Source organism: Pithys albifrons, chromosome 3 (assembly GCF_047495875.1).
Source record: "Pithys albifrons albifrons isolate INPA30051 chromosome 3, PitAlb_v1, whole genome shotgun sequence".
In the NCBI taxonomy this organism is placed as follows: Eukaryota; Metazoa; Chordata; class Aves; order Passeriformes; family Thamnophilidae; genus Pithys; species Pithys albifrons.
The window spans coordinates 5,689,391-5,833,569 of NC_092460.1; the positions used below are offsets into that span (position 1 = coordinate 5,689,391).

Genomic DNA, 144,179 nt, shown 5'->3' on the forward strand with positions numbered 1-144,179 from the left:
GTGCAGTGCTGGTGGTGCAAAGCAGAGCACATATTTGTATGGAAAGACAGGAGAGTTACAGTAAATGTAAACATTTCTCTGGTCTAATTGTAGATGTTATTGACTTCCGTTCTGCAGCAGTCATAGGCAATTTCACAGAGTGTAGGTGCATTTACTGACCTGCCTGTACTGGCAGGGATGAGTTACTGTGAGCACTATTTCCATATAGATCTCTCATGACCTCATCAGTGCATAGGGAAAGCTGGATAGAGCTGAGACCTTCATGTATCTGGTGCAATTCTTCCTGTAGTGTGTTGTTTTATTGAGGGAGAAAACTGTTTCACTTTAAAGAACCATAGAAGCAAAATTGCACTTCTCGACATAAGGAAAAAAAAAGCCCATGAGAAATACAATTTCCTGTATTTGTGTCTGTGTGGGTTTTTTACCTTGTGGGATTTTTAAAGAAAAAATTGTATAAAACTGAAGTCAGTAAAATGCTTGAGTTTGAATGAAACCAAGTCAAAATAAAGAATACATTTAATTATGAAATGCGTACAGAAGTTTTGTAATAAAAAGCTTTTTAATTAAATAAAAAAGTGTAGAATTTTTGGTCATAGTTTGCCAGGTTCTAGAGGCAAATGCTTTAAACACTCTTAATTGCATGAATCATGTGTCTGCTTTCTCCTCCATGACAGCCTGATGTCCTGAGATCCAAAGTGCTATTCAGGTCTGTTTGTGTGGGAGTCATTCCAGGGTCTGTTGCCATCCTGCACTGATGCCTTTGGTGCCAGGCATTTGAAGTTTGGTTTGTGAAAATGTGTGTATATATTTAACTTCTGTGGTGCAGGTGATGCTGGTGAAGGCAGTGTGTGAGTGCAGGAGTGTGCTTGAGTCTGTGCAGAAGCAGCTAATGAGGAGCTGCTCTTTCAAGTGGTCACTAAAGCAAATGGTTGAACATATGCGTGGAGGAAAGGCTGCAAGGACTTAATCCAAGGGCAAAATATCCTGCCAACATTCATGACTTTCAGCAAATGTGAGTGCAACATCAACAGTTGATGGCCAACTTATTGTTCAGCCTTTATGGCTTAATATTGCTGGGATGAAAAATACTGGTTTTGTTGATTAACTTTACAAGTAGTCACAAAATTATCTTGGCAGCAGAAGGAGGTTTGGTTGGATTAATGGGGTTTTACCAATATATCCTGAGAGAGTTTGGACAACAGGAAAGATCTGGCTTGTGCCTTTTTTACAGAGAGTCTGGGCTGTCTCTGTCTGGAAGTTGGAATTTGAGAGAATCCATGAGATTTCGGGGCCCCTTGTTCTTTAGGCAGGATATAGTTCTAGATTATGTTTTCATTTTGGGACTTCACATAATGTTGCCAATCCTGAACACTTATGGGATTGCCTGTGTATCATGTACAGCATAAGCTGGGAGCTAGATTTGAAATCAAAATTAATTTATGGATGCATGTGTCTTTCCTTTTTACTTCAGAAGGCTTCAAGATGTATTTTCAATATTTTTCTTTGGGAAAGTCTGTGGAAGTTGGGTAAATGTGAGGAATGGTTTGTGATGGGGAGGTCACAAATCAGGATTATTAATCTTAAGAGTACAATTATAAATATTAAGGTAATACATTTTTAAAAGCAATTAAATAATAATGGAATTGTTTAATTTTTACTGTTAATCTTAATCTTGTATTTTTTTAAGGAGAAAAACTTAAGGAAACATTCTCCTTGAGAGCTTTTTATATGCTCAGAGGGTAAAATGTTTGATCGCAACACTGAATGATTGTTTCAATTTGCAGTGCTTGCCTTAAGTTGAGCTCTTACTTCCTTCTCCTCTGAACACACATTTCTCATGGATTGGGCATTTTGTTTGGAATAAATGAACTACTATTAAATACTCTCTGGCTTTGGCCCTGAAATGGTCATAGAAGCTTGTTTTATTTTGTTGTTAATTTATGAATTCTCCTCATTCTTGTATTTCATGTTCTCATCCCATAGCATGGTGAGTCTTGGCGGTGGTTGAGGTGAACTTTCTAGAAACAGCTGTAGAGGGGTAGATGTGCAGAGGGAACGAGACGGGGGAGGAGGAAGGAGGGAGGAACAAGTGCAAAGGTTTCAGATGGATAAAACAGTCAGAGATTCATTCTCAAGCCTGGAGCTCAGAACTCTGGGAATGTGATTATGAATCAAGTGAGGTGTGTGGAAACCCTGTTGGACAGAGCCAAAAATTAGGGGAGTGAAAATGTTCATGTCAGAAACTTCAAGGAGGTGCAGGAGGGGGAAATGAGAGGTCCTGGATGCCCTCAAGTCTGAGCCAGGTAAGAGGGGAGCAGCATCCCTGGCCAGGGGGTTTCTTGGGGAGATGGGCCAGGGCTGAAAAACTGGGAGGTGACCTGGGCGTTTTGCTCTAGGGATGATCTGAAAAGGGCAGTGGAGATTAGCCAGGGCTGGTTGCCACAGCAGCACGGAGCTGATGGCACATTCCCAGATGTATTTTTTAATTGGCTGTTGTCCCCTCTTAGAAAATGGAAGTATTTTTATAATATAAAAATATAATACAGATAAATACAAAAATAACCTTTATATATAAATGAAATATAAATGATATATGAATATACCTAATAAAATATTAACTATTTCTGTTATTATCATTGTCTTCTGTATAAGTGAATTAACTAAAAAGCAAATAGCAAACTATATCTTAATTTCATTTATGTTTTCTTGGTTTCCCTTCCCCTTCCAATATTCCATGGCAAATCAAAAAGGAGAAGTAGCAAAAAGGAAAAATGATACTGCTACAGAGAATAAATTTGTTTCGCACACATATAACTTCTACAATGGCATTGTATTTACCTTGGGTATTTTTTAAAAAAATCAGATCTAGTTTTGGCCCTTAGAAAAGTGTTTATTCATGTAGTACATAAAGTCTACAAAGCTTTTGAGTAGTGGGTGAGAAATCAATTGTCTGGAGCTCAGCTCACCCATCACTTGGGAACAAAAGAGTGTCAGGAATGTTAACTCTGGTTGCCAGGTCTTTGAGTGTTGGATTTGTTGAAAACTGAAGAAAAGATGACGTTCAGTCAGGATTTAAAAAGAAAAAGTTCAGCATGCATCAGTTATTTCCCAGTTTGTCTTGATGATAATGTCACTGTCGAATACAAAATGCTCTTGGTAATGACAACATGTGGGAGAAAAAGAAATCTTACCAAATCATCAGCAGTAATACAGCCTGGAGAAAAGAAGGCTCAGGGGAGACCTTCTCCCTCCCTGCAACTCTCTAACAGGAGAGGGGAGCCAGGTGAGACGTGGGGTCTGCTCCCAGGGAACAAGGGATACAACAAGAGGAAACAGCCTCAAGTTGTACCAGGGGAGGTTTAGATAGGATATTAGGAAAACTTTCTTCACTTAAATCATTGTCAAGCTTCCCAGGGAAGTGGTTCAGTGCCCATCCCTGGGGCAGGTGAAAAGGATGTGGCACCTGGGGACATGTTTTAGTGATGGCCTTGGCAGTGCTGGTTAATGGTTGGACTCAGTGACCTAAGTCGTTTCTAACCTAAATAATTCTGATTCCATGCTGATTAACCCCAACTCAGAACTTGAAATCTGCTTTCACCACTCACGTGCCCCCAGTCAGTGATGTGGCTGTACAATGTGTTTCAGGGAGTCTTTCAGGAGAGCATCCAGTGTCCTGCTGGGAGGTGGCAGCTGGTGTCCTGCTGGTCCTGCTGGTCCCAGGGGTCTCTGCCCACTGGAAATGTCTCCTGCCTTGGAGGGACATCCGATTTCCAGGTGAGGCAGGAGAGAGTTCACTACCTATTGCCGCAGAGAGCAGTAGGTGTCAGCAGAGCCCTTTCCAACGTTCAGAGAGAATCTCATTTCAGATGCAGAAGCTGCTCACTGAGGAGCACAACAAAGCAACGGCTCCTGCAATCAGGATTTTGTTTTCCCCCTTCCTGTTTGCAGAAGGAAATACCTGCAAAAAAAGCCCAAAACCCAAAAAACAAAAAAACCCCAAGAAATTAATCCCGGGAGATTTTAGTTTTTAGCCTAGGATGATTCAAATGGTATAATATCTGTATAGTTTTCATCAGTTTTAGTTTAAGCAACTTAGTTGATGTTGGAAAATAATTTCAGTTTATTTTTCAGTTCAGTAAAAATTTTCAGTTAATCTTTTGTAGCAAAATGCTGCTTCTCATTTTGTTCTAAAAACATTTTTTTACCAAATTGTCACTTTTTAATAGTTAATGAAATTCCTATTTTACTGCAAAATCCTGATTTGTATTTAGGCAACACATTACCCAGTCATGAATATATCCTGCACCTTCCACTACCTAATTACTTCCCCCATGTAGTTCACCGTGGGGTGTGTGCATATGCATCTGGTGTCAGGAAAATATAAACTACTGACACTTGGAAAATAGTAAGAAAATACTGTAAAATTATGGGCTTGTTATACTATTTACAAAAAAAGCAATTACCATGAAGATATTTGATTTTTAAAGAAAAAGAGTTTAGTTTTGTAGTTTGTCCCCTTTCCAACTAATTCTACAGTTGGTCTTTTAAAAGGGAATTCACTGACTTTTCTTTGCAGCTCTGGGAAGCTTCAAGCTGATACGGGGAGGGTTCTGGTGTCCAGCCATGTCTCTGCACAGTGGTTAAAGTCAGTGGAGATGATTTCCCTGCCTGACATCTGATCCACAGCTTTCAACATCTGGGCAAAGTAAAAATATGCTTTAAGTGCTAATTTAGGATAGTAGCTGTTTGAACTACCATTCAAGAAGGGTGGAAAGCAGATGAGTTTTGTAATGTGATGAAAGTACTGAAAGAAGGTAGATGTGATGTAAGAGGAATACATCCATCATCAACTTTGATGAATTAGGTTGAATCAGGGCTCTTTGGTGTCTCCCTCTGTGAAGAAACCTCAAAACGATCATTTTGCTTTTGGTGGTGCAGGATAAGGCAGACCCTGTGAAAAGAGAATGTGAAAGACAATAACTGACTGGTACAAGTTGGCGTCTCTTGGCCGTTCTCCATGGATTTGTGTCAGATGAGGAACTTGGACAGGTCCTGAACATGCAGTGAAGTGTGGGCAGCTCTGGTGGAGACTGCAGCAGGCGTTATATCTGTTTGGAATTTGATTTATTTGCATCTTGGAGGTAATTAAAATCCTCATCATGGTGATGTGTCAGGTGTGGGAACCTTCTCCAGTGCTGGGGATGTCCAGAAGGTGGCTCAGGGGGCTGTGTCTGGTGTGGGGAGGGATAGCCACATTGGTCAGGGCTCTGTGAGGATCCTGGCACCAGTGAGAGGGCAGTGGTGGCCACTGGGCATCATTCATTACCCCATCAAGGACCAGGAGCATCCATCAGCATGAAGGCGTGTGTGTCGAGCTGACAGCTCCGAATTGTTTCCTCACCAATTACCGCGCCAAAGCCTTGATAGCGTAATGAAATGTGCCTCCTACCTATCACTTCATCTTTGTCAAACTGACCGGGTATTCTTAGTTTGTTATGACTGGGAGAACTTCAGCTGCGTCAGAGAAATAAGCAAGCCTGTCTCTGGTGTGAAAGGCTTAAAGATGGGATGGATGCTGTGAAATAAAAATGCCTCAGTCCAGATGAAAATGTACATGGAAAAAAACCCTCACAGACCAGCTGAGCCCTCTCAGCTATGTCATCATTTGGGACCCAGTGAGGGATGAGAAGAGTAAGAACTTTTCTTTTGCCAGATGTCTTTATACTTAGTAAAGGATTCAGCCTTTCTTATAATTTATTCATTGTGGTCTAGCACAGTCTAAAATATCAGACCTTCCCTCTCCATCCTTTTACATACGCATTTTTGATGTCTCTTAATTCATTATTTAAGCAGCCTGCATTCTGCTTTACAAAATTCCTTCCTCTCCGGTACGTTAGTGTTACCAGTTATTTGTGTATCCATGTCAGTGGCTTTCCAGCAGCGAAGGGGCAGAGTGGGATGCTGAGCCCCCAGCCCTTGCCTTCTGTGCCTACACCAGCTCAGCTCTTCTGTTTGGTGAGGAGCAGCAAAAGAAGTCGGGCAGCCAGAGCTCGAGTGCTGCAGCTCCAGCAAACACTCAAGTATGTGCTGAAGTGATGCTTGAATGTGTGTTGCTTTGAAGCCTGGGAGCTCTTCTGAGAGAGGCAGTGGCTCAGTGGCACTTTAGAGAGGGTGGGAGAATGGGACATTGCAGCTCTTTGTACCCAGACAGCTGGGTGGAACCCCCGCTCCTGCTGGGACCTGGAGTCCCACCCCTGGGACTCCCTGAAAATCCATTTCACCAGCACATCCCACCCTGCAGCAGCAGCTGAGTTAGCAAGGTTGAGATGCAGGGGATCCTTTTGATAGAAGTGCACCTGGAGCACAAAGTACACAAAGTATTCCCTGTCTCGTCATTAATTACAAAGTTGGATAACTGTCAACAGGAACATTTGCAGCTGAAAAACGTGTCTGTACATCGTGAAGTCTGAGCGATGCTTTGATTTGAATTCTTGCAGCAATCTGTTTGCTCCCTGGGTATGGTGTTTGGATCTCTGCCAGATGTGCCATTCCACCCCCTCAGATTCCGTGTGCCGTGTCTGTGAGGCGGGTCTGCATCCGGGAATGGTGAGTGCGGAAAGCTTCATGTTCCTAGCACTGCATTTCCCCAACAAAAGAAAACTGGGTAGTTGGTTCAATGCAGAATATTAGAACACCTCATTTAACAATAACAAAAAAAGGTTAAATAAATTAAGAGGAACTCAAGTGCCCCAAACCTCCTTATGCTCTTGGTTGCAGAGCTGCCCTGGATATTGTCTGTTCAGGGTTTTTAACATTCCACCCAAAGAAAAAGTTGGGACTATTTGACCTGTTAATGCTTCAAAGAAAACATTTTTGAATGCTGTGTAATAAATCAATCTCTGTTTTCATTTTGAGTTAGGAGCTCATGAGAAAGTCTAGGACTAAAAAAAAAACCTGACAGCTTTCTGGTCATTTAATGTAAGTTGCCTTTCATTGACCAGATTTGAAAGTATTTAATACTAGTTTTGTGCAGTGGCATCAGCTGAGGATGCTGTCACATTGGGGACAACAGGAGGAAGCACAATTCCTGTCTGCATGGCAGGAGCTTGTTCTCAGCAGAAGGGTTTTGGTTGAGGACATCTCAGATCCCACTGACTCAGTACTTGGCTAAATATTTTTGTCTTCCGTTTTGCAAATAGTAAACAATTTTACTTATTTCTAGGGCTTTTGGGGTTTGCCCCCTCCTGACAAAACAGCATTTACTTGTTCTCATGTTTACTTCCTGCCAGCTCTCTGATATCATATTTGCACAGTCGATACTCCACTGCTGGCAGATTATTTTTAATAGAGCGGTTTATTAAAGCATCTTTCATGAGAATATTTGCATTGCAATGCGTGTCAGAGCACTGCTGTGTGAGAAAGGTTACTCCTGAATGCAGCAGTACGGTGACCCGTTTATCAAATTTTATGCTTGGAACATTTAGATGAAGAATGGTAAAAAGGAACGTGACTGCAAATCCTCCTGCAAATCCCACTGTGGGTAAAGTCTTGCTGGACATTGACATGTTGTGAGGCGAGTACAGCATGTTCTATGCAGCTTTTTTGTCCCCCAGCTTGTCTTTCCATCACTTTTTGAATTCTGGTAATCTAAATTCTTCTTTTTAAAAAAATTTGTTTCCTTTTTCTCTTTACTAGGAAGACATCTCAGGTTTCTCTCATCAGAGGAAAGTGTCAATTTACTTCTAATATATTCTGTTACTCTTGGAGTAAGGTTAATCCAGAGTAACTCTGGGCTGCTTCTTTTTGACCTTTTGGTTTTGGTTATGCTTTAGACTTTTGCCATCAGTCTGAGCTGGAGAGGGTGACTGACACTGCCTGCACTGAAATCCACAGCTTGCCCCTCTTGGGACTTCAGTGGCACTACGATTGCATCAGAGGTGGGGTCTGATGTCACTGGACATGGGAACTCTCCTCCTTCCATCCACTCTCCCAATCAACACTCCACAGAGAAAAATTTTAGCATGGCTGTTGCAGGCAGCTCCAGTTAATTTTTTTCTTTTTCGCTATTAATTATTATTGGAGGCGATTTCCAGTGAATTAAAATCCTCATGTCTATGCAGTAGGGCTGTGTCGTGCTCTGGGTGTGTTTATTTTACTGTGTGCCTGCTCATGCAGATTTCCTGAGCCCCTGGAGTTTTCCTAGCTTCACTCTGGTATTTGACATTTATTCTTTGTGTGCTTTTCCAGCTCATTAATTTATTAAACATCAACGGTGATGCAGGTCTTTGATCCTCTTAAAAATTAACCACCTACGCCTGTCTCTTAACCAGTTCTTGAGCCATGAAAATATTCCCTCTCTCCTGGATACTTCAGCTCATCAACAGACCCTTGCCAGTGCATTTGCCCAAGATGTTTTGAAATATCATACGACTTATATGTGAATTTCCCTTACGATTTTTCAGGTTTGCTTGTGGAGAGGTGCAGTTTTTCTCTACAGGAATATGTTTTTCACCAAGGTATGTGTAACTTACTGGCTTCTCAAAATAATTGACTTCTTTGGCAAGTTAAAAAAAAAATTGACTGGGAAATGGATTTGTCTTGAGAATTTCTTAAAGAAAGGGGATACCTGATATTAGTGGGAAGGGGTCTCTGTGCTGGAGGCCCAGTTTCTCTCTCCTTGCAGAGCTTTCTGGTGAAGCCTTCTGGTCCTGAGAATTTGTGCTTTCCCCTGTGCTGCTGACTCCTGTGATGCTGCATCTCCCTTCTGCCAGAAACTCCTGCGTGTCACCCATGCCCGGTCCAGGATTTGAATATCCTCCTTTACAGGACTGCTTGAATCCTACCCACATTTCCAATTTTTTTTTTTTTGTGTGTGTGTGTGTGTGTACTCTCTTCCTATAGGAGATAAAATACATCACTACAATGTCCCACAGCCCCTAAAACCTAATGGTCCAGGCAGAGTTTACTGCTGAACTTTGGTCCCCAGGAGATGGGAGCTTCCCTCCCTGGAAAAAGGTTGCCTCTGAGTTGCTAAGAAACAGCTTGTCACTGTGGCATGGGCTGTAATCAGTTGTGTACAGGTAATTAGAAGTCACTACTGCTGTATTATTAACTATTTGTTGTTTTTTTTCCTTTAAAATAATTTTCCTCTCTGTCCCCAGAGCATTCAACACTCCTGGTATATCTGCATCAATTATGCATCATCTGTGTGATTTTTCTTCCTGTGGAAACTTGGCTTCCAGAGGCTCTTTGTGGTGCTCCAGCCATGACCTAACCCTCCTTTGCTGAATAATTCCTACCGAGACAACACAGTTTCCCCACTGTGTTTTCCACGCTGCTGTGTTTCAGCAAGGCAAATAAATCAGGCTGTCTCCTGCCACCAGGCAGCCTTGTTTGCTCAATTTTGCTGTTCCATTTCTTGCTTTATTGAATAAGCATGTATTTATGTACCCTGTGTCCTTTTTCTGCCTGCCCATTTTTTATTGAACTTCTCTATCGGTCGCACGGTTGGGTTTTCCTGACAGGGTTTTGGATCTTAAAATGCTATTTCTTCAGACCAGCTGTCACTTCTGTCCTAACCTTGTCCCATGAGGTCTCTGTGCATCGCTTACGTGTCTAGCTCGGCCTGCCTGATCTAAGTGCCCCTTCACCTTCTCCTCAGCTCTTGTAGTTTTAATACCTTGTACTTGAAATCTTTCTGGGATTTTACCCCATCTCTTTAATTAAAGTGACTCTGCTATTTTTGGTTCTGTCTAAAAACCAGCACCCATACAATGAGCTTCTCTCACATCCCTTATGCCTGAGCTCCTCTTTGTGCTGGTACATTCCACAGGCAGCGCTGAGCCCATGTCTCTCCAGGGACCAGCAGGGAGATGCTGCTGCACCAGCCCCGGTCTTAAATCTCTTCCCCAGTAATAGAAACAGTCTCCAGCCACAGACTGACAGGTTTATTTTAACACACCTCAGCCTACAACAGAGCCATAGCTGCGGCTCCCAGGGCAGCTCATGGTGGTTCTGAGGGAGCCTCGTGTTCCACTTTGCTGGAGAAAACACCGAGCGGCAGCTGGGGAGAGATGTATGAGTGCATCCCCAGTGGGGATCTGCTCCTGCCTCTTGGGATGTTATCCCCCACCCAGCAAGTTCAGACTGGAAAGGAAAGGTTTTGTGCTGAATCACCAGTTTGGGAATGTGCCACTTGGTGGGACTTCCCCCCACTCCAAATCCCCATTTCTCTTAGGAGAGCACTATGGAGCTTGGGGTATGTGGGGGTAACAGAAAACCTTTTCCCTAATGGCTCATATTTCTGCTTAGTGACCGCCTGACAAATTTGATGTTGGGAGATGCTGAGATCTGTAGGGCTGAAGGTTGGTGTCTAATGAAGGGGTGTCAGGATGGGAATGAGGTTTTTATATCCCGCGCAGCCGAACACCAGGATGTTATTTATAGCTGCTCACTTGCACCATAAGCACCTGTAGAGACTTTATTCTTCAGCCTTTCAGTGGAATCACAAATGACAGAAAGAGCTGAAGATGTAATGACCCTTGAGGTAGGAGAAATTATTTACCAAACCGTAGATAAGACGACAGATCTCTCCTGCACTGTGTTTAGGGCATCCAATCTATTGCAGATGTTACCATAGTCATGCTGTTTAATTTAAAATTGCCCTGCCTTCCTTGTGTCTCCAATTCTTTTCTTGGGAAACTAAATCCTTTCATAACCTAAATGCAGCAGAGGAGATGAAAGCAGCTGGTCTAGGGATGTATATGGCCATTCCAAGGGAGCTCTATGTAATTGTTTTTTAAATGGACATGCTTGCTCTATTTTTTGGTCTAGTTCATCCTGGTTTTTTTGTTTGTGGTATGTTTTCTGTCATATGCTCCTTGTCTAGCAATAAAAAGCTACCAAGATTAAAAGCCTGTGTTAATTTATAATGGGCACAGTAAAAGATCTTCTCATTTTACTAAATTTGCAACCTCCATAGCAGATATGATACAGGGATTATAAAGGAGTGGTTACCATTGGTTTCCTGGAATAATTTTCTTTGTGCATGGGTCAAAAGGATAAGGATTAACAAAACTGTTAGGTATTGAAGGCAGCAGCCCTGTCTGTTTGCTTTTAAAATCTGTCTCTGAACAGAGCAGGTGACTCTGGAGTAGAAGACTTGCCATTGTCTTGGGCTGAACATGGTCCCTACTCCCAAAAAACTCATTCCGTTCAGATAAATCTCTCCCTACCAAACACCCAAGAGGTCTTTCTTTGCGGAAATCGGGGAAGGATCCCAGCTTCAATTGTGTATGAGGAGACTGATTTACGCTTGCAAGATGTTATATGATTGGTCCCAATTTTTAATACGTGCTTTCAGCTGCAATGCTGAGCAGTGAGTTGTGTAAATCTCTCCAGTGTGAGCTTTATTTATCATTTATCAATCACATGTGAGCCCTAATTTTAGTTTTCCCTCTTTTGAGACCAGGTTTTGGAAGCACTCAGTGGATGTCAAACCAAGCTGGAGATAGTCCTGGGGTTTAATTTCACCCATGGCTTTTTCAGGTCTCTGGTGAGACCCATGGTATAAGAGAAGCATTTACCCACAGGTCCTGGATTGTTCTTCCTGGTGGTGCTGCAATCAAAGCTGTGAAGGAAAATGATCTATGTGCAACAGCTTGATTATACTTGTACTGAGATACTTCTATGCTAAAGGATTTTCAAGTTTTAATCAGTCTGCATTAACCGTGATGTTCTTGTAGTTGATCATGGTAAGAAAGCAACTGTTGATTGTACTAAAAGCATTAAGTGACCTCTGCTAATTAAAAGATAATGTCAGTGCAACTGAGTGGAGTGCCTGGGTCTTTAGCCTTTTAGATAGACATTAAATGAAAATCAAAGAGTTTGTAGGAAATAAATGTGGCAAAGGTAAGAGACTTGTTTGTGAAAACAGCAGGTCATGTTTCAGGAAAATTATTTAATCCATTAATGATACCTAATATGCCCTAGAATCAGCAATTTGCTGAAAAAGAGCAATCTTCCTCCCCAGTTGTGGGATGTCTTCACTTACTCCAACTTGACTGGTGCATTTTGCTTGGGAAGCCTATGATATAGTGGATCCACCATGTCCTTCTGTTGTTCATAAATAAACTGAATGTGTTTCCCCACAAATGCATGTCACCTTTTAAATGACCCAGACGTTTGGTGTTAAGATCTGTGTTCAGTAATAATGTAGTCAGCGTCTACAAATGCAGTCTTACTTGCCTTTTTTCATTAATCTTGGTGTCTGGGAGAGAAAACAAGACAGGTGGAATAACTATGTGCAAGCACATGCCTCACTCCTTGGAGACTTTAACAGGTAAATATTATCTTCTGCTTTCTAGGTTTGTATAGATCCAAAATGAAAGCCCTTTGGACAGGGAAACAATGGCACAAATCCTGTGTGAAATCACCTGAAGATGCTGCCTACCCATGTCCTCTGGGGAGCCCTGGTGGCCAGAGAGGTGTTGGAGGAGATGCCAAAGCAGTTGGTAAAAGTGTGGTATAATTTTTCAGGTTTGCACCTCACCCTTTGACTCCTTCCTCTATGAGAAGAAACAGAAGGAAGGACAGTTAAAATATAGGGTTTTTTTCCACGTGGAAGAAGTTAAATCCCACGTGGGAATATAGAGTGGAACATAATGGTTCAAAATGTGGTATTGAGAATGAGGTTGGCTCTGTGCATAAATCAGAGGCTTCACAGGGAGGAGAGGGGAGGTATCTGCTTCTCTTCAGATTAGAAGAAATGTTCTGGAAGCCAAAGGTAATCTCTTCCCAGGCAGTTTGTAACTGAGCTTCACAGCTGCCAAATTGCATTTGATCACATTCAGCATCTCTAGCTGAGGAGGCTGCAGGGTGAGGAGCAGCACGTTACCGGGGTGTGAAGGCATATGAGCCAGCCCTGGCTCTGCTCTCTGTCAGTGGCTCCATACAAAACATCTTTCCAGGCTGAAGATGTCTGATTTACCACCATTCCCAAAATGGGCTGAGCCTCTGTGGTATTGCTGATCTTCTGACCAGGAAGACAGTGCTGGGATGAGCTCATGAGCTGCAGACTCAGCTGCTACCAGTGATGGTGCTGCAGTATCTGTGCCATTTATCCCACCACTGTGGGCAGGAGATCCCATCACTGTAGGATCCCCTTTGCTGACACGAGACCCCTCCTGCTCCTGTGCCAAGTGTGCAAGGCTGGCTCCAGGGATGCACCTTGTGCATCACTGTATGGTAGTCATGGAATCAGAGAATGAATTAGAGTATCACTGAATAATTTGGGTTGTTTCATCTTGTTCCAACCCCCTGCCATGGGCAGGGACACCTTCCACTAGACCAGCTTGCTCAGAGCCCCATCCAGCCTGGCCTTAAAGATTTCCAGGGATGGGGCAACAAGAGTGAATATTGCCCTCAGAAAGGGCAGCTCTCGGACCGTCTCTGACAAGCAGAGCCTGGGCTGATCCGTCCCGACTGTCCCAGGCTGCCTGGAGCAGGAGCTGTGAGCGGCTCCCAGCGTGGCTGTACCGGGAGGTGGGAGGGTCTGGTATTGCAGAATGAGCAGCAGCACTAGCACCGTGTCCAGCCCCTGCCTGCAACCTGGGAGAGCATCATTTCAGGGCCAGGGGTGTCCTCTCAGGCAAAGAGAGTAACAGGATGAGGGTGGAATTTTCAAGTAGAACATAGTGATCTTTCTAAGTGTCAGGCACCCACCTGACAAAAATATTGTTCATCTCAAGGGAAATCTAAATGGGAGGTTTTGACACAAATATCCCCTTTATAGAAGCTTCCCCCTCCTCCCCACCCACTTGCAGTAGAAAGTTACATCCACTTATGTGAAACATGAAGGATTTTCACTCTGAAAACTTTCAACTTCGAAAAAATGCCCTTTCTGTCTATCCTTAGCTTGGAATTTCATGGAATCCACTCCTTTGTTGTACTGAGGTCTCAGCAGTGTCTGATGCCTCATGTCTCTCCTCTCTGTTTTTTCAGTGTTTTTTAGAGAGCATTATGTACACCTGAAGGTATTTTAAAGAAACTATTTAAAAGGTTATAAAAAATAAAATAAATACTTGGCATTGAGATTCTTGGAGTGCATGATGAATATTTTAATAGTTAAAAATCTAGCCAGAGAGAAATGAAAGGATTTAGTGCTCTAAATAAAACACTCTGTGGGTTTTAATGTGCAAAAATGGACAACAATGGCTTTAAAACCTCTCCACAAATCCTTACATCTATGCCCTGATATACTCTGTGTATGTTATATCCGTACTCAGTAATGGTCTGTTATGTCTTTTTAGATGCTGAGGGAAGGTATTGAACAATTTTTCTCCTCTAGGACTTTGAATAATAACCTTTAGGTTTTGAGCAGAGAGTTTGGAGCTTTGGGAAGAAAGCCATGGATGTGAATCTCATCTTCAGCACCTTCATTCTCAGAGTTTTTGTATTCCTGGAAAGGGAAAACCAGAGTGGAAGGGAGATTTGGGAGGTGGTCATTCCCACAAAGAGCAGCTCAGGCAGCATAAATTGTGGAAAGCTCTGTGCTCACATCACTTCTAATTGTCTTGTGACTGCAGTAACTTTCAGACCAACAAAGGGGTAATGTTTGTTTGTGTCTCGGTTGAACATTTCCATTTCTTTCTCTCACACACACCTCCCCACACAGCTGGAATAAAAAGAGGAGGTTTTTGTAGTATCAGCTATGACAGAGGGGGAGCATTGCTTTAGTTCTTATTTGTGTAACTGGTCAACTCAGTAGCTATGAAAGCCTTTAGCTTTTTTTTTTTTAAATTAACCAAATGTATTAGTGTCCATGAAACAAGTATTTCTGTAATTATTTCTGTGAAATAATATCTGTTGCCTGAGCAAGAGCCCTTCAGTCCTGCTGTAAGGTTACCTTTCTGCAAATGTTCCTGCTAATCGAATCTTCTGTATTTTCTTCCTTGCTTTTATAGTAACTCCTGTTGCTAAATGTAGTGAATTCAATTGCTAAAGTGATGGTGTCAGTATAAATTATTAAAATTACATGGAGTAATAACAATATGTTGTGTATAAAAGGATGCAGAACAAGAAAGTAGGACTCGAGCTTTTAAGTTACCTCAGAAAATTCTCTATATCTATAATATAGACAAACTATACATTAAGTAAAGTTGGGTTTTGTCTTTATATGTTTTCTAAAGCAAAATATTTGGATGCCATAGTTTTTAGGCTTCCAGCTTTCCCCAAAGAAAATGAGACGGTGAGAGGTCTGCTCACAGGTTTTGGTAATTTTTGGAAGCATCTTGGTTTGGATGCTTTAAAACATAGGGTCTAAAATCATAAGTCACTTCTGAAAATCTATGGGGTCTGTTTACAACCAGGAGCACTGAAAAGATTAAACTGTATGAAGATCACTTTGTATCAAATTTATTTGGTGCCTAATGTCTCTTTTTATCAAGAGAGAGAAGTTCATGAGAATCAATAAATTAAACAGACCCTTTGTCACCTATTGGCTCTTTTACTATATTTGAATAAAAATAATCCATTTGACTCTTTCCTTTCTTGTAGTAGGCACTCAGAGAGTGGGTATGGGAATTGTCATGGAAAACTGGAAAGAGACACTAAACAGCACAGATGTAAGGATGGTGTTATATAAAAAAAAAAAGAGTTCAGTGCATAATCTCAGCCCTTGATGGAGAAATGGTGAAATGTTGACTTTAATTGCCATGGGACATAGATTAGCAGATGGTCCCATGGATAGACTGCTCTCTATGTCTATAAATAGCACAAGTTAATTTATGCAAGATCTCTCTTTTCTTTTATAGCTATCTCCTGATGTGTCGATATCTTTCTGGCAAGGAAGTATCCAGCACTGGAGCTGGAATACAGGTCCTGTTTAAAGCCCTGGTATCATGTGATTATATTACGGCAAAAGAGCATCTGATCAAGTAAGTCCTGATTGAAAAGACAGGCTATGACAGCCCGATCTGGATGCACCTTCATTTCAAAAATAACTATTTAGTATCTGCAAGTCAGCTGGAATAATGGCTGTGAGACGTGGGGAAGGCAGTGCAGCTCCAAGCGGGGTCAGGGAGCCTCGTGTGGCTCCCATCTCGTGCTGCTGAGTGCTATTCTGCTTTGCACATCTCATTTGCCTTCAGCTTCCACCTCCCCACTGCTGGATGAATTTCTTTGCTTGAGGTCTCATTGCCACAATCTATTTTTCAGAGCTGCTCCTTCTGGCTAGTCCTGCACAGCTTTGCTTGCTTGTCTCCTTCCTCTCCTGTTGCCTGCACGTTCAGGTTTTGGGGCTGGTCCCCATGAAGCTGCAGTGCTGGGGGGCTGTTTGCATAGTTTTGGGCAACCACATTAACCTTGTTGGGGTCCTCCTGCTCCTGCCCAGCAGCTCAATACTCAGAGGGACCAGCATCTGCTTTGTGCCACTTCCCAGGCTGGGATCTGAACCTTGAGTGGCACTGTGGGAGCAGCCACGACTGGCAGAGGTATTCCAAAAAGGAACTGCTGAAGCTGGTGGAAAGCCTTGTGTCTCCAAGTACCTTCCAAGTTTTAGGCCAAGCAGCAAAAGCACTCACAGGTAAGTGGCAGAAAGGTTTTGGGACCTGCCATCCCTGCCTGACCCATGTGCTACAGCTGCCCCTCAGCTCCTTTTCACTTGAGTTCATTTCCCTCTTTACTGGGCTTTCCCAGGCCTCCCAGTCCATGTCTCTCTGTCTGTAGTTTCTGAAATGGAAATCTCACTTTTGAGTTCATGTTTTTGGTTTCTCTGTCACTGAAGAGACCTCACGTTTACAGACTTGGCTGCAATTGTCACCAATGATATTGGTAACCAGATTCCCATGGATGCTTCTGCTTTTGGGGTTTTTGTGCCATTTCTGCCTTGTCAAGAACTCTCAGAAAACCTCCCTTTTAAACTATTCATCTATCATTGTGCAAAATTAGGCAAAATTATAAATTATAAGTCAGAGTCCAAGCAATTTTTATGTCCTGTTCTCCCTTGCTACTACATTGAATTAAGGAAATATTAATAAACAGGAAATATGCAAAGAACTTGCCTATGTAAGTACAGGCAGCATTTTAAGACAGAGCACTTTCTTTCCCCAACAGTAGCACAGTATCTCCCAGCCCCACAGAAGGGATGAGCCATCCCTCTGCTCACCACCTGGGCAGGTAGATGAAAACATAACAGAGGACCTGCACTGACTGACCTTGTGGCATTTTGAGCCTGATGTTGATCAAAATTAGCCACCACAAATATGCATGGAAAGATTAAGGTCCATATCCTACTCCATGATAAATCTAACCCCCCTATGGTTCAGTAGGGATATTCTGGATTTACCTACATGTAATTTTGAGCAGATTTTGGACCCTGCTCATGAGCATTATGCCTTTCCCTACAGGAAGGAAGATTGATTCTGGCCTTACTTAAACTAAGCAGCTTTAATCATTCAGTATGGAAACACCAAGACTGGGCTGGGGGCTGGGGACACAGACATGGGAAGCCTATAATCTTTGGTTAAGTTGTAATGAAATTGTCCAGGATGAGAAGGAAACAGATGGATTCTGATTAATTTCTCACAAGTGTAGACCTCAGCATCCGATGTAACATATGTGGTGAGCAAATGTCACTCATGCCTCCAAAGTGCAGAAAAAAATCACTATTGTCAGGATATATTCATTGGCATATTGGCTGCTGAACTCCCAAGGGTGTGAGGATGCTGTGCATTACATTTAGTCCCAAATTAAATATTCAGAGGCAGAGATACCTAACCCTTTCCTGTATGCCTCACTGGTTATCACAGTTGAACCTAATGAATTGAAAGAGGGAGAGGAAGGGAGATTTCCTCCCCTACTTTGTAAATCGTTATTTACTGTGGAAGGAATATCAAGATGGCTTGATATTTCTGCTTTACAGAGTTCAGATGGCTACCAATACAGCCTGAGTTAGAAAAAATAATGCAGCTTTGAGCTGTAAATGAGCAACTACATGACTTTCATCTTGTATTGATAGAAATCAGAGCCCCGCTCTGGGTTTGTGGAGTTGTCCTGGGTTTTGTCACTTCTATGATCTATTCCATGTAATTGCATATTTAAAGAAAATGAAGTTCATTTATTGATTTCCACTGTATTGTTTAAGGCAGGTAAGATAAGAGGCCAGAGCTACTTTCTCTTGTCTCCATGTAGTCTTAGGAAGTGGAAGGAGCTATGCATGTGAGCAGAGCGAGGCCCCATCTGCGCTGAGGAAAGAGATTCATTACAGCTGACTTGTCCTGTCAGAATTACTGCCCCAGACTGTTTCTCGGAAGAGGATGTCACTAAGATATCTATTAGAGTATTTCAACCACAAACTTGAGAAATGAATATTGAGCAGTGGGGCTCCCATGTAGCTCAAACTCTGCCTCCATTTACAGCTCCTCCATTTCAGTCAGTTGCTCTGCAAAATCAAGAAACGTGTGTGTTAGAGTCTTCTCTTCTAAAAATGTATTCCTCATTAGAAAAACGGGTGGGGGGAGTGGAAATATGTATTTTACTCTCTAACTTACTGTAAGTTGAAATTATGTCTGTCTTGCACAGTTCCCTCTTCTCCTTTGGCAAATATTGCTCTACTCACATTACAGGCTGGTTTGTTTGGCTTAATGGTCTCCTTTAGCAAGTGAATGTGCTTCTTTAACTTTTTTCTTTTTTTGTTTTGATGTGGGGGAAGCTGAATCATCTCAAAAAGAGCTTTATTTTTGATTGAGGAAGATGTGGGTGATAGGGCTGAGGAAACTTGGAGGCATCCACATTAGCTGCTGTCATGCACTGGCTGAAACTCCCTCGCTCTTCACATGTAGCCCTTTGTTTTGCTTTGAATAGAAGATGCAGCAAAGCTCAGTAATAGCTGGGACTACACTAAAGACCTGAAGTCACAACCTTCATTTTAATTAAAACTCCTAGTTTTGGAAAACTTGACCTGAGATTCGTGTTTCCCTCTTTCACCGTTTAATATTGTGCCCTGTGCTGGCCTACAGGCTCCTCTCACCCTGTGGAGCACAGCAGTGTTTAGTTTGACTTCACTGCTCATTAGAGGCAACTAGTAGTCTCTATGCTTAAATATTTAAAAATTATGATAAGCCAATGAGAGTGTGATTCCTCAGAAAGCTGAGAGAAATTGGGTTTGCTGAAATTTTTGGGGTTTGGGTTTTTTTTCCTGAAATGGGTTGTTTCCTATATTTATCACCTGTCCTTGCCTTAATTATGCACCAGAATTGAAGTAACAATTTGTGCATCTGCAAACTTTTTGAATACAGAGTTCTCCTTTGTCAGCAGGGACATCCTGTTCAATTTTTCTGTTTTGTCCATGGTTCATGACAATGCATCACTTACAGTTCCCTCCATTAAGCTGTTGTCAGTGCAATGGACTAAGTTTGATCATTGCTTATTGCATCATGACTGCACAAGGCAAAATAACATAAATCCTCCGTTGGTTTCTGTACACTGAACAAGATCAAACTGTTTCCTTTTTCTTTGTTTTATAGCATAGCATGGAATTTCCTAAAAATGTTACAGTCCCCTTTGCTGTCCTGGAGACTAGGAGCTGTTCTGGGACTCCCTGGCCCATAAAGTGGTGACATTGCAAAGCTACATCAGGATTTTTTGACCTAGCTGGTGTTGCATGGAAACCTGAGAGTCCCATGGTGCCATCCCAGCTAAATCCATGGTTTGCTGAACAAACCTACCCACTGCTTTGTTTAGCAGAGATTTTTGTGGACAACCAGGAAATTCTGAAGCCACAGCAAGAGATGAAGCCAAGGACAGAGGTGGGAGATGGATTTATAGGGAAGATAAAATGGTGGGTGTGGATATTTGTATTAATTGCAAAGCCACAGCAAAAAAGGAGTATTCCAACCAACACAGAAATAGCTTGTGGCCAAAAATATTTCCCCAACTCAGATAACTGAGAATATACTCAGTCAAGTGAAGCCATTTTCGAGATGAGGATGGGACCTGAGTGCACGTTGCCTTTGTGTCTTTGGCTGAGGCATCGCACATGAAAGTCCCAATTGCAGCTTCCTGTGTACAGCAAACCATCAGAGATATTAAATTGGGGCGTAATGATGAATGAAACTGTGGGATGTGTCTTGATTATCCCAGGTTTCTAATGTATAATTGAATTATTTTGGTAAGTGTATTTCAAGCCCTTTGATTTCTGGCCTCTGTTTTTAATTACTCAGCCCCCTCTTGCCCTTGTGCATTATTATGCTGCTCATTAGCATTCAGTGAGACTACAGAAGTTTGACTTCTGAATAAAGTAGTGTGCAAAAGGGAAGGGATGCTTTTTATCTTACCACTTAATAATTTAAATGGAACCCTTTTCTTTAATCAATGTTTAATAGTACAATAGTTGTTTATTTAAACTGTGCTTTGCCTAATTTTGCAAACAAAAAAGAGAGGCAGGATAAACATGTTTAGAAATAATAAGCTTTGTAACCGTTTTAATCTTCAAAAGATTTAAAATATCTGCAGCACTTCTGATGTTGGTTCATCTCAACAAGGCAGTAACATGGGCCTTGAATGTATCTGTGTCATTTATGCAGCGTTAAGAAGCACAAGCCTATTTTTTATTTGAGGGAAGCAGAAAACCTTGCTAATTGCAAAACTGAAAGCTACTCAGCAGCGTTAATATTGTTGGCATGACCGCCAGCTGTGGTGATTAGGATGTGTGACAGAGGGAGAGATAATTTGATCACAGGCCTGGGGACTAGAAGCTCTTGTGTCCTGCTCCTTTCCAGTACACCTGGAAAGACAAGGAAAATACAGGGGGAGATCTAGTTCAGCCCCACAGCACCCAGGCTTTCTCAGAGGGTCCTACAGGCCACAGTGGATGCCAAAATATGTGTGTAACACCAGGCTGTGAGAGGGGATGGGAGCTCAAGCCTGGACATTGACTTGTCAAAGGAAATAGCTTTATAGGGGCTTAATAAGCAGGTGTGAAGACTCTGCATGTGTGGTGCTTATTCTATGTCATCAGCAAAATGTGGTTTTGGATGGGGCTTGGACACCGGGCCAACAACTGGGAATCTGAGCCATGGCAAGGTCAGGGGAACCCTCAGAATCCGACATAAAAGAGATGGACTAAAGCATCCATCCCTCTGCTTGGCTTCCTCATCTGTAAAACAGGAATTGATCAGGGATATCTTGAGGATTTAGAGATATCTGGAGACCGCTTTGGAGGCATTAAAACTAGTGAGCATAATATCTGCATTTCAAAGTACTCTTTGGACCTCTTAATTCATTTTGACAGCAACCCTGCACAAGAAACGTGGCTGCCTGCATTGTCTGGAGGGGAAAACTGAGACTAAGAGACAGTGGCTGTGGAAGGAAATGTGAGCACAGGATTGCACCAGGCCAGGGAGAGATGTGAACTCCTATCTGTTATGGCTCAGCAGCTCAGTTGTAAGAGCACCCACAGCCGGTAACCTGCTCCATCCACACATACCAGGGTGTGTTGATCCTATGTAATCCCTGTCTGATGTCCTGACCAGCCTATTTTCAACAAACTGTACTTCAGGCAGCAAGAACAGACCTTTTTTCTGTTGATTTGTGACTCCTGTCCTCTAAATCCTTCCCATCAGTACAGCCAGTTCTTTTCCTTTTCCCCAGGTCTACTTCTTACATTTCTTCATGCAACCTTTGAACCCCCTGCTATCTCTGCCTTTTCTCTGCCCCCTTTCATAGGCTTGCTAGAGGTCTAGAGGGGATGTTAAATGCCAGGAACAGTAGGCAATGAGGTGACAGCTCCTCACATAAGAAATGAGATGGATATTTGACTGTATCATAATTCCTATTGATTAGAAGTGCATAGCTGAGATATGCTAACATGAGATGAGGGGGTGCTGAGTCTGGAGATTTGGACCCTTTTTTTCAGGCTAAATGTATTCATCCAGGATATGAAAGTCTACTCCTGTACTTTTAATTTACAATTAATGGTGATGTGAAAGCTTTTGAGATTTTTATTGTTTTTCACATGTGCACTAGAGAAGTTGCGCAAAGACAATTTGAAAGGCAATATGCAATTCCACAGGAGTAGCCAACGAGTGATTTCCTGTGATGAAAGTGGCCTGCCCTGTTCCAAAAGGCATTTTTTTCAATGATTCTTCCAATTTAAGGAATGTTTGTCCAGAAGAATGATGATTTGTATCACAGCAGGATTTAGGTAACACAGCCGAGATCAACCTACTGTTGCACGGAGCCCCGCGGTCAGTTACGGTGAGACACTGCCCTCTCTCATAGAAATGGAACTCCTATCTATACATATTTAAATGCCTGACTCCCACAGAAGCACGTATTTAGACGTCACTGTTTAGGCAAGCACCAGAGCTACAGGAGAAACTGAGGGTGCAAAGTGAGATGATAAAGGTTGCGCAGAGAGTCAGTGGCAGAAAAAGAAGAAGAAACCGTTTCCCAGTGGCTGCTGGAAAGGCTGTTGAAGTGACCCCGGCTTTGTAGCCAGGGAAACACCATCTTTTATTTTTTTCCATTTAAACTAAATTTGTGAAGGTGACGATTTAATGATAAGCCACAGGACAGTGGGGTAGGGGCAGCAGCGGTCAGACATGCGGTAAGAGGCATGTTGCGGCCGTGATCCCACGCACCCTTCTCAAGTTGCGGCTTTCTCCAAAAGATGCTGAGAACTCCGGCCCGGCTGGGAGCTAGAAAACACCTCCTGTCTCTTCCCTCGGCTGAGCAGCGACCTCTCGGATGCTGAAATAAGGTCAGGGCTCCGTCAGGCGGCTAAGAGCCCGGGCTGAGGGAAGGCTCTGCCTCTGAAAGGCAGCGCGATCTCCCTGGCACCATCCCGCTGCCCGGAGCGGAGGGAGACAGGGAGGTGAGGGCACGTCGGCCGAACAGCGCTGGCTCCGCGCTTACCGAGCGCGGTGGAGTCAGGTACGGGGGGAGAGACAGCGAAGCCGTGACACCGTGATTCCAACCCCGATTCTGAGGAGGAGGAGTGGGAGGGGAGTTCCAAAGCCACTTTGGGCGGTGCGCCGATACGTGCGGAAGTCTGTGCGGAGAACCCTCCTGGCAGTCTGAACGCCGGGTGCGCTCCCTGCTCTCTCGTGGGTGATTTCCCCCTCCCCGCACTTCGCTCCTGCCTCCGCAGCCGCTCCTCGGACGAGACGGCAGCCAGGTGAGCGGTACCGGGAAGCGGAGCCGGAGAGCCGGCAGCTGCGGGGCTGGGATGGGTTGGGCGGGGACCGGGCATTCCCTGCTGCTGCCTGGGATGGAGCTCCATGCGGGAGGTGCCGGGCTGTCTCCCCGCCGCTGTCGGGGCTGGTGCTCCGTTCTGCGCGTCCCGGGCGGGGTGTGTGTGATCCGCGCCGGAGCGAGGCATCTGGGAGAAGCATCGCTCCGTCTGCGATGTAACTTGTATTTCGGAGTGCAATAATCACGGGGAGTGCGGTGACCAACAGTGTTCCTCAAGAGGCCATGGGGGGCTGGCAGGCTGCCCGGCCGGCGGCAGCGGGATCCCCGGCTCCGGGCACACCCCGTGCCGCAAGTGTCTGGGGTATTTGCTCTTCTCAGTACGTGTGTAGTGAACCCTGTGGGCCGGGCAGGCTCCGGCTCCGGCGGTGGGAGACTGGTTGTATGAGTGTCAGTCCGTAACACTCCAAGTACCGGTGTTAGAGTTAAAAATATGCCTGTCCTAGTGTGTCTGCACGCAATTCATTTACTGCCACCGTTATTTAGTGATGAAGGTGTCGCTGGCAAAGGGAGAAGCTTGCCCTGCAATATCACTCTTACTTTTTTCTTCCCTCTTTATAAAAATGTTTATAATTTCAGCTACCGATTTTACAGCTCTTGAAATACTTTTATTTCCCTTATCATTTGATTTCTCACCACTGGCGCTTTCACCTTTTCGAGTGGGAGATCTTGAGGATTTACTTTCTTTAAAACAGAGCTCCAACAATACCCACTCCTTTCAGCGAGGTATGTGTTATTTCCTGACCCCAGCAACTTCAGTTTGACAAAAGAAAAGCGGGAAGTATTCACTTTAGAGATGAGACTTTCCCCATTTCAACAAGTTGCTTTGTTCTCTGCTCGAGTAATTTCCTCCAAGACGCGCGGTCATTGTCGTTAGTAGATGATGTGGTGATACGTGTGATGTTAAACCTGCAGTCACCGGGGATTAATGCACGGGCATGACATCACTGACAGCCAATGAAGGGATGGGTTTGGACACGTACTGACCCAAACTGTCTTCCAAACTGATGTGGTGATCCTGCCGTTCTCCTAAGGAGCAAGTTTGGTGGTTTCCTAGCATAGAGTCATTGTGTTTGTCGGTCTTGTGTCCTCCTCCGAGATAGCCACTATTCATTAAACAGCCACATGTGTGCAGTAAGTCTGGATGGTTAAAGGTTTCACTTCTTGGGAAGAGATTATTGAAAATGGATGTATTAGTTCCCTGGCACAGAGAGAGAAAATGCGACTGAGCTTGTGTCTGGCAGAGTGTAAACAGCCAGAGTTCTAAGCCCTTGTGGCAGGAGAACTGCCTGAACAGCATGTTTGAGCACACAGTGGTTTCACCTGTAGTAAATTGCCTCCTTTGCCTTGTTGCTTGAGTAGGGCTGCTCACGTGGAGGCAGGCACAGCACCCGTGCCAGGGGAGCGAGGAGGGAAGCCGTGCAGCCAGGTGGATGCTGGGGCTGGGGAGGCAGGAAGGTGCGTGTTCCCCGTTGTGCTAATGGCTCCTGCTGCACTCCGCCTTCACCTCAGGACCTCGTTCCCTCCGTGATGCCAAGGTCCAGCAGGTCTGAAGCCCTTGGCCTCAGTTCGTGCTACTTTGCTCTCGGGTTACTCAAAAACTCTGCTGTCTTGGGTGGCTTTTGCAGAATTGCAACAGATGTTGTCTGGCATGGTCTGGCTCCTGAAATGTGCATTTTGGAGTTCAGGCTGCCTCTTCTGCCTAATGTTTCCTTAGCCATCATTGCAGCAGACTCACCCAAGTTCCCTGCAGGCCAGTCAGGGGCTTCCCCTCAGGCTGTGCAAGAGCCTTTGTGTCACTATCACAAATATTTGCACACCAATTACTTATATTATCTTAAATGTTTTCTGTTTGCTAGAATTGTTAATGCTGAAAGTAAATTTTTGGGTAGAGACTTCATCCCTGAAGTCTTTCAATGTTTTTGGTTGTAATTTATATGTAGGTACGCACACACTCTCCCTTATCAGTGCCATTGCATTGATAGCCCTTGACACTGAGGGACCCACACAGAATATTTGCAATATGACTGACATGCCTCAGAGTTGTGTATGATCCTTACGCCTTCACTGCCAATAAGACATGACAGGATACATCTAATGAATTACCTTTAAATTAGAAAGCAGTAAACAAGCAATTATTGGATTAGAGGAATATTAAAATCAGAAGAACGTTACCATCTTTTGATATCCTGTGGCACATTTTTTCCAGCTAGGAAATGACACGGGTTGCTGCAGAGAGAGAGAGGGTCTCTAGAGAACTGTAATGATTTTCATCTGTGTGAAATAGATTTTTTTAAAGCTATTACTTAGTGTCTTATGTTTTAGATGATGCTGTAGCAGATTTGTTTCCCCCACCCCTTCTAGTTTCATATTGATGTTTGATATATTTCTCTGAGTGACTTCAGTGCTTGTGGAAGGTACAGGTTTGATGTACTCTGATAGCTAAAAAGCTCCTAATTATTGAAGAAAAAACACAGCCAAAATGAAAAAAGAGCCTTAGTGATAGATTTTAGTCCAATACTGAAGAGCTCTCTGGCTTGCCAGGGTGCAGAGATTGTCTGGGTTCATGCCACTTATTCCATGGCCTTTTTCCTCAGCTGCCTAGAAGGCTGCTCCAGCTCTGGTAATTCTGGGATATTATTTTAATTGCATAAAGAGCTTCACATTGACTTTACTGAGAGTCCTAAGAACCAGATTAAATTCACCAGTTCTCCTGGTCATACAGCTCAGGTGCAGGTATTACCTGGTATTGCCTTCCAGATGTGACTGTTCGGGATTAGATATGAACTGGCAACCAGTTGCTGGTACTTGTGAGCAGTTCCTGATCTCCCCATGCCAATCTTTTATTAATTGAAGGCCAGCACCTGCTGTCCTCTCTCAGGCAAAGCTGCACAATTAGAGGACTGGGCTCTTGAGTGAAAAGGACAGAATTTTGCCAGCACTCCTCAAGTACTAGAAAAAAAAGGTATATAGAGAGGTAAACAGTGAAATATTCAATGAAAAGCAGCTAATTCTCAGGTTCATGCAAAATAAAATTTCTTAAGAAATCTTAAATTATTGTGTTTTTATATTGTCACCTGTGTTTGCCATTGAAAAAATAGGCTCTTAATCTAGAACTAAACTTATATTTGTGGGTGCAAAAATTGTTTTGTTTGGAATATCAATCTTTAATAACACTCTAACACCCATCTTTTATTGTTTTAAACTCACTATCACTATGAATATGGATCAACGAGATGCCTTGGAGTGCTAAGTCTCATTTCAGTCTCCTGAGGAAAGCCTTGAGCATACTGTTTTTTCCTGGATTTTGGAAGCACACTCAGAATAAAGATCTCTCCTATATAAATACTTTTCATCCAAGGTATTGGATTTCCCTTGTCTCACTTTCACAGTTTATGGCCCTGGGACTCCTTGCCCCTTCTCAAGGTCTAGTAGAACTCCTTCAGCAGCTCTTTTTCCCTTTGAAAAATGTGATAACCATCATGCAAGCGGTTGCTTTGAAGCCAGTGCCAGCCCTGCAGATCAGAGGATCACAGCACACTTTCACCTGAGGTCAGGCAGCATGAGCTGAGCTGCTTTGCAGTGGCAGAGCATCCTGAATACTTGCAAGCAGTGGGGATTTCTCTTGGACTGTGCCACTGAAGCCTCTTTGCTATTCTGAAGAGGCTTGTGAGGAGGAACAAAGCACTGCGGATTTCACCAATTTTGCTCTATTTTATATTTTGCAGCAGTTATTTTGGAACGCTGTGAGCTGAAATGCTGATTTTCTTGCCCTTGGTACAACTATGACAGAGTAAAGCTCAAATGAAGGAAAGTAGTATTGGGTATCTGTGTGACTCCAAAGGTGACCTGTTGTTTTTATTGCCCCTTCTGTTGTGTTTCAATTTCAGTTACACTTTACAGGGAACCTCTATGGAATAAAAACCCTGGTAGGGTCAGGCCTTTCTCCCAGAAGGATATTTCCCTCTACACAGCATCAGTACAAGTTTTCTCTCTCCCTCCTTTAAAGTAAGACTTGCGTTACATGTGCTGTGAGCTATAACAAGGATAAATGTATTAAGGGCAGCAATCCTGTCCTCGGTGTTACATGATGGTAAAAGATGGTTAAAGAACTTAGTCCCCAACCCTCGATGCAGAGCTCTTTGCCCCTTCTGATCTCCAGCTACTTGCCAAGTACAACTCAGCCATGTGCTGCCTCCATCTGAGCTGAAGGACATGGTGTAGCTGCAATCAGCCTGAACTTACTGGTTCTGGAAGAAGTAAACCTTCTCCTTACAAAGGAGGAAGCAGAACTCTGGTGCTATAGCTCTTAAAGCCTTTGTAGGCTTTCGTTCCGAGCCTGCAAGAAGCTGCTAACTAAGCCAGAAGCATTTGAGTAATGCCTAGACACGGATAAACCAATTAACAGGAGTTCTTTCTGCTTTTTAAAACAAATTGCGAATTTCAGGTTCATATTTGCATAATTCGGGTTATTAATTCATGTGTTTGCATTTCCTAAACTGTATGCCAAATTCCCATTTGGCGCAAGTTTGAGCGTTAATCTCAGTGTAAAGGGGAAAAGGTGGAAACTGAGTTGTTGTAGGAAGCACTGAAGGGTTAGTGATTTTTCTTTTCAACAAAATTAAATGAGCTTCTTTTTTTTCTGAGTCATTTCAGTGTCACCTCAGGTATTCAGTAAGAAATTCAGAAACTCTTAATTGATAGGGTACCTAGTCTCTCCTATGTGCATCTCTGGGATTTATATATATTGCAAGTTAATAAAGCTTCCAGCACACATTCTGTGCATGTGTAATTAAGGAGTGACTGCCCCTCGATGTCATTTGCTGTGTTATGTAGATTCCAGTTGTGGGGATGATGGTATTTTATGTTGTCATATAAAAGCAGGAACATCCCTGCATGAGTGAATCTGTTTGAAGGACCAGGCTGTGGCTGGTTTAGTCTAGAGAGCAGTTACCCTCGCATTTCTTTGCCGCTTCCATTATTCAATGAGAATTATGTGTGTTTATGATAGTCGGATCAGCAAACAGAAGTGCATTGCAGATGCAGATATATTGTGAAGTACAGCGGTTTACATTAATGGGAAGGATTTATCTTGTTGCAGTGTTGAATTTATGATGCCAAGCTGTGATATTTTCCTGTTTCAAAAATATTATATTGCAGTGAGTTGATATCAGGGTGATAAAATAAATGTTTCTTTTTTAATTCAAGCCACTGTAAGATGCTAATAATTTTGGAGACAGGAAGAAAAATGTCGTATTCCAGAAATTAATATAATGCATCTGTATTACAATTTCCTGGCAAAATTAACTTAGCTTGGACTCTTAAATGAAAGTTCGTATTATGTCTAAACTATTGAACAGGTGTGGTTGACTTCTTTAATGAAAGTATGATTCTATGACACAAGTAGTGGGGTTAATATGCCCTGCTTAAATTATTCTTTGGGACTTTGTTCTCTATAATTTACAAGGGAATGTAGTGGTAGGACAAGAGGGAATGGCTTTAAACTGAAAGAGAACAGGTTTATACTAGATATTAGGAAAAATGTTTCATGGTGGGGGTACTGAGGTCCTGGCACAGGTTGCCCAGAGAAGCTGTGGCTGCCCCTCCATGGAAGTGTCCAAGGCCAAGTTGGATGGAGCTTGGAGCAACCTGGTCCAGTGGAAGGTGTCCCTGCTCATGGAGGGGCAGTTGAACCTTTATGGTCCCTTTCAGGCCATATTGTTCTATGATAATTCTGAAAAGAAAATAGAGAAGCTCTAGTTGCTGGTGATTGTCTCCTCACTGGGCATTCAAGCAGCCCACATTCCTTGCTGGTTTACTTCCAGTTTCCTGGCAAATGCTCAGCAGAGTCACTAGGAAGGGAGGGTGGGGGGTGTCATTTCTTCCTCTTTGCTGTTACCTCCTCCTCTGGCTTTATCACGGACTTTGGCAGTGCCAGAGCTGTACTCAGGATATCCATTTGTCCTGTTCCTAGAAAATGCAAGAGAATATGAAGGAAATCCCGAGAGCAGAGCAGGTCTTATGGCTTCTCTGCTATGGGGCCACAGCACTGCTTCCACTCCAAGGAAAACCAGGATGTAACACATCAGTGGGTTTACCATTGGTCAGATGGCATTGATGGTATGGGGCTAAACCTTTCTGTGTATATGTGCAGCTGTGCCTCACTCCATGAGCGTTTTACTGGTTTCACTGGAATTGTCCCAGCATGAACACAGGCAGCTGTAAAACCCTGATCCTGGCTGCCTGGCAGGCTCATGTTGACTGCATTACTATTTGTGCTGAGCTCTGTCAGTTTAATGACTGTGAAGCACCATGGTTAGAAGTCAAGTGCTATAAAATTTTCCCCAAACACAGATCTACAGCAGTGAGTGGACCTGCACATAAAATAGGCCATTGAATCTGAAAAAAGGATTAGTCATTTGGTGGAATATAGAAAGATTGTCATATATGTGTATTCCTGTTACATTACTCAGTTAAACAGTGTCCCTGAACCTTTGAGTTTATATCCATTATTTGGAAGCACATGGATGAGCATTTGACATTGGCTTGTTCAGCTGAATGGTACTACTGGAGTAACAGATTAACTGTGGAAATACTTACTAGTTAGAGGTGTATGGGCTTCGGCTGAAAGGGGAAAGAGCTAATTATTTTAGTACTAAATTATCCCCATATTTTTGGTGTGCTCTTGAAACAATTAATTCTGCTTTTGCTTAGTAATAGATCTGCTTCTATTCAGGGACCATTAAAAGAACAATATTTTCTTAGATAAAATTACTTTTAAAAACCTGCACTGATTGTCTTATATTAAGACAATTCCAGGTAAAAAGGACTATCCCTCCTTTTCTACACCAAATTGACATGGAAGGATGGATCTGAGGTGAAGCAGGACAATTCCTGGTAGAATTGGTGTAACCTTTCACCTAAAAAATTAATAGGTTCATTTAGTTCATTAAGTGTTAGAAATTAATTGGTATTGAGCTTATCCCCATACTTAAGAGCATTTCCCTCCAGAACATTTCCTTCCTGTAGATGTTTCTAATGTATTTTTGTGGTATATATTTCAGTTTAACAATAGAAAAATAGTCACAGAAGCCATAAACCTTTAAGAATAATTACTGTTTATAACTCTGAAAAGGTTCAGCACTTTAGATACAATTACTCACCCTGCCAGTGTGTATCAATCACGAAATGCTCCAGGGGCAGTTTGCTCGCAGGCTGCACCCCAGATGGGTTGTGTTTTTGGGTGGATGAACAGGTAGCTGCATTCACCCGGTGTCTGCAGGCAGCTGTAAGAGTGAGAAAGAAAAGAGATAATTTAAGCAAAATTCTTGGGTTTTGCAAGTATTAAACATGCTTTTTTCCCTGAATATGTTCTTCAGCAATGAATAAACTATTACTGCTAAATCTTGCTTGGAAAGGTACTGGAGACAGCTACTTGTAATCAGTATATATGGAATATGCTTAATTGTATTGTGGCTAAAAATCTGATCTACCTTCTGTGTTTTCCTCATGTGGGAGGAAAAATAAAGACTGAATAAAGCCAAATTGGTTTTATTTTAAATGTCCTTTTTTTTCTACAGCAGAAACATCTGTTACAGTTAGTGGGGATTGTTGTCTTTTGTTCAAATTCTTTGTTACAGACACTTAGAGCAAAAGGGCATTAATAATAAAAAGGCCTTCTTCTCTGGAATGTCTGTCTGATAATAGTCTGTATGATTTAAGAATAATGCTGTAAAATAATTGGTTTTCAAAGGAATAATTTTGTATAACTAATTGGAGGGCAAAAGGAAAATCTGCATCCTCCAAATAAATGCAGTGTGTCTCTTTAAACAGCCAAACATTTTTGCCTCCTATTTTTCCATCCTCAAGACCAAAATAATATCAAAACTCATTCAGATTGTACTTAAATATGACCAAACTGATAATTACATTATTACAGAGAAGGGCAGGATAGCTGGAGGGTATGCACAAGGTGCATTAGTACCGCAAATAGAAGCTGATTTACTTATTGATAGTGGAGACACGTTTTAGTCACTTTATAGAATTAACAATTGATCAGCTTGTTAGGTTCTAGTTCTTCATAAGCACAGCATGTTTATTCATTATTGTCATTACATGGTGCAGGCAGCTGAGGTCATGATTAGTGAGGCAAAATCTAAAAACATTTAGACTTGCTTAAATCTAACTTGTGCAATGGGCAGTTTCTGAGCAAAGCATCAACTCTCCCTTCTCAGAAATAAATATAACACACACCTGCCCAGTTAATTTGCATTTCATTTACATTTTTCAGAACCATCAGATTTATTTATTTCCCAAATGCCAGCGATTCAGGCTTGCAAAAGTACAATAAGATGGGCAACATAAAAGCATTACTTTCAAATTGCCTCGGTCACTGTAAATATCCACCAATCTATAGAATTGCAACTGATAAACCAAACATGCTGCTGGAGGACAATGGAATGATGTTATTCCAATAAATATATCCATGATTGTTTGTTACTAAGCATAAGTTATATTTTCTAAATCAGCATTGACTTAAGCTTGAGCAAACTCAATAGCAAAAATTCCCACAGAGGCTTCTCTTGCTGTATATGACTAATATATTAAAGAAGATAAATAGTTATTTTTAAAACTTATTACACAGTAGGATTGAACACAAGAGGAAACCATTTTACAAATCTGAAAGTTAAGGTCACCTTGAGAAGAAAAGGACACTTAAAATGACTAGAAAAAGTCTGTTTCCTCCAGAAATTGAGATTCAAAGTTTACTCTTTTCACTGTGTCTTTTATAAAGCCTTGGAATCCCAAGTGTAAAACCAGAGTCTGTTTTGATGTGCAAATATTACAAAACTGTGTAGTGGATAGGCATTTAGACACTTGCATCTAACCAGTGCTACAGATTATCTTCCAGTCTCATAGTAATAATAAAATGCAGAATAATATGTAAGAAATAACAACAAACAGAATATGAAGCTTTTTTATAGTGATATTTATAGTATAATCCAGTATTAGGGCTGAAATTTCTAAAACAGTTCATTGGACTATTATAATAGTGTTCTACTTTTTTGTTTTTTATTTGTAAGCATTTTTAAAAAATATCATTATGTATATTTTAGTTATACTGAACAATATTAAGCTTTTGGTTCATAATTTAGACTTTTGGGAGTATGAAAATGTGCCCAATAGCATTTTTGTAGGGCTTGCTAATAAAGTTAATGAATTATTTTTCTATTAGTCAGTCTTTTTTAGATAATACTGCTCCCTTGTTTGAGCTGTAGCAAATCAGGACAACATTGATTTTCTTTAGGAGATGAATAATGAAAGATCTACATTCTTAAATATGTAGATAAAGATAAGTAACTTAATTAAAAAATTATCAGTGGAAGGTAGTAAGATGAATTAGCTGTTTTAATTTGTTGTATATGTCAATATGCTGCAACATAACCTGCAGTCTTACACAAAATCCATTTATGATATCTTTTTCTTCAATTTTTGGTGTAATTTCATAGTGTCTTCAGTTGCTTATTCTTTTGAAAACTGCTCATGTATAGGCAATGTTAAATTCTTGGAACTACCTGCCCTAACTTCAGCTTATGTGAGAGTTGACTCTGCAGATGTTTAATGTCCAGAGCAGTGCAGGCTGATGAAAATAGTTGTGCTCTGATCAATAGTGATGTTTACAGGCTCTGTCTCCAGTGGTGGAAGTCAGGTTATGAGCCTGATTGTTTTTCCAGTGACTGGCAAATTCAGCTCTTTGATCACATGTGCTCTGAATATCTGAGCTGGCAAAATTCCGGGCTAAATTGCTTGCTATTTTTTGACTACCTTTACAAATTATATGTGATAAAAAAAGGAACGTCTCCAGGCATCCAATGATGCTTTTAATATCGAGTAGACATCATCAGGGTACACAGTGCAGGGGAGGAGTTGTTAGGAGGAGCTGCTCTATTAAGATGTGGTAGTTGATCTTATTAAAGGAGGAGATAAACAGCCTTGGGCTGGGAGGGCTCCTCTACATCACACACTGTGGGTTTTTTTTGTTTCACACTAATGGAGCAGGCCCCCACACCAGCTCTACTGGTGGATTCTCTGGTGGGAATAATTCTGTGTGTAGTGCTGTGCCTTGAATAAAACTTCCACAATTCTCATGCTTAAATTCTAAGTGACTCCTAAGTCATTCTTGTTTTCAAGCTTGACTCTCAAATCTCAGTGCAGCTACAAATACAAGATTTGACAGGCACGACTGAGCTTCTGCTTCAGGTCCTTGGGTCACTGCCTTTCTGCTGCAAATGCATTGTCCAGTGGCTGGTTTGGAGGTTTAGTTATTCCTGTTTTTTCTAGACATCTCCATTAGCTTTCCAGGGTAAGGCAAAGCTGGTTCACAAAGATTTTCAGATTTTCCTTCTCACTGGACTCAAGGCTGTCCTGTTTGAAGTGGCTCAGCTGAGTGGTGAGAAAAGGGGCACATTGTAGGTAGATCAGAGCTATAATAGGAAGGAATTGAGGGGAGACTTTATAAAATCTCTAGGTAAGGCATTGCTTGGTAGATAGGACATGAGCTGAGCAGTCTGTTAGGATGTTTCTGTAGAACTTCCATGGGATGGTTTGACAAACAGTGTGTGATTTGGGCAGGCAAACTCTTCCTGTTCTGCTCAGCAATGCCTTTCCAAACTGTGAAGTGTTGAGGATACGTTGGTGCTTCAGTCTTTACTTTGTTTTACCTTGTTTTGTTCACTTTGTCTTGCTTTAGCTTTTGATTAATCATGTTACTTTTGTTGCTGAAATGAGTAGCAAACACTTGCCATGGATTTTGCTCCATTGGTAGTAATGGATGTGAGTGTTTCTTGTGCAGAACAAGACTGTCAGTGTCAAAGATGTAATTAAGAGGCAACAAAAACTAATTGCAAACCTCTCAAGCCTAGTCTGTCTGTATTTGTATTGCACGGTGCTCAGAAGATCTTTCTGGGACATCTTTTTAAATGTGCAAATCCAGCTGAAGTTTACCCTGTCCCAGCAGAGATACTGTTACTGGTCCCCTGTGCCAAGGGAGCAACCTCTGGATCTTCCCTTTCATTCATCATTTTTGCTCCACACTGTACAACACACAGACAGGATATGGCTGTGGTTCTGTTTTGGGACATACATCTCAAGAGATGAGTGGGCCAAAGCTCTCTGGTGGATAAAAGTCCCAAAGGGTCCCAGGCAACCCATAGCTGTGCCCAGACTGTTGCAGTGGGGCTTAAACACTGTATTCAGAGAGCTCTGATAACTCCTCAGTGGAGAACAGAAGCTTCAGAAAGCAATCCTTTCCAGTTAGGGTGATTGTCATAGGACTATTCCATTATTAAATAAGAAATCTCTCATACTCTTGAAGACCAGATGCTGAGACCTTCAGGTTAAAAAGGTGATAGATTATTTATGCTATACTGCTATTCTCTGGTAATAAATTGGATGGTGCTATTGCAAGCAGTGAAATAATTAAGAATTCTGGTACAATTGAGTAGTCAAATTTAAAAGGACAAAATTGTGGTTTAAGAAACCAACTGTCTTTGGCTGGAGAGCAAAAATAATTTAAAGATAAACCACACCCTCCATTGGCCATTTATTCTCTTTTCTCGGCAGTGTCTGTTCCAAGTGGGTTCTTCTGTCTTTCTGACACACAGCTGCTACAAGATGCTTCATACTCAAAAGTACCTCCTCACAGTCATACAATCTGAATGAAACTGAACAAATAAATACCCAAGTATTTATTCTATTTGCCCAAAGACATCAGCTTAGAAAAAGAACCAGGAAAGTAAAATAAGGGTGGTTGCACTCTCTGAAAATGTCCTTTAGGTTTGGCTCACCAGTTCTGTGAGCAGAGGAATGAATTTTGACCATTTTCTGTGAATTTTAGGGGAGGATAGAGGTAGACAGGACTTATCCATGGTTGAAAAATGAAGTATTAGGCTAAACTGGCAGGAGGAAACTATGTGAAAACAATTGGGGTTTGCTTAGTGCAAGGCACAGCTCTAAATTAAAAGTGCCCCTTTCTTTTCCGAGGTGGTGATGAGTGACTTCACTCACTCTGGTGAGTGAAGGTTTGGTTACCTGCAGCCTCTCTTGCTGATTTTGGCCAAAATGCTTGTCATTTTCAAGGAGGGGTTTCACTTGGTGATGGGAAAATATAAATCCATTAAGTGGGTTTTTTTCCATTTTTTTTAATTAGGCTTGCCATTTTGCATTTAAGTAGTGACCAGTATTAAAGCAGAAGACTTAAATTCCTGCTCTGGTCCCTGAGATGTAGCACATTTTTAATGACAGCAGGATTTAATCTACACCAGTAGATGTGACTGTCTTTGCTACTGGCCTTCCAGCCTTTGGGACTGCCTTGCCTATTGCTCGGCTATGGAAATGCTGTGTGCTACAACCCTAGAATTTGGATCAATGATGCAACCCCTTCATAGGCCTCTTAAAAGATGTATCTCACCGTGCAGGAAACTCAGGTGGGAGCAGTTGCAGCAAGAGAGCTTCACTTTTGTGTTCCAGTTCATCAGTCTTTAAAGAGACATGAGCAGGTCAAATGGGTCTAACACTGATTGATGTGCAAGAAAAATCCTGATCTCCAATGGGCAATTGAGAAAATAGAAGGATGCAGCCTTCTAATAAGAGTATGCATGGAAATAGTAAGAGAGGCATGTTGAGGGTATATTTAAATGGGACTGCTGGTTGGGAAAACTTCTGGGAAGTTGTATGTGAGATGAAGGAACTATTCAGTTGCCTGTCTGAAATCACAAAAGGTAGTATCTGAAACATCTCAGGCCTGTTGATAATTCTATTATAATTGAAATTCGGAGCCTGATCCCTTTATTGTACTTAAGTTTGAGTACTGGTTCCCCTAGGACAGAAATTCACAGACCATTTACTCAAAAATGGAAAAAATGTGTATTGTGGGGATCTGAAAGCCAAGGTTCTGTCAATTGTAAGAAATCAGAGAAATGGAAGGCTCCTGCAATCCATTTCCTGAGGAGGAGAAAAAAATTTGGAAAGATTTGGCAGAAATACCTGAGTTTCCATCCAAGGTGCTTGAAAACACTGGTTCTTACTCAGAAGCCAATACCCATAACATCATACAAGCTCGGGAAACACAATCCAATCTCTGGCAAACAACAACATCTCATTGCTAAAAGACTGAACTAAACATGTCACCAAGTTACCTTTTTTTCCCCTGTGAATCTTGAGGTTGGGGTTTTTTTCATAAAATGTCAGTTTCCTGGATGAAAATAATTGGAGATCTTTCTTTTCTGTTTTCTAATTATTTTTAAGAGAGTTAATAGCTCTCTAGCAGTGATGAGAAGTTGATTAAAAGCTGATTGTTGTCTACCCTGAAAATAAACAATCAACAAGTTGTTATTTTCAACAAACCCCTCACCTTTAAGGCAATCATAATTGCCTTCAAGTGAGGCAGGGAAAGTGGGGAGAATCTCATGCTACATTTCCAACCCTGAGCATTTTAAAGCATAATCAAAGTGATACCACTCACCCTCCCCCCTGCTCCTCCCATCAGTCATGCACATGATCATGAAGAGGCCTTTGCATGAATGAAGGGGCAATAGAAAAACAAAAATCCATTCTGGGCAGATTGGGAAATGAAAGCCCAATGTTCAGCCTTCTCTGAGCTTTGTGAAAAATAAGATTGTTTTGTTGTTTTTTTGTTTCGTTTTGGTTTTTTGAACAAATAAAGAAGAAAGTTTCTAGCTTTGGCCATGAGGATGCTGTTGCTCATTCAAAGCCTGGCTGTGGTCATACTTCAGCCAGAGGAACTGACTGAGCTTCCTGTATGGAAAAAAATTGTTACCTCAGCTGTGACAGCTGCTGGAGGGAGGACTCTGACAACTGGGGTACTTGAGGGGGCAATACCACACTAACACCTTTTCTTACTGTTCGGGAGAGCTGTTATCAGCTTGCTGTGGCTGCTGCTCTCCTGTCCTGGTAGTGCAGTGACATGAAGGTGTCTAGGACTGTCTTTACCAATCCCTCATCACATTTTGAGGTTTGCTCCCTTTTCATTTCAGCAGTAGCCAGAGCTTTACCTGGCTTGCTTGTGCCTGTGAAAGGATGAAAACAGCATTCAGCAGATGATTAACCTGCTCTAAAAGAGGAAGACCTTTCCTCCCCATTGACTGGTATGTAACTCAGGTGGGGTCTCTTCCCCTGCCTCCCAGCCAGGCCCTTGATGCTCACACACAGCCTGATGCCAAGCAGGTCAAATTCTCAGAGGAGTCAGGAAAGATGCTATGCAAGTAAGAAACAGAAAGGACTGAGAAGGGACAGAAAAGGAGGCATGAAGGATTGGGCTGGAAGAGGAAAGGATGAAGGAAATTCTTTCTGGAGGTGAGGAGCAAAATGTAATTTATGGGACTTCTGAAATTCTTTCATCAGGGAATTCAGTCCCTAGTGCTGCTGGAAATGAAAATAGCTGAGAGTGTTACCTTCTATATTCATATTGGGATTTGGAATTTTTCTGGTTACAAGGAGAAAGACAGGGGCCTGCTGGAGGGAGGTGGAGTCAGCCCATGTGCAGGCAGTTCTGTGCACAGTCCAGGTGCACTCTGTGTGATGGGCAGCACGATGTTGCCATCCAGCACAATGTTGCCAAGCCACAGAAAAGTGAATGCAACTCTCAGATTGGTTCTGAATCTGCTTTTGTTCATTTAACTAGAATCCAGACTGAACAAGATTGGGATCTCCTTTAAAGTGCAATTGTTTATTGACCCAGCTCCAAGTCTTCATGCCATACAATTGCCTTGCTAGCTTATGAGCAGTATTTTGCCTTTGTCATTCAGTGATAGAATACCTTTTACTTTTGATTAACAGTTTCTGAGCTGGTGGGTCAGGAACTCAGTTCTGGAATTCTCCCATTCAGTAGACCAATGGTTTTCTAAAATAACTTGAGCAGCAGTCTCTGACAAGCAAAGAATGTTTTCTGACATTGAGTAAAAACCTGATCCCACAGCACTGGGTTAAGGCTCTTTGCCCTGTGCAAGTTTTATTTGCTGTTATTGCCACAAAAGATCCTGTATGAGGCAGAATTTTAAACCAAGCCCAAGCTGACTGTGTTATTTTGGTACCAAAATGGGAATATAAAAAAAAATTACCTTTCAATGCAATAATAGTTACTCTACTTACTGCCCTGAGCCTGACAGAGAGAGCACAGACAGCACAGCCCAAGGTACTTTGCTATTGGCTCATGTAGTGGATAACACAGGTATTAAAAAAATGTGTGTTCAGCCCATAATTACACTTCTGGAAATTTAGTGCTGTATTTATGAAATGCTTTCCCTTAGAATCTTTTAATAATTAGATAATGAGTCCCAAGTGGAACAATTATCTCATATACCCAGACAGCTGGGATTCTTCATCAGCCAATGTGCATCCACTGCTCATAAGGCATCTTTGTGTTCTAAAAGCAAAACTGGCTATTCCATGCTTTCCTCTTGGAGCACTTCAGGAATTGAAACAAAAGCACAGACCAGGTTAGGGTGATGGCACAGAAGTGGACAGACACTGTTGCAGTCAAGGCCTAACACAGTTTAGGGAAGCATGAGTAGACATGTTCACAGAATCACAGAATCACAGACTATTCTGAGCTGGAAGGGACCCACAAGGATCATCGAGTCCAACTCTTAATCGATGGCCCACACAGGGGACTGAACCCATGACCTTGGCGTTATTACAGCCAAGTTTTAACCAACTGAGCTAATGTTGTAACTGTTTACTGCAAAAGAGGTTTTGGGAATAACAAGAGAATATAATATTCTAATGCAGTAGAACCAGAAAGAACCAAATTTGATTTTATAAGGACCCTGAAAACCACCAGAAAGGTATCTAAATACAACACACACTGACCCTGCCTCGGTGAAAAGAGCCAACATGTGTAGAAGGTATTACCAGTTTCTTTCTGTCACAATTTTCCTCCACTAACCTCTGATTTGATGACTGTCTGCATTCAGGGTACAGAAGATGTCACTGAACAGTGACTGTCTCACATTCCAGTCATGGTTTTTGCTCCAAGGCATAAAGGAGATGTAGTCCTGTTGCATACCCTGAGCAAACATGTCATCCAACTCAGTGGATGAAGAAGAGAGCTTGACCATTCCACAGGTGTTCATTCAATTAAAAAACCTCCACAAACCAGGCTTCATGAGATTTTGGGTGGCTTGCACCACTACTTTTCCACCCTTAGACACAAGGTGTCCTCATGCATGCACTAATTAATCTTTGCTAGATACTGAATTTACTTTTATACAATTTGCAGTAGCTACAGAGAGCCATTTCTTTAAATCATTCCCTTCTTCAAAATAAACCTCTTCAAGGAGACTTGACTAAACAACACAGCTACTTTCTTTACTGCTTGCACTTCCTGACTCTCTTAATTTTCATGTTATTTCCCTGAGATTGCCTCTTGCTCTTAATTTGAATGGCTGCTCTTGGTCAGTGATGATCTGTTTCTTGCTTGTGAGTCCTGGGCTGGGCACCAGGCACCCAGAACACATCTGAGACCTCCCAGTGCATCATCCAGGGGCTCAAACAGGCATGAGTTTTCCTCCTCCATCCCTTCCATCCATTCCTCCCTCCTCTGAGCAACTTTGCAAAATAACCTACCAGCTCACCTGGGGCCCTGGTGAGTGGGAAGAAAGGTGAGTGACCTGTTCTTTAGCAGATCAGTTTTATTTTCTTTCCATGGGAGAAATTAAATTTCTCCATCAGTTCAGGATATGAAAATCAGTGTTCGTTGACTCAGGACAATCTGTGCAGCAACTTCAGTGCTTTGCTACCTGGCAGGCAAAGTTTACAGCAGGGGAAAATGTGTATTTGCTGTGTCTGAAACATTCTGCTAAAGAGATTTCCTTCAAAGACATTTCTCTCCACGTTTTTTTAGTGTGCTGCCTGCTTTAGATGAGTACTGCTCTGCTTCTGGGAGGTCAGCTGGGAGTGGAGCAGGGCACTGTCTCTGCTCTGCCTCCTCTTTGAACAGGGTTGGAGCCACTCCTGTTCTCCCTTGAACACAGTGCCTGAAGCCTGCCCATCTCTTAAGCAGGCCTTGCACTGGGGGGTGAAAAAGATTTTGAGCTGCTGTGAGGGATTGAAAGTAACTGCATAATCACAAGGAAAAATTCTTTCTGATAAAGATAGTTGAAAAGAGCTGAAATGCTGGGCTGTAATGAGATCTCCTGTGTTGGCTGTCCACATTGGTAAGTTTGTGCAACCTTAAAGATGAAATCTTGATGATGATACCTCCCTCTTCAGGAGTTTACTTTGGTAGAATACTTCTTTGTGGGGTGCTGATGAATAATAAATGATGCTCTATGGAGAAAAGGGTCTCTTCTGCCTCCATTTTATAGCCAGAATAGCTGTACTTTATGAGCAGTCCTGTTCATCTTGTTGGACTTTTTCCTGGAGGAAAAATGAGAACTCCCTGCATTGAGAGAGCAGATTCTAAAATCTTTCCCCCAAAATTCAGTTTCTAAATGAGATTCTGTTTCACCCAGATGATTGTCTGGTCCACAGAGATTGTTGGTTTGGACTGCAAGTGATCAGTTATTTTTGCCACCATAACTCATGTGCTTAATTCTCAAGACTAATTTTTGCTATGCAAATACACTTGCCAGCTGTGAGTTCTGGTGACCACAGGTCCAGAATGTACACTGGAGCTGGTGTATATAAATTATGGTGTACTGTTTGCTTCCCTGGAAAGGACTAGAACTAGCTCCATTTCAAGCCTCTCCTTACACTGTGTGGGCTTGAGGTCTTGTGGCAATACTCTGGGTCTCATCTCCAGTCACTTACTGGAATTTGTTTTCTGATTCTGTGCTCTGGTGTTGCTGCTTCTGTGTGACCTGAGCTCTACTGGATCAAATTTGAAGGCCCCAAACTCTCACTTAAGTCCAGCTGTATAGCTTTTCCAACAGATCACACACCCAAGTCACTGTTGTGACTCTGGCACTATTAACTAAGGAAGGTTGTGGTGTATGGAGTAGAGAATTAGGGTGACAAACATATTTTGCAGTTCTCCTAGAACAGCCTCTTAACTTGTCCACAACAGTAGGAAGGTTTATTCTCATCTCTAAAGGAGGTGGTGAGGACAGATGTACCCTCAAGAACTCCAAATGCTGCTGAAGACAGACTCAGCTCCCCCCAAACACATGGCACACAGGATGTCTGTCTGTGTGTGGATGATCTGGCTGCTGGTGTGGTCGATACCTCCTGCTATGTAGCAGTTCAGTTCTCCCTGCTGAGGAGGAGGCTGTGGGTTTTATTTCCTTTAGCTCTTGTTGTCTTGTTTTCTTTCCCTCTTCATCTCCCCCAGTTGCTGTTAAGTAAGATTTTGAAATATGCCTGTAGGAAGGGCCAACTAGTGGTGACAGACTGAGCTGCCACCAGCAGAGACTGATGTCGTAGGTGGAATGTAATGTCATAAAAAGCAGTTTAAAAGTTGTACGGGAAGTGTACTGGGAGTGTGGTGGGATCTGAGAGGTACCAGGCACTGCTGCAGTTCCCCCATGGTTTTTTGGATACCTGCCTGGCTTTCTCAAAAGCCAGGAAGCACATTTGTAGGTTGCTGCCACCTTGCTTAGCTGATTTTCATGCTGTCTAAAGAGCCTTCTCACTTCAGTTTGCTATATGGAGCTCGATGTGACAGGACCTCCCTCCCTCAGAGACACCTGCGGGGAAGCAGAAAAGTGGATGTTGACTCTGGGAGTAAAAGGATAGAGGAACTGGACCCAGTGGAAGTTTTACTTTCTTGTGCTGTGAGAATAGTCTTGTACCTGAAGGAAGCCTACAAAAAACATGGAGAGGGACTTTTTACAAGGGCATTTAGCAACAGAACACAAGGCAATGGATTTAGACTAAAAGAGAGTAGGTTTAGATTAGATATTAGGAAAAATTTTTTGTGAGGCTGGTGAGGCCCTGGCTTAGGTTGCCCAGAGAAGCTGTGGCTGCCCAACCCTGGAAGTGTCCAAGGCCAGGTTGGACAGGGCTTGGAGCAACCTCATTTAGTGGAAGATCCTGAACAAGATGGTCTTTAAGGCTCCTTTCAACCCAAACCATTCTGTGATTCTGTGATCCCACTACACGGAAAGCTTTGTTTGTGTAGTGCCTTCCTGCCTGGTGTAACACTCACTGGGTATGAGTAAGGATTGGCAGAACTGAGGCATTTAGAGACCTGACATGTCCCTGTGGGATGTGCCAGCTGAGAAAACAACTGGAATGTAACAGGAGGTACAAACTGGGAGATGCAGTGTTTACTGCGAGGTTAAATAACTGCTGGAATCACTTGGCTGGAGTGGATTTACTGACACTTGAAGTTGTTGGATCAAGCTGAACTTTTGAGGTCCGATGCAGATTTCTGATTGAGGGTCAAGGTACTGAACTGGGAATCCAAGACGTGCTGTTTCCCTGTACTAGCCCGTTCCTGGAGGCTAATGGGGCTCCTTGAGCGGTGCTCAGACTCCGAGGGAAGACTGAGAGGAGGAAACCTGTGACAGCGGCGTGTTAATGTGGCTAATGATAAGCCCTGATTGTCCCGGACAGCCCGTGCTGGCGCAGGGAAGCGCTGCCGGGCGGATCCGCAACGGGCGGGGAGAGCATCCCTGGAGACCCGCGCGGCTCCGGCGGGGAACAATGAGCGGGGTCGGCGGAGCGGTTGCACGGATGAGATTTAATGAGATTTCCGAGTACCGACAAGAGCTGGAAGTGTTTAATAGCTCCGGTTTAAATTATTCATGGCCGGGCGGGGCCGAGCTGTGCCGGGCCGTGCATGGACCGCCAGGGGGCAGCATCGCCCCGCGGCTGGAGCCAAACTCGCTCGGATGGGACCGGGAGAGCGGCCCTGCATCCCGGGATAGCGGCCCTGCATCCTAGGATAATGGCCCTACATCCTGGGATAACGGTGCTGCATCCCAGGATATCGGCCCTGCATCTTGGGATAGTGGTGCTGCATGCCGGGATAACAGTGCTGCATCCCGGGATATCAGTCCTGCATATTGGGATAATGGTCCTGCAACCCAGGATAATGGTCCTGTATCCTGGGATAGTGACCCTCCATCCCGCCAAAGTGGGTCATCTGCTCACAGCCTGAAAACTGCCACGGGCAGAGGGGGAACATCATCACAGAATCACAGAATGGTTTGGATTGGGAGGGACCTTAAAAGGTCATCCAGTTCCACCCTCTCTGCCACTGGAAGGGACACCCTCTGCTATCCCAGGTTGCTCCAAGCCTTATCCAACCTGGCCTTGAGCACTTCCAGGTATGGGACAGCCACAGCTACATAACTTCTAGTGTAAATCTCTTCTCCTTTAGTTCAAAACCATCCTTTCTTGTCCTATCACTATCTGCCTGTGTAGCAAGTTGCTTTCCCTCTTTTTTACCAGTCCCCTTCAAGTACTATCACTGAGTACCTGCCCTATTTATATTAGTTTAGCCCTGAAATGGAGTTCTGTGTCAGTCAGCCAGTTTGTAGTGGGGGTATGGCCAAGAAAGTGTTCACTCTTGCTCTTTTCTTGATATTTTTGTCTCTAGTTCCCCTCAAACTCAAATAGCATAACTTTTCAATACATGCAGTGACCAGACTACATCTCTTTTTCCTCTTAAGGAATGGCAAATGTTCTGTTTTCTCTTGGTCCCTTATTCAGCAGGAGGTAAGAGTTTAATGAGGCTGACACTGGGGTTAAACTCAGGCTGGCAAATCTCCTTGTACAGTACATGCCCCCCAAACTGCTTTTCTTCTCACCCATTGCTTTACACAGAAGAGGAGTCTTTTGAGGGATGCACTGTTTTATTATAAGTGAGGAATTACTGAGAACGGAGAAATTAAGGTCTTTTAAATATTTAATGGAAGGAGGTTTTCTAAATTATTTAATAGCTTATTATAAAAGATTGCATAAAATGGTTTAGTAATTTATTCTTTACAGAAAGTAGCCTTAAGAAGCATTTTACAACATGTAAATATTGGTAGGAAATGCACTTAATTTAAAATGCTATCTTATTCCATCTGTCAAAGGAATTATACAGTGCACGTACAGTTTTCAAATAATTTTAGACCTTTATTGTTTCTGTTCTTGAAACACTTCTCTGGTGTAGGGAAATGCTGTTTATACCAATTTTACTGGAGTGCAAAGGCACAGAGAACAGACTGTGCTGAGACTGAGGCACATCAGATCTGACTATTGCAATTCCCTTCAGATCCCAGAACCCGCAGTCTTTTTTTGGGCATGTGGATTCCCTAAAAACTGGCACAAGGGAGTTGTGCAGCCTCTGGGGTGACTTGTGCAAAGCAGAAGCTGTTTATGGCCAGCCCAGGTGTAAATACTGGGAGTGGAGCCCTCCCCCTCTCCCATTCCCTCTTCCTTCTTTTTTATGGCTTTACTGGAGATGGAGGTGGCATTCAGTTGCCCACTGATTAGTTGTGGTATAAAAACAAATGAGCAGCTCTGCTTTCCAAAGTAATGCAGTGCCCTGAGACAAGATAGGGACCAGGAGTAAAGCCACTGTTCACAAAATGTACACAAAACATGGTTTTGCCATGAAAAACCTGGAATTCTTTTCACCATTATTAAGCAGGTGAGCTTCTGTTTCGATATGTCTCCTTTATTGGCATAAATCAGCTGAAGTTGGTTTCAGGAGTTTGCCTTAACCTCCCCTCAAACAACCCTTTAAAAGAAATATCTCTGCCTGGAAGGCATCAGAAAGCCCCAAGATATGCTGGTGACTGTATCATCTGTCACTTTTGCTGCTTCCATTTAATTAAAATGAGCTGGAATAATCAATACTTCCTTGTCTTTTTACCAGTGTTTAACATGTGTTTACAGAACAGGTTACACCAAGGATAGTATTTACCCGTAGGTACTTCTACACAGGGTTTTATTTTCCTCTCTAATAAAAATTATGGAACAGATAAGCACTAAAACCCAGGTTAGTGCATTGCAGTATTGATTTCTGCAAGAGCACTGTAAGAATATATTTATCTAACTGTCCTATTATGAAATGGGTAAAAATTTACCACATAACCATTTCAGTCAGTCAATGCTACATCAAAAAGCCTGTTTGTTTGCTTCTTCTTAAATGGGCCTTCTGAGGCACAGTAGTTTTATTTTTATTTTTTATTTTGTGTGTATTTGTGGAAGAAAGGATTAATACAGGATAGTAGTGCTTTGTCTTAAGACATGTCTTTGTCCATATTTTGTTTTGATTTGAACTGCTGTGTTGTGATTTTGGCTCACTCTGAAACTCCACAGTGAAAGCGAAGAGAGAGTAAAATGTGATTAATTATAGATTTCTGGCCTGGCACCTCTTTAATTCCAGCAATTACTCTATTTTCTCATGGCATTCGGAACAAAAAGGAGCTGTTAAGGCCAGGTTGGATGGGGTTTTGAACAACCTGGTCTAGTGGAAGGTGTACCTGCCCATGGCAGGGAGTTGCAATGAGATGATCTTTAAAGTCCCTTCCATCCCAAACCATTCTGTGATTCTGTGAGTGTTTGAACCGGGGCTTTTTCCTGTCCTGAGCTTCTGAGAAGTGTCTGCCTACATGCTTTTATGACCCCAGAGATGCTCTGCCCTCCAATGTGATGCTGTAATTTTGTGTTTCTTAGAAACAAATTTCTCATTGATCAAAGGAAGAGTGAAATTTAAAGGGTGGTGGAGATGAGAAAAGGTTATTGTCATCACTCCATAGGTGAAGACCACACTATTATTACTCTTAAAAATTGCACTGTGTCATGTGTTCAATAGCAGAAGGTCAAGTTGGGCCCAGGGATAGAAGTGAGAGAACAAATATAAACAACAAAAGCAAAGAGACTCAAATGTCTATAAAAGGGAGCATTTGAACTCATTATTCTGTGGAATATGTGTCAATACTGCTGCAAAAGTGTCTTCATGTAGAGATCTCAAAGTGGAACTTTTGGGTATAGGTGGGCTGGGTGTGAGAGGTGATGCTGGAGGCAAGGAGGGACGGAAGTGTCTGAGGGTGCACCAGTGCACTCCTGTGGATGTGACCCCCCAGATCCCCTGCTCCTGAGACAGCCACACTCCAGGCCCTTGGCCAAATCTTAATGAAGACAGCGAAAGATTTTCTCCCCTTTCTCTAATAATCTCTGGTTCATGCTGTTGGAAGTTTCATGTAATCACGTGGAAATGTGTTTGCACTATGGTGGAGCCTCAGACCTTACAGCTTTCACAGCAGCTGGGTGGCGAGAGGGCACATGGTTATAAAGCCCCAGCACATTCTGTTTGTAATTCCTGGTACTGTGAACTCTACCTTTAGTTAATGTAGTGATATTTCATAGCTGCCTTGCCACAATTTCTTTGTGTTCTTGGAAAGAAAAGAGCAATACAACTGCTGCCTTCTGCCCTGGATTGCACTGTAGATGGCACTGTGAAACAATGATTTTGGTTATGAAGATGTGTTTTACAGCACCATTCCAGACGTTAATTGCAGTGTAATATGGCTTTCTTTCTAGGTCCCCAAAGTGAAGGAAAAATTCTGAAATGCAGAAAGTCTTATTTGCTGCCGCAAATGGGAATCTGGAATAACTATGAAAACCACACTGAAATAATTGTGTTTGACTGGAACAAAATTCTTGCAAAGTCCCCAAGGTAAGAACACTTTTTATCTTTGAAATGACACTGAAGATTTGCTGTTCTGGTGAGCAACAATATCCTCTTGAATCCAATAGAGAATGAAGGCTTGACATTTCTGGAAGTGGCAGCCCACTGACGCTGAAGGGCTCAGCACCCCTTGCTGCATCTGTCTGCCAAATTTCATTTTTCCCCTGCCTTTTCAAAGATCCTCTTGTATTTCTTTACATTAGCAGGCTGAAAACTTGAGTGCTGTCTATCTGCAAGGCAGACTGAAGTCTGCAAATGTATAATTTGAATGGTACTGGATGCTTTTAACAGCCCTTCAGTTTGGATATAACTGAGTTGATGCTTTGTACTGATACACTTATTCCTGGACTTGAATATTCTTCCAAAGGGGCAAGGCTACCCTGTTACCCTGATGAATCCTGGTTTCACAGTCCCTGTCCAATATCACAGCATGGCTTCATAATCTGGGAAAGCTTTTGAAATTATTTTGCCACACAAACTTTTCCACTGAGACCAGTTTTGCTCCTGCACTGGAAACAATGGGAACACCTGAGTTCACCTAATTGCTGAAATAGCAGCTGTTGAACATACAGTGCATGATTTGTGATTAAATACCTGTCCCTTCCACCAACTCCTACCAGTAATGGCACATTTCAAATGCTTGATCTGTGGGTTAAATCCTGCTTTCAGTCACACCTCGGGAAACCTGTAGGAAGGTTCCTGCCTTCATTGTGATACCACAGAGTGACACCAGAGCTGGAGTTTCTGCTGATGTCTGGATCAAATTCCAGCGTTTGCATTTAGAACAACAGGGGGATGGGATTGCAAGATGAGCAGATGATGACATCCTATTCAGTGATAACTGGTGCATGAGGTGTATGTTTCTTATGGAGAGAGCAAGAAAACTAAGATTAAATCTCTCTCCTAAAAAACAATGAGGTTCAGTTACCTGGGAAAGAAATGGTACATTGATTTCAGAACTTACTAGGCAGTTTTCTTATGCTAATATTGGATCACCAGCAATAATAACATTTATGCTGGTTTCACAGTAACTCAATCCCATTAGCTGCAGTGGCATTATGTGGTTCAGCTGGATGCAAGAGGTGAATTAGGTTCGGCTGCTCTAAATTAGCCTGGGAGTGCTCCATAAGAGGGCACTCATAGGGTAGGCAAGGACTAGTGATGTCTTTATCTTCTGAGCTTGATTCCTGCTTGCAGAAGATTTCTCTGTACAGCTGTAAAAGACCCTGGCTGTGTTTCTTCCTGTACTTGTTTGTTTGCATTCAGGGTGGCAACATGTTGGAGATAGAGCACTTTATTAAAGCCAAAGAAGGTACTAACTATACTATTAGTCAGTCCTTAAAAATGTAGTTTCTTTGTTTTCTGAGATTTGTAGTCACGGTGAGTTATTTATTAACATTATTTGTTTAAGTTTTTAAAAAAGTTTGTAGGCTGGAGTAAAGTCTACAAGGACAGATGAAGGTGCTGGGGTTTGCACCAATGTATTTCCTTCTTAAGTGTAAACAGTGTCTGTTGCTAAAATATATTTACATGCAGTAGGTTTTTGTCTCTTAAGTTTCAATATTAGTAAGTGCCCTTGTGATTTGTTTGGGCTTTATTAGGATTCACAATAAGAGAATAATATTGTTTTATGATGTGTGAAAGTGGAATTTATGCACTTTTGAATCAGAAAGCATGGCCTTTGGTTTCACCTGTAGATGTTTATCAAATTTAAATAATGTCCAATTGTTTCACCTGGCTGTGACAATAGAGCTCTCTAAGGCATAAGTTGTCTAATTTTATTTTTAAAACTCTCAGTGTATTCAGGACTTGAATATTGGATTAACCCAATAGTCTCGTATATTTTAAAGATACACAAATAAACAGATTATTTAGACAATACTTGGAAGAATCAGAACAGGAGTCCAGAGGAGGAAGAAATTCCCAAAGGACTTTCTGGTGCAAATAAGCATGTTTGTGACAGGCTTGTCCAAATCCCACTATGCTGATTCACTGCAGACTAATGTCACTGCATATTTAGTTCAATTTATGCAAATCTTTAAGTTGCCTTTAATTAATTTGATGTATTCCTGCTTACAGAATTTGCTGGAAGTGTAGAACATGGTATCTAAGGGTTCAACTACATAATGCCCATTTATGTATTACACACGTAATAAATCATCATAACTGAGTTTAAGAAGATGATTAGATTCCCTTTCTATTTGATGAATGGCATAACATAAGCTATTGAGGGATTTAATTCTAGATATTTGCAGAAAAATTACTGAGGATTTGTGATCTTAGTTTTAACACTAAAACTAACAACATGCACATTCTTTAGACCAAATGTTTCCTGAAATGCAGATTTTAGCACCCTGGCAGAGAAGTGAGCACTCACATATCTGACTGAGGTGCTGTTTTCATGAGTGTTTAACCCTCAACAAACCTACTGGAAAAGAAATTTCACAGATGTGTGTTTAGGAAGCCCAGCCAATTCCTGCATATGGCTACATGGGAGTTGGTGCTTTAACAAATATGTCCTGAGAAGTGTTAAATGAAAATGACTTTTTTTTTCTATTATTGTGGCAAGTGCAGTTTAGAAGTAGAAGCACAGCTTATAAATATGTATATTTTAATTTGAGCATTGATGGATCATAATTAAAACCAAAATAATCCAGCCCTTATCTCAGACTTGTAGAAATGTATTGCACTCATAATGTGTTGTTATAAGTATGTGTTTGTGGGTAATGTGATGTGATAGACATTGTTTTGCTTCTAATTATGAAACACTCTTAACAAAGAACAGATCCCAACTAAACCATGAGTATGATTTTGTCAGTGTTGCCTTGTAATAAGCCATATTGCTTCTTCATCATCATCTCAGCTTTTCTTCCCCACATAATTTTTGTGTTATTCCCTGCTCACATTGTTCTTTTACTCAACTGCTTCCTTTTCTGCCTCCAGGATGAGAGTCTGTGCCAAATCAATGCTTCTCTCTGACTGGCTCTTTCTGGTCTATGTGTTAATGGTCTGCTGTAAATTGTTGTCCGCCTCTAGCCACCATCCCCGGGGGCACACAGGTAGGAGCTTTTAAACTCATTATGTGCTACTGAGACCAATTAATACCACTTGCAGCATAGTAGTCCACTTTTTAGCAATGGATAATTGATGAGGCTGTTGACGGCATGTTATAATCAGTGCAATAGGTTAAAAATACAATACCAAGAAAAAATGAATTATTTCAAATTTTCGTGTTTCTTCTCTAGTAATTTTATCTACTGAAGCTCATCAGGAAGGTGGGATTTTTTGGTTTGTTTTTTTTGGGTTTTTTTTTTTTAGAGATTTCATGACTGCTAAGACTTTGGGATTTGTTTGTGTCCTTTTGCTTTATCTGTATCCAAAGACGTGTTGAATGTATCTTTATCTTCTCCCTCTTAATCCTGTCATTATCAACTGACTTTACAATGGTATCATTGGCTTTGGTGGGCAATAGATCAAAGCCTTCAGACTTATGTTAGCCAGTTCTTTCACTGAGTAACACAAATTCTGAACTCTGCTTTAGGTCAGTTAGTGATATGCTCCTTCTTTTCCTAATTTGCATAGTGAGACAAACAGAAAGATCTTGCATTGAAGGGGATGTATTATTGTAGTAGGGAATTATCTACAAGACACAATATGTTATCACATTATAAATGACAGAAATAGCTCAGAACAAGCTGGGTTGGCTTTGTGAAGATACCAGACTGGATCTTTGGAGTAAGGATCTTTGTATAAGGATCATGCAGATGCATCAGCTTGAAAGCAGAAAGAGATATAGATGTACCAGTGCTAATGCAAAGGTGTCTGTGTAAGTCCTAAACAAAAAGAGATAGCTGTGCTAAGCCTGTGTCACCTTTGATCCCAGGAGAGAAAGAGGTAAATTACCAAATACCACTGTTTTTCAGGAGAGGCCAAAAGTCTGGCTGCAAAACCATGATGATGCCTGTATTCTCAGCACAGTAATCAACTTCATGCTGACTTGGGGACCTTGGCAAGTGTTGCTGTTTGTGATGTAGTCTCATTCTTAAATTAGGTCCTAGAATCCAGCAGCTACAATGATATGTAATGATCTTAGCTCTGAGACAGACCCTTGTGGGGCCAGGTCTAATGTTGGCATCCACTCTACCTCAGCTCTAGGAAGTGGGGATGCATTTGTTAGAGGCTTCATCCTCCAGATGAGACAAACTATTGATCTCTTTCCTGGCTGCTTCCAGTGGTTGTCTGGGTATGGGCTCAAGGCTCCTCATGTGCTCACCAAAATGTCTTCAGTCCTGGCAAGCAGCACTGACTGACCTGCATGAAGATGTTGTGTCTAATCTACATGTTCATAGCACATCAGGAGTGTGTGTTTCTGAGAGCAACAAAACCCACCTCCTTCTTTGCCTTACCCCACCACTTGCTCTGTGTTCCAGGTGCTGTGTAGTACCAGTGTGTGTTTGCCATGAAATGCAGTCAGAGGTTATGGAGAATAACTGGGATGTTCTAGCAAAAGCTCCAAGAATGATTGCAGTGATTCCAGCGTTGGGTGATGATCCATGCTACTGCTTTGCAGGCATCTGTTATGGAAACTGGTTGAATTACTTCAGTGGGGGGGGAGGGGGTGTGTCTATGCACAATGACAAGTTAATTAGGCTCTCAACCTTTCCTGTAAACAACTGCTGCTTAGCAAAGCATTTCAGAGAAACCTGGAGAACAGCCTTCTGCAGCTTTTGCCATTGAGGGAAGAGTCTTGTCAGAAGGAATGTTATTTTTGTCTTTTCAAGATGAACTTTGCATGTGTAGCTAAGGAAAATACCTGTAATAAGGCAGTAGTGATCTTGTGGGCTCGTATGATAAACACTCATTATCCCTTCTGTAAATTATGGCAATATTTTTTCATAACATTTCAGAATGCTCGACTGCGTACTTAAATTGACACCAGGAATTCTTTCCACCATATCAAAGAGGCACCATAAACCACAGTCAGGCTGCCTGACTGCTAATCTGATTTGTGCACCATGATTTCTCTGTGAGGCCAAAGGAAGGCTGTTCCTTTTACAACTGGTTTGGTCCGAATGTATTTTTCAAATCCTTGAAGCTGCAGCCTTCATGAGTCTTTTTAGATATGGTGTGTTGTTCTTCCCCACATGCAAGTTCCCCTCCTATAGACACTGAAGTGACCACCACCCCACTTCAGAATTCCAGGTGGTAGATGAAACAGTCATCCCATTTTTTGTTCTCCAACTCTCTCTGTCTGATGTGTGGCACCACAGAGCATTTAGAGGGCTTGAGGAGGTCTCCTCAAGGGGTCAGTATTTCCCAGCCTCATCTTTGCCGTTGGACACAACACCTAATTTGACCTTCTAACATATGATGCAATCTGTGATGGAATCTATTAGGTGAGCAAGATGCTGCCTTGTTCATCAGGAAAGCAAATAATTCAGAGCTTTTAGCGCAGCCTGTTTTGTGGAAAGCAAATAATTAGCCTCATTTATTTAATAAAATTAGCATGTTCTTGGGTGACAACTGAGATAAAATATTTGCAGTCAATAGGCAACATTAACAATTTTCAAAGTAAAATGTCCTGAAGCACATAAGAGGGATGAATTCAAGCTTTGGGTTTGGCAAGGGCTTTGTCTGGTGTCCTTTGGGCAGCTGTAACCTGACAGGTACGTGCTGAGGTGGGACACTGCTTGTGAGGCAAGAAGTGCTGAGCCTGGGACACTTTAAAAGGAGCTGGTTTTTAAGAACATGTTGTGTCCACTCCTGACAATCGGTGTGTTTCAAGTGATGTGCTTGACATCACCAGCCCCTCTCTACGGCTAAGAAACTTTATTAACTAAGAGAAGACAATAGAATTTAAGATGAAAAGTGGGGATTGACTTTTTCCTTTTCAAAATACTGCCATTTTTAAGGAGCCTAACCTGGGAAAAGACAATTATTGACTTGGGTCATGTTAGATGGTGCCTGAAAGAATGACATTTGACAGCTGTCTCTGCAATATTGAGGCAGGAACAGGACTAGATCTTAAGGACCCAATAACCATCCTGCTTCTGAGAAGTGGGAGAGAACACCATTGAGCAATCCCGTTGACAAAGGGAGCCTCTTCACTGTAATGAAGTGTAAGACAGATCTAGTTCTTTCTTTTGTTCTGCGAAATATTCACCACCATCAAAAAACTGTTAAGAGACTGTTCACTCCTGCCACTGCTTTGAAGAAGTTTGGATCTCAAGCCTGGCTTGGAGGCTGAAGTCTATTTTTCATTGGAATGCTTTAATTGCTTTGACTGGCAGAGTTAACTAGACAAAGGTAGGGAAGAAATGTTCCTTCTTGTTAACATTGGATTGTGGAAGATGTTGGCTGTGCAGGTTGTTTCAGCAACCTCCCTGTAGGTACATCTGTGTGGAGAGGACAAGTCAGAATGCTCATCTGAACTTGTTGCTCTGAATGACCCTTCTGGAGAGTTTTTCTTTTGCACTGACATAGTTCAGGGAGATGTAAGCATCGGCCTTACTATAGCTATTTAAAACTGGTCAGTCTTTTGGGCTCCTGATGTACCTAATGCTGACATAATGATCAATTCCATACTGTGCTGGATGAAGCAACATACATTTAGTACCAGAAAACGTTTATTTCCACCTCACTGCTGTAAGTCAGAATCCACAAGTGAAGAAGCATTGAAAAGACACCTCACAGATCACATCATGTGAGGGCTGGACTTGCAGACCATCAGTTGGTGCAGCCAGCTGAGCAGTTTCTACCATGAGTTACCAGCACAGCCTGGCTTTTTTGAGACTGTTTATTATATATGATGATGCTCACCTGAAGTGCTTCCTGCTGCCTTCTGCTTGTTGAAAGGTTTAGAGTTTTGAAAAGTCCAGTATTATTACTAATATGCCTGGAATCCATATATTTGACAAACATCTATAGCCACACTTGTCTCTGAATTGTCTTACTCAGTTCCCATTTCCCTTTTCTTTGTGATTTCAAATGAAGAATTCAGGGGTAGCCTGAATGGTTTGCTTGCTTACTGCAGCTGGAGGATGATGCAGATCACAGGGATAAATAAATCACTGTGTGTGGGTGCACTGGGGCAGCTTGGTCTTTTAGCCATTGGAGGAATAAATAGCAACTTTCTTCCCTGGAGTTTTTCCCTTGTTGCATTGCAGGTTGTTTTCTTTAGGAGGTTATCAGAGGTTAAAAGGGAGAAGTCTAAAAATGGCAGTGGCAAGCAAATATCCATGACCCCACCAAACCCAGTGACCCCTCTGGCACCCTGGGGAGGTACCCACTTCATGGCCCTCTGGTGGGTAATTAGGGAGGAACAGCAGCCAAGGGCAGGTAAAAGCTTGATACGTTGTCAGTGTGGGGTGTGTTATGAGTCAATCAGGCATAAGGTGAAATGAAGAAGTGAAGCTCACAGTTCACCTGAGGTATGAATAAGGATTCGGTGCTAGGTGGGTGAATGTGATTCTGGGACCGTCCAGCAGAAAGATGTTCCTTTATGTACAAAAGAGCAGCTCATGCTGATGAATTTGTCAGACACTGGTTTGATCTGCAGGCCCCTCCAAACATGCTGAGTTGTTTGGGTTTTTTTTCTTCTTTTTAACTCTGTGTGTGAACTGTCACCATCAGCTGGAATTCAGGCCTCTTGGTCATGCTTTTGCTCTTGCAGACTTGATTGTTCCCTATCAATTAGAGCTTCTCACAACTTAAAGGACTTTTTTTTCTCTACTTTCAGGACTTTAGGGGCAGATTCTGTTCCTGTGAAGTCAGGGGAAAAATTCTTTATTTACATAAACTCCAGGATTTAATCTACTTATGGGAGAGCTGTGTGTTTGAAAAATGAAGCTTTATATTAGAAATGTTGCTGCTTTGAAGGAAACAGGGAAAACCCAGTCTTCTTGTTGTTCCCTTATTTTTGGGCTGGAACATCCTGCTTTCTAGCAGTGCTGTTGGGTGGCCACATGCTGCATTCCCAGTTCCACCAGAGGGCCCTGCAAGGCTATGGAAGAGACTCCAGCACGAAAACACTGTGCTGATTTAAATCCCAACTCTGCATTTTGCTAAATAGAATTATGACTCCTTTGTATTTCAACGGGTCAGACATGGTTACTGCACAATAAGCTTCAGCTCTTTGTTCTATTTAACTCCTTTTATGTCTTAATGTTTTATTCAGTGTGCTATTTATGTGGTTTATTATCCAGCTTCTAAATATAGTGTAGCTACGATATACAGCCCTGAGTGTGATCTCTTCAAGTAGTAAGGTAGGGAAAGCAATTCAGTTGAGCAATAGCTTCCCTTTAAGACAAAAAGGAGAAGAATCCTCTGTGTGAAGTTTTCTGCTATATTTGTTTTTGAGGAGAAAAAAGCATATGAAATAATGATAATTTAATTTTTTTTTAACCTTAAGTAACAATTGGTGCTTTTAGTATATATGACACACCAAGGTAGTGTTGATTTAATCTTTTATAGGGTAAAATGTAGCTTCTGGTGTCATTTTCCATGAATGTGCACTGTGACTGCATAGAATGGGATTGTATATGAAAAATTTTTACAGTCCAGGGAGGTAGGGCAAGGAAAATTATGGTCAAACTGGTGAAAGTGCAGGTTTTGTGTATCTAATTTCATTGTTTTAAAAGTGGGGGGAAAGTTCTGTAATAAAAAGAATTTGCATTTAATGTAAAAGGTCAGTCCCAGTGTATCAATCTGTAGAACAGAAGGCTGAAACCAAGCTCTTTCCTGCAGTACCAAAGTGACCTTATTTTAAAACCATTGGGGAAAATGGTGAGAATACTGTCTTTATTTTAGTCATTTTGTGTTGACAGCATCATATTTTTTATATATAGCTGCCATCTACAGTAACTGATAATCTTTGAATTCCATTGATCAAAATTCTAACTAGGGAAGGTTTCTTTACTCTGTCTCTTTTAAATATACCCCTCCCAAACTTAGAATTGATAATAATAAATAAGTATGTTGCAAATGGATAGGCTTGCGCTAATGTGCAGGCAAATAAATGGTTGGATAAGTGTAAATCCACAAATAGAATGGAAAACATCTTGTCCTGAGTGTTCATTTGGGTGAAGCGATGCAACAAAAAGTGGAATGTGCTCTTTTCTGGGTTTACATGGAGGTCAACATGCTGAGTCCTTGGGATGATGGATACTTGAATGATAAAGGCAATAGATTGAAATGTAAAGGACTTGTATTGAATTCTTTGCTCTGAAATTATTAAAACACTTGCCTAAGATGAAGTCCTGACCCTACTGAAGCAGGAGTTTGTGATTCTTCTGTGATTTAGTTTCCAGCCTAGTCTGGATATGTCATATGGTTTTTGGTCCCAGCAGAAAAGTTTGACTTCATAGTTATGATTTTATTAACGCTTAAGACAGTCATTCTTACAGAATTCATCATTCAGTGCTTTGCAAATCACTGCCATTTTGAGGGATGGGAAGTGCTTTAGGGCCTGTTCTGCTATTGATCGACATGTCTGTACTCACAGCCTGGGCTGTGCTGCTGCCACCTTCCAATTGCATTAATTGTGATAGCAGCACAGAGCCTGTCCCAAACCTGAAGTCCCCTTTGAATGGAATTGTAAGGCCTTTTGTACCAAACGAGTGGCTGCACAGGTGTGCCCATGGAAATGAGTAGCAGCTTCTGTTGACTTGGTGATTTTGGCTCTGTGTCTGTTTTTATCTGTGCTGCCAGGTGAAGGTTGTTTCACGGGCAGACTAGAGCACGCTGACCCTCTGTGTCGGTTTTCCTTTGCCTGGCTGCAGGTGGGTACAAAACATTCCCCCTGTATTTAAGAGCAGGAAATTAATGGTCATCCTTGGCTGTAGCACCCAATGTGCCCCATCTGTGCCCGGTCCACTCAGACCATGTGAAGAAGTGCTCAGCTCTGCTGTCATGCCAAGCATGGTGTTTTTCCCTGCCAGAGAAGCTGCCCCTCCACTTGAACTTTATGGTGTTGATGTGTCTGGTTTCAAGGACATGTTTGAGCCAGGATTTCCTCATGGAAACTAGAAAGTGTTTAATAATGAAAAAACCTGGAGATGGAACTTTTTATTTTGCTAACATCCAAGTGTTTTGTTGTTGGATCACATCTGGATTGCTGCTGGTAACCCTTTTCAGTGTTTGGCAGCATTCTTGCATTCCTTCAGGAGAGTGACAACTGATAGCGGACAATGGATTCTAAATCAGGAGATTAAAGATGTCTTGTAGGGTTCAGCAAGGTAATCTCTCCTCATCAGACTGGAAATGGAAGCTATACCTGACATTCATTATCTTCCAGGATGGCAATCTTTAACAATACCTGCAGAAATGACAGAAGTTATGAGCAGAAAATTCTAGGATCAACAGTTCTATTGCTTACTGTGTGACCTGCCTTTATTTATTTCCTTTCTTTATTTCCATTTCCCCCCCTCTGATGGACATCATCTATATGCCTTGCAGTCCAGTGATGATCACTAGTCTTTTGATTTATGTTGTTATTTTAAGACATAATGAACACGTAAGTGTGAGAAAGAATTTCTCTTAGTGTTATTTACTGCTTGCATCTTCCTGATATCAGTTCTGTTTTATATCTCTGTTTCCTTAAAGTAGCCTCTTAAGATGCAGTGAATATTTTGGAATAAGCAGAATCCTTTTATTGCCCTTTTTTTTGGCACAGAGACAAATTGTTGCAAATTAGCTGGTGTGGAATGGCAGGATCTGTGTGTAGCAGATCAGAGTTGTGTTAGCAGCTGTTTGTAAGGCGTTGCATCATGTTGGATGCCTTTGCTTGATAGCAAAAATGAAATTCTAAGTGATTGTAAACCAAAATCTAAGTATATCAAGATAGTCTGCTGTGTATGTGTCTTATTTTCAGGTTGGGTCAAAAAGCTTAGAGCACCTCTTGTGCTCTCTATATCCCTTCTTCTGTGGCTTCATTTCTCCTTGGGAGATTTCCTTCTACTTAGTAGGAAATACAATTGATAAGGAACATGCTTGCTACTGTCCTGGATAGTCACTGGATGGGACACAAAGATGAGGAGGTTCAGGGACTCTAAGGTGGCATTAGCCAAACTGATTAGTCTTTGAGCAACCAACAGCACAAAAGGAGAGAGGAACAGCCTGACAGTTCCTTATTCGTAGCTACGTGACGTTTGTAGGGTACCAGAATGGATCCAGTGCTCTTGCTAATCCAATGTGCAGCACAATGAAAGACAAAACCCCTTGAAACAGTGCATGGAAATATCTGTTTTCCTTATAAAGATGTATTTCCAGCTCTTTCCGTTCTGTGCTATATGTCACAAAATTTTAAAGTATCAAGGCTTTCTGACAGGTTTTCCCGCCACGACCCCACTGATGAGTTGCCCTGATGATTTATTAAAGAGTGTATTGAGGGATTGGAAGTTATGGAACCAGCTTATTGCATTTCCTGAAGGAGCAATAGTTGTGGAAACACTCTCCTTACCTCATTTTTGAGTGAGGCACAATAAATTACTTGTCCAAAGGAATGGTGCCTGTCCTTTTCTGACCTGCCCTGTTGAGGAGATGCCCTCTTCAGAGGAGGTAAACACAAAGATCTTAAAAATGTATGTTATTGCTGGCATTTGCTGCTCCTAAGTTTTTTAGACTGTCTTTAGAAAACATAATCACTGAAAATAATAAAAATAAGTCAGAGTATAATTTTATAAAAGTGCAAATGATGTCAATTGGTATAACTCACCCCAGCATCATAAATGTCTGGCACAAATTGTGGATGTGCTAATGATTTCTGTCTATTGAGTCCTTTCAGCAGGTGGTGGTATCCCTCAAACTGGAAAAAACCAAACTGAAACAAAAAAACCTCCTCCAAACTAAATCAACTAAAATTTCTCATCTATAAGGGTTTGCATGTAGAAGGAGGTCCTTCCTGTTCTCTTCATGCACCCTGTTGGAGTTAGTACTGTCAGGTCACTGATGAAAAAGTGTAACTGATAATCTTATTTTCAGTGTTTCTAAATGCATCTTTCTTAAAAAGAAGACTGATTGTTCTGGAATTTGCCTTTTAGGACTGTCACTTGCTTGACTATGTGCCCAAATGAGTTGCCTGGTTTTGGGAGTGCCTGCTGATAATAGAGTTTAATAATTTACTTGTGTTAATTTTTCAGATTTTGTTCTACTTTCAAAGTCTCAGAAATGGGGAGGGAAAGTAGTGAAATCTAAATCTACTCTCAGAAATATTATCAATTTTTTTTTTGTTTGAACTGTACAGGAAAAAGCCCTAATTTGAAAATACCGTGACAGATGTGCTATTTTTCTCCCTCCCCCTGTATTACTGAAAGTACAAAAAAGCCTCACAACTTTGTTTCAACATTCTTTGGAAATGGAGGAAAATTGCTGCCCTCAGCAAAATGCAATTTACTGCAAGGGATGCCACAGTCCCCAAACAAGGAGCCAAGATAATTAGTCTACAGCTGACAAATAAGTCTGCTATGCTAATGTAATGAAACATCCTTTTATTAGACTGTATCACATGGTAGTTTGTGGCAAGCTAGAGAGAAAAGAGTTTACTCTGAAAACATGTTCTCTTCTGAGGGAACAACTCTAATCCAGCAGTGACTGGGAAAGCATTTTCCTCACCCATTCCCAGTATCAAGGGATTTGGATTAACTGAATTCTGGATCAAAACCAAGACCTGAGTAGGGGTTTTTACAAAATCATTTCCATTTTTCTTTCCTCTGTAGTAAGAACTGCATCAAAACAGCATTAAAAAGAACCATGGCTGCAGAATGGCCAGTTTATCAGGGGGATAAAGGTGATTCAGCATTCTCTCTGTATTGCTTCTCAAAAAATTCCATGAAGGTCTTTGCCCCAAATTTGGCAGTCTAAATATGATATGTGCTGGAGTAATTCCTCTGACAGCCAGACTCTGAAATCAAAGCAAGACAAGGTGTTTTTTAGCAACATGAACTGCTTCACAAAAGAAGTGTGATCATTGTCATTTATTAGATGGGGGCTGAAACACATGTGCATAGTGAGTGTTTCCATGTCTTGGGGACAAGCTGGACTCAGTTGCAGAAGAGAGCCAGAGGTCATATATAGATTGCTGTGACTGGGCTACTATTTATGCAAACAACACAGAGCAGTACTCAAATACCATCACTGCACTGTACTGGCAGCTACAGTGAAGGTACACACCTGTCAGAGCTGACAGGTGGCTGGTAAGCTGCTTCCTGAACTTCCAGTATTTCTTGGTCCAGAGTCTTTTACCTGGGTTGGTCAAAAAGCAATGCAAAGGAACGACATTTATTCTTAGTTATTAGGTTTTGCTCACTAATTTTTTTAATGAAATATGACATGAGCTTTCAGTCTGAGATCTATTTGGTAATAAATAGTATTAGCAAGGTCATTCCTTTACCAAGGGAAAACTGTAAGTTGTGAAGTGATAAATTCAGTCAGGGGACAAGCAATAGAAAGATGTCTGGTTTGTGACAACCTCAGCAGATGGTTGTACTGAGACAATGTATTTTGTGAATTGCAAATGCTCTTATATCAGGGTTTCCACTACAAACTAGTTTGCCTGTGAGGATGGGGGAGAGAAGTGGGATTCTCCTGTCTTGGGTGTGTGAGTGATGGTACAATCATTGTGTACCAACTGGCTGATCCTCACTTCATACAGAAGTTGGTGCAAAGCAGCAAACCCAGGTGCCTGGAGTTGGAGGGCAGCATGTACTGACCACCAGCAGAGGAGTCACTGATGTAGCAACATACTGTAAATAAAACATTAAACAAAGAATTAATGAGTTTAAAAATAAGTCAGTATGAAATACACAAAGATAAACACTGGGCTTCAATAAGAGTGTGTGTAAAGAAGAGCATCCAATTGCCAAGTGCTCTCTAAGTGAATGAGAGCTACTTACTGTTTTTTGCATAAATCTGATGACTTAAGCTATCTGCTTTGTGAAAGGAAGATAACATAGGGCTGATTGATAGAGTGAACAGGACATGACAATATTCAAGGAAGAAGAAAGGCAGAAATCACTTTCAGTGGAGACAGTGTCTCATTATGTCATTGAGCACTTGATAAGCCAATTGAAATTCAAAAATAACATTTAAATTGCTGAGTGATGAATGGAGAGGGATAGAAATAGCTCAATGCTAATGATTACATAACCTCTTGACTAGAATCAAAGTTTAAATAATATATTGTGTGTTTTCAGTCAAATCTGCTCTCCTGTATCCAAACAAGTGTTAAACAGTAACTTAGTAGAAATGTGCAAAGGCCCAGATTACTTTTTGTGTCAGGTACTATGCGAGTCTTGCCTATACAATGTTTGTATGGGTGTGCAGATTAGCAAAGTTTCAGTGCAACACTTTTTTAATGGGTAAATGGGCTTTTAGTGCTTTGGTATAGAGGCAAATCTAGAACATCTGTTTACTGACCAAACATGACTGTCTTAAATTAACCCTTTTGAAAGTAAGCACTGAGAACATCCTGGGCTAGATGTCTTACTCAGATGGAGCTGAGTTGATCATATGGCAGATAATAAAGGCAGGTACACTTGCAGATTCTCTGTAAAAGCTGACTTGGTGCCTGGTGCGATGTATAGTGTGTGATCACAAGGCAGCTCCAAGTTTTTCCTGTGATTCCAGTAGAATATTATTTATAGCGCCCAGGCCTTGCTGTGGAGAGGAGGGGGGGGGGGTCCTGATCATACACCTGCTTTTCAGGAAGGTTAACTGCACAAGGAAGACACAGCATGTCAGGCTTTCCAACTGTTGTGAAAAGCCCAACGTAATCAAAGTTACATTCAGCAGCCACACCAAATGAAACGTGAATTATGATTTTTTTCATTCTGTCAGTGGTGTAGTTGAATGTCAAGTACTGGTAAGTGATGTTTATTGGGCCACAGTTCGCTGCTCCTTTCCATACACCAAAAGAAAACATCATCCTCTTTTTTGACTGTTATGCCACTGCCTCTCCTTAGGGGAGCTCAGAGTAGTGGAACTTTAATGATGGATTAAAAATTGATTAACTTAAAAGTGATTAAATGATCATTTTATGTTGCTTGTAGTAATTTTACAGGAAATGTGAAGATATGCAAAATACAGAGAAAGAAGAGTCAGTCTCATCAGCATCTCACAAAGCAGAGTGCTGATTGTGCAGCTAAACTGCTGAGGAAAGCGTTGTCTTTTCCTCTCTCCTAGTCCCAAGTCAGCCCACTTCCCACTACTTCCCTCCCATTCTCCTTCATTTGGAGGAGTTCTTATCTACTGATGCCTTGCCGTAGAGTCCTATTAGCATTAGAAATTTCTCTTCTTCATAAATTGCCCTGTAGACTGAACCCTGACAATTTGAGTTGGCTTTAAATTGTTGTCACTGCCTTTGCTTCATCATCCACAAGTAATGATAATGAAAATGTTATGCTATCATTTACAAGTTCTGAGCCCCTCTGTTGTCTGTGAGGGAATGCTAAGTAGATAGCAGAGTATCAGAGGCTCATTTTACTCTGCACATTTGTATTCTGAGCTCCCAAGTACTGAAACAAAGCAGATACAGGCTTTTAAAGCCAGAGTTAACAAGATATTTAGATACCTATCACAGCAGATTAGCAGCCAGTAGGAGTTTTCAAATGTGTGTGTGCACAAGGTAGTTGCTGAACTTGCATTTTAACTGCAATGAAATTTCTAGATTTGAAGACTTTACATTTGTGCTGGTATAAGCTGAGATCCTGAATGGTACAAAGCTCTGTGTAACCATTCCTCTGTCATCTCCAGTATCTTAAAACAGCTCAACAGCTGCAGGGATTGAGGCAGATCAGGTTCATAGAGTGATTTCATAGGCAGCACCAGGAATGAGCCAGAGTTCAGGTGCCCCTTGTCCTCACGCAGAAGGAGCAGACTGGTACAATAACTTCTTGATCAGCACCTGCTTTATTTTACTTTCTCTGAAAACTTCTGTCTCAGATGACATTGACAGCAAGATGCAGAATGAGCATCAATCTGACAGTGCCTCACCTCAGCCCTTGTTAGCCATCGATCTCTTCTCAGTGCTCTCTGCTCAGCCTGCCCACTGGATGGCAGCAGCAGAACACAGACACAGATTCTTTTTCTGTCCAGGTAGTGGGACTGTCCAAGTTAGGACATACTCTCCCAGCTTTTCATGTGACTTTCTCCCTATTTAATCTTCTGCTATTTGCCTCTGTGTATCCAGGAGAGGTACAGCTTGGCTTCCAGTTTCTTTTTCTCGGTGTCCAGGAGCATGTGTTGCTGTTCTGCATCTCCCAGAGCTGGGCCAGGTCAGACAGTCAGTGGGTTCTGTGCCCACGGACCCGGTGAGGGTCACACTGCAGCCATGAGCTCAGCTCGCTGATTTCAGGTAGAACTTTACCTGGAAAGGGGAAATTAAACTGGGCATGAGCGTTTCCTTTCCAAGATTTATTAGGCTCTATCAACAGCAATTAAAACAGGCAGGTATTTACTGCCAGATAGCACAGACAAATAATTTAATTTCCTCCTGCTTAAAAAATGATCCTCATCTTAGCAGGCCTTGTAATTAGGTGTGACCTTGAGCAGTCCTGCATTGCTCATGTTACTTGAAGCAGTAACTGAAATTTCGAGTCTATTTAAAATGTAAATTATGTTGCCTAAAAATTGTAGTTTCATCTTGTGTAGCATTGTACTTTTACAACATAAAGGTACATAATAACTGTTTCACAACTAAATGTCATGATTTTATGCTGAGTGTTCAGACCTGCAATAGTTTATATGTGTGCCAGCATTTAAATGGGATCCAGCTCACTTTCAAGGCTAACAATCCATTAGGATGAAATTGTGGGCAGTTCACCTCAGGGTCAGTGCTGTATTTTTGAGCTGTTTGTGCTTGGGGTCTGTACAGTAAGAGAAAAGGGATTTATACAATTAAGTGGCTCTACAGCATGAAAGTCCCACAAAAATGAAAATTCTAATCATAGTAACACTTCTGTGTATCCAAGTAGAACCTCAACAGAAGATAGGTTTTTAATTTTTTAACACCTGGTCTCTTGCAACTAAATGTTGAGAGTCAATGTGTTTTATTTTTAATTGTTCTTGGCTAATTAGTAAATACTGTAGCTGAAGTGACAGCAAGATATATCTTGGGAAATATCACGCTTCCTTTCTTTGGATGTGGCTCTAAGTTTAAGAGGAAATACTTGTATTTACTAAGGAGTGAATATGGCATTAAGTGGGTACAATAAAGATAGTGCTGTTTATTGTAAGCAGGAAACAAGAGATCAAAACAGACTATTTCCCCAGAGCAGCAGAGCCTATAAATACTGTAGCAGTGACAACCTCTGACTTGATTATTAACAGTAATTCCACAGTAGTTCCTTTTGGATATGTAGAAGATAACTTAATCCCAGCCACAGGTCTTAGTGATGGTGCTGGGCAAGGATATGGAGATAATAAAGAAAATTACTATATGGAGAAAAATGCAAGCTTGGAGCTGTACAGTCTTGACCTCTCATATGGCCCTCAGTCTTGGAGTGAAACAAGATTTTGGCAACTTGTTCACCTCTTTTTGAACTTGCTTGCAGATACAGTGACACAAACTTCCTTCAAACTTATCAACACCAGCCATGTGCATTGGCTGAATGTATTTTCTGCAGCAGGGCTATGGAAATTGGAGCTGTTTGATTTACAGGACTGTCCCAGCTGTTGAATTTAAGTGATTGTCTTGAAAGCCTAAAGGGAAAAATTGCTCTGAATGAGAAATTTTGAAAAATAGAGATCCTTCAGTTAGGGTTAATTGTGCCATTCAGGAAAGGTACCTCATTAACATTATTAATCTAGGTCTGTGACTGACCCTGTGGGAATGTGCTGTGTATGCTCCAGGTGACAGATGATGGAAGATCCATGGAGAGGACAGAAATATCTAGCTGGACAACCCCCTGCAGCGCTACAGGCTGGGCACAGAGTGGCTGGAGAGCAGCTAGGCAGAAAAGGACCTTGGAGTACTAATTGACAGGAAGCTCAACATGAGTCAACAGTGTGCCCAGGTGGCCAAGAAGGCCAATGGGATCCTGTCCTGTATCAAAAATAGCGTGGCCAGCAGGACCAGGGAAGTGATCCTTCCCCTGTACTCTGCATTGGTGAGGCCACACCTTGAGTACTGTGTTCAGTTCTGGGCCCCTCAGTTCAGAAAGGATATTGAGATGCTGGAGCGGGTCCAGAGAAGAGCAACAAGGCTGGTGAAGGGACTGGAGCACAAGTCCTATGGGGAGAGGCTGAGGGAGCTGGGGTTGTTTAGCCTGGAGAAGAGGAGGCTCAGAGGTGACCTCATCACTGTCTAGAACTACCTGAAGGGAAGTTATAGCCAGGTGGGGGCTGGTCTCTTCTCCCAGGCACTCAGCAATAGAACAAGGGGGCATGGGCTTAAGCTCTGCCAGGGGAAATTTAAGTTGGATATCAGAAAAAAATTTTTTACAGAGAGAGTAATCAGGCATTGGAATGGGCTGCCCGGAGAGGTGGTGGATTCACCATCCCTAGAGATCTTTAAATGCAGATTGGACGTGGCGCTGGGTGCCATGATCTAGTAAATGAGCTAGAGTTGGACCAAGGGTTGGACTCGATGATCTTGGAGGTCTTTTCCAACCCAATCGATTCTATGATTCTATGATTCTATGTCATATAATCCATATGAAATGAGGGAGCTTTAGGGGAGTTTGGAAGTTTTAAGGGCACAGCACAGAAGCGTGCTGGGATTTGCTCCTGAATATTCATTATTAAATGATACAGTGTAATCAAGAGATGATTTAAGTAGCTGTAATATTTGTATAAAAAAGATTCTGTTAAGTATATCCTGGTGTTGATATCTTGTTACAAGTACTGGGATTAGGCATAGGTGATAAAAACAATGCTTTGGTTTTTGTCCTGAGCAAGTTGTTTCTTCCTTCCTCTTTAGTTAGTCTGTTGTGTTTTAGTTTGCTCTTGTGTGTTATGATACTTGTCAATCCAATAGTCCAGCATGTTCTGAATTAATTATGAAATGCTTCAGAGTAAATGAAACTGGGACTGTTGCAGAGAACAGGAGATGGCTGTGGATTATTGTACTTAGGGAGACTCCTTAATTCACAAGATTTCCAAAAGGGGAACTGTGTGTTCATCTTGCATTTCAAAGAGCTCTTAACTCTGAAGGACTAAAAGTCTAAAGGAGCAGGATATACATTATTTTGTAGCCCTTCTACCCGTCACTGACTTCCCAGTGACTTATTGAAACTGCTGGGCCAGCAGAAGCTGCTGTCAGTGTGGGCTGTGATCCCAGCACTGGGGTCTGTCCCTCCCAGCACAACCCTTGCTGTTCTCATGTGTGTGCCCAACTCACACTTGGTTTAGTTCTTTAGATTTTGATTATTACATATCATCCATTTGAAATATCATCCCTTAGATATCACCTACAGATGCAGAGCAGGAAAGGTCATTGTTTTCAGTGCTTCTGGATCACTTTTAAGACACTTCTGAAAACCCTGTCTGTGAAGTGTAACTCTTAATAGCCACTTTTATTATATAAGCAGCGTCACTCGTCATCCTGAAATGACAGGGAAACATCAGTAGTAGCTCACTTATTGCATTTCTTTAATTTTGTTTTGTGTTCAGTGCCAAAGTTCTAAGGTATATTTAGCAGGATCGCATAAATAATTGCAAACTGAGAATAGAATAATGATGGAAAGTAACTAGGTAGCCAGATCATATAACTGCAATGCTTTGTGTTGCTTGAAGGACTTACTCCATGTTGCTTACAGAGTTGCTGTTTTGAACCTCCTTAAAACCTGGAAAAAATCTAATTTGAGAAATTTTATGGGTTTCTTTATGTAATAGTTCTAAGAAGCCTTGCCCCCAGTGACCTAATTATGTCACCTGAATGCTGCATGACTTTGTACTCAAGCAAGGCTGCCACAAGGCATGTGAGCTTTGTACTGAAATTTTTTTGTAAATTGGGTTTCATCTCTTCTTCCCCCCCACTCCCAGTAAAAGATGCTGACTTCAACATTTTACCTGAGGTTGGAAGCTGCACTGATTTTTTCTTTTCAATTTTGTTTTTGTTTTGGGGTCTTTTTTCCTTTCCAAAAGGCCAAGGATGCAATGATAAAACTCATTTGTCTTTTTAATCTGTACCTTGTAATTAGAGCTAAGAGGGATGCCAAGCAAGTAAGCTCTTTTTCTTTAAAAGTTCTCCAGGCACATAACTGAGTCTTGGGAGACCTTTAAGGGAAAGCACTAATGAAAATCCTGCAGAAAAGGAAAAATACACCAACAAAATTAAGACTTAAGTGTGCTATTTTTATTCAGGAATGAGGGTGAAAAAGACTCTGGTACCCCCAGGTTCATTCTCAGATAAAACATTTGAATCACTAATTATTTTTAAATGTTCTTTTTGTGTGGATGAGCTTCTGTCTTTGTTTCTGCCCCGTTGATTTCCCCAGTATTGAGATTTTAGGGGATTGAAGATGATGTTGATCTTACTTGGAGGTTTTGGAATTGTTTTATCTCAGTTTTGTTTGAAAATCAAGTTGTAATTTTTTTGAAGGTTTTGTTTTTCTAGAAGGCAAAGCTCCAAAGCACAAACCCTGACTTTAAATGCTGGGAATTGAATGGCTGTGGAATTGAGGCACCTGGATCTCTGAGAGGGTTTAGAAATACCACACCTTTCACTCAGGCAGAGCTCTGGGTTAGTAACAAAAAGCACTCACACTCATTTGTGTTTGTAGCCTCAGAGAAGGTGGTGGTGGTGGTGGGAGAGACTGGCAAAGGGTTGAGGTGCCAGTGCAGGACTCTTGAGAAGCTGAGGGAGGTGTTTATCATTCTTTTGGGCAGTATTCTGCAGTTTTAAGCCAGGAGATTTCCACTGGCAGAGCAATGCAGAGCTGTGTTTGTGCATGGACCTGCTGATAGGGCTGCTTTAGCACAGCAGATTCTTTGTTTCTAGGAAACAGATATGCAAAGTTTTCATTATTTGTTCCATTCTGTTCACATAGAGCTCTGTTAACACAGTGAACTCCAAGCCTTCCTTCTCCAGCTGATCTTGAGTCCCATGACTTCTGCTCTCAGTGGCTTTTCTCCTTAGTCTTTAGCAACCTTGGTTGTAGAAATACCAGCTTGTAGAATCAAAATGATGACTGAAGATTGCTCTGAAATAGAGATGTTGCAGAGCTAACCCATATTTTTCATTGGCACATTGTGCTGCACACGAGAGGTACAGGTTTGCCTTCCATGTATGACAAGAAACACAAACTTCATCTGGTGATGTCATTTCTGAGGGCAAAGGAGGACAAATGTTTTTGAGTGTCTTTTGATAAACAAGATACACAGTTAAAATGGAACTCAATCTCTTTTTTACTTATGCAAGTCTAGCTTTCAGTCTTTTTGAAAAAGATGTCCAGTTGAATGCACTTGGTTTTAGCTGGCATTCCCTAAAACTGGATTATTCCCCCCAGACCCCTGCCTTACTGGGACTTTTCCTTTATGTCCCTCTTTTTGAATTGATGTGGAATACTGAAAAGCTGGTTTTATCTCATTATTTAGAAACTATCCTCTATCTTTTGGGTGTTTCAAAGTGGTTTGGGTTATTTCTTTGTTTTCAGTGGCTTAGTGAAGGTGCTTCCTCTGCTCTCTTAACTGGAGGACAAGGCTGAAGATCCAAGTGACATGTCATCCATGGTCTGAAGAGAGAGAAGCACTAGTAGCAGTTAGGACTTGTGAGCTGAATGGTAAATGGTGGGGCTTTTTTATATTTTTATATATCCCCCCCTCAAGGATGTTCTCGACTGTACCTGTAACTTACACATATTAGTTTTCCAAGTGATGTAAATAAAATCAGTGGACCTGACTCTCTTTAGGGGCTGTGCCTCCATGCATTCATGGCCCTGGTGCAGACACTCTCACCTGGACATTAGCAAGCAGCTGTAAACCTCTGTTCCTGATTGCTCCCTGGTAGCTCTGTGCCATGATGCAGCTCGGCATGCAGATTTTTGAGTAAGGAGAGGCAATAGTTTTCAACATAAACAAGTCTGCTGGGTCACATTAACCTCCTTCAGTGTCTGTGTTAAATAATTAAAATAAACTAGGTAGTGTTTAACTATACGTATTTAGAGGCTTACTGGAGGAGCTTATTAGTTCAATATTCTAACACAGTGTCTTAAACCTTCCTGAGCTCCAGGATCCCTTATTAAATATTTAGTGCATATTGCTGAAAAAGTCAAGATTTGCTTTATTTTTCAGAGACAATTTCTACTCTCAGAATTCATTCAGCCTTTAAAATACTGGCCATCTATAAATAGTACTTTTCTCAAGTTGTCATCTCTTGCCACCAAGGAGTATTTTTCATTTGTAGCAATCTTAATAGCGCCCCAAGAATTAATACTTGCAGAAGGCTCTGCAATGCATCCTTGCTGTGTTCTATAAAACCACCTCAAACACCTTTTTAAGCAATTCATTTGACAGCAGCTCCTTTGGATAGAGAGAAGATGCATGTCAGCTGCTGACTGTGCTTCGGAGACATCAATATTTCTCCTCTTCTGCTTCTAAAACTGTCAAAATGAAATTAGTTAATTGGTGGGTACTTTTGTGTAGTTGCTGTGGGATAGTAATTATTGGTGACAAGAGCTGCTGGGTGTGCACTAATACAGAGTAGCCAAACCTGAAATTTGAAAATAGAAGGCATTATCCTGCATGACTATTATGACTTATTTTGCCCTAGTCTGACTTACTATAGATTCAAACCTTCAAGTTCAAGGACTTTTTGCCAGGAGAGAGAAGATTTTGCCTTGCACAGAGCAGAGTTTTATAAGACTTGCCACATAGCTAAGCAAAGGCAGTTTAGTGGATTAAAATAGCATCAGTGCTATCTGTAGTCTCTAGGGTGATGAGTTATAAGGAAGGCAAAGACCTCCAGGAAGGGATTTTGTTTCTGTGGAGTCTCTATCAGATGTTAGTGTATAATAAACAAATAACACATCGTTTCACTGACTCCATTCTCATTTTGCCTAATTGCCTGTCTCGGCTCAGAACTGGTGAAGACAAAACATAAACCACGTTGTATTTCCTTTTACACCCAAGGCGTGATTGCTTATTAAAAGAAACCAGGTTCTGTGTTTTCTCTCTACCTGTAGCTGCAAACTGGTCACTCCCTGCTACAGCCTCTTCTTTCAACAGTTTAATTCATCACTTTCTGGGTTGTTGCATAGTCTGAGGTGGCAGCTGAGAAAGAGAGACCCTGTTGAGCTCCATAAAAGCATCAGCTTTGCAGTGTGAGGATATCTGGGGAAGCCATTCACAGAATCCTGCAAACAAAGCTGCTTTCTACCTCTAACAGTAAGTCCCTATAAATGGTCTGTGTGCTTTAAAACATAAACTACCCAATAATCCACCTCTATCCACATGCTTAAAATTACTTAAAATCTGACAAACATAATATGTTAGACTGGCAGCATGTTGAGTCTCTAAAACAGAATCTATTCCTCCCAGTAATTGCCATCCACCTCTCATCTGAAAGTCACCTGTGCCTTAAGCAGTGAATCATGATCAGTCATAACACTGTTCTCATAGTATTAGGAGAAGAAATACTAGGTGAGAAATTCTTTTAAAGGAGGTAGTCCCAATTTTGACAACATGCTTCATGCACAAATATATCTGATTTTTTACTGTAGTATTTTCAGGCTTTATGTGGTCTAGATTAACAGATTTTCCCTATTCTATACTGGAATTCTTACTGAACTTTGATAGACATATAAAAAGTTAATTAAAAAACCCCAAACTACTCTGGTTTGACCCAAGAAGAACTTTAGAAGAAATAGAAATCTATTCTCTTATTCAATTTCAGTGGTTTTTAAATAACAGCATATTACTAAACTTCCCAATATGTCAATTATTCAAAATAAATAAAATAAGAAAAAACAAGTTATGATTTTCAAGATACTGCACCCTGGAGATAAGTGACTGTTTTTGTTCTGAACCATTGCAAATATATGTCAGGTTTGTTGCCAAATAACATGTCTGATTTCGTGTCTAATAGTTAAATTTGATGAGTACAAGGTGAAAAAGGAAATACTTCTCAGTAGGAAGGGAGCTGAGTTCTTCTTTCCACATGCCCTGCTGTTCCTTGGATTGTAAAGGATACCCACAGGTGGCAAATCAGTGCTCTCAGTGCCTTGCCTGTGTGAGAGAATGAATGTGAAGCCAGAGCACCTTGGGAACAAATCCACCAGAGTTCCCAGGCTGGATGGGTTTCAAGAGGAGGGGAAAAGGGCAGCCTTTGGAGCTAACAGGAGGGCATTGGTGCTCTGAGGTTTTTACTATTGGTGTCTAAGGTGCTTGACATTTAAGGCACTCGTACCTAAAACTTAGGAAAGGAGCAAAATTTGTGCTTAATACAGTGGTTAAGTCCTTCAGGTGCAGAATTTCTGCAGCCAGGTTGGAAGCCATACTTGAAAGCTTCTCCAAGTGTTTCTGCTGGGAATCTTTTGCCCATTGGGTCCATCAAAACACACTGTGCTGTGGGCTTTGTGGAGAGGCAGCAGAGAAATCCTTGTGAGGACTAAAGGGAGGCTGTGAGAAAGAGGGAGAGACACTATTTACAAGGGCATGTGGTTGTAGGACAAGGGGGAATGGCTTCAAACTGACAGAGAGTAGCTTTGGTTTGGATATTTGAAAGAAATTCTTTATTGTGAGGGTGGTGAGGTACAGGAAAAAGTTGCCCGAAGAAATTGTGGATGCTCCATCCCTGGAAGTGTTCAAGGCCAGGCTGGATGTGGCTCTGAGCAACCTGGGCTAGTGGAAGGTGTTCCTGCCCATGGCAGGGAGTTGGAATGTGGTGGTCTTTAAGGTCCCTTCCAATCCAGACCACTCTATGATTTGATGATTCACACTTTTCTTTGACTGTCCCATCCACAACCAATGCACAACCTGTGGCTCAGTGACCCTCACATGGATGCTGCTTGTCTTGGAGTTTTCATGGTGCCTGGGGTGTCTCATCTTTGTGAAGGATTAATTGTTCAGCTCTTTTCTCTAGGATGTGTTCACATTAAAATGGTTCCTGAGGAAAAAGGAATGCTGAAATGTGTCATTTGGTCACCCCATGTGGCACTAAGTGCTGGGCATGGATGTTTGTTCTGGTACTTGCCTGCTTTTTTAGGAAAACATGCATGGCAAATTTCCTTCAGTAAAAGTAGGCTATTTTAAGGGAAGTGTCAGGTGTTTTTAATATCTGAAGGTCTAATTCTCTCTGGTGCTGGCCCTTGTAAAACAATGCTTTGTACAACTTGGAGTTAGAAATACTCTATACATGGCCAGATCAAATTATGAACATATTGACTGTCAGCAAACTGGTCTAATCTGCTGTATAGTTCTGAGTTGTGATTAAAGATCATTATTTTGCAGCTTCTCAGAGCACAGAGTGCTTGGAATATGATAGTGGGAAACCTGCCTTTGTGTTTGTAACTGAACTCTTCTGGGTTTATGTTGCTGTAGCTGGATACCTTCTCAGCTAAGGCTACATCTAAAGTGTACATATTTATGATAACCTCAGGCTATCTGCCACCAATTTCAGAATGAATTAAAATATTCATAGTGGATACATCCTACCTTATCACAGCCAGTAATTCACAGCAGAATGTATCTTTTGCTGTATTTTCATGTTTAAACTAAATAACTTTTTATGCTAATTCTAGAATCTTTTAAATCTTCCACATTTTTTGTCTCCCTTAACCTTTGCCCAAAAATAAAGGGAAATTTTGCCTTAGCTTCTAGACTGCCATTTTTGCATTCTTAGAAACATCTTGTTGGAAACTGCAATTAAAATTATTACATATTTCATATGTAATGCAGAAGTAAAAAGTAAATTATTTTGTTAGGAGCATTTAAACAGAAAGCTTACAGGCAATAAATTATAAATAAAGTGACAAAAGACTTTTGAAGAGCCATTTATTTTTCAACATTTCCATGCTGAATACCACCCTGCCTTTTCCCTACCAATAAAATTGTATAACTTTTTAAAGCAAAACTCATATTTTTATTAACGCAGAAATGTAGGTATTTTTACATTATGAGGCTCAGACTATTTTATTAAAGAAGTCAAGTCATGGTACTCCATGTGGGTAAGTTATTTTCCTTACAAGATTTCCTTGCAAGGCTGGAATTAAACTGGACTATCCAGGACTGTCAGCGTGCTGACAATTGAGTTCTCTTTGTGGAACTGGTAGCACAGAAACTAATCTGTTAATTATATTGCTTGATCTCAAATGGTCAAGTTTGCCTGCTCAGAAGGTGGACAGTCACTATAAAGAAAATCTTGTAACTTCTTGTGCTCAAAAGAGATGCTTGTAAATAATTACGAGATGCAATCACATGAGATTAGGAAGACTTGATGGATTAGTAATGAGATAAGAGAGCCTTTTACCTCAAGGTCATTGCTCCTAATCCAGATCTGCCTGGTGGTGTTGGGAAGTGCCTTCAGGCAGGTACTTAGTCTGAAATTAGCTGGAGATCTCAGGGTTAGTAGGCACATACCCACTGAAGAAAGATTGCTGTGGATGTGGTTTTCTTTCTGGCTGTCTCCTTCCCTCTTATCTAGACAGGAGACAGAATTTCTGCTGTTCCTTTTCTTGTGCTGACTGAGTGAGATCAGTGTGACTCTGGCCAATGGCACTGCTGCTGAGAGCTGCCTGCTGGGCACTTATGGTGGGCCCTGCAGGGAGGGTGGCAGGAGACAGTACAGTAGTTCATGTTTAAAGGAGAGGCTGGTAGAAGTTCACATCTACAGGCTCGAAGGACAGTGTGAGAGGCAGTCCAACCACACACCATGTCCTAGGGAGCTCTGAAAATATCATGAGTTGAGCAGGTGTGGATGGAAGGGAAGTCTTTTTTCCATGGCATGTCCTGCAGGTATCTTGTACAGACTGTGAAGGACCTCAGAGCTCGTTATCAACAGTGGCACTAATGCAGTTGTCACTGACTCCTACTGCTGTGATTCACTACAGATTAAACTGACCTTTGCTTGGGTTCTCAGTGTCTCCAAGCAAGGAGTTTTGCAGAGAAATGTGCCTTTGTGAAGTTGCTGCTGTTTTCTGGACAGCTCTCACAAACAATGCCTGTTGGTTCTCCCTACCCTGTCCCTTGTGAGATATTGAGCTCAGGAAAGTGCCAGAAGTACACTATACATGGCACTGTATATACCCTCACAATGTCCATGGATTTTCAAAGCTAGTTAACATTCTGGCAACTTATTTGGCAAAAGAGTCAGTGTATGTTTTGAGATCAAGACAAGCCAACTATACCAGAAATTGTTTTCTAAGAAGTTAAAGTCAACACAGTTTTCAAAGGTAAAAAAAAAAATCAGTATAAAATGTTGACTTGGAATTTCTTTAGAGAATATGATTAGGAGAAACCTGTTAAAAGTTTCCAGTTTGTAACACACAGACTGCAAGAGGAAAAAATCCAACTGTTTTAATTAGTGTGTCATCTTTGTGGAAAGAGTGGAACTAATGACAACTGTACCAGGTCACCTTTAAACTTTCTCAGACAGGGAGATGGTGGAGCATTGCTGTTAAAGTCAATGGCTCTTGGGGGAGCCTAACCAGCACTGTGTAAGTTAATGGCATGCCCTCTCCTGCCACCTATGGCTGCTCCATTATCCTTGAAAGCAGCCATCAAACTTGCACAGCTTTAACAGGAACATCTGCTTCTCTCCCCTGGTTGTTTCCTTCACATCTGCAGTGGTTGTGACAGGGCACGTGCTCTTCCTCATTCACCCTCATTGCTCTGACCTTTCCTGTGGCTCATTTTTTATGCTCTGCCTCCTTAATGACTATTCTAATTCATCTCCATGTTTGCTGATGCTCTCATTAGGGCCAAGGGAAAATTCACCAGGTGAGGAAGCCTGTTGTTTTCTGGTAGGAGTAAAAGTTTGTCAAATCTGACAAGCTGGCTGGGATACATTCAAGGGACAATTTCACTACATCAGGTCTGCAGCTGTGACAAGTCTTCCTGATAAAAGACTAATCCCTCTCTTCTGTGGTGAATGAAGCGTGGCCCCTTTTTTCCCTGACTTTTTCTTTTTTGGCCAACACCTAGAAAGGTATCCAAGTGTCTTCCTGCTATTAAAGCATCTTATTTTCAATGATTTTAAATATATTTCATTGCCAACATAAGAACTGGATGGATATTTAAAAGCCCTTGGGAATTTGAGACTTTCCCTTCAATTTTACCAGCTTTGAGCTGCCACTCTAAATTTGTTTTGGCAAGTGTCCTGGAGCAAATCCAGTGTCTGTCTGGTTATCTACAGGTGTAGGGACATGCTATTATTGCAGCTGCTACATTACAAAAGAAATGTGCTCAGTTATTGGGGAGCAAATTTCCATTTCATGGCAGAAAACCAGCTTCCAAATACAATAATCTGCACAAGTCAAGAGCTTTCTTAGTCCTCTAAGTCATGACAGTGAGGATTGAACATGATCTGAGGATCAAACTGTCGGACTTTCTCCCAGAGTTGCAGTCTCTTTCTGTCAAAGTTATGACGTGTTTGTTCCTCTTGTACAAATTACAGGATACAGTGGTTTCTGTACCATTTTAAAGTTAATACATAACTTTTCACTTCAAGATAAATGGCTTAAGTAAAATACAAAATCTACCTGATAATTGTTAAGGACTGTCACTTTCAGTAAAACTGGACGAAGAGTTGTATTCTTGGGTGCTTGGAAGGGGGTGTATGAAACAGGAAAAGAACATTTGAACCTGTAGCTCTTCTATTTCTGGGAAGGGACCATTAACAATTTGTTTTTACTGACTGATACAGCTTTTCCACAGCAACTCACATTGTAATCCTGGGAGAAATATCTTTATTGTTGCTAGTCACCAAATGAGAAAAGCTAAATTTGGGTAGAACAAGGATATACTGTCTTTTAAAACACCTTTTGGTGCATAATATTATAGGTTAATAATATGAATAAAATGGAGGAAACAAGGTGAAAGAGCAGCGTGGTGTGTGTTGTGGCAGCACCCACTTGTGCACGGACACAGTTATTGAGAAAAGATCTCCAGATTTGCTCTTTGAAATGCACTTCTCTGGGAATTTTCTTTGCAACTGAAATGTTAAAATTTTGGACTTGAACCTTTATTCTTAGGTAAAGAAGATTAAAAAGCAAAAGTTGAGAGGCTCAAGAGAGCTGCAAAATCTTGAAAAGAAAACCAAGTATTAATGAAGCTTTGACAGAGTGTCATCAGTATGAAATAGGAAATGTGCAAACCCTCACAGTTTCTGAATTCTGACCTTTTAAATAATGATCCTGTCATTAGCAGTGTAAGTCAGGGTCATGAGTTTAAATGTGGGCCTATGGGAAGCTGCTATCAGGTTCTGATTCTCACTTTATTTCATTGTGCCTGTATTTTATACATATTTATTGCCTCTTTCACTGTTACAAAGTGGCATAAAGTGGTGTCACTTTGCAGTGTTATTTTTTCTATATATTCTCATCATTCAACAATGGTGACTAAAAATGTCTTTTAACATTCTGGAAACCTCACTTATGCTTTGCACTTATAGATATAGTAGTTAAAATTGCTTAAGTTCAATTAGCTGTTCAGCCAGTTTGGATCCAGACTGCACATGCTGAAACAATGTAAAAGTGCTCATGATACTCAGAATAAAAAACGCATTTGTGCAATTTATTTCCATGACCTGTTACTGCTTAACTGGCAGTTGGATCTTGTACTTGTACTGCTGTGATGCTTTCCTTGCCTATTCCATGGGATAAACCCAAGATAATCATTACAGCTGTATAAGAGCTGATATAAAATGAGACAAACTTTGAAAACAATTAATCAGTGGTGATCAAGACATAGGGGTTTTTTTGGTGATTAAAGAGGAGCTGATGGCCTGGTGGACAGTGAGTTAACTGATCTGATTGCTTGCAATGTTCCTCAGAGTTCTGTTTGCCTGATTTGCCTATTGCATGAAAATTTCATCTCACTTCAGCAGTGAAATCTGTTATTTAAACTCAGTCTTATCTGCTGGTTCTGGATTTTGCAAAAGGCAATTCTTCCAGTAGCAACAAATGCTGCTGTATGACTTCAATAAACACAGAGCAATTAGGGCAAAGAGATTCATTGCCAAAGTCAGTCTTCTAAATTAAGACTGTCAAATAGGACAACTAGAAGAACTTTCATTAACCACACCATGTAATGACAGTAGTTATGTCTGGATCTTTCTGGAGCAGATTTCAAATGAAGGTTAACTAATGAATAATTATTTATTTACCTACCTCTAATTGCCGAATTGAGGCACAATATTAGTACTTTACTGTTCCATAAAAGTAATTTAAGGAGGGAAACATCTTTTCAAACTCAGAAAATCAGAACTTCTTTTTACCTTGTAAATATGAGTTGTTTTGAGCACTGAAATGGAACAGACTACACATTTCCTTGCTTGCCCTCCCCAGTTTTACCAATTCTACTTGGACATGAGAATAAAGATTTAATTTTCACTTGCAATGAAGAGAATTCTTCTTTCCCAAACATCTACTTCATTTTCTGGCAGCTTCCTTTTACTTAATCTGCAGAGCCTAATGGCTTAGATGACAATTAGTGCTTCATGTCCTCTAAACAAATACCATTCTTGTCTGATGAATGACCTTGAAGTTGCTTAAAAATACCTCTGGTATTTAGTAGCTTACAAATGTTTGTTTTACAGAACTAAGCCCAAAATGATCATTAGATATTCCAGGTGATGAAGGAATGCTCAGAAAGGCACAAGGCCTAATCCTTAAAATATATTTTGTTGCATGCATGAGACAGATTTAACAGCTTTTATTTCTTTCTTCTTTTTTTTTTTAATTTCTTAAAGGTTATGGTACTATTAAACAAACTTCTGGCATGCCAGAGATGAGCAGTAATAAGCTGTACAAGCACAGTTCTGATCTTGGGCATAGAGAGCAGCTGCAAATGGCAGCAGGCTCTGGGGACAGTGAGCTCCTGGTGCCTGCAAGGGCTGTGTAAGTGACATCTTGGTCAGGATGGCTTCATTATTGATGTGAATGGGACAGTCTTTCCCAATTTGTGGTCCCAGGTATGCTATTTTTGCTTTCCTCTGGCAGGAACAGCCCTGTTTTTAGAGGCCAACAGCTCTCAAATTGAGGCAGAAAATTTAATTTTTGCTTACAAACTGGTGAGTAACTGTGAGCCTGGCCTGTATGGCTGTGTGTGTACCTGCTTTCTTCAGGCAAGCAGAAATCTCTCTAGGGAGTAGTTCGTTCTTTTTCCCTTTCTCTCATGATAAATTTGTGAAGGAAGGAACAAATGAGAGAAAAAGAGTGGTCTGCATGTAATAGCAAGAGTGAATGTTAATGGGACACATGGGAAATACTTCTGTATTACAGAGCACAGTGGTGCTCATTTGCTACAAGTTATGATTGAAAACCAAATCTTTCCTTTGTATTTTCTTCTCTGCCTCACCTGAAATAGCCACACAGTACAAAGTTCCCCTCAGGAAATGATTAGCACTGCTCTGCTCTGAGGTACATTATGAGGTTTTAGGCCCTTGGATTTCCTTTGTACAAGTGACATGTGTACTTGAACCAGGATGAATATTGTTGCCCAGCTGAAAGGCAGTCCTTATTGATTGACTTCACCAGAGCACTCTGGCAGGGAGAGACACTCATGTTTTAATTTGTTTTTGCTTCCAGGTCACCCTTCATCCACCTTTCCATCTGCAGCAGCTTTTCCCTCCTCTCTCCCCTATTTACAGCACCTTCTCAGCTGTTTTGATTTATTGACCACTCAGATTTAATGCTTCATTCCTTGCAGAAGCCTCAATGCTCGTGTCTGATCTAAGGTCACCTATGCTACTTATTCCAGGGGACTTCAATCTCCATATGGATGTGACCTCTGACACTCACCAAAGAATTCACTCTTACATGGCTTTCTCCAGCTGTGTCAGCATGTTCTTCCACCTGCACTCAAGGGTTGTGCTTTTGATTTCATTAACTCTTTGGGTCTCAGCATCAGGGTTTGAGGTCACTCACCTTCTTTCAAATACACAGCTACATCTACTGTGCCTCTAGGGTTCCTTTCTAATTAGTTACTTATTTAGAGAATTTTTTGCCTCGAGTGTCTCTTCTTATCCTACACCAGTTAAAGTGGTTCTGGGCTGGTTCCTTGGTTACCCAGTTAAAATGCTGATTGTGATTTTGCACATAGCTCACTCCTGGTTTCCACAAGTGATGAAGCACAAATGCCTTGATTGAAACAAAAGCTGTGACTTTCTGGGCTGTGAGAAAGAAACTCCTTGGTTTGAAATCTGCACGTTGTGGAAGCATCAACCTCTACTCCTTCATCTGGAAGATCATATCTTTCCTTGCTTTTTTCATTCCAGATGTTAGCTCTGAGAATCACAATACTGCTTTGTATTTGAGAGGTGTGACAGTAATGGATAATGAACTGAATTCCTTGCTCCCTTTTTTTCTTTTTTTTTTCTTTTGTTGTATGTGTTACGTTTTACTCTGCCTACCATCATGAGCAGGTGATTCTGAGAAGATATTTCTTGTCTGTTTATTCCTAGAGAAGTTGAACTGGGATTTTGTGACAGTTCTGGACTGTCTCTGAGCAGTCCCTTACTGGCATCAATTTGAAAGTTCAACTCTAAAACTGAAACTGGACTGGTTTGTATATACAGAGGCAATTTATGAGAGTGTGTGTATATATAAAAATATATTGTATATCCTTGAGGAAGAAGAACATCTATGTCAGAACCTTGTGACATGAATGTGAAACTATGAAAAAAAATCCAGTGGCTGATGGGATGGCAGTAGAGCAAAACTCTGCTGAAATTCTCAGTCTGGAAGATGGTGTGTTAATTCTACCTCTCAATGACTTCTAGCTTCTGCTCTTGAAAAGAGTTTTTATCTTTAGAAACACCTCTTTGCTTTCCCCCACCCAAAAAATACCACCCCATGAGCTGGAGAGGGTCTTGTAAGTACATGGGTAAATAATAAGAAAAATGGCAAATATTATTTCCTTTAATATACATGTTTTTCTAACAATATTTGCCTTCTGTTGTGTGCTTCTGTGGGTTCATGTATTTGTAAACAAAAGCCAACACGAAATGAAAACAGAACAAGATGATGAACTGGCACCAAACATTTCAGAGTGCTTTCCTTTTCCAGTGCTGACTTTTAAACTCACTTGTTTCTCTTAATGTTGTCTGTGATGTTTGGTTCCAAAGCTGTTCGTCTTCCCATTGACAGCCATCCTCTTACCCTTTAAATAAGTGATGCAGTTGATTTTGTGCAGACAAAGCTTGTTGGTTTTGAGGCTTTCTGAGGAATGTGCTGAGCTGGGCTCATATTGTCCTGCTCTCCAGATGTGCTGCTCTCCCCAGGATAGTTGCTGTTTTCATCAGAGGTGGCAGCTTATGAAACAGAGATAAAAACTCTCTTTAAATCTATTTTTTCTTTATGTTTCTTATCTAAGAAATTAGAAAAGGAGGAGGTTGCTCAGAATTTCTGATGGAGGCATGCTGCCTGCATATATATTGCATTGAAGCACCATTCCTTGGGAGTGATTAGGATTAGTCACAGAGATGAAATGGATGTGGACAGAACTAGTTAGCAACCTTCTGAAACCCTTCCTCTTTCTTTGATAAGTTCCTTGTAGTTTTGAAGTACATCACTATGATGTTCGATATTTTATTAATAATAATTGTATCTCCCTCTTCTCATTTGAACATTTCAAAGAGTTTTAGAAGCTTTAACTGAGTATCTGCCCTCTGACTTTTATGAAGAAAGTGAAAATAAGGTCTTGTCAAATATGTTAGTTGAAAAAAAAAGCATTAAAATGAGAATAAACAGTTCAGTGGTGATTATTGAGTCAACTCTACTCACAACACTTGTACTGGATTGTAATGTACAAGCCAGTAACTTTCTGATTTGTACTTTCTTGTTCTTCAGAGGTGATGACTGTGCTCTCTGAGGCACTATGGGGGCTGTCTCATAGCTCTGCATGGTATTTTCTTCTGGGCTGGAAACTATAAAGATAACAAAGAAATGGTCACAGAACCCTCATACGGCCAATCCTTGAGGTCATTAAGAGGCATTCTGGGCTTGGGCACCCAAGGGCTGTTGTTATCTGTAGATATCTCATTATGGAAGGCAGCAAAATTCACTGCAGGGCGTGTCCTGGAGATTGCTTCCATTAGGGAGCCCTGTGCCATTTTCTCTGTGCCCTGTATGGAAAGAGAGAGAGAGCCCTCAGTGAATTTGAATAACACTGGTATTTCTAGGAAAGCTAAGCTGTACAGAAACTGGGATGTGGATAGCAACACGTGCCAAACTTCCTGATCAGAGGTAACCCAGAGCCCCCCAGTTCCCAACACTCATCCCCCATCCCCTGCAGTGCCTGGCTGGCAGATGTTCTGTCTGCCTTATTGGGGAGGTGTTCCATGACAGGAACCTTTCTCTGGATGGGTTGCTGATAAAATGTACCTCTCTTGCAGTTCTCTTATATAAATGTGAAGATGTAACTGAATTTCCACCACAAATTTTGACAGCCCTAAGGTTGTGGATCTGAATAGGTTTACAGGTGATGAGCTATGAATTTATGGGCTTTGCTTCCCACAGCCTGGCTTTATCCCATTCTCTCACTGCAATTCTCCCTGAAATGGCTTTTCTGATGTGTCCAGCATAGAATTCACTTAGTGTGATCTTCACATTTTAAAAACTCTTCAGTCCCTGATCCTCAAATGACTTGGCTCCCAGAGATTCCATCAATTACAAAGTACTGTAAGGCTGTTCTTGAGTGTTTCTGTCTGTACACTCTCAGCTATACCCTAAATGTGCTTTAAACCTGAGATGGAAGTTTATTTAGTCCAAGATAAATATTAAAACATGCAGGAGAATATCCTTAAACCTTCTTTTTTACTGCCTTTGGATATCTGAATGCAGATAAAACAGGTTTCAGTAGATCTAGGCAGGAATAGGATGAGTTGATGGCTGGTTAAGATACTGTTTGAGTTTTCTTAAATGCAAAAGCCACTCTGCAAATAGGAGTGCTTATTCTCTAGATTGTTGAACACTGACAAAAACAGGACCAAAAGCCACCACGTTAACCCCCAGCACTTGTTCAGCATCTGTTCACAGACATGTGTGAGTATTAAGAACTGCTTATGGTGTTCAGCAGAATAAAAAGTGTCAAGACGTGCGTGAACAAGCAGGAGGAAATATTGATGAGAACATGTAGGAGGGGAAAGACTATTACAAGGGCAATCCAATTAATGCAAATGATGCATGCAGATGTCTGTGGCTTTTTAGTTGTTTTGCAGTTGTACTCCATAGGAGCTGGGCACTAGGGGCAAGGGAGGAGAGTTCTGTCTTCCTTGCAGTGGTGCTTTCAAAGCTTAGACCCCGGCCCTGCCAGCAGATGGGGAGGGAACACCTTCCCTTCCCTGCCTGTGTAGCTGCAAAGCACGAGGAAGTGACACCAAAGCAGCTACTGAACCAAAGGGTGCATTGAGGAGGTAACTTAATTTTGCCTGGTACTTCAGGGCAGGGCTGTCACTGCTTTAGAATTCAAACAACATAATTGAAAGGGCCCCAGGTTTTCAGGATGTATGTCCAGGGCCAATCTGTTCGAGTTCTTAACAGGACTGTTCACCTGAGGGAAGCAGGATTTGAAAACAGACATTCTTGCAGCTCCAAGCTTGTTGTTGGAGCTGGATTTACTCCATCCTTATGATGTACCTTCTGGAAAAAAGGCTTCTACTCTTATCTTGGCATCTGATGTCGGGTGAATAATGACTTTAATTAAAAAGAAGACCTGGCCACTTGGTCTTTCAGATGAGATACATGCAAACACAAATATGTGGCCTGGACAGTTCAAAATTTTTGCTTTTTCTTCCCTTCCTCATAAAATCTCCTTCTCAAGAGGGCAGTCCAGACTGTGACCTTGCTCTTCTCAAGTCAATAGGAATTTTGTTGTTGACTCCAGTGAATGCAGGACCACCACAGTAGGAAACCAATGGAAATTTTTCCTATTTACTCTGAAGTGTTTTGACTCAGGCTCTAGAACTAATAACAGATAATTAGATAAATGTACTCTTTTAAATTAACCTTCTCATTTCACAACCCTCTACCACCTTATTATGTCTAAGCATTGTCATGTGAGGTGTTTTGTGGGATAATAATTTGGAATTAAATGGGCAATTCACTTTCTCTTTTGTGTATTTGGTTTCCATATTGACTTAGAGAAGCTGTTGTCCTATAGACCAGAAGCTGTTTTCATTTTTTCCATGTTTTTTATGATATGGGTATTATGTACTTGCATGAAAATTCAGTCTGTCAAATAACTTACTATAGTATCTCTGTAAGGTACATTTTATGCTGTTTTAAACATTTTGCCAACTTTCTGTGAAATACCTTATGTGTTTTTCTGCTGTAACCTGTTTTGCTTTAAAGTAGTGTAGCTTTTTCCTTAGGGGAAAAAAAAACCACAGCAAAAATCTCTGAATATATATATTTTTTTCACATATTGAGTGCACAAGTAAAACATAAATTTCCATTCTAAGGCTCGATATACATAGTTTCTTGTCCATTGAGGTTGTTTGGCAACAAAAGTCCAGCAGCCAAGTGTTTTCACAAGTATTTCAGCTCTACTTGAAATACATGTGAAACCAAAACACACAGAGGAAGGGACATTGACAAGTCAACCTTTTCGAAGGCTGTATGTGTTTATATTTAAATACTCTTCTTTTTTTTGTTTGTTTGTTTTGTTTTTTCCTTAGGAGCCTAATTTGCATTAGTAACAATTTTGAAAATTAATATTTCCCATTTAATTAACTCATCAAATTTTCCACCCCAAAATACAGTGATCTTAATCCCTCAATAAGATTCCATTTATAAGGAAGTGTCTGATATTAGTTAACAACAGATTTTGTAAAACAAACAAACACAAAACCACAAAAAAAGGAAGAAAACAAAAAACCTCCCCCCCCCCAAAAAAAAAACCCCACCCCAAACAACGCCCAAACAGGGCAAGCATGGAGTGAATAGGAAACAGGATAATCCTCCAGGTTTGCTGCTTGGAGGATTTTCTGTTCCTGAAGAGTGGTCTCCCTTTCCCCTGCCTTTCTTTAGTCTGTGTTTTTGATATCAGCCACACCTCCACCAATATCTGTACTGTCATCTCTTCTCATATCAGGAGCCTGTACTGCTTTGATGGTGACTGTTTTTATTATTCTCAGCCTTGTCTCTCTGTCTAGCTCACTTATGAAATAACTCCCCCTGTTCTGTAGTGCTGTTAATTTACAAGGTGCTTTACAAACATAGATAAGAGCCTTCCAAGGTTCTACTCTAAATAAGACAAGACAAATGCAAGATGAAGCACTTGAAGGCTGCTCAGAAAAGTGAGGGCATGGAAATGACTTATGCAAAGAGGGAGGGGAGTTTGTGAAGTGGAGTTTCTGAGAAAGGGTTTTAGGCAGGACAGAGTAAGTTTGGCAGTGGAGGAAAATGGTCAGGTGCAAGGAGCAGTGAGGTAAAATGTGAAGGCAAGAGGAAGGGGAAAATTAACCTCAGAGAAATAAGGGACAGTGACTTGTGAAGAAATGCTCTCGAGAGCAAACCGATAAGATAAAATATTTATCACAGTTTTTTTCAGAATGGTCTAGGAGGGAACTTGAGAAATCCATGTAGTTTGGATATGTTTTTTTCCTTTGTGTTTTTTTTTGACAAAACCTGACTATCTCTGTCAGTTTTCCAGCCTACCTTGTTCTTGTCTGCAAGCAACAAGCAGACAACAACATGCTTACATGTTGTTGTGTCAGAAAGTTTCCCTACTATTTAAGATAAGTCTCTCTTGCATTAAATATTATCCTGTCCATTGTCTATTTATGAAGGTAAAGAATTAAATATCAAACCTGATGGGAGACAGGAAGCCAAAGGAGGGGAGAGTGTGTTCTGTCTGCATGTCTTATCTTCATATCTAATTGACTACTCCAGCCTCCTTTTCTCCCTGTGGCTTTGTAAAGGCCAGGGAAGAGAGACTGAAAAATTGACTTAGTAGGAATAGGATAAATGTCTGGAATGAGACAGATCCTACAAGATGCTTTGCTTCTTTTTCTTCCTGGGGCTCATGCTGGCTTGGGGAGATTCAGTATCTTGTAGAACTGTATGAAATATTTCTTTTTCTGCACTGATGTTTTGTTTTGCTCTCCATCCCTCATCTCTGCCATCCGTAGGGCAGCATCAGGTCAAGCAGGGCACATGTGAGGTGGTGGCTGTGCACCGGTGCTGCAACAAGAACCGGATCGAGGAGCGGTCGCAGACGGTGAAGTGCTCCTGCTTCCCGGGGCAGGTGGCCGGGACCACACGGGCACAGCCCTCGTGCGTGGAAGGTGAGCAGCCCCCTGGCACTGCTGCTTCATTGAGATTGTTTGAGAAGTTTAGTCTCCTTGATGTTTGACTTCCCACTGCCTCTACGGCACAATCCTGCCTTTTGTTAATTTTGGAAACACCTCTGTGCAATGATGATAATGAGTCTGTGCATAAATCCCGGTGTAATTAATCCTCTTAATATATGTACTTGTCCATTTCATGTCTGTGCCAATAAAACTCTTTAAGATTTTCACACAAGAAGTCTCCTTTAAAACTAGTCTGAAATCTGCATAAGCCAAGAAATTCAAGCTTAATATATTAAGTCTTCTAGCTGTCTTAAGACATAGCTGGGCTAAAAGTTGACTCGATAATAAACGCAACTTTAAGTCTGGGCTTGCAGATAGTGCTTGGACATCTGATATTGAGAGCTGTTCTCTAGACCAGCATTTCACCATTTAATGTGCCTGGTGGGCTCTTATACTGGATATACCAGTGCTACAGTGATGCCACAAGTCTATTCAGTTCCATGTATTGTAATCCCAAGTATTTTAGAATTTGGAGGGTAGGGCAAGCACACTGCTGCACAGGATAGTGTCTGAGCTGGAACATCCGCCTGAGGAAGGAAAAATTTGGCCTAGTTGCCTTAGTCTATCCCTTGTTTCATTAATTCATAAAAGTTAGACCCTTGTGTTTTCATTCTTTTGCACAAAAAAGCGCAACCCTTTGAATTAAATAGAAAACAAAAGCTTCAAAGTCCAATTTTAATCTAACATTCAGAAATATTTAGTTTCGGACATAAAACTCTAAGTTCATGTGAATCTGTTCTTTTTTCTCAACCTTTTATGAGGTTCTCAAGACATATATAAGAAGGCAGATTTTTATTTTTTAATTTTTAGGTGCTTAGTCTTTCTTCATTCTTTGTAATTCAAGAATACAAGCAACTAACTATGCAATTTCTTTGGAATTTTTTTTTTACAGCAGAAATGCTTTTACATATAATAGAAGTCAGGCATTATTTTGAACTTATTTAAAGATGGCAAAGGTGACATAGTCATTCCATGGCAAAAATATATAAATACTGGAAAAGCTTGATTCAATCAATAGTAGCTGAAGGAATTTAGTAGCTGTTTTTTCTTCAAGAGTAGTTGAAAGTAAATTCAACAAAGTATTATGAATCTAAGATTTTGATTTTTAAAGTAGAAGCCTTTGATTCCCTCTCACCCCTTAGGGTAATGCTTTAGTGGACTTTGCTTGTTTTTGCAGGCATCTGGGACTAAAGTGAGTTCTGTAGCACAGAAACTATAACTATCTTTCCTTAGCCCCAGGATTAGATGTGTTTTCTCCCACTCTATACATAGCCTTCAGTAGGCTTCTGCACTGTGAAAGCCAGAAACAGTTTGTGTCTTGAATTTGCATATTACAGTCTGATACAGATATTTAGCTTTCTTTTTCAGCACATTTTTCCTGAATGTAGGCCTGCCTAATTTGCCTGTAGCTTGCCCTGAGTTTAAAGAGAAGGATACACCCAAAGCATAGAGTTACTTTTTGAACCAAAAGAAAAGATTTTATAGAGCAATTGGCTTGTAGCAGTCTTTTATTTTTTTTTTGAATTTCAGATGTTATCCACTAGTATATATCCACATTTACATTAGGTCAGCAGCTGTGTCTCTGCTGCTGATTGTGCATGTGTTGGTTGGCACCTGAAGTTCCTACCTTGGATCACCCAGCCTTGCTTGCCCCAGCACACCAGTGGCTTGCCATTCCTCATTCCTGCTCCACCTGGAGGATCATCCAGGCATCTGGAATCGTGGCCTTCTATACTTGTGTTTACCTGAAATAAAGGTGGTATAGAAATTGAAAAAAATGTAGAAAGTAGCAGAGATAAAATAGATGACCGAACCATGCCTGAAGTGGGAATAATCCCTCACTTCCTTGGAAACACAGTCAAAAAGAGACACAAGTTTTTGTCAAAAATCAATCATTAATGCAAACTATCCGGCACCCGAATGTCTGGTGAAAGTTCATATTCATTCATACATTTATTTTATAATGTTATGAGACTGAAAGATTAGTTGATAAAAGCCAAACTGCTATTGCAGAAGGATATTTTGTCATAGTGTTTTACACATAGGCTTAGAGTGAAAGTGTAAAACAACAGTAATTGACTGAACATTTCAGCAACATCCTGATGTCAGATTGCCTGCTTGTCACCCTAAATTGAAGGTTGCAGAAGTACAAATATGCCTTAAAATTAAAAAGAAATGCTTTACATGAAGTAGGTTACGTTTTCTTAGTTCATCTCTTTTGAGTGTGTGTTATCTTTTAAAGCATGCAAGTCAACAGTTTGTGCACATAATAGCATAATGCAGACTAGCTAGATCAACATTTTCAGCCATATTTTATTTTGAAATCCAATTTAGATTATTTAGGATTGGGAACTGATATATTTCATAATAATTTTCTGGGATTTGATAAGTCCCATGAACAATGCAAAACTGAGAATTGCATGCAGATGTTTACAGCTGTTTTGTGGCAAGTATATCTGTTGTTACCAGCAGTTTTATAAATTCATGACTACATTTGTAAAAATAACCGGCCTGGTCTTATAAATAGAAATTGGCTTAAGGGTAGAAAAGTAGTGAATTTGCACAGTTAAGGTGTCCTACTGCAGTCTTCCAAAACATACTGCAAGACTGGCAGTGTAACTGCAAGCAGATTTTCAGGTGATACTCTAATGCTTGCCAGTGGTTTCCACATTCTTACCCACACCATTTGCTGACCGACCTCATGTGCTTATATCTCTGTGCAATTCCATTTTCTCACCCAGTGAAGAGAGAAACTGGCATTTCTTCGTCCAGTCTTGCATATGCATATCTGGGTTAAACAAGAAGGCTCAGGTTCATTCCACCTTGCAGAAGGTACTTGACTGAAGCATGTAAATGAAGGAGGCAAGTCATTTTTGTAGTCAGTGGAGATGGAGAGGCACTTCCAGAGGTCAATTCAAATGTTGGAGTCAGTCTCTGGTGGTGCTTGCCTGTCTTCAGCATTTGCATATGGCATTTACCCTCCTGAGTTCTGGAGATGCTTTTTAACCACCATTTTAGCTCAAACACACTGTGTGATCCACTATTAAAACAGTAATTGGTTCTACCTTCTGAAATCAAAGAATTGAACACAGCACGGACAACCTCCTTGATAAAAACAGCAGTAATAAAAAAGACACTTTGTTTCTCTTTCCTGTTTCCTTTTCTAGCTTCCATTGTCTTACAGAAGTGGTGGTGTCACATGAACCCCTGTTTGGATGGAGAGGACTGTAAAGTACTACCAGACTATTCAGGTTGGTCTTGCAGCAGTGGAAATAAAGTCAAAACCACAAAGGCAAGTACAGAGATCACCTATATTTAAAGGTGGCAGGTCTGCTGATGGCTCTTACATATGGTATTGCATCTATGGGTGTGAGCACCAGAACTGGCCTCCTTAGTGTTTTGGAAAACAGTGATTAATGTAATTGTTCTCAGAGAGGGAAATACTGGGTCAGAACAGCCTCTTCACACCTGGAGTCAAACTGAAAAAGGCCTGGCTTCAGTCTTCATTAGGTAAAGAAACTATTCCATTGTGACCAGTGCTGGAGGGATAATCATGTTCCAGAATCAATTCTTCGATTTGCAGACTGACTACGTGGCTCCAAGGTGTTTAACTTCAGGTGACACTGGTAAAATCCTGTGCTGCTGGAAAGCCCTTTTAACTTTTGAAGTACCAGTCTGGCTTGGGAGCTGTTGAGAACCTGCACTGATGGCAGCAGGAACTGTGTGACACCAAGCACTACTGGAAATCAGGTTTTTTCCAGATAATTTCTAATTATAGACCATCCTGTAGATAGCCCATTAAAAAAAACCCAAATAAACAACAACAAAAAAAAAACCAACCAAAACCAACCAAACAAAAAAACACAAGACCCCAAACAACCCTTTGATATGGCCTCTTATTTCTTAATTAATGGCAATCAGAGAGTAAATATCAAGTCCTCTGTCTGCTTAACAATTTAAAATTAGTTCAGTGCATCAAAATTCAACAAGTCCCAGCAAACTGCATGTCTAAATATATCATAAACCAGTAGTCTTTAGAAGGCAATAACAAGCAGAGACATATGCTCAGCTTTTCCCTTTACAGCCCATTCTAGCTGGGAATGAATGTTGTTGATTAGGTTACAGTCTGAGTCAATAATCAAATACTGTCACCAAATGTTGTTTAATAATGGCTGTAATGAAAACTGCACTAATTTCTGGATGAAAGGGAACACTGGAAGGTTTGGGCAGCTGTGATGTGACACTGGTGGTCTGAAGCCCCACCACAGACATGGCACAGTGTCAGGCTCACAGAGAAAATCTGACCAAGCCAACCAGTCTGCAGAACCCTATTCCTGTTTTGAAGATCAGAGGCGCTGACACCCTTGTCCCATGGGTTTGAAACTAGATGATTTTAAGGTTCCTTCCAACCCAAACCATTCTGTGATTCTGTGATCAGTGTTATTCATTGGGCACTAGAGATACAGTCTACAGTGTGCCTGGATCCTGCTGTTCTGTGATGGATAACGCACCTGAAAATTGACCTGCATGCTCTAGAGCCAGTGTGGGTAACGGGCAGTCAGTTACTGCAATATCAAGATTACCCTCAGCCTTTAAGTTTTTTCACAGGAACTGACTTTTAACTACCATATGTAGATAAGGAGTAGTATTATAGCATCACAGTGAAGGGTCAGGCTGGCAAAGTAGAAGTTTTAGATATTGAATAAGACAACTTCATCTCTGGGCAGACCAGAAGAAAGCAGGGAACTTATGCAAAAGGACCTTATTGGAAAAGAGTGCACCGGAGTTAAATACCCTTGATGCCTTCAATAGACACAAGAAGGGTGAGGGACAGAACAAAGAACTTTGTTGGCACTGATGACTGAAGGACTGAGGTGTCCTCATTCATGCAGCTGCTTCTTCCTTCCTGTGAACAGTTGTGCTTTAGTTCATTGAAGTCAACTGACCACATGAGTCATACACCAAATGTTTGCAACTTTTGCTCTTACTCAGGGAAAAGAGACAGCCTGAGTCAGTGGGAGTTTACTAATAGAAGGGTAAATTTGGCATGGATTGTTTTATTGCCCATGACAAGTATTGCAGCCAGAGAAGTACAGACTGTGGTATTGCATTCTGATGAGTTTAGGCAGGTCTTTATAAAGCTGCAGCAGGACAAATCATCCTGCCTGCAATTAGACCTGTGTAAATTCATCAACTCCAGTGAGTCAGTGTAGGGCTAACAGAGGACAGGGTGCAGCAATATGGGGGCAAATATTGTTTCACTAAACTCTTCCTGTTTTGCTGGGATGTGGAGTGTATTTTGCACTGGTTTTTATCACCACAGATTTCTCTGAGGAGTATCTAATTGAAAGAATAAGCAAGTGACTGGCACTTGTAAGGGGGTTCACTGGGATTCATAGTTCCCAGTGGCAGGAATGTTTCCATCCAAGTCAGGTTCTTTGGGAATCTCCCAATTCACATGAGAAGAAACGGGTGATCTCACAGCACGACTGTGCCCTTATGCACAAGAGTGTTCCCATGAGGATTTCTTTCTTTCTCCAATACCTCAAGGAAGTCCTGGATGATAAGCTCCCATGTAGATATCTGCTTTCTAGACAGCAGAAGCTGTGCTAAAGTGTCTGTCCTGGCACCTATATTTCCTCTGCAGGTATTTTGCCTGTCTCGTGGGTGGTTTTCTCTGTCTACCAAGATACAGTTTTTGCAAAAATACAATGAACAATGTTCAGTCTGGATTCTGAACAGAAGCTTGTGGCACTTAAATATTGAACTGGGTAGAAAACAGAAAGAAAAGAAAATTCTCCTTGTAAAAAGGGAACAGGAAAGTATTATGTTACTTAGTTCTTTATTTTGAAAATGAACCAAAGGTTTGTCTCAAATCAACAAAATATTTATTAAGTGTATTATTAAAATTTTACACAAAGAAAACTGTGAGCTGTCAGACCAGTACTCTAAACTGTACAGCCATCTGTAAGTCTCAGCACTGGGGTGCTTAAATCAGACACAGCAGCAAACCCCTTTGGGACAATTACAGAAAATGTACATGTACATAAAGTTCTTTCTGTATAATAGTTACCTGATGTCTAAAAGGGAAGAACTGAGATCCATTCTATGTTAATTTTTTTTTCTGTTATGCACCAGAGACAATCTCATTACCATTTAAATTTGTAATCAATTTGTAAAGCTTTCTAAGACCCTGGGATCAGTGTTACTTGGGACAATGGCTTCCACAGGTTAATTATACACTGAAAGAGGAAATGCCATTTAATCAATTTTAAGCCCTCTATCTTTTCATTCCTTGACAAAAAAAAAAGTAAAAATAGCATAACTTGAAACATCTGAAGCATGGGTGGCTGCTGGTGCTACTCAGTATTTAGATGAACTGGCTGAGTGGGACAGTTAAAATGTGAAAAGCTGAGGAGTTTGTATCTTCTATCAGTTGCCTCAGGGAAGGAAATAAAAACTTCTCTCTGCTGAGTGTCTGATCTGTTTTGTGACACATCCAGACACTACAGAGCAGAGCTGACACAGCTTTCCTCCTTGCAGTGTGTCTGTTCTCATCCATTTCCAGGCTGGGAAATCCAACAGGACCCCTCCTCACTGGGTGCCCCGTGTGCGCGTTAAGGCTTAAACTCAGGTCCCTGCAGCCTCTGGCTGAGTGTGCATTTGGTTTGAAGGAGAAGAGACTGTGGGGGTCCCGTGGGAGAAGTGCTGTCTGGAAGGGATTTATTCTGCAAAAACAATTTAATTCCCTCTGCAGTACTGTCTGTTCCTTGGTTCCCTCCCATCCATAAGATGGACTGCTGAGAATGGGTGGCAGTTTGCATGAATGGTCTTTAGGGATGTAAATCATACATTTGTGCTGTAGGCATTGGTGTTGAAAATGACATGAAGCAAAATAAAATAGAGGGACATTTCCATGAGATGATGGTGGCAAATTTGTTAGTGAATGGCTGTTTCTGTATCTGCAATTCTCACTTGTGCTATTGAATAACAGTGTAATTAATATTTACTTGCAGAGACATCTCTGCACAGTGTAAAAGTGTGGCTGGGGCAAGTTCATTCATGATGTGAGTACAGTTCCTTTGCAGCAACAAAACATGTGCTGTCATCCTTGTTTGGTCAGTTCTGTGTAGGTAACTCTTTCCTCTTCTCTCACAGGTAACACGGTAGCCAAGACTAAACCTGTGGGTCACTACCAGAACTATGGCACGTGGAACTGCTCTTTGGTTGTTACACAGAGACCCTTTTTATGTCATGAAGTCATTGACTTAATTCTTTGAACTTACAAAATGAGTTAGCTAAAAGGACAATGCTTCTCCCTTCAACTGTGGCTGCAGCTCCTGAACCTGGATTTTACTCTACAGTGGTACATTATAATTTCACAAGATAAAAATCAAGGATGTTTGGTTCTACCTGAAATGCACCTTGGATTCCCAAGGATCTGAGACCTGGCTGGAATTCATGGAAACACACACCTGAACTTCTGTGGTGCATCAAGGACACTTCTTAATGACACTAGGATATGTAAAATTGTTTTAAATGAGTTTAGGTTATGAATGTAACCAAGGGGATTATAGAAAGAAAATGCTGATGTTAGAACTGGTACAGCTGATCTTAAAGGCCTTTTCAACCTAAATGATTCTATGGTTTGTCTGAGATATTTCTCGCTTACAGTGCAACATAAAAACACAAATCTGATCCTGGTGCTGTCAGTTGATGGGACTGTGTTAATAAATTGTCAGTGTATATTCAACTGTGATTTAGTAACTATCAAGGTTGTATGAAGGTGAAAAGATGGAAGTTACAGAATCAGTAGCAATTATTGTAGGGAATATTTTGGTTATAGCTGTGCAATTAGATTTATTTCCTTAGATAGTTCTAGGTAGCTTAACTTTTACATTCATAAGTGGTGGCAGGAAAGCATGAGGAAGGGATAAAATTTGAAATCAGGCATAGTTTTTCTTGTCCTCAAATAAATCCATTCTCTAGGGGAATAGCAAAGTATACATATTCCTTGCCTCTTTGAATCTAGATATGGAAAAGAATTTAGCCATTAGCTAGAAATAGTCATTCAGTTGCCTCAAAAAAAGGAAAGCAGGCTTATACAGCATAAGGAAGGCTTACTGGAAGGGGAGTAATTTGTTTGGATTTTCATAGCTCTGGTTATATCCTAATAGGTAACATACTTAAAATTCATAAGCAAAATTCTAGATAAAAGTAAATCTTCAATTTCAATTAGTTCTTGTTTAGAATGATTATAATAATTAAATGTCCAGTTCCTTGACAGACTGAATTTCCAAGTGGTTACATTTTTGAGACACATAATTGTTCCCTATTATTGTAGATGCATTTCATGCTGTTTTGCTTATTTGCCTGTTACAGTTTTTTGCCATCAGTCTTCATGAATAGAACAGTGAGTAGAGGTGAAGCTGTAGCCAGTCTGTTCCCCATGACATCTTTTTGTGCATTGCAACAGACTGAAATGCAAAGATGGCTCTTGTGCAGATGAACTGCTGGTGACCCAGCAACCGAATTCATTGTGATGCTTTATGTAAATATTAGGGTAACAATACACGTCTAGTTTTTATATAGACAGAAAAGGGGGGGGGGAAGTGTGTTGTACTAACATAGGTCATTGTGCATAAGCTTTCTAGTGTATGGGAAAGATCCCATCAGCAGTGGGAAGTTGTTCAGGGTAATAATTGTTTTCTTCTGACTGCTGGAGTGAGTAGGAGCATCCAGCCAGTTAATTCCATTGGAGTCAGTGGTGGAAAGATCTGGCCCTGTGTTTTCTGGGTTTGATTTCTTTGGTTTAGTTCACTTACAATTATGTATTTGATTACAGCTGGGATCATAGTGGTCATTGTACTCACTGAGTCATAAACAAGATTTTTTGCCCTGTGCTTGGACAGCTGAACTCTGCTTGCCCTAATGAGCTCTACATTCCTAATATTTTTCCACTGTTTTGATTTTACTCATTAAATTTTAAAATTACCTTTACTATTTCTATAGTTTCTTTGCATATATATTCACGATGTCATCAGTGAAGATAATTTTCATTTGCCATTCATACAATGTTGACTCGTAACTGCTATTTATTTCTTTCTTTATTTATTTTGGTATGTGCTGAGATTGCTGAGATGTTCTAATTGGACAAGTAAGAGTTTTAGCGAAAAGATATTTTGTTCTTTTTTCCCCCCTAGGATAAATAAAAATAAAATAAGTTGCTTTCCAATAAATTTGTGATTGAATGAAGAGCCAGGCCACAACTACTTATGTCTAATTAAATTTTACCCCAACAAGGTACGGTATATTACGTGTCTTGCAATAGTCACCTGGAAGGTGCTTTAGCTGCCACTGAGGAAAGGGAAACTGCAACATAAATTTGGTAGCATAAGAAATTAATCCCAAATTAATGATTTGCCATCCTAGACCTTTAGTCCATTACAGAGATTTTATATTCCTGAAGAAGTTTTGTTCCAGAGCATCTTGGGTTGATTTACAGCTTTCCCTGACTCATTGCACAAATGCTGTAATGTGTGCCTGTTTCTTTTTCGAGGATTGCTGATTCTTCTAATGCTCTTGTCTGGTATCTGACACCAGCATTGCCCTTCTGCTGAGTGACAGCAAAATCAAAGTCTATGCCAGCAGCTCTGTTGGTAGAAGAGATCAGCATCCCAGATTCTTGATGTGTTCTCTCTGGAAATGACTTAGTTATGTTTATCTGCTTGTTTCAGAAGAGCAGTTTTTGTAAGCATCATGTTTGCCATCTCTGGGAAACCTCAGATTGCATCCACTGTTAAGCTTCTATAGGGCTAAACCCTGTGGGTCATCATGTCCAGGCTTTTGTTTGGACAGACACTGTTCTATTCCAGTTCAGAGAGTAATCCTCTTGGTCTAAAAGTGACAACATTTTGCTATGAAATTTCAAACACAGATTATTTCAGGCACTCACTTCTCTGATGAGGTATTATCTTAATAACCAAGTTGAACTGATTCATATCCTGATTATACCTGTATCTGCTTAATTGAGTTCTTTTCATCCCTCATTAGGATGGACCCTGACTTATTTCCTTTCACCCAGCTGAATTTTCAGTAGATATAAAATAACCATGGCCTCTTCATCAATATTTCTCCCCCTCTGACTCTCTTTGCAGACCTCTTTGCAACCCTTGCAGCTCAGGTGAATCTTTTTTGAGAACATATTCTGAGAATGATGCGCTTTATTTGACATCTGCCACTACTGGTTTTCTGGAGTGTCATTAACACTTCCCTGTCTCTGCTGTAAATTCTTCACTTTCCACAGCCTGTGTCACTTTGCCTTTCATAGCTGCATATTTGACTGGTATCCTAGGCTGGCTTTTCTCAGCTCGTGCCTCCTTGCTGATAGCACATGTTCCTACTGATCCCAACTCAAAAGTGGCCTTAAAGTTTGTGGTGCTGAATGTCACTCGTGGTTACTGTCCCAGGCTGAGGACAGGACGCGCTGAGGTTTTCCATGTGCCTCCCTGAGAGGCCTTGGTTGAATATCTCCAGGACTGACTGGTGAGGATCTCTATCCTGTCTTGCTGTGCCACTGTTCCCTCTTCAGCCATTTCCATACCACCATCCTTATCTTCTCCAACTGGATAAGGAAATATCTGTGGTATCAAAATAAATGCTTTGATATATAGATTGAACTAGACATGAGGAATTTTATGTATCTAGAAATTAAATTATCTTAATAGAAATCCCTGAGAGGTTTCTCTTGTATCCTACAACTCTGTGAAACCCATGATAGATTTTATTCATTTCCCATTTACCTCTAAGTCCCTTATCTTCATGGATTTGGTTTTTTTAGAATTTGGATCTAAAGGGAGTGAATAAATGTTTTACATTCACAGTAAATTTTCTCAAGGGTTGGTTTATAACACATCTACAACAATAGAAAATGGCTTTGAAGACTCACAATTTGCTGGCAGATGGAAAAAACCCTGAGGTAAGAGAACATTTAAGAGATCTGTTATAACAATAGGCACTTCTGATTCTATTGAAATAGAGATGATCCTGCAACAAACTTTTAGCTATTTAGGATACATTAATGCCCCTAAACAGTAGTGTCATTTAAAGGACTGATTTTTGCAGCACGGTGTCCCCCAGCAATGCATTGTGGTAGTAATTCTGGGCAGACTTAGGATGGATCTGCTCACCTTGGAATTTGGAATATGTTGTTTCTGTACAATTCAGGAGGACTTTTTTTAAGTTATGGCTGCAGGAATTCTCATTGTATGAAAACAAGTATGTACTGCTTTCCCTTTCAGTTAACTTAATGTTCAGTTGAGCAACTAGAATGCCATTTGCAAGAGCAGGATTAACTAAATAACAACAAAAACTGGAGGCTTTTTCCCAAATGATGACTTTATCTTGATGAATTAGCAGCATATCTCCCACTAATTGTGTCTTTTGCTGTTAAAGTTACTTAAACAATCAGACAAAAAAGTGCCTGGGCAGAGTTAACAGCTTTGCTTTGAAGTCTAGAACTTTGTATGAGTATGTCTGTTACCAGAATTTTTTAATTTGGATGAAATTTCACAAAGCTACTGGGTTAGAATAACAGCCCGTACTAACCTTCAAGAGACCTTTTGCATTTTATAAAGTACTACAGCTTTATTATTGTTATGAGGACAAAGTCACTCAGCAGGAGAAATTAATACTGAGTTAGAACACTTTAGGGGCTATTCTACCCTGCTCTGTGTGTGTGACATTTTCATTAATACATAGAAATTATATGCACTCCAAAGAGGAGCAGGTTTGGTGGCGTATTTTATTGGTAACATATTGTTATTACAGTTATTTATACTAAATGACAGTCAATGACATTTGGCCAGAAAAATCACTACAGGCTACACTGAATATGGAAGCTCAAGCCTGTGAAGAGCCATTGTTGCATTTCCTGCCCAAGACGGGTTCTGGAAATGAATATCCAGTTCTGGTCCTTTGACAAGTAATGACTTGAAAAAAGTGCAGACATGAGGGAGACTCAAGTGGGAAATCAGTGCTGGCTTTGCTCTTCTCACCCATTCCATACCATGAAGAAAAGGATTGTACCTTCAGTCTTTGCACACCCTTCTGGGTCTCAAGTTCAGAGACTTAAAAATATTTCTAGCCAATATTTACCACTTTGGAAGGCATTTAAAGGTATGATCAGATCACAGGTGATTAAGCAGTGGTCTTAATGAGATGCTGGTCTTTAACTGAAATGCAGGTACCATCATTCCTTGTGTTCTGTGTAAAGTGCAGCAAAATGAGGTAGCTCAAACTACTATGAAGGTTGCATCCTTTAAAGCTCTTTTAACTCTCGTGTATAGCTGTCTGTCTCAGCCATAACCTGGATCGTAGCTGCCAAGTAGTGGTTATTTAGGGAAAATGGATAATCCACCACTAGCAGAGACTTCTTCATCTTGGGGTATAAAAGGTTTTTATCTTTGAAAGTGAAATTTTGCAGAACTGCCTCCACTTACATCCTCAGTATTTAGGCACTGAAGACTTCCCAGAAGAGAAGTGGGAAGACAAATACTGTGTTCACTCACTGAAGTTGTGTTTCACTTGATGGCAATCTGCAGGCACAAGGTTGGTAGGGGAATTTACAAAAAATATATATAAATTGTAGTAATCCAGTGTCCTTTCTTCTCTTTAATGTTTGCACTGGCTGAAGGTTTGGGGAGCCACCCAAGCTCATGCACTAAACGATTTTCCAGGTTACAAAAACATGACAATTTTTTTCTTTACCACGTTTTTCAACGAACGTGCCCATTGTTTGAAATTCACTAGGAAAGTGATTTGAAAGCAAAATTGTCAGCTGTTTGCTTACACTTTAAATTAAGTAGCTCACAAAGTAATCTACTACAGTGGTAAAATCAATGTAAAATGCATTACTCTTAACTCCCAACAAAATAAAATCGGTGCTTTGTAAAACAGCTCTGGTATTCACAGGACTAAACTGTGCTGTCACTCGGATTCCTGTGAAACTCCTGGAGCTGATGAGTTCACACGAGTCCAGATGAATACACAATGATGTTCTCTCTGTCTTTTGAAGCTGTGCCCGCAGTCAGCAGGAGGCATTAGCAAATCCAGGAGGAATATTGCAGGAAGAGGAGAGGAATTGTACTGCTGCTTTCAACAACTTTTACAGAGTCTTTGGAAAGTAATGGAAAAACTATTAATTCCACAGTACCCTATGGCTTTCAGAGCCTGTGGATTAGGCCCTACTCCTGTGGAGAGCACGGCTGTCTATCAGTGGTCAGCAGTGAGCTGAGGGCTTGTCGGCTCTGGATGATGCAAAATTTTTGATGGGGACCATGCAAGCTATAATGTGACTGTGCTGAGTGTCTGAATATGTTTCAGTTCCTGTAACGAAGAGGCCATGGGGGTTCACCCTTATCAGCCCAGACTGATTGGGGTGTGCATAAAAGAATTGAGCTTTCCTTCCACCTGGTGCTGTGTCTCCAGACATTCTCTCTTTTCATGTGCCATGAATTCTTTCCAATCTTCTGACAGTAGGAAAACGCAAACAACTGCGAAGGGGATATGAATTCCTGCAGCAAGGGCTAAAAAGAACATTTTTTTTGTCACTTAAGTAAAGCAGACAAGGTAGCATATCCCACAGGACTCTAATGAGCCACCTGATAACACCAAGTGCACACCTGACCTCTTGACACATGAAGCGAAGATGACAGATGTACTGTCAAAATACAAATCTATCAACTTCATCATGTAAATCTACCCACAGATGCTTTGCAGTAGAGATCTGAGGGCAAACAAACATTTTAACTTACAGAGTAACCTTGTAAACAGGAACTTTTTACAAAAGAATCCGGTTAATAATTTATGAATTGTAACAGTGTCAAGAGAAAAGGATACTGAGCATTGATTTTTGGTATTGAATGACAACAAAGCCAATCCCCCAGTTCCACAACAATGATGCACTCACTGTTCTACTGTTGGGGTGTATTGATATTAATAATGCATTTGCATAAAATCCCATCTCTCATTTTTTATATTATTCATTTGGTGCTTTCTCTTTCCCAAATGTGTCTTGTTGCTTCCTTAAATACACAGACTTCTATTCTGCAAGTGGGAGGCATCTCAGAGTCACTTCAGGATGCTGATTTTTATTCCTTAATTAGGTCTGTAAAGAATTTAGTTCTTACAGCAGGATTTAATGTGTTTTTTTTCTTGTTTATAAGTAATTTATTGTGACCTCTCCAAATGATAACATTTGCCCTGTGTGAAGACAGTTAATTTTCCAAGATGTAGCAAGCACAGTTTCTAATTAGATTATGTCAAAAAAGGAAATTTCTTTTATAAATAACAGGGATATCTGCATCCTTTTAGCAAAAGATTTATTTTCTCCCTCGTGATTGAAAGTCAAATCTAGCAACAAACAGATCTGGAGTGTAAAAGTAGGCAAGAAGAAATTTTTTGATTTGGATTTTTATCTTTCAGGACTCTGCTTACAGACCTGCATTTGTGGTACAACAGGTTTATCTAAGATTAATGTATCAATATTTAAATTTCTAATTTAGTGAGGTTTTTTCTAAAATCTGTAACTTTTTTTGCAGAGAAACCCTCAAAGTGTGGTTTGGGTATAGCTCTGATTGTTGTCTTTTCCCCCTTGTGCCCTTGCTATCCCTCCATTTACTCACCCACCAGGGTAAATTCCTCACCACAACAGGTTGTCTTCTGTGAAGGTCCTAAAGACATCCCTAAAGTTCTTTACCCTGGGCTCCTTTCCTGACAAACAGTGAGGAGGAATGAAGATCTGTGGGTCAGCAAGTGACTGTCTGAAGTCTTTTTTTGTGTACCTGTTGTGGTCCCCAGTGCTCCAAGGTGAGTTCAGCTCATGGCTTGTGTCTCTCCACTCCTCTTTTCCCAAGGTTTTGGCTTCCTAGTTTTGCCTGTCTGCTCCATCCATGGACAACACGGGCAAGGACAGGGCAGAGAAGAGCCTAAGTGCTGGGAAAAGGAGAAGCTGCAAAAATTGATGGGCTTGAACTTGGTGATAATAGGAACCTTTGGGTGTTGGTCTTCCCTCTTGGTCCCATCAAAACCAGCTGTCCAGCACCTCAAAGCGAGGCTCTGGTATCAGGCAATGATGGGACAAATTTAGCCCCCTTCTGTATTCCTCCCTTTGGGAAAAGACCTGATGGTCTTGGATTGGGAAGGTTGGCTGGGCTGCATGGGAGGGTTGTGCTGTGTTGTGTTGAAATGAATTAATGAATGAAATCTTGGTTTATCCATTCAAGCATCCCATTGGAGTTCTTCATTCATGGCATGTAGAAAGTGGGGGATTTTCAACACGATCTAAAGCCCCCAGAAGCACCTTTGAAGATATTTTAGTTAACAGTTCTGATGAGGTTATTTCAGTCTGCCAAATCCAATCAGACCTTGCTCCTCCTTTAGAGAGAGCTGCATTGGTAGACCTGTGGTTTAATGTACTGATGGCAATTTTAGAGATGCTACAGTCTGCTGAACTGCTGCAGATACACTGATGGGTGAGACCCTATAGGCCTATTCTGAGCCATTAATGTTCACCATGTCAAGAATATTTCAACAGAGATATGTTCCTGGGTCATTGATCTGCTGATCCATAGGTATGTAGAATTATGTTCTGTCAGACAAGCTGAAAGAAGCAGAAATGTTTTCTGTACTCTTCAACAATATTTTTTTTCCTTCCGAGAGTCTCAATTCAGGATTGCTTTGGAGATTCTAGAGGGACTTTAAATAAAGGAATGACATTATTGAGCCTGCCAGATGTGTTCTCCCTTCTTGATACGTAGTTGTGTACATATAGCTGCTATTCATACATATATATATGTGAATAAGTAGCTTCTGAAATTATAAACTGTTTCCTTTCTTAATGCTTTCTACCACTGTACAGTATGTTCTGGGGTGCTATTCCTTATATCCACAAATCTAGGACAAATCAATATTTGATGAATAACAAAATCAGTCCTTTACTCTTTTTTCCTCTGTCAAGTTTATAAATGTCCTGTTCTGCATCTGTGGGACTCAATCTTAGTTGATTTCTGGAAGTGGCCCAGCAGGAGGCTGGGACAGAGGGACCCCTGTTTGAGAAGACTGCTGGATTTGGTTTTGCTGTTGATCAGAGTCCTGCTGTGGAGACCGTGTTTGAGATCCAGTTGCAGGCCATGACACAGAAATGATTCCAAGCTGGTTGAATAAATGCAGATAGGCTTTTAAATGCAGTGAATGTCCTACTGTGCATTTTATCAATAGAAATTCTGCATGAATGATGGAGCCCAAAGGTTTTCCATCAATGTTTGAATGCAATTGTAACTCTCTCTGCTTTATTGTTTATGACAGTGATTGCTAAGCAGCTGAGGCTGTTCCCATTCTGTTCCCAAGGCACAGGTCCAAGGGAAAAGCCAGACTGTAGTGTTTGCCTGGTGTGGATTCCTGTAGCCTGCCTGCCTGCAGCTCAGTCTGCTGTGTAGTAAGCAGGTAACGGGAGGTGGAAGAGGCTTTGCCAACTAACCTGTCAAATATTGACTGTATGCAGCTACTGTGAGGCTTCACAGGCAGTGGGAAAAATTGGCTGTGTGGTAAAAGCTACATCTATACTCATTCAACCCAAGACGTAGATCTAAATTTTCCTCCCTTCTGTTCTCCTTTTCCTTCCCCTCCTTTTATCCAAACTGTGTGTAAGCACACATTCAAAAGGCAATGGAGATACATTCATTAAAGCCTACTGCACTGCTGTTTCATGGACAGAATTAGATGAGAGGCGTTTTTCCTTTCAAAACAGCATATTTTATTTTTCAGGAACAATTACAGTATTATGCAGTGGGGAAATTCTTCACAACAGCATTTGGTTCTTACAGACAGGTGCTGCAGAATGGTTTCCCATGAAGGACTAAAGGTTTGCCAACTGCTCTGCAGCTGCAACCAGCTGCCATCCTGGCACAGCAAAGCCATCCTGAGATGTCTGGGAGCCTTGTGGCTCACTGCTCCTGCTCTCAGTTATCTGTGATGGTAGAGACCACATCAAGCCACTGTGCAAACCCATGGAAACTCATCCTTGCATGCAGCTGGGAAGGCTATTACATTCCAATGCTGCAGCAGAACTTGCATTGTCCCTTTTGCTGTTAGCCCTGTTTGAAGCCCCTGCTGGGATGGATTTGGATCAGTGGTAAATGAATGCATGACTGGCATATAAAGGGGAGCAGGTCAGTGTCAGGAGGGAAATGGGTGGAGATTTTCCAATGGCAGAGTAATCATCTGTTGGCTTTCATCAGTCTCCAGCACTGGCTTAGCCAGTTGGAAGCTGCAAAGAAACAAGAAGTATCCCATTTACCAGTACTTTGCTTATTTGCATGGCAGGGAAGGACTGAACGAACAATGTTATGCTGTCATCAGGTTGCAGTAAAGGAGAGAATGCCAGATGAGAAGCACTGGAATTTAAACACTTTTTAAATCCCACTCTCTCATGTTTCTAAATTAGCTTGATATTTCATGGTAGAATCATAGAATAACCTGTGTTGGAAGGGTCTCACAGGTTCATCGAAGTCCAACTCCTTGCCCTGCACAGGACAGCCTCAAGATTGTGCTTGAGGATGTTGTTCAAATGATTCTTGAATCTTCTTCAGTCTTGTAGATTGAAGTAGAACTAACTGAAGGCAAAATAAAACATTTACTTATACACTAGGAGTGACAACCCTTTTGTTTTCATTTGTTTACTAAATAAAATGTTAGATTTGTAGACATGTTACTTTACAACTGGAAGAATTACTAAAAATCTGTCATTAATTTATTCAGCTTTATAGGCCAACAAGAACTTTTCTTACTTTGTATTTTGCTTCTGCAGCCCAAGGAGACTGTCTTCTGTGGTCCTGCAGATGTCTCTGCAAATCTTAATAAATCCTCAAACTTCAGTTAATGTCTTACATATATTAGTCACATGTGAGTTTAATAGCCATTATGAGAGCCTACCATGGGTCATGGTCAACCATTTCCCCTGGATATAATTACCCTCAGCTGCAGTATAATGTGTTAATAGAATTGCTCTAAAGCAGGAGAGCAGCCCCATTAACACTTGTCACTGCTCCCTGTATTTTCAGTATGTCTCTCTTCTATTGTGAACCATTAGAATGGAAAGGGCTTGGATGCAGTAAATAGTCTGGTGCACACTGGCAGCTGTGAGCAATGAACTGACAAGTGATTTATTCAAAAGGAGACATCTAACACTCCAAAGGTGGTTGTTTCCTAGACATGCTTGGTCCAGCTCTGCAGCCCTGCTGCTGAGCACACTCTGGTGAAGTGGTCTGTGTAACTGCTCGTTTGCTGGCTGCTGCTCCGTGTTTGTCAGAGCTGCTCAGCCAGGCTGTGTAGCTGCACATGCCAGCAGTGGTCTGTGGGGAGCTTTTCTTAGTTAAAATCACCTCAAAACCAGAAAATGGAACGGAAGTGCGAGCAGGAAGGTTCTCAAACACATAGGAGAGCTTGCAGGTGCTGCTTCCATCTGTCCCAATAATCCTGGACCTGTCTGTGCAATGTGGAGCTGCTTCAGCTATTTGGAGTGAGGATGTCTGTCCCATACCTGCACCAAATGGCAAAGGTGTGTCCTGTGGGCTTTGGGCTGAAATCCTTCAGATGGAGAAAGTGACTGACCCCCATGTCCCACAGCCTGTGAAAGATGGAAGCAATGAACAGTGCAAGTGGTGCAAGCAAAAGAGAGATTTTGCAGATCATTTGACTGGATGATGGTTCTGCTCTGAAATAGCATTTATTTTCTGTGGCAACTGCAATCTTCCTTCACAAAACTCTCTGCTCATTACATTAAATTGGAGCAAATGTGGGAAAATACATGACTATGGTTCACTATATATTTTCATTGCTTTGCTTTTGCAATTAACTTGTTGGCATAAAAGTCATTATCTGATGGCATTTGGGAACAAAAAAATCCCCAGTATTGTCTGGGGTGGAGGAATTCTGCCCATCTTTGCAACAGCCATTAAGACAAACACTTCTCTGGTTTTGTGCAAACAACCTGGTCACTTTTTTTTGCAATTTCAATCAGGTGGCATCATCACTGTGCTCCAGCCTCCATCCCAATGCCAAAGGTTGGTAAGCAAATGTTCAAGGCAAAGCTGACCTAATGCAGGCCTCCCAGAGCTCAGAAAAAGTTTGCAATATTTCAGCCACAGCAGGTGCATTCTGTAATCCTTTATTAAAAACTCCTGCCACACATCCCCCAACATGTGGTGGGTCTTATGCAGATTAAATGTGGCATGCTAGGAAGTCACTACAACCTTTTCCTCGCTCCTAATTAAAGGAAAGAAAGCCAAGAAAAGAATGAAGTATTCCTAAAGAGAAATGAGAGGCAGGTGGGCAGAAATGATTGTGTTGTGTTGGGCAATCACTAGGCCTGAGGTTCACAAGATGGGGAAGGTGCTTGACCTCCTGTTCTTCCTGTGTGTGTGCTTAAATTAAATTGTAGGCTTTCTGTGAAAGGTAACTGATTTTGTTTAATTAAAAGCCTCTCTTCTGTTCTACCCGGACTTTTAATTCCAGTGCAATGTGTAGGCACACGGTGCTTTGTCTTCTCAGGGTGTAATTAGACTTAGTGATGCAGCTGTCCTGTTTACAGTGTAAATCCCCCTAATGATAAATGGAGTAGACTTATGGAGAAACCCTGATGATACTTCAGACAGGGAGAGTGGATGATCTTTGCAAATAGCTGCTGGGTAGAAAGTAAATCATTATCTGCTAATAAGCCTCTGATTGCTGGGTGTTTTATACTGTGGAAGATTAGAGAACTTTGCTTTATGTTAGTCCTGGCTGCAGAGCTGGAGCACGAACAGGAGGAACTGGTTTGCTTATGGGTGAGACTCTGACCTTGTGTCTTGAGAATCTCTTTGAGAGTTCATACTATGTCAGAGCCTTTTCTGTGGTGCTGGTAAAAAAAAGGCTTTAGAATTGGCTAATCTGTAGTAATATAGGGAGCAGGTTCAGTTCTGGGTGTTATGAAGCATCCAGTGATCTCAATCAGGTGCGAGGGGACCTGCTTAAGTGCTCCACAGCCAAATAACAAGAGACCTCTGTGCCCAAAATCCCCACAGCAGCAGGAGATGGATTAGATCAAAGGTGGAATGGGGATGTGCTTTTATCCTCATTTGAAGGTGTGGGTCAAGTTCCTGAGGAGAGCAGAGTGTGCCAGCTGCAGTCACTGACTTCTGCTGAGACAGAGTTGGGGGCCAGAAGGGGAGGTCATTTCAACTGTCAGGTTTCAGAGAGCAGAGACTGCTCAGCAGGGAAGAGATGAGGAACATATGGTGTAGTGGGACGAGGTGACAGCAGCACCAAAGAGCAAGAATTATAATGAGAAGTGAACTTTTGGTGGGGTGTCAACTCCAGGAAATTCAGAGCCAGGGGGCAGGAACCAGTGAGAGAATGGCTGTGTGTGCAAAGGAAAATCAAACAGTGTAAAGACAGGAGCTGTGACCAGGGATGGGCCCTGGGAGGAAAACTGCCTCCTGTCATGTGTGTGCTTCTCATGGCATATGTCAGCCTGGAGGCCACTGCACTGTGATGTGAATCAGAGGAGTATCTTGAGAGATGGATGATCTATATCGATATGTTGATCTCTGGGGGAATGAAACTGGGAGCCTCTGCTGATTACTCCCTAGCCCTGGTTTTAATTAGGAAGGGACAGGAGCTACTTATCTGGCACACATGATTGGGTAAGTACAGCCCTGAGATGAGGGACAGGCCACAGGAAGAAATGTGACACCAGCCTATTATGGCTGGTGTTACTCACTGGGACCACAGGAGCATGACAAGAGCAGTTCCAGGAGAAACAGGCAGGAAGCAACTAGTGGGGAACTCCTGCACCAGAACTATATCCCATTTCTTCATGCTTTGGCTGTGTGGGATGTGGATGGCATTACCTTTGCTAGTTATGTGTTGTACCATAATGTCATTGTCACTGATGCAGCAGTTGCACAAAATAATTTTCTCTGCAATGTCTGATGCTGATCCCAGGTGTGTTCAGCCCACCAAGGAGACAACTTGAGGAGCTATTCCTTAACATATTCACTGAACATGTTCAAGAGTTTATGGACAGCTGAAGATCTGCTACAATTTCTCACAGAGTTCTTGTGACCGTTCTGGCTCAGCAGGAATTGCTTTCCCAATCTCTGAGAAATTCAAGATTTAAAAAAAGGGTTTTTTTTCAAGATGAGACAGAAAACCAAAATCTCAACAATTTTTATTCATCAGCTGGGGGAATTTCAGAGGAAGGAACTGGCTCAGTTGAAAAAAACCTGTTTCAGTAAATTGCAATTACTGCAGATTGAGTTCAGACTTTTTAAAATGTAAATGAAGTATTTGCTGATCATTATCAATTTCAAAGAAAGAAAGCAGGCCTATATGAAATGCAGTCTGTTTCAAGTAAAAAAATATATTAAAGATAGGTTACAATTTTTTCCCTAAGTATCAAATTTTTGAACAATATTTTTTTACAATACATTTTGAATTAGGTGAAATGGCACTTTCTGATGTTTCCTCAGAAACTTCCCAAATTGTCTTAATGATTTAACCAACAGCACTCTTCCGTGGCTTTTTGCCAATATGTTGGTTTATGTATAATTATACTGAAATTATATTAAAAGTTTATTTCATAGTGAAAATAACCTCAAGAGGAATGAAAATGGATATAGAGTTGCAAATGAAGCACTCTGCAAAAAGTGAAATTTGCTCTGCAAGGAAATCCATGCTCCACTTTCAGGTCTGAGATGGTAATAAATTGAACACGGAGCATTTCACAGACAGTGTCAGATATAAAATATATTAATCTTGTCAGAGAGTGTACTAACTCTCCCAGATTTATGATCAGGTGCACTTAAGTGCCGTTCTTCTCATTAATCTTGATTTACAAACAGTAGCCTTCGGAAGACGGGGTCAGAAGAGACAAGAGAATCATAGATATGTCACTTGGATAACTCACCTTTCCCAGCTGCCTGTGCCTTTCAGTGACATCCTTCCATCTTTAATTACTGGAAGGTCTTTAATCTTGTCTGTGTAAGGGTAGAATATGATGAATGGGAGGGGTTGCCTGTGCTACTCTGAGTTTGTTTTCAACAAGAGATGTCATGGACATTGGTGGGAACAGCAAGATAATCACATCTACCACTAGCAGGACTTGATGCTGGAAAAGTTCAACAAGAGAGGGATGGGCCGGGAAGGGACAAAAACAGGAGGAGAATGGTTGAGGCTATTGAAAGCAGCCTCGTGAAAAAACACAGTTCCTGAAGCAACTGCATTTTGAAGTCTACTTAACATACATTCTATGTATAAGGTTGTGTCCATGTGCTAAAAACTATTCCTTTGTAGTCCCTAAAATTCTGAAGAGCTGGGAAACCCAAGCTTTCAAAGAAAGTAAACCTGGTAATTCCACTAACTGATACTGGAGAAAAATCAGTCTTTCTGCATGCTGGTGTGCTAGGCAGGGTAACATCACCCTGGATTGTTGTCAAGGTTCTTGAGCTGGAGAAGGGGTAAATAACAGGCTTCCCAAATCTACTTGTAATTCTTAAGAGGAATGAACCAAAGAGTCCATCTGAGGAAGCTGCAAAGCCTCTGGATATGAGAAGGTATGTGTATAACAAATGTAAACAGTTTTAAACTTTCTTTCAGATACAGCATTACATCAAAAAACCCCTCAAGGATGGATTGAAACACAGACTACATTGCATTTAGTATGTTCTTCCAGCTCTTGCTTTTCTGTCTTTTCTCTAAGGGTATCAAACTGCTGGAGCATCTGTACATTGTGGGGAAGGTCAGTGGCAGCATTAACTGTCTAATGGACTTTGTGGAGCCTCTTCCAGTTCCTTACAAAGGGTGTAGAATTTGATGTGACAGGGAAGTTGAGAAGAGTTTTGGAATGAAACAGTTATCTGAGTTGCATATTCAAGTTAGGAAATTAATCCACCTTAAAGAAATATGCCTGAAGTGTACCAGACTCTGGATTTGCCTGGTCTCCACTAGAAAAATATTCCACAGCTATTGATAAAAAACGTCTGTTTTCTTCCCACCTCTCCTGGATGCTTTGTTCTGAGCTTTAAAACCTCTCAAAGGCACAGAGTTGCCATGGGGGTTCATGGATGAAAATTCAGACTTTGATGTGGCTGGAACTTGAGACACTAATTGCTTTGAAAAATAAGACCGGGGCCCGAAGTTGGCATCAGGTGCTGGCTGGGAGCTACGGAAAGACTTGAGCACAAACCAGATATGCCCTTGGCAACACAAGCCATAGAATAAGTAGTTGCTCCCCATTCCCAACCAGCTGGAGCTGGTGTACAGTTTCCACACTCAGTTTCAAAACATGCTGAGTTGTTATAATCTAGCCCAGAGGTGACAAATTCATGGATTACTGATGCCACCTAAGCAGCCAGACTTTGCAAGGTGTCAGACCCAAGGCACAGCTTTGACAAATGTGAGCAGAGTGCTTTTCCACAGAGGGGGAAATGATGCTTCCATGAGCTGTTTAAAGAATTCCTTCTCCTCATCCTGTATTTTGGCTGTGCTTGGATTCATTCACTTCAGCCTTGCTTGGATGCGGTTCAAGCCATCTGCTCCTCTCCAAGAGCTGTTTTACTGGAGGTGTTTGGTGTGCTGTTGGTGTCAGTGGTAGTCTCCGTGGAGAATGAGGACACTGACTGCTGGTAACCAAGCCTGCAGCACCTTCTCCATCTCTCCCAATCATCCTACCTAATTAATGGACAGAAGGATTACATGGATGTTTATGGGCTGTTCAAGAAAGGGAGAACAGGACCTGCCTTTGCTCTTAGGTTTGCTGGACAACAGTGACAGAAACTACACTGAGGATGAACAACTCACTTCTGGAGCAAATTGTTATTTGTGCTTTCTTCAATCTTTGAATGGAAAGTTGCAGATTGACCCAGGAGGGTGAGGATGGTGGTGACCACAGGAACATCCCTGGGTGTCTGCAGAGCTGTCTGTGCTGTTTCATGTTTACATCCCTCTGCTCTATGGATGTTGGCCAGCCTAATACTGTTGGCAGGTAGCAGGGAGGTGGGAAGAGGAGAAAACCTGTAAGAATCTGCAAGGTTAAGGATCAGCTTTTGAAACAGTCAAAAAAATTATTTATCATTGAAAGAAGGGCTTTGAAGTCATGTTTTTTTAATATTTATTTTGAATGCTGCCTTCTTTTGAAAAGAGTATTGTTAACTTCTGTTTATAGTAGGGACTTTTATTCTTCTCTGACTTTTATCAGGCAGGGAAGTCATCAATCACTTTCACATATAATGACTCTGATTTTTATTTTCTCCTATTTTTTAGAACTTTTAATAATCTGGCATGTGTGGTGGGCTGAACTCAGCTGGAGCAGAGAAGCATAGACATCAGTTTGGTTGTAGGTGAAAGATTCTTTTCCAGGTAGAGCCATATGTACATGATTTATAAGCTGACACTTCTTCACAACTTTTTCTTTTGCTGGCTTACAGATTCATGTAGTGACCTTGTTGGTAGGGATAAAGGGAATAGATGGAGTGAAGGTACCTAAAAACTTGTAGAGAATATGGAATGAATTATTTTATCTGACTGGTTTGCTCACCTAGGACAAGTTGAGGCTTCTTTGCAAGGCAAACCAGTTTCAGTTGTCCTCAACCTTGCTGGTGTATAATTTAACCTCTGATCTCTGCTCTCATTAGCTGGTAATAATTCTAAGAGTGTTGGAGAGTTCTAGTGCTCCAGAATACAAGATTTCTGATATTTTATTGATAATATGATGCTTCATAAGAAAATCCAAATAATAATCTGATTTTCAAAAAATAGGAGTAAGTTAATGTAGCTTTCTGGAGTTGAATGTCTCTATATGATGTTCACACATGGTGATAGGCAATTAAGCTATAATTTCTTTGAGACAGTCAGAAGAAGTTCTATTTGGAGGAGAACATGCTGTCAATCATCCTATTTTCCAACTTGCTCTATGATTTTTTAGCATTTATTTATTTTTATTTCTGATCATTCTATGCAGGAATTTTTTCTGCATTTGAAACTGAAGAACAGCTAACCCCTCCTCTTCATTTTTCTGGTACATACTAGAATAAATCCTAGAGTGTGAATTGAGACTTTTTGCTGAGAGGTGAAAGAACTGTCTTTTCAAGAGCCAAAAGCATCATGGAGTAACATCTCAGTGATGCAATCAGGGCTAAATACAGCAACCAAATTTAAATCCTGCTTAGTCAGACTCGTTTGATTGGATCTGAGCTTTCAGTCAGCTGCTACAGTGTTAGGCTTTTTTTTACACCCTCTTTTTTTTGTTTAATAGTGGTGCAGAATGAGCAAATGCCTCCAGAACTGATTCAACAAATGGTGCAGCTGGAAGAAATGTTTTCTGAGAGCTGAGAAGGTTTAGGACAATGTTATTCCAGGAATTTCTTCCTGATGGTTTCCCCTTGCAGAGCCCTGAAGGGTCTGGTTTCTCTCAGCTCCACTGGACTCTATATAAGGAGATTTGCATTTTTTTCCTTAAGTGGGTGCAACTTGTTTTACAAACTATAGGATACTTCAAAGAGTTGGTGTTCTTGTGAGGTGACAGAGTCACGTGCCCAAAGGCCGCCTTCCCAGTGATGTCACTAAGACCAGAGCTGTTGATGGGACAGAGATGGCTCTCTGTAGTTAGGGAAAAAAAATCAGCAAAGCACCATCCTTTGCTAAACCAGCAAGTGTTGGTAGTAACTGCAAATGCACCATCCTCAGTGCTGAGATCTACCAGTGCTTCTCAGAGTGTATTGCCTGAGTGTTACTCACAGTGAGATGTAATACCAGGTTTTGAAGTCAAAGATGAACTGTTTTTTAAAATATGTAAAGCTTAAATTAACACATATAATGAAAAGCTGAATGATTTTTATCCCTGCTGCTCAGAATGTGTCTTTGTTTTGTCAGATTGAAAAGGCATCAAATTATTTTATTCATTATTTCTCCCTTTAGGATGCTTTCCAACTTCATGTGTTTTGCATAGTTTGGAATCTTTTAAGACTGGAAAGTGCAGACAAAGAGGCTCTCAACTTGTTTTGACAGTGTCTTGTGTATTTTACACAGTAGTTTAAAACAAACACCCCCCTTTGACACCCCCCAACAATAATGGTCTTTGATTTGATTCACTCTACAAAGCTAGGATATGTATGAAAACCTGTGCAAGGATTAAGCTGAGTGAATAATTAAAGATCATGTCTAAATGCATGTGCAGAAGGATTCTTTCCTGGAAATTCTCAAAAGAGCTTAAAGAAGACCTTTCATGAATAGTTTAAGTAGATATGGTCCTCTGTTGGGACTGGGGGAATGGGCTGTGTAACCTTTCTCAGTCCCCTTGTGGGTCTGTCTTCTGTAATTCTCTAATTCACTGCTTCAAATTTATTTCCAAATAAGGAAGGATTTGTTTTATAAAAAAAAGCTTGATAACACTACAGCTTCCTTGGTCAGAGAAGCAGGAAGACAGGATGAAGAGAAATCTGTCTAGTGCCAGAGGCTTCCCAGGAGTTTCTGCTGGATGTGGGTTAGGCTCAGTGTGGAGAGGGATCAGCAGGACACAAAGACTGAGCTGAATTTATGGGTGTAGTTATCCAACAGTAGCTTTTGCCTCTCAAGGTCAGCCCACCTGAAGTGGATGTATATAGTGATGTTATAGAGGAATAAGCTATAAAACCATAAAATGTACAACAGACTGAGGAGATGTCAAGTGGATTATTACTTTGACAGACTCAGGAGACCAAAGCACAGGTGCAGCCTAACAGCAGCTGATAAAGTAAGTGGTGACTGCTGAGGAAGGCTCCCAAAGTACACAACTGCTAATGCTCCAAGGAGACCACTCCTTGGGTAGGAGCCTCTCCTTTTTGCTGCCTTTCAAGGCTGAGACACTCCTAAATGGTGGCTAACCCTGCTAATCCCAATGCTGCATGCCCTCTCCATCCTTGTGAAGTTGGGTGATTTTCACTGGAGCAACATAATCCCTGCTATGAGAGAACATTTGTTATGAGATGCTGAGAGGTAACACCCTGCCCCACAGCAGCTTTGGTGAGCTGTAACCAGCAGTGCTGGGAATCCTGTGCTCCCATGGGCAGAGAGCAGACTGGGGAGAGCAAAAGGTGCAGTGAGGTTTTGCTTTGCTTCTTGCTGTCAGCAGAGAAAAAAAAAAAAGAGAGAGGGTGTGTTGAATGTTTACCTTCATCCTTTGCACCTGGAACTGGAAGCCAAGGGATTCATGTGCCAGGTGAAGGTGGTGTCTGCTGAACATTTTCCTGCACATTTGGTTCCCTCTCCTTGGAGGAACAGGTTGAGATTGTCTAACAGATAAATAAGGCACTGAGAGATGGTTTTTCAGTAGTTCCTAAGTGTGAGTTTTACCAGCATTGAAAATGCTGTGTACCTCACTGACTAATTTAATGGAATGAGCTTCATAAAAACAGATTAAACTACTTTCCATTCACTTAGGGATGGATAATTAGGTGGGAACAGAACAGACAGGAACAAGTCACAAGTACTGTGTTATCAGACATTGCCTTTGATAATCCTGTTACTCCAAGGTCTACAGTCACAAATTAGGGTGTTCTATTTGCAGTGGATGGAGCTTCACACACACATTGTGCTCAAAGCTGCATTTTTCCTTGATTTCTTCTTCAAATACCTTTCTCTGGTGCAGAATTTTTCAAGCTACTCTGGACTCAGAGAAACTCTGCTATCTCCAAAAGGTGTTCACGTAGGAAAATGCAACTTTGCCAGTCTCCAGGAACACAAGGTTTGTCTTCACAGAGTTTGAAGTAAAAAGCAGGCCCTACTTTGTGCCTCTTGGAGCTGCTTTCTCAGAACCAAGATTAATTATTTAATCCTCTGTTTGTTGAAGCTTGTCTCTGTTCTATATATTGTTTCTCTTCTACATGGCTGTGACAGGCTGTGTGAATGTCTAACAGAAGTAGAAAATGTAATAGCATTCACCAAATACATTCAGTTGCCAGTACTGTGATTGGGGAGCTACAGCTGGGAGTCCTGGCAAACCTCTGAACTGGACAGATTTACTGACCTGTTTTGTGTGTTTTGATCTGTTCCCCTCCAAAGTTCTCAATCAGCAAAACCTCCATTTCTGTCCTTTCCCCTCCTCTTGCTCTGTTTGGGGTAGTCTCTGCACTCTGTGGGGTGACTGGTCTCCAAAGGCTGTTTCTGAAGGGACTTTTGTGTTTGTGCCCAGAGGGGATGCTGGTGCCCCCCTTCCCTTGGTTGGTATGTCACAGTGTTTGCTCTTCAGATTTGCTGTGGTGGGGATGGGAAGAGTTTTCAGCAAAGAAAATGTGTCCACAGGTTTGTCCTCTGGGAAAGGTCTTGATGACAAATGCAATGAGTCCAATGAAGGAGTGAAAAATAACCAAATTTCTTTTATAGTATGTGAGTTAGAAAGGTCTCTTGAAACTAAATCTGATGCTTTCGTTCCCTGGTGAGGGCCCTGGAGGGAAACAAAGCTTTTGGAAGGCTCTGGAGGGAAACACAATGAGGCTGTCACAGGGTGGAAATCCCCAGAGCCTTTGAGAGAATGCTCAAAGAAATGGTTCAAAAGAAAGGGAGTCTTTAAGTATCAGGAGAAGATGGAGGAGAATGCTTGTAATGCTTAGTTAGTCTTGTGTATGGAAAATTTCCCTCTGGGAGCAGTGTTGGAAAGGCTGGGTTTTAAGTACCCCCATCCCCAGGGCTTAGTTCTGTAGAGTTCGTTCAGTGTTGGATGTGTCGTGTCAGTAGTAGGTAGGTCAGACTTTCATGTTTCCTCCAAAAAAATACTGACCCTTGTGCCCCAAGCAGAGGCCATTTCTACAGCCATTCTCACCTTTGGGGTGAAGACTTTCCAAAATGATAGTTTGGTTTGAAATAGGGAATATTTTCTGTACAAAAACCTGGGCTCTTTTTTATAAAAATTAAATCCAGGAATTTAGGTCTTAGTAACATAAAAATAACCCCTCTAGGTAAAGGTATGATAGAGTTCTTCATGGAATTTGTCATTTCACATTATTGCTGGAAAAGGAGGACAGATTGCATTGAAACTGTGGGGGGATGCTGATGAAAGCTCTTTGTGCTGCAGGAAAGTTGGGCTACATCTGATGGAAATGAGAGGTGTGGACTTGGAGCAGTGAGTCCGAGGTCCATGGCAGCTGAAGGTTTGTTCTTGGTCAGTTGGCCCCACGAGCTGCTGGAGGGAGCACTGGGGCAGCAGTTTGTTCCTGCTGCCTTCCAGGTATGAATTCCAGCTCTCATTGTCTCAGCTCTCTTGCCTGGTGACACAGAAAGCTTCAGGTGCCCTCTGCACTTTGTGTTTTTCACAAGTCCTACATCTTGCTTGTCCATCTTCAAGAAATGCTTCCTCAGGAGGCCGAAGCTCTGAACAGGAATGGGGCCTATGGCAGTGCATTGACTTGGTATCATTTTCCGTTCTTTTTGCCTCTTTCCAATGACAGAGATTGCATTAGAAGCTGAGAAATTCATAAATTCTGAGTTATAGCTGTAGGCAGTTCATGAAGGGGAAATTGGGACTGGGAAGGGTTTTTAATTTGCATATGCACCACACCCACTGCTATTTAATTTGCATTTTATTTGCATACATCATGGTTAAATAATACCCATGCAGTGCTTTTAAGGAGTAAGGACTGTATCGGTTTGTCTATGATTTATATAATTTTAGCTTTAAGTATAATTTTATAGAGTAGTTTGAAGAGCATGCAGTATGAACTTAAATTTAATTTCACAAAAATGATCAAATAACACTTATCAGCCATAAATATACAGTTCTCTTCGAAAAGAATGTTGTTTTCATAAAGATGCAAGATTAACAGCACTGCAGGCTGAAGTCTGCCATTTATCAGCTGAAAAACGATGGTACAATACAATTACAAACTTGCCCACACTGTGGGATTGTAATTGTCTCTGCCCTGGACTGAGTGGGAAGTCAGGACTCCTGGCTGTTCAATGGTATGTGATTCCTCCTTCTTTAGGGATTGTAAGTTTGAAAAGTGTTTTAAAGGGTGTTCCTTCTGTGTTTCCATTACAATGATTTTTCCGTGACAAAGGCAGGAGCAAAGTGATGGTGTCTGTCTGTCTCAGGGTGGCACATGACTGTAATGTAATTATTAGCTAACTGACTAGTGTTCCATGTTTGAAGAGAGATGCCAAAGTTCTTTCAAGATGCTTTTCATATTTGTGTTACTGTGAGTTTTTCCCAAATTCAAGTGTAGAAAGTAAAACCAGCTGTTACTCTTTGCTTTGTGCCTGTCCCAATGGCCAGGAGTTGCCACATCCTATTTAATTTTTTTTCCCCTTTTAGTTTTGTAAGTGTTTTTTAGCACAAAACCTAGGTCTGCAAAGGCATTTCTGCATCCTTAATATGCAGAGAGCACCGAAGCAGAGAGGTGCTGTGCTCCTGTCACTGCATTTCCCTTGACTGAGAGGACTTGGAAAATCCACTAAGCCCTACCCAGGAAAAGCTTTTTTCCTCAGGGATCTGGGCTTGTGTGTTTCTCTGCATTTTTAGACACCTAAACATCTTTTAGCTGTAAGTACATCTTTGGTCATGCATTAAAACCCTTAGAGTACCATGTAATGCTGTCTCCTCCCCACACACTCAAGCAGCTCACACTGTAACCACCCTCTCTCTGCTCCCTTTCATTAAAGGCAGCTCTTTCCTGGCAGCCCAGCAATAAATCTGCTCTGAGACAGAGAATATTTCTGTAATGCAGCAGAGAGATCTCTGTGTCCTTTCAGTGACAGTGGCCTATAACCCTGCAGTGCTCTCAGCTCCTGCAGCCTGCAAACACAAGCCCCTGCCCCTTGCTGTGTGCTGGGCTGCCCACAGGGTTCAAGTTTGCCTTGAGTGATCTCTCAGCTAAGAAATAACAACGTGTCACTCTGGAAACCTGAGTTTAAATTGGGTTGAGTCGGTAAGAAATGCTCTTGGTTTCTCTCTAACCTCCCTGTACCAGCAATAACTCAGTTCTGAACGTGCAGCCTGTTATTACTGTGAGCCTTTGACACATGGATGGGAAACCTTCTCTTAACCTGGCTGAGCCTTGCCAGCATGATGGACATCAAGAAGGTCTACTCTGTTTTGATCAGCACCGATGTGCTTGGGAGCACATCCCTAGTCGGTTGCTTTTGTCAGTGTCTGAGTGTTTCAGCAAGGCTTCAGGAGCTGCTGGAGATCTTTCCCAGCCTCTCATTTTGTCTCTAACCTCAGTCATTTGTACAAACGTTATCTGGAGGGGAGACTGGACAGGTGCTGTTACACAGGTTGCAGATACTGTATTTAGCAAGTTGGGCCAAATGTGGGTTTCTGTGCTTGAGATCCAAGAGTGTTTCTTAGAACTTTACATACTTCTTGTTGCTTTATAGCATTCAAAAGCAATTTGAATTTCTTCTGCCTCTTGATCTTTCTCAGAGTCTTCCAGCTTTGCTGTTTTGTTTCTCTGCTCACATATGGTATCAAAACCAGTGCACTTGCTGCTTCTCTCTGTCCAATTGTTTGGGTTGCTTCCAGACCCTCTTTGCAAATTGCATATGAGTGTCAGTCTTCCCTTGGTTTTCCATGGAAAAACATGTAGGGTCACATGAGCTCGGAGCAAATCATTTAAGTCTATTATCTAGTGATCTGTGTTTGCACTTGAATAACTCTTTAAACTCAAGACATGGATTATCAAAGGTGTGGAAGGATACAAGCATGGGTTTGCTTGGTTGGGCTACGGAAGAGGGTTTGAGTAAAACCTTCCTGACTTAGGAGTCCAAGAGAACCTTTGAAGATCTGAGCCCTTGGAAAACAATTGTATGCAATACACTGAGAACAGAGACACAGCACTTAAGGCATCACCCTGTGCCTTTTTACCTTGCTCCTGATGGCAGTACTGAGATGTGATACTATGGGAGGACTGAAACAGGAGAATAAGCTGGTTTGCCCCCTCACATAGCCCTGGTCTGGCAGCCCTTGAAGGTAGAAAGTGTCACTTGCTGGCTGTGGGGTTTTCAAGCTTGCTCAGATGCTGCTACAACCTTAAAATCCTCTTCTTTGCCTGCAAATGTCCTTGGTGTCGTCAGCAGCTGCTTAGTGCCCTGATGTGCTCCTGAGCCCACAGCAATGGAGTGGAGCTGCTTTCTGCCTCCATCTGTCTTTTCACATGGCTGAGACTGTGGTTGCATATGCATGGGAGCACGTGTGAGGCTTGGAGAGCAGCCTGAAAGTGAGCCAGTCATTCAGTGTTTGCAAAGCAACAGGAGCGTGCCATGAGCATGTGCCCTTCCACAGTGTGAATAAGATGGAGCAAGACACCAGGTCAAGGAGGAGACATGTGCAGCAGAAGGGGAAGTGGGAAAGAAATCCATAAATATTCAATGAAGCAAGTGGGAAAACACATTTTGGTTACAACTCTGGCTCTAATGTATGCAAATGTAATAGTTTCCTCCCCTACTAAGGAATCATGTATTACATACATTACATGATGTACTACTGTGTAGCAACATAGTTTATGAGTCCTAGGAGAAGAAAATCATAATTCACAGCCATTAACAAAAATAATAGTGCTTTCACCCAGAGGAGCTTTCCTTCGAAACCCTGTACAGATTCTATCTAACCTAATTTAAGCAATGTCATGAGTTGGAACAGATCCCTATCAAGTCTGTCATGCTTGTCATAACATGGCACTTGAATAGAAGACATCCCTTCCCAGGAGAAATTCCTGTGAAGAAACTGTATTATTTAATGGAGTTTAGAATTCCTTTTAAGTTTCAGTGCTTGTTTATTTGAAAATTGTTCCGGTAAAAAGCAGCCATCAGCCGGGTTTCATTTAGAGAGAAATGAGTTTCCACGTACATGATTATAGGCTGCTATTCCTCAAAGTTATAATTAACTGGGGGTGCAAAGGGGAAGCCTCTGCAGAGGAACAGAGAGTGTATCACGTGCTTTGTTGCTGGCATATATTTACTCGGGGACAAGGTTTTCTGGAGCCTGTGAATGGACAGCAACATTTATGGGAAGAGACATTCCCCTGTGACAGCCACCTGCCTCTGTCACACCTTCCCTCATTCCTCCTGCATTTTATGCAAGCAGTTAATTAGCTTTCAGTTTTTATTGTGTAACGAGGCAGAAAACCCGAGAAGGAAATGAGAGACTGTGGTGTCACCCCCCCCCAAAAATACAGGTAGTCAAATGGTGTCTTAATGAGTCTGTTTAAACCCTTGGACGGTCACAGGCTCAGGCTCACGACTGCTCATTTAATTTCTGATTTAAAGCAGCAACAAAGGCTGTTGGGAGCTGGGGAAGTTCACATTGGTTATCCCAGTGCTGCTCCCACTGCCAGGCATTTCCATACGCCATTTGGTCCCGTGTTTCCGGAGTGCCTCACCCGGGAGCCGAGGGAGTCAGATCGTGGCTGCCCTGCTCTCATCTCATTAGGAGCACGTGTGGGCTGCCCTCATTTAGTGTGGCTGCTCAGGAGCCTCCTGTTTGCAGGAACTTTGGCAGCTTGTCACAGCATGTCAAGATGTGCTCGTCTCCACGGATAGCAGAGTTTATGCATAATGCAATAAATAGAGACGGGGAGAATTGTGTTCCTTGCATTTAGCCAATTTCAGGCTGTGTGAGAGAGGAGTTAAACTAATGCTTCCCTGTCAACCTCTCAAATCATTTAATCATCTTTTTGTGTTTACTTTCTTCCCTCCTCTCATTTTGATTTGTTTATTTGTACAAGATCTTTTGGGTTTTACATCTCTCTGTTAAAATGAGTTGATGTCTTTTTCTTTTCAATTGCTTTAGGGGATGTTGAAGAATACTTGAAAAAGAAATGTAACGGGAAACGGAGTGAGAAAGGTGTTTAAGGAACTCAAAGTGTGGGGGGGAAAGATTTCTTTTTTTCTCCCTTGATGCTCTGCCTGTTCTCAGGCTTCTGTGACTGGACACATGGTGGCCTTTGGAAATTTTGGTGTCTAACACTGAAGCCACTTTCAAAGCAAAGCCTGCCCAGGCCTGTGCAAGGCTGATCAAACCCTGCTGAAGTCAATGGAAAGGCTTTCGCTAAAGGCAGTGGGCTTTGGCTCAGGTGCTAAAAGCATTATCATCACTCTCTGGCTGATCCTCTTGATACCAGTTCTCTCATCAAACCCTCTGACAGAAAAAGAGAGAAAATCCAGTCCCTGCTGGTTAAAACAGCAGCTAAACACAGAGTTTTGACAGATCTAAACCACTTCTACAGAGAAATCAGAGTTTTTCAGCACAGAGGTACAAAAAAACAACTGCTAGAAACTCATGCAATCTTTAAGGCATCCTCCACACCCTGAATTTCTCAACATGCAGCTTTCCATGTTGAGGAGTGGCAGTAAATGCTGAAGGGTGTTGCCTTGTATCCTCCCCAGCCCCACCAGGGTGCTGGAGAGCATCCTGTGGGCACAGGGCTCTCCCTGGGGACTGTGGCAGGGCTGTGGGCATGTGCCATTTTCCCAGGGACAGGTGAAGGAGACTGAAAGATGGGGCAACAGGGGGGTATCAGCTAGAGTATTACAAGGGGAGAGGGGAAGGCTGAGAATTGGTGATCCATAACCAGGGGAGGGGCAGGGAAACTGAGCTCAGAGCCCGAAGGGAGGAGACAGTTAATGAATATGCAAGATTAAAAAATTACATGAATAATCAAGACTGGCCTTATTTCTAGTCCTAGCAGCTTGATATTAAATGAAAGTGTAAGAGAGGGAACAGGAATACTGATTTTTGTTCCTGTACTAATTTCAAAGTTTCAGTTCAGAAGTTCAGTCACCAGTAACAAAGAGCCAACAGTTGGGTGGTGGATGCAGGGACACAAACCCCAGCTACACATTTCAAGCAGCTTCTAACTTAAACAAGAAGACAGAGCTAAACAAATCCCTCTTGATTCAATCAAATACCTCCTTCCAGCCAGCAAGAGTAACAGGCTTTGAGTGTTAGGTGGCTGGTCTGAGTGGATTAATAACTTGCTTTATATTATCAGCCGGGTTTCATCTAGAAATAAATCCTGTCTGATCTCTGTGAACATGACACAAGATTACTCCAGCAAGTGTGGAGGTTGGGATTTGTGCATTGCTACAAGTGGTGAGCAGGGCTGTGGAGGGAGGAGGCTGGGAGAGGGAGGGGCTGTGGTGAGGGGGCTGCATTGGGTCACGATTTTGGGAACAGAGAAGCTTGTAAAGGTGTTTCCAAAGGTGTTGCCTGCTCTGGACGTGAGCTACAGTGGCAAAGCTGCAGAAAGCAGCACATGACATACCCTTGGGACAAACTGTCCTGTAGTCTTATGAGATACAGCTGAGTGAGCTGGGGCTGTTCAGCTTGGAGAAAAGGAGGATGTAGCAAGGTGGGGATTGGTTTCTTCTCCCAGGTAACAAATGATAGGACAACAGGAAATGGCCTCAAGTGGTGCCAGAAGAGATTTAGATTGGATATTAGGAAGCATTTCTTCACAAAAAGGTGGACAGGCATTGGAACTGCCTGCCCCGGGCAGCAGTGGCATCACCATGCCTGGAAGTGTTAAAAAAAACATGTGAGTGTAGCACTTGGGGTCATGGTTGAATGGTGAATATGGCAGTGCTGGATTAATGCTTAGACTCAAAGATCTTAGAGGCTTTTTATACCCCTAATGATTCTATGATTCTGTAAGGTAAATTTACCATGGAGAGAAGTAAATCACCCACATTTGTCCCATTATGTGTCCCCAGATTACCTTATCCTGAATTAATGGACTTCACGTGCTCACAGTCCTGGTTTGGCGCAGCCTGACAGTACCAGGACAACCCTATTTGAGTTCTAGCTCTGGGATGAACAGCAGTGTAATGGGGTTGTGGGAAGCTGAGGTGAGATGGAATGGTGCAAGGAAGTGTGGGAGAGGATTTAATCTCACAGGGAAGGGCTTGCATCTTACCCCTCTATCAGAATCAGGCCACAAGGCTCAATTTCCATCGTTCCTCCCATGGGAAATTTTGCCCAGGTTTTAATTAGCAACAGAAAGACTTTTAAAGAAGTTTGAGGTTCCTTACTCATCCACTGCACACACCTGGCTTAGTCTTTTGTTCTTGGTCTACATTTGCAGTTTCTGGTGGCTTTTTTTTTCTTTCTTCTGCTTTGAAACAAACATAGAGCAAAATTGTAAATTATTTGGTTACAGAAATGCACTTGGATTTCCAGTTAATTTTTGTGTTAAGCTTCCCGTGTGTCTGTACAGAAGTAACACCTAGTTCTGGGAGTTAAACCTTGTGCAATTCCCAGGCAGAGCTCACTGTCCAGGCTGATGCTGTGGATTTTCATGGGATTTTTGGCCATTGCTGAGTGTGGGCAGCAGGACTTGGTGTGCTAAGCCCATACTGGACCTGTATAAAAAGTTTTGCTGCAAGGTACTGGCAGGACCACTGAGGTGAAAAAAAGCCCTTAGCCTGTCAAACAGGCTTTTAATTTCTTTTTACCCCTATCCCCAAATCAATATGAAATAAAAATATGTAAAAATACCCTCATATTTACTGAATCAAAACAAATACTGATTTTTCCTCATCAAAGCATTTTCCCCTCCCACAGCAAGTTGCTCTCTGGTTTGGAAATGCTTTCACAGATGTCAGTTGAGTTAAATGTCAGAGGCTTTTGATCTGATCTGTGCACTCTGAAGGATACCTGTGTTTATTTTTAACCTGTCTCTCGCTTTGTTTCCCTTTGTATTCTTGGAGCTGATCTGTCGAGCCCTCCAGCAGAAACAGGTTGAAAACTCTGTCTTTTGGTGTCTTGTCTGCTATTGCTTGGTGGTGTTTTTGACTGTCAGGACTGCTGCTTGTTGTTACCTCAGAACCCACCTTTATAAAGCTGTTGCTGATTCTGAAGATGCACTAACCTGGTGCCATCCCTCAGTCCCTTGTAGCAGGAGCTGAGAAAAGGCAAGAGGAGGAACATTGCCCAACATGGGCTGGAAGAGGAGGTGACTGTGTGGTGGGAGACTGTGAGAAGGGAGGGAGAAAATGGACAAGATTAAAACAGAAATGAAAAATAAATGGGTGACCCAGCCCATCTTCAGTGGCAACTGGTAGCAGTGAGGATATGGGTGAATCTGTGCTGGTCACTGTAAGCATCCATCAGGTTGTGCTGCTGCACCAAGGGAAAAACAGAGTTTTGGGAAAATTAGTGCAATGCTGCGAGCAGGTAAAGCTCGGTAAGTGTTTCCCATAATTGTGATCCTCATGCTGGCAAAATCTCAATATATCTTTCCCTGATTTGTCCAGCAAACCTGATTAGCATTCCATAAGAAGTTTTCCTTTTTTTATTACTACTTCTTTTTTTTTTCCTTTCCATCTGAAAAAATATCATTTTCTCTCTGTCCAGATGGAATGGGTGATTTTCTTGTCAGTCTTTAAATGGGCCTCCTTGGGAACATGCTCTGAGATGGTGATGTCTGCATTACAGAATAGAGACAACTCTCACTTTGCTGAAAAGAAGAAGGAAAGAGGAAGGGTAGTTACTGGAATAAAAACTATTCAAAAGACATTGTAATAAAACCCTACAGACAGAGAGCTTTCAGAGTGTGCTTTTCCATAGGGTTTCAGCTAGGAGTTCTTCAGGGGCTCTCAATCCAGATTAAACCCCTAGGGAGATTCAAATACATACATATATATTTATATGTGTGTGTGTATGTATGTAAAACCACATAAGCCTGTAAAAAATCCATAAGAATCTCTCTATTGACTTCAAAGGTATTTAAATTCGTGGTAGTAATGCAACTATATATTTGTAGCTGATCTGAGGATTTAGGGAATCTCTCTCTGAACAACTTATGAAGGCTGTATGAGATTACAGCATTACTCCAGGTAGCTCTATTAAATTACAAACACTGCTCTGATTGCACTCCTGGTCTGCCTGTGCTGCAGTCTTTTTATTTCTGCCTTGGACTGAAAGTCCCAGACATAGTGATGCTGAATTAATAATGGATCACACTGTCCCTGAAGCAAGGCTTGTTTGCTGCCCAGAGGCCCCACGAGGTTGGGAAGTGACAGATCATTTTGAGGGGATGGAGTTAAAAGGTCAGGTAGTGTGGCTTGTCACCTGCCCAAGGGTGCTGGAAGGGAACCCAGAGTCTTGAGGACCATTTCTAACAGCAGAGAAGTGATGACTCAGTATTGTGGTAGAGGGGGAAGAGCAGGAGATTCAATAGTGATATTGAATTTATATGTAGAATTATAAAGAGGTTTGGGTTGGAAGGGACCTGAAAGATCATCTCATTCCAGCTTCCCTTCCACCATCCCAGGCTGCTCCAAACCCCGTTCAACCTGGCCTTGAACACTTCCAAGGATGGGGCAGCCACAGCTTCTCTGGGCAACCTGTTCTGGGGCCTCACCACCCTCACAGTGTAGATTTTCTTCTTTATATCTGATCTAAATCTACTCTCTTTCAGTTCAAAGTCATTTTCTCTTGTGGAGAAAACCTGGAATTGAGCAGCATCTGAAAACTTGGAGCCAATTCTCTGCTGGCACAAGTCCATGACAGGCAGTGGCTTCTCACACTCTGATAGGCAGGGGCAGACACCTGGACTGCAGCAGCACAGAAATGAACCCTCCCTCTGTTTGCATAAGGCTGAAGTTGCACACGTGTTCCTTCTTCAAACCATCACCTTTTTCATCTGTGAACATTTTGCTTAAGTTTCTGCAAAATGAATTCCAAAGGATGAAAATCTTGTAAGTCAACACAGGGCATGTTGGTCTGTGTTGTTATGACGTGGTCCACTGCTTGGCAGGTAGGTTTCCTTCTCTGGCTTTCTGGTCTTAGTTTTAAATAGATTTTATAAAACAGAGCAGCCTTCTGTAATCTCACTATATTAGGTATTGAAGTATTGCTGAATCCTGTTATGCAATTGCAGGAAAAAGAAAACAAAACAAAAAATCCACCCTACACCTAAAAGACAAATAAATCTCTTCAGGGATTTCACCCATTTGTAGGGGGTGAGACAGGGCTGTGTTTCTGGGACAGAGTCTTGCCCCTGAATGGGTAAGGTATGTGCTAATCACAGCCATACAGGCTGCACATTGCACCCAAATTACCAGACTGGGTCTTGTTTCCTGCAGGGAATTTTTCCATCCTACTGAGCACGTAATTTTTTTTTCTGTTAGCTGATTTATGCCTTTCAACCTGATCTGTATCAAAGTCAGCATTTAGCACTGTATATTTACTTTGGTTTGCACGCAATTTGCAAATGATATACTGTACTGTTATATGGTTAATGTGTTCATTCCAGGGTATAATGCATCCATGAACTTTCTGAATTTTGAGCTGAAAATATGATAAGTGGGTTATATTATGCTGTGAAAAAGTTGTTATATGAAAACACTTCCATATCATCAATTATGTACCAGCTTAATACAAAATGGTATTAATACATGAATCAGTGAAGGAAGTTGTGTAATAGGATTCTCACGAGAACATGAAGCTAATGTTTATTAAAGATGTAAGTTCCATGTTAAGAAGGAATGCTTTGTTTTATTCATTTATTTGATAAGCAGCTCTACTGCCCAGAATGGAACAATTTCATTCTACATTTGCAAGGAACTCTTGTGTGTTTCTCATATTTTGGAACAGAGTTCAGAAATTTGATATAAAGCCCAACTACTGGTTTATAGTCCACAAATATTTCTCCTTTAGAGCAAGGAGAAAGTCAGTGACTTTAAAATGACTCCTCAGGCTGCAGCCCTCTGTGTGTAAGCTGGGAGATTTGGGTGGGTTTCCATCCTGGCAGAGCTGGGTAGGATGTTGAGTGGCATCTCTCAGAATGGTTCTCTTGTGCTGCTGCACAGTGTGGTCCAGGCAGCTTCAGCATTATTTTTGCCAGGTTGCTCTTCAAATTCTTTGACCCGGATCCCAAACTGCAAATCTTTGACCACCCCTTCACCTCCCAAATGTATTTCAGAGCAGGCTGCAGACACAAAACTCAAAGTTGTTAGGCATAAAATCAGTAGATGTGAATCTGGAGGTAAAAATGTCCTTGAAGTGTATGATGTGTCTGGATTGAGTGTTCAGGGTCAGCTGCAATATTTTGTGTTGAGATGAATTTATCTTCTTATTTATCAGTGTGGAATGGAATGGAATAGTAATAGTTCAGTTAGAAGGGTCTGCCAATGTTCATATAGTCCAACTGCAAGAAAACCCAGCATAAACCCCAGCAGACCTGGAGAGCAGGGGATGAGCCTTGCCCTGGGAAAACCACCTTGACTGATCATGGTGTGTCCCCTGTCAGGCACATGTTGTAGAATGTTGGGTAGAAGTATAGGTCAAAACAGTGTTTAAGACTGGAGGAAAATGGGGTCTTAATTCTACATATCTATACTAAGAAGCTCATGTCTCTATTACACCAAGGCACAGGCTTCCTTTAAAACACTGGATGTGTAGGCACTGGAGTCTGAGCTTCTTTAAGACTGATCAGTAGCCAAGAGATGACGCTGCCAGTGGTGCCAGTAGTTCTCACTCATCTCAGTTTCAGCAATATTTGGAACTAGAATGAGCATGCCTTGAGATGTATGGGAGACATTCCATACTGCATTTGTTCACATTTGATTAAAATCCAATAGTTTTTCAGTACTGTATTTGGTGAGAGAGTGTTTATAATTGTTTTAAACAACATTTAGACACTCTAATGATTTCAAGGCTGGCACAACCCCTTCCTTCTGAGTCTGTCTGCAGCTCACAACTGACTCAGTTTCCCTCATCATTGTAAGATGATACAGGTACCTGGATGCCAAAAAGAGCTATGGATATTTTGGAAGGAAACCCTTCAGTGCTGGAGGAGCTGAGAAAAGAAATCCTGTTAGGGAACCATGTCAAATGCTGCACAGACAGCCATGGCAAGAAAGCAAAGCTTTGGAAAACACAACACTGGAAGAATTAGAGAAAGCTTCAGGTAAGCAGCACATTGCAGAGATTTTGCAGCACAGATGCAATCGAGAAGAGTCATTTAGTGAACAGGAGTGGGATAATAAAAAGAAAAGCTTATACAATACCTAAAAAAGGGTTGAGAAAAGATTGAATATTGTATGATGAAAGGAAGAGGGAGAGAAGTGAGTCTGTGGTTGAGAGAAACAAGAAGGGTGATCAATATTAACAACTGCACCTTGTTTGTTGAGAAAAGTAATGAGATATACAGTAAAGATGAGAGAAGCATGGAAAAACTGATAGAAGAGCCCATGGAAAGCAGAGGGAATTCCTTCTCAACTTTTTCAGGCATTTGGTAAAAGGGACCCTTCAGTGAGTTCCCAGGGTAGCACTTTGGCAGTAGTTTGCTTAATATGGCACAGAAATTAAACAATAATTCTATTAAAAACACTAATCTGTGCTCCTCCCAGCTCCAGGACTTAGATGTAGCCATTGTAGGGCAGTTGACAGGAAAGTCACTCTGAGGATGTTTTGCAGAGGTACAAATCAAGGAAGATGGCTGTGTAATTATTCATTTCCTTTCCCTCCCTTAGCAGCTTCCAGCCCCCCAAACTGAGGACTACTGCAGGGCTGGAATGGGTATATAGCTCAGGAGAATATGTCCTGCTCCTCCACTGATGGTCCAGAGGATACCAGTTGGCACCTGGGGACACTGGAGTATATCCAGAACTGATGCTGAGCTGCTCAGCCCCGTTTTGGAGTAATCTGGTCCAGTGGAAGGTGTCCCTGCCCATGGCAGAGGGGTTGGAAGGAGATGGTCTCTAAAGTCCCTTCCAACATAAACCATTCTGTGATTCTGTGACTACTCAGACATGCTAAAATTGGAGGCAGGGACTGGTCCCAACAGTGTCACCAGAGCAAACACTTCCAAACACACCATTCTCCGTGCAGCCCTTGAAAGCAGCATGAGGAGTGGCCAAGTTGTAGGAAATCTCAGTTCTTTGTGCAAGTTTATGCCCAATTTCTTGTCCCCAGCATGCCACATTGTGATGGCTAAGTATCCAAACCTCAGACAAACCTGAAACAAGGGAGCACTCCTATCACTAATGAAGACACATTGTCACTGGGCTTGGTTCAAAGACCATTAAAGTTTCCGAGTGGTTCCGATGGGGACCAGAACAACTCTTTTCCTGAAGAAGTAGAGGCATATATTAAATCTTAATTGGGAACAGTTTCCACAAGGATTTTCCCTCTGAGGAAAAGGAGCTTTTTGCAGATATAATTGTTTTAGAGGGAGTAATTATTCCATGGATGATTTGTGAGGTGAGTGATGGCTCTTATAGCTTTGTTTCCTCCAAAAATGAAAGCACTGTAGAAATCTTATCAAGGACCAGTGGCATTACTTGGCCAGGTTGCTGTTCCAACATATATACACAGCAGTAAGAAGAATTTTTGTACAGTTTGGCAGAACATTTCTGTATTATTCTTCACCCTGCAGCACAGCACAGTTTGTAGCAATTGATTGGCTTAACTGGACAGTGAGATAAAAAACTACAAATAAGACCAGGTGGGAGCTGTTCTTCTGCTGTGATTAGATGTAAAAGAGCCCCAGCCAGAACCATGTTTTGCCTGGGGTCAGATACACGTACCACAGATCCTGGGGTTTCTATGTGTTAATTTTTACTCAGTTTAAGGAGGGCTGCAAATCATCACCCTGAAAAATCCTTCAAGTGATGGAGCATGAGTGTCAGAGTGAGGATCAGTGGCAGCTTCAGAATAATCACTTTTTCCTTCCAACTGGGAAGACATTACAGGGAGATGATGTGCAGGAGACAGAGGCTGACTAAGGAAAGAAAAAGGAACATAAATCATGGATGGGACAGAAAGAATGAGGCAAAACATAGCAGGGAGGAAGGTAGATCCCTGGGAAGGGAGCTCTCATCTGCAAACTGCTCCGTGGTCAGGTCCTGCTTACTCCTTCAAGCAGTGTATGTGACATCCTAAAGGTCCCTCCACAACTCTTGGTGGGGAAAGCTACTGTTGGGAGGTGGAATAAGGAGGGAGTCAAGGCTGACCAGTCATTAGTGTAACCCAGCCCTCCTGGAAGAGTTATTGCAAGATGTGGTGGAGGCAAAAACAGTTGGAAAAAAGGTATCTTAAAACCATCTTGCAACTAATTTGCAGCAAAGCTTCGATTCATAATTTCATCTTTTCTGCCCTGGCTTTCCTATTCATCTTACCAAATCTTGGCAGAGATATTTGCATTGAATAGGAAGCTGCTGTTGAGAAACTGTAGTTTCAGCACTGCCATAAAGCCCCAATGAATTTTAAAGGCTATTTTAGTTGTCTTGAAAAATGCTGATTTATGACTTGAATGTGTCATGGTTTTTGCAATTAGCAGGACACTGTCTAGAAGTTACTGAGCATCTTAGGCAGAAATAGGCAATTGTCTTTTTTTTTTCTAGTTATTTTTCTAAAGTTTTTTTTTTCATTCAGTCAACAAGTTAAATATTCTCCATTTGTAAAGTGACTTCCACATTCCAATTAGGAAAGTTTTGTTGGATTTTTCTTCAGAGTTGATATTATCATCAAGCTTTGTTCCCTGCACGGTGTCAGTCATGGGCAGGTTAGTTGACTTGTCAGCATCATATATACTATCCCCCTGGGAAAATCCATAATCCTCATCCCAAAACCTTGGCAAACTCAGTCACTTTACAGCAATTGTAAAAAGAGTGGTGCCAGATATTACATTGCTATAGGTGTGAGAGGCTGTCTGTACCACACAGCATTATCAGATACAAGGGCAGACAATGAGATTGGCTTGAATGCCACACAATTCATTAAGCAAAATAATTTTCATTTGAAGACATTCAGATCTGTCACATTTCATATAATGAAACCCTGATTTTTTTTAATAAAAAAAGCTTAGCAAGAATAGAATTTCAATAATGAATTGGATAACATATTCAAGCAGGTATCAATTAGAATTTTAATTATAAGGAACAGTTTTTCTTGAATTTTTCACAAGGTGTTAAATTTTTAATCAGGTATTTCTGGGGGGGAAAAAGACTTTCTGAGAAAATAACTTTTCGAAGTTTAGACGAGGGCTGAGTATAAAATTTGAATCATGATAAAAAAACCATGCTTATGAGATTTTGATGATCTAAATAACATCCACAAAACTATACAACTCTGTACTAGCATTTTTACTGTGGAAAAACCCGTTCTATACCTATTTCTGTTGTTTCTTGAAGAGTGAGGAGTTGATATTGTGATACAAACTGCTAATTTAGTGTTTTGATGCCTGTTTCATTTTTGGGTACATTTCTGGAGAACTATTTTTTGAAAGAGAAGATGTGCATCCAAATCTGGGTGAACTTCAGGTGCAACAGCTGGATTTGTGGCAGATCAGCCTTCAGCCTGTTGCACTTACTGGGTGAGCCATAGGAAAAACTATGTGGGTGTTACAGAACCTCCCAGTAAAACAGGTATCTGATTTTCTACCCAATACTGCAGCCTGTGTGCTTTGAGAGCCACAGGTCCCTTGTGCAACACAGAGAAACAGAACTAACAGGCTAAAGGAGACACAAAACTTCACCTTCCCTGAGCCAGCCAGGGCAGCTGTTGCACCAACGTACAGTATTTTGTTCCTGAAAACAGGTTGAAACTTCATGTTCAAAAATTCAGCTTATCAGGATGTCTTCCATCCCATTTTGGGATGAAAAACTTGTTATTTTCCCAAGGACAGAAATTCTGAAGCAAAATAAGTGCATTTTGTTGAATGACACAAAAAGAGAACATCAAGGCTGCAGCACCCACTTGATACATTTTCAGCAACTGCACATCCATGAGCATCATCCGGCTCTGAATGAGGCTCTGCTCTTGTTGCCGGAGAGCATTCCTGAATTTGCTGTTAAAATGCTTCCATTAGTCCTTGGTGCTTGCATTTCTAGGAGATGCTGCTGGACCAGGAGGAAGAGACAGATAGAAGATAAAGCACTGAAGAGGATGTTTGCCTCAAGTGTGGCATTTGGTGAGTAGGAAGGAGGCAGGTTCAGTTCTAGGTCATTTTCTTTTGCTTCATCATAGTGTCAATTATTGCAAATACATGAAAAAAGAAGATGCTTCCTGGCCCCTTATGGAGTGGAAATATTTTAAATTTTGGCATTTGAAATAAACACATTATCCTTTGTTTTGCTATTCATGATGGGAATCATTCACAGTTATTACTACAGCATTTCTCCTTGCCACATCCTCATTGCTGAAGGTACCTTTTGGTTTACTGTTAATGCCCATTGTCTCAATTAGTGACTTCATAAGGTGGGGATAAATGAAAGACCAGCCTTAAAATGTGTTCAGAAGCATTTGGTTTATCAGATTCCTGCTGTGCCTGTTATGTGCTGATTTTGATGTAGACAAGTGTAGTAATGTGAACTGTGGAACATGCAATCCTTAATGATGGCTCTGCCTTGGCACTCACCCTATTTACAGCAGCAAAAAATCTCATTTTAAAAGCAAAATACGACCTCAGGAAATATAAGGTTTATATTCCTGCCAATTCCTCCTGCACTTTCCCAGGGAGGTGTTAAACCCATTATCAGCCATCACGGACAAAAATCAGCACTTGCACCTTTCAATGCTGTTTGATTGAGTGTATGTGGTGAATGACAGGCTTGAAGTGAAAAAGAGGTACTTTGCACTGCTGTCCACATGTACATGGGGCCCACTGGGATGAAAGGCTCAGCCTGAGCTCCACGTGTTATTAATCATGCAGGGTTGCTCCATAAAGCTGATTTTCCTTTGCTTCTTTAAAAGCCTCCTATAATTGAGGCTTCTGCTCTTTCCTTCTCAGGTCTATAGTGGGTACAGAGAAAGGGCAATTATGATGTTGAAAAATGATGATTTTCTAAATTTCCCAACAATTTTGTGACAGAAATAAAGCAAGGAAATGTCAGAATCACTTACAATTACATCAGCTAGAGGTGCTTTGGGGTCTGTCAGTATTCTCATATACACAGATTTTATCATTTGGCTCTTTTATAATTGTATTGCTTGGAAAACTTTGTTCAGGGAACATCATCTTTCTATTGTTTTCATAGAAAGAGAACAATCTACAGCAAACTGTTCTATTCACCCCTGCCACAGAAACTCCATCGCTATGTTTCATTTCCAAGCCCTCTGCTGCCTGGGGCATGTGCAGCTTGAGAAAGGTAAGGAAGTTTTGGATTAAGAAGTTGGCTGTAGCTGGCACAGTGGGATGCAGTGCTGTGAGGATCACGTGTGGGATTTGCAACAGGCTTCAGTAAGACCCAGCCTTGAGTGCCAAGGTTACAGTGCTTTTCTGAGGGAATCAAAGCCGCATGGCAGTGTTGGTTGATAACACTGCTCTGCTCTCTTTGAGGTAGGCAAGAAACACCCTGTTACCACCTGACACGCAGATACATCGAAGTGCACTTACACTTGTACTTTAAAGACTCTAAGCCAGAGTGGTACAAAGCAGCCCGAGCATCAGAGAATTAAGCCCTGAGGCACAAAGGCCAGATCTGTACTTGAAAAGGCTTCTTTGTGTTGCTGTGCTGGCAAACCCTCCTAGAAGGTATGAGACATCTCTAATCCCACACAGAGAAAGGAAAGAGATTTTAGATAGGGATACCCAGCTTTGTATGGAAGGACTTGTGCAGATAACACAGAGAGTTCACAAAAGATGTTGGGGTCACTGAGTAACCTTGCTGTGCAGGCAAAACTTCTGAATGGCTTAGCAGAGGCAGGTATGAGCAAAATGAGCTTCTGCCAGCCTTGCAGTCAGGCTGAGACTCTGCTGATGTTCATGGAGATGCACTGTAGGATCCCCTTAACAGCAACCTACACACACCACCATCTGCTCTAATGAGGTGCTCATTCTTATTCCTACACTGCTTTTATGTCCTTCCCAGGGATGTGGATCTTCTGGGTCTTTCATTGGATCGAAATGTTTCCTGTTTCTTTCTCTTTGTTCTTTCATGTCTCCACTCTGAATGGCTTTGCTGCAATCCTTTCCTACTAGGTAAGATCCAAAGTCATTCTGCCGAGTAAGAACCAGCAATCTCATTGGACACGTGTCTGTGTCACCACACGACTGTGCCTCCCTCTCCTCCATGCACAGCTGGAGTGCCAGACAGTCCTTCAGAGCAGCGGCTCTCTGGAAGGGTGGGTTCCCTGAGGAAAAGGAGGTGACTAAGGATATTTCCTTTTCAGAATCTGTGCAAGTTTCCCATCTGCTTTTCACAACCACAGTTCAGCAGAAACAAAGGAGGGACATAACACGTGACAGAACAAGTGACAAACAAGGCAGAGTGTACGGCTGCTCATTTTATGCAGAGCTCAGAGCTTTTAGGTTTGTGCCTGCAGAGTCACCATATTTTAAAAATGTTAATTTCTGAGACCAATCTAAAAGGCTAATTGTTGCTGTTACTGATCTGCTTTAAAAGCCATGATTAAAGCCAAAGAGAACAGTTATGATTCCTGCCAGCTGCGGGAAGCTTTGTGGCTGCCTTGTCCCAATTACAGGGTTTTTTGTAGTGAACACACTGTATTAGCATATCTGCAGCTCCCTTTTAACAACAAGCAATCATGGGAAACATTTAATGGCAGGCTTTGGACCATGTCTTTCTTTCTTTTCTGTACAGTACAAGGAGTGAGGGTTTCTGGTGCTCCTAAACCACTTTTTTCCCCCCAGTTTAATAACAGGTTTGGAAAAAGAGAGTCAAGGTTCAAGTTAATGTACTCACTATATTTATTTCTTTTTTCAAAAAGAAGTAGCTGCCCCAAGGTTTAGGTGGCTGTTTCCACTTGTGCATTTCAAGTGGCATCACACTCCACTTTTACAGAGTGCGTAGAAGGAACAGTAAGGAGAACTTGCCTAGTGCTTAGAAAACCCCTCCAGTTCTCCACTCTGCTGAGGCCCCATCCAGAGACTTCAGGAGGGGGAAAACAATTCTGAGAAAATGTGGTTAATAACACCTAGGGTCGACTAGATCACAGTAAAAGGAAGATTGGACTAGACCAGACTGTCTGCTCCCTGTCTGGCACTTGTCTCTTCAAGAGCCAGCAATTCAAGAGGCTGCCTTCCAAACCCAGCCAGCCAATCCCTGCAGTATCCCAGGCTCTCGCTCAGACACTCATTCATTAAAAACACTGCTGTTATGGACAAAGGAGTCTTCTAGGAGCAACATGTTACAGTAACATTGTCTAGTTCAGTCATACTCTCCCTAGGAGTTGATCCAAAGCCCAGAGAGGTCAATCAGAACCTCCCACTGACTTTATAATGGCTTAAGCTCTGTTTAGTTGGAGCTACTAATCCAATTTCCACGCCAGTGCTACCGTGAAGTCCCAGTGCTGATCCATGAAATTTAGCTCACTGCCAGCAATAGTATCATTACAGTTCCTGCTGGTCTCAGCTCTCTCTGAAGCAAATATGTTCACATATCTGCAGCCACAGAAGCTTGGACAGAAGTCCTGCAAGGTAAGCTAATTTGGGCCTTGTCCATTGTGAATGGAAGACCTCCAAGAACAGCCTGTGATATGGGTAAAATTGACCATATAATTCAATAAAGTGGCTCTCGATGCTGATCCAAAGGCTCAGGGCAGGTTCCTCTGCTTTCAACAATGTTGTCTCTAGGGAGGGCTACGAAATACATCAGTAGAGACCATTGACCACCTTTTCCAAAACAAGGGCCTTTGCTGAGCAGCTTTGTTATCAATTTCCTCAGCTCTTTGAAATGGAGGGAACTGAAAGGTCTTTTAGTAGCACAGTGTATGGTGTAATTTGGTGTAGCATCTCACAGCCGAGCAAGGATGTTTCCTGAGCCCACAGGCAGAGACAGCCTTTTCTCCAGAGACCTTACAAGACTACACTTACCTGTGCTGGAGGCCAAGAGTGTATGGCATGTTAGTGGGTTTCCCGAATTATTTCCTTGTTTAGACATAGTTTTATCTTCTGGTCTGACGGAAACAATTTGGAATTTCCTCTCCCCTTTTTCTTTGGCTATCATTACCCTCAGAAGCCACCCAGCTGGATGCACAACTCTGTGGCTCAATAACAAGTGTTTTCTCACATAAAATTTCTTTCCTGCAAGCCTTTAAGGTGGGAGCTTGATCCTTTCAGTAAAACATATGGGGGTTCAGCAGAGCTGAAAAGAAATTTATTTGGAGACTCAGGCCAATATTGAGGAATGTCAATCAGCTACAATGTCCAGTCAGATGTGAGATATACTTATTTCTTGCTTTCCAGGTGAGCTGTGCAGAACCACAGTGATGGGGTTTCCCATAGGTAACACTTACCATACTTTAGGGATTAGTGGAAATAAAAAGGTCTTTATGAATGGAAATCATTATAATTCACAAAAAAAAGGGTATTGCTTCCATAGGAAAATGGCCATGGAGCTGTGCAGAGTCCTTCAAATTTGTGTTGAAATTGTGTTGAAACTTGTGTTTCAAGATTTCCTGTGTTTCTTGTATTTTCCAGGAAAGTGGAGATGAAACAGCCACTATAAATCCTGCAAATCCAAAAGTGCTAGGTGTATAACAGCAAGTAGTTTATCAGCTTCTGTTTGTCTGGGATTTCTTAAGACTTGTCAGATACAATGATGATCAGCACTGACTTCCTACCAAACAGGTCAACAGAGGCTTCAGTCTCTGTTTCAGATGCTGGATGAGTTGTCCATGAAACATCCATTAGGACCCAGACCTCAGGTGTGGGAGAAAACAACAAAAAATTACAAAGACTTTTTGGAATAAAAGAATTTCAGCCACATTCACCTGCTTGCTCAGAAAAACTGATAAAATCAGTGATATGATTTCTTGTGTTGGTCTGCCTGCTTTGTATCAGGGAGATGCAGCCTTGTAATGTCTCACTAAATGTTTCTGAGCACTGTGCTAAGAGTGAAGTGTTTTAGTAAGAATGTTGTGCCATCTGTATTCAGGACAGGAGTGATAGGCTGACCCCTGAGTGGTGCTGGCAAGGATGCCATGCATGGCATGGAAAGGAAGTGTTTCTCTGGAGGAAATCTGCAGCTGGTGCTATTGGGCAGTGTAGAGGGTAATGGATGGTCCTCAAGAGTAGCTGTAATATGTTCTGTGGGCTCAGGAGGTTTGGAGTAGCAATGGGATAAGCTAATACTATAGTCTGAAACCACATTTGTCTATTGAGTCATCTATTATGTTGTTAAAATGTGATAATTAAAATTCCTGCATTACCAAGGAAAAAAGACAATAATTAAAGCCCAGACACAAAAGGGAGTTAATTCTCCAAAACTATTTTGTGCAGAGTTATTTGATGGTTTCAGTAAAGTAAGTATTTCTGTTTCTTTATAAAAACCCCTGCTCTACGATGAATCTTTCTAGCTCTCTGGAAAATAATCTAATTATAGTTAACACTATTATGTTCTTTGGTGCTTTGAATGGAGCTGTGGGTAATATTGTGCTTACTCCAAAGCAAACAGCTGTGTGGTTCAGTCTGACATTTCATAGTGATAGAAGCACAAATATTTTTTTACAAACAATGGATAAAGGAAATAATTAATTTTCTAGGTAATACAACAAAAGAGGGAAAGCCACCATTGTTTTCTTAACAACGGGATAAATATGATTTGCCAGACACTCTTCTATAAAAACCTTTAATTATAACATCTTATTCATTTTCTCTAGGAGAAAGCAGGTGAAACCTAACATTCTCTTTCCTGAAATCTTCCCAGATACATTCTGAAACTAATGAATACTTTAAGAATCAGGCATTGTGATCACTTTAGGGCATATAACCACACCCCAACAAGAAGATTAAATATGAAAGAATAGTATAAATTCTGAAAATGTGCATTTAAATCTTCTAGTTCAATTTCAAACAGACAGACCTCATCTTTATTTCTTAGTTTGTTTGTTTAATAAAGCCCCAACTGGAAGTCAGTGAAGCTGGAAATGTATTGACTTTGTTTCCTTTCTGGTATAATTAGTCACCTATTGTTAATCCTGAAGTTAGAGCCACAATACCCACACTTAGCCTCTCTACACAAATGGAAATACAATTGAAATTTGCTGCTGTCTCTGAAGTTGTTATTGTTGAATCTGTTTTATTTTCACAGTGACCCTGTTGCTAAGTGTTCTTAGACCAAAGAGGTTAAATAACCTGATGTAAGTGCAACCCACCTTCACATAGGCATGGCTGGACTGGCACGTTTCTGGTAACTTGAGTCACAAACCCAACAATTTCTGTTAGCTATGATATGAGGTGTGTGCCAGGGAACTGGGCTAGGGCTGCTTGAAGGGCTGGTGGTTCAGGGTGCTCTTAGCAATCTCCTTCTTCCATGTGGACAGCATGGAGATGGTAGCAAGGTAGAGATAAAACCCACAAAGGTGTTCTTTGAAACCTTTGCTGTTCCACAGCTCCACCAGCACCACAGTCTCACCACAGCAGCCTCGTGATTAGTTCAGAAGCTGTTCATCACAGATGTGGCTTTCCTGGGTCACTCTGCTACCAGAAACTCTTTTTTTTTTTAATTGCAATCCTTCCCACTCTCCCCTGTCTAACCGATTCCATTTGAATAGGGAGGATGTTGGAGGTGTTTGCCCAGAGCCTGGACTCACATATTGTGAAACAAGTAATAGAGTCAAACCAGACTTCACTGCAAGTGAGCTGGAGTGGAAGGCAGCCTGTCTGCTCTCTGACTAGATGACTGACACATTATATCTCCCCCTGAGAAAGTAAATATTTTTCCTGTCAAAATGTCTGTATTACAATCCATTCTCACTCTTTCCTTGGTGTAGAAGCAAAAGCTTCTATGATTTTAATCAGTGCTGGATTTTGTGCTCCCGTTAGTATTAGAAATCCAAGAACATACAACTCTATACTCCAGAGGCAGCCAGAGCTATTCTTTTTTAAGGTCACAGCAAATGTAATAATGCCAGCAGCTCATAGTGCTCTTCATTAGGCTGTATAACTTCCCAGAACATCAGTCACTCAGTGGAGGGTGTTTACTTACTTTAACTGGGTGACTGTATTTTTAAATTGGTAATGTAGTTTAATTCTCCTTTATGAAACAGATGTGTCTGTCTAGGTTGCTGTTGGGAATTTGGTGCTGGAGAGCACAGAGGTAGAGGTGGGATTTCACCGTCCCAAGGAGGTAAAGCCAGGTGGGTACCCAGAGTTCTGTACATCCCCCTGTCCCTCCTTTCCATTGCATGGCTTAGCACTGTGTAGATGATCAGTGAATACGCGAAATTTGCTCTTGAAAATGTCTTCTCTCTGTGTAGGTCAGCTCTATGCCAAGTTTCACCTGCACCCCAGAAGTCCCTGAAACTTTGGAAAGAAGGTTTTGCTCTGTTATAACTCCTGATATGGTATGGCATTTACCCATGGGCTGGGAAAAATCACTGGGGGAATTAGCAAAAAGTCACTCAAAGAGGTGAGCTGGAGCCCATTAGGTGCTGGTGAGAGTGAGCACTGGGTATTGTTGCTCCAGGCTCTGTCTCCTGAGTTTTCTCTATTGGATGCCTTCTGGAACCCAAAATAGCTGTTCCTGCAGGAGGTCCTCTTCCTGTCTCCTGGCCAAGAGCAGAGGATGCTCTTGCACCTGGGGCTTCCCAGCACAGATGCTCTGCTCACCTTCCAGGTGCCTTGGCACACAGAAGTTTACAATAGGCAGAAATTAATCAGAAATTTGGGCTCAAGGGTTTGTTTTGGGTTTCTTTGCCTGTGTTTTCTTAGCTCCTGGGAACTTGCTGCAGACAGCCACACTGACAGCTCTGGGCCTTGGTGTGCTGCTGGTGCTCACTGAGCTCCCTGCTCACTCTTTCCTTAATTGAAGGTTGGGATGAGGATAAGGCTTGGCTCACACCCCTTGTGAGACCTCCCACATGCAGAGAGTTGTGCTTAATGAGAAGGCAAAAGCAGTAGACCCTTGCCCGAGGTTTGGCTTTTTTCCCCCCACTCTTCCTTGGGAAGATGTAAAGATACTCTGTGAGCAGTGGGAGGGGAGATGTAGCTGCTTCCCAGTGTAGGGATTATATATTAATACATCAGGCTTCAACAGCTTCTGGTTGCACAAAACCACACACCCACAGAGCAGCAGAGGGGCTGGGAAAACATCGAGTCTCAACAACCCTGTGATCCTCTGGCAGAACATGTTCCTGCTTCCACATGTGGGGCACTCGGAGCAGTAGACATGGAGAAGAGAGGAAACCAAAACCCCCAGTGACATGTCATGACAGCAAGAGCCACCACATCACAAGCCAAGGAGCTTCCCTTCCTGCTGGAGATGTATACATGGATGACAGGTAGCAGCAATGCAAGTGGAAGCAGACAGAGGACACAATGGAAGGTGGTCCATGGCAGACCTGCCCCCCAGGTCTGTGTGGTGAAGCAGACAAAGCACTGTGGTGGTGCTGGACAATCTCCCTGAGAAGCAGCACTAATCCTGGAAGTGTTCTAACCTGCCCTGTAACCATTCAGTGTGTAACCATATCAAATGTGTGAGGTCTCAGTAGATGTGTTAAACTGAATTAGTGTGAATGCACTCAGGTTAGAGTGTCTTATTTTAATTCGTGTTGTTCATGCTGGAATAGAAAAATTATTGCAGGCATTGTCCAAATCCCTTCATCCCCCAGCCTGTATTAATACTGGGGATTTCCCCAACCCTGTGCAGGACCTCACTGGCTTTGTTGAACCCCATGAACTTCCTGAGGTCTTGCAGGCCCCTCTGGATGGCATCCTGTCCCTCAGGTGTGTCAACTGCACCACTCAGCTTAGTGTCACCTGCAAAGTGGCACCAGCTGATAAGGAAAGGGGATGTGTGTTGTGCAGATGTGCTTTGCAGAGCTCTGTTCAGCACAGCAGCACTCGGGGTGAGGCCAGGCTGCAAACGGCCCTGGTGCTGCATCCGTCGTGTGGCAAGGGTGGCAGCACCTTTACAGCAGCTGAGCCAGCAAAGAGAAGAGCAGTTTTCTGAATGCTTTCTGCCAACAGGATGCAGGGCTGCACTGCAGCACAAGCACTCCATCTACCTGAAGTGCAGACCTACTGCTGCCAACAGATTAAGCTTTGGTGCCCTCAGAAGTTTTCATTCAAATAAGCAACCTTGTTTCTGGCTTTGTATGTGAAACATCCCTTTGTGGGGGAAATCTTCTTTTTGGGGAGATTATGTCTGTGGATGCCAGAAGGTACTTGGCAATAAGTGCCTCATGCTTTTGTATCCCTGTACAGCTTCCATAATCCACTCCCTGCCTCAAGATGGTCTTTAGCTAGAAAATTCAGATACCCATCTCAAAACACTTCACTGTCCTGGCACTCTCAGTTCCAGAAGTTTAGGCTTGTCTGCTCAGCATTTCTCCACCCTGGGAATGTGGTTTGGGACTAGCTGTTAATAAATTAAATAGCACCTTTTTTTTTTTAATGCTTTTGCAACAAAGACTCATCAGGGAATATGCAGATAATCAGCTTGAAGAGAATCCTGAGAAATCTGTCTGCACCTCTCCAAATAGGTCACCCACCAGGCAGCATCCCTGAAAATTGTATGGGGTGCCTCTGAGATAACCTCCAGATTATTTATGGTGTTATAATTCAATTAAGTGGTGGCAGGGGATCATTGAGGGTGGCTGTGAGATCCTCATGTGCTAGATATTTTTGGACCCTACTGAGGAAGAAATGACAGTATTTAGGATTGAGTAATTACAAGGGTTAGGATTTAATAGGGAATTTATACTGCAATCTGTGGATATTAGTCTAGCTGAGTTACTTCATACAGAGGCACAATAATGAAAGCACTTATCAAACAGGTATCTGGGATGCTGCCTATAAATAATCAGTAAATGATCCATGGAAAAAAATAGGAGATATGCTTGCACAATGGTTTATGATCATTCCTAAATTACGGAGATAGATGCTCTAAAATGTGAGTCTGCTCTAAAGGCAGAAAATTTTAGGTCAGTAAAGAACAAAAAGGTTAATTCCTATCTGTTTTTAGGAACATTAAGAGCTGTTTCTGGTTTCTTCATAGTGTCTGTATGATAAAGAAAATATATCCAGATTTAAGGCTCTCCAGTTCTATTCTCCATACATAGAGTTGTGTGTAAACACACACCTGGAGCACTGACACAGCACAGTCAGCTACAGGTAGCCTGCAAACAGCTGTAGGTTGCCAACAGGTGGCCATAGGTAGCCAGGGGACAGACAGAGGTTACTTGCAAACCAGGGCATTCAATCTGTTCTGCTTTGGAGAGCCTCCTGTACTCACCATGTGTTGCAGCAGCTCCAAGTCTGCTCTTAAGTAGGGTAAGGGAAAATAAGACTCTTTAGGAGCTGGATTTCCAGGATACTTGTCAGTCCCTTCCAACTCAGGGTATTTTATCATTCTACAAAGTCTCAAGCCCAGGCAGAAAACATCTATTATTTTACAGTTCTGCATTAAAAAGGCTGTGGGCCCAGTCAGAACTGAACTGAAAATCTGACTTTGAATTACCATGAGCAGAAACAAAAGAACGAATGTGTACCTGGACTCAAATCTCCAAAGCTCTGCCAGCATATCTGGATTTCTCCAGTGGTGACAACTATCAAAAGAAGAAATGAGAAGAAGAACTTCATTTTCTCATATAAATCAGGAAATCTTGCGTGTTTAATAGTCACTGTGGCAGGGGCATATAGTTCTGCCATGCTTCAGGCACCCACAAAGAGAAGTCACTCTTGCTCCTCATTTCCTCTCTCTCTGACTATCTCTGGTCACTATTAATCATTAGGCAATTACATTCTTTAAGATAAATCACCACAAGTTTCTCTTCTGTAAACAGAGAAACAGCTTTTCTTTGTAAAGATTGATTTAGTTGCCCTGCAATTTCCTGTTTAATTAAACAGGATCAGTCTGACAAATGCAGGATTTTAAGCACTTTGTTTCTAGCCTTTTTTCCTTCTCCTAGGAATATACTAAGGATGGGCTTATTTTTCATGGCATTGAGAGGGCAGCCAGGTTAATACCAGTCACTTTGCCCTGGGCATCGATTAATATCAGCTGTGTCAGATAATCTCATGCACAGGAAGTGCCAGAGTGACTCTCCAGCATCCTTTGTAGCCTTCAGCTGGTACCAATTGAGTGTCAGACCTCCCTGAGCCAGCAGATGTGCTTTGTCCAGGTGTGAGGCATCTTTACTCTCCTTTCTCCTCAGCTGCATTGAGCCCTGCTCAAAGGAATGCAAATTTTGTTGGTCTGTATCACAGATCTGTGCGTTGGGGAGGTAAAACAGAGGTTTCAGAGGTGCATCCTCCTCAGGGAGGCAAAGGTCTCCTGAGATGGGGCCGGTGCTGAGAAATCCGCAGGCACAAAGCTGAAGATTATCCTCAGATGGGTTTGGGAGAAGTAAGATAAAATAAGTATGTTCCCAGACACAGCAATAAATGGATGGTCTGGCCTGGGAGGCCTTGGGTGGAGGGAAGAAGTTTGAGGGGGATATGGGCATGGGTGGAGCATTGTGGAGCTGTTCACCATGTCCTTCAAAATTAGGGCTAAAGGCCCCTGATGAATGAGGCTGATTTTTACAGGAAATTAGTTTGCACAGAGGGCAAGGAGGTGCTGGCAGGCTGCTGTGGGAGCTCTGGGGATGGATGGCACTGACAAGTTCACAAAGGGGCCTTTTGCCCCTTAGTGATACAATGTCCTGCATGGTCTCAGGTGTGAATGAATAAAAGCAGGATCAGAGCAGACTTGTAAATCTATGACATCACTTCCAGGAGAAGCTTTGATCAACAAAACCATGGTCCCATCAGCCTCTACTTGCTCCCTACAAGGAGCTCAGGTCTACCAACATATATGGACTAATCTGTGAGAAAAATTGTGGCAGCAGGACAGGGATCATCATCCTTGGCACGCAGGTGGTGATGACTCTGGGTGTGGCACAGCAGGGTGTGGAGGATCTCTGATCACAGAGCAGCACTAACAAAACTGACTCTTATCTTCCCGAGGGTTCTGTCTCTCTGCATGAATGCACAGGTGAAGAGGTGACACAGCAGGAGCCACCAGGCTGGGCAGGGATTCTGCAGGCTGTGGAGAACTGGGCTCCAATGCCACAGCAGCTGGAGCTGAACGGGAGTGTCACCCATCTCTTTGAAGGTTTCCTTGCTGCTTACCCTGCTGAAACATCTTCTCCCTCAGGCTAAGTGGTTCATGGCTCTTGGCTCATTGCTGTTACAAGACATTTATGTTCCATGGCAGATGGTCCACCGCACAACTTGTTCCTTTTATTTTCTTTTTTTTTTTTTTTTTTTTTTTTGTTTGGTTGGTTTGGTTTGGTTTTGGGTTTTTTTTTTTGTAACTAAGGTAGATCAGCAGGCAGTGGTTCAGTTTCAGGCAGATCCAGGCTGAGATTTCAGTATTATCCCACTTTTTTTTTTTAAAGCAAATTAAAAAAAAAGCCCTTGGGAGAGAACTATTTTTATAGTCACAAGATTTGTCTGTTTTATAGTATATCTGGCACATATATGGTGAAGGCCAAAATGTGGTGTCCCAAGCACCTTTATAATACTGGTAAAATATAAAATAATGAGTGAACAGTGCTATACTTTGTGACTGCATGCATGAAAATACACTGACTTTAAGTTAAACTTAATGCTATTCGACCTTGGCACAAATGATGGTGTTTCTCCACCTCCTTTCTGACCTGTCTCATTTCAGACAATTTTCAGATTTAATTTACAATGCATTTTCATATACAGAGGAAAAGTGCTACAACTTTATCTGTCCATGGAGTCCCAGTAGTGTCAGCTCACCAGATGTTCCTTACTCATTTAAACAGTGCATTGAGCTTTGCTTAGTATGATAATTTTGAAATGCAATGAGCATGGGGAGACATAAGGAAGAGTTAGAGGTAGTGGCTGTGAGGGTGAAGTGTTTCAAGGCAAGGATCAATTGCTGTGTGTCCAGCTGCATCACCATAACTGTGGGAATTAATTGTTGTGCAAACACCTACAGGTCACTCTGAGCATAAATTATGTTTTGATTTCTTTTCTGAAGGCCAGAAACTTGATCAATCACCTTCATTTGAAAATAGGGTCTCCCTGCAGGCCAAGTTTTTATTTTAGCTCAGACCCTTGTGATTCCCAGATTGGGTTTGCTGCAGCAGGGATTGTGGATTGTACCTGGCTCTGGGGTTAGAAGGTTTGTCACCCATTGCACCAACCCACACCATGGCTGGGGGGAGTCACTGCCCTGACCACCAGTATTTCATCGAGCAAAAAGCTGCCAGAATTAGTGCTCAGGAGCAAAATTTTTCTTGCTGCAGATGAAGGGAGACTGTAAAGAACATTTTTTGCAGTCATGGCTTCCTACTCCCAGGAGCAGGAACAACCAATCTGTTTGGCCAGTGACTCCTTTTTGTAGTTTTTGACTCTGATTTTCTCTCTATTTGTGTCCAGCCCTTGCTCCCAGCAGCAGCCCAGGCAAGGCCAGGTGTCACTCTGGAAGCAGCTCAGTGCAGCCCTGTCTCCAGGACCCTGTAAGAGGCTCTCTCACTCAGTCTCTTCCTTCATCAGAAAGGGTGGAAGTGCCACAGCCCTTGGAAGAAGAAAGGGGTAGGGAGAATACTCCGTTACCCTGCAGAGACCTCACCTTGGAGGCTTCACTGTGAGGTCCAATCCATGTCCAAGAAATAAAATGGGGAGAGAGTTTTACATCTGGGACAACAGCTCATGGTGGGACAGGACCCTCCAAGGGACACAAAGAGGGTAAGGAACATCAATATTGGATGCTGGGCACAGCCTAGAATTGAGCAATGGATGGAAAGGTAAGTGCATTGATAGCCTCTGGCCAGACCTCTTGAAAAAGAAAAAACAAAATATCCTTTTCACCCAGTTCACAGACAAAAAAAAAAAAGTA

At 41.6% G+C, this 144,179-nt stretch overlaps 1 protein-coding gene and 1 long non-coding RNA gene across 5 annotated transcripts; both read left to right on the plus strand.

Moving 5' to 3' along the window:
* Positions 1-8,333: 8,333 nt before the first annotated feature.
* LOC139669241 (uncharacterized) lies at positions 8,334-9,463 on the plus strand. Its single transcript, XR_011697213.1, has 3 exons — positions 8,334-8,516; positions 8,902-9,080; positions 9,162-9,463. It is a non-coding gene; the product is annotated as an uncharacterized lncRNA (long non-coding RNA).
* A 3,025-nt stretch (positions 9,464-12,488) lies between these two features.
* On the plus strand, positions 12,489-94,657 carry TAFA4 (TAFA chemokine like family member 4). Of its 4 annotated transcripts, XM_071549681.1 has the most exons (8): positions 12,489-12,512; positions 15,813-15,935; positions 16,394-16,582; positions 46,753-46,888; positions 49,844-49,959; positions 85,125-85,280; positions 88,514-88,638; positions 92,505-94,657. In XM_071549681.1, the coding sequence occupies exons 4-8, from the start codon at positions 46,809-46,811 to the stop codon at positions 92,514-92,516; spliced, it is 489 nt and encodes a 162-aa protein (XP_071405782.1). In that variant the 5' UTR covers positions 12,489-12,512; positions 15,813-15,935; positions 16,394-16,582; positions 46,753-46,808; the 3' UTR covers positions 92,517-94,657. The 4 variants fall into 4 exon arrangements, with proteins under 4 accessions (XP_071405782.1, XP_071405779.1, XP_071405783.1 ...); XM_071549678.1 differs by lacking the exon at positions 92,505-94,657 and having other exon boundaries at positions 88,514-88,665; XM_071549682.1 differs by lacking the exon at positions 92,505-94,657 and having other exon boundaries at positions 88,531-88,586.
* The last annotated feature ends 49,522 nt before the right edge of the window (positions 94,658-144,179 follow it).

Bases quoted from the DNA above. Each gene is read 5' to 3' on its own strand.
- TAFA4 (XM_071549678.1), top strand. From the start codon at position 46,809: ATGGGAATCTGGAATAACTATGAAAACCACACTGAAATAATTGTGTTT. The intron at 46,889-49,843 runs GTAAGAACACTT...TTCTGCCTCCAG, and splicing joins ATTCTTGCAAAGTCCCCAAG to GATGAGAGTCTGTGCCAAAT. The intron at 49,960-85,124 runs GTAGGAGCTTTT...TGCCATCCGTAG, and splicing joins CCATCCCCGGGGGCACACAG to GGCAGCATCAGGTCAAGCAG.